The sequence below is a fragment of the Rana temporaria genome, chromosome 4, assembly GCF_905171775.1.
Source record: "Rana temporaria chromosome 4, aRanTem1.1, whole genome shotgun sequence".
Taxonomy (NCBI): domain Eukaryota; kingdom Metazoa; phylum Chordata; class Amphibia; order Anura; family Ranidae; genus Rana; species Rana temporaria.
Genome location: NC_053492.1, coordinates 245,007,906 through 245,152,084, shown reverse-complemented (window position 1 = coordinate 245,152,084; position 144,179 = coordinate 245,007,906). Strand labels below are relative to the sequence as shown.

The following is a 144,179-nucleotide window of genomic DNA, read 5'->3' as shown; positions in this document are numbered from 1 at the left end:
AGAAGATTCCTTGATATTACCTTCAGAACGTTTTTTCCCCTGGGCCCAGGATCTGTTCTAATTTCTTCTTCTAACTAACTAGACTGCCAGGTCTTAATTTATATTCCTGGGGCCCATTCTGATTGGACATTACTCTCCTTTCCTTTTATGGTCACAGCTTCCTTCCACCTTAACTTTATGTCCCTGAGGCCCACTCTGATTGGACATTACTATCCTTTCCTAATATGGTCACAGCTTCCTTCCACCTTAAATTGAGGAATGAAATAGATTTGAAGACAAGTTAATTAACTCATGTTTCATTAACATCCCTTCAATGGCCATTCATGTACAGGAAGAGTCATTCACGGTGTCTTGGTGTAATCTAGCCTCCCGCTGTTATCTCTCTTCCTGGGTTGTTTGTATATCACAAAGGTGAGGTGGATGGGCCGTCTCTTGCGACATTATCCATTTGCCTTCATGCATATCAAACGGAGGGTGTTGAATAGATATTTTACAAACTAGACTCTGAGTCTAGTTTAAACCGTTCCTGGAATCCTTCCCTTACACACTATACATCTTATCATTATCGTATATTATATCTATGTACAATTATTACTAGTTGCTAATGGCGATTAGACATAACATTTTTATAAGGCAACAATCCCCACCTTGCATTGCTGGTTGGTGGTAGTGCTGTTAATCCCTTCCTCACCTTGCATTGATGGTCAATGTTGTTAGCCCCTTCATCCCCACCTTGCATTGCTGGTCAGTGCTGTTAACCTACTTAATCTCTTTGCGATGTTGATCACTGCTGTTAAGTTCCCCCTACCCCAGCCCCACCTTGCATTGCTGATCTATGCTATTAACTACATGCTGGCCAGCCGCAGTTCTACGGCGGCAGGTTGGCTCCCCTGCGCAAGAGCACATAGTATAACGTCACCTCGCGAAGCGGCCACCACTCCCGCGCACATGCCCGGCGGTCGCAATCACCACTGGGCACCCGCGATCACTCGTTACAGAGCGTGGACCGGGAGCTGTGTGTGTAAACACACAGCTTCCGGTCCTGTCAGGGGAGAAATGCCTGACCGTCTGTTCATACAATGTATGAACAGCGATCAGTCATTTCCCCTAGTGAGTCCACCCCCCCTACAGTTAGAACACACCCAGGGAACAAACTTAACCCCTTCCCCGCCCCTAGTGTTAACCCCTTCCCTGCCAGTGGCATTTTTATAGCAATCAATGCATTGGTCGCTATAAAAATGCCAATGGTCCCAAAAATGTGTCAAAAGTGTCCGAAGCGTCCGCCATAATGTCGCAGTACCGGAAAAAAACGCTGATCGCCGCCATTACTAGTAAAAACAAAATATTAATAAAAATGCCATAAAACTACCCCCTATTTTGTAAATGCTATAACTTTTGCGCAAACCAATCAATAAACGCGTATTGCAATTTTTTTTAACGAAAAATATGTAGAAGAATACGTATCGGCCTAAACTGAGGAAAAAAACATTTTTTTATATATTTTTGGGGGATATTTATTATGGTAAAAAGTAAAAAATATAATTTTTTTTCAAAATTGTTGCTCTATTTTTGTTTATAGCGCAAAAACTAAAAACCGCAGAGGTGATCAATTACCACCAAAAGAAAGCTCTATTTGTGGGGAAAAAAGGACGCCAATTTTTTTTGGGAGCCACGTCGCACGACCGCGCAATTGTCAGTTAAAGCGACGCAGTGACTAATCGCAAAAAGTGCTCTGGTCTTTGACCAGCAATATGGTCCGGGGCTTAAGTGGTTAAAGGGGTTGTAAAGGTCCATCTTTTATTTTCTAAATTGGTTCCTTTAAGCTAGTGCATTGTTGGTTCACTTACATTTTCCTTAAATTTCCCTTCTAAATTTTTTTTTTCTTTGTCAGAATTTCTCACTTCCTGTTTCTCCTCAGTAAGCCTTCCACCATCATCCGAGCAGTGGAAAGTAATTTAGAAAAGCTTACAGAGTTTACAAAATAGGGGATAGTTTTATTGCATTTTTATTAATGTTTTTTTTTACTACTAATGGCGGCGATCAGCGATTTTTTTTGTGACTGCGACATTATGGCGGACACATCGGACAATTTTGAAAATTTTTGGGGAACATTGTCATTTTCACAGCAAAAAGTGCTATAAAAATGCACTGATTACTGTGGAAATGACAATTGCAGTTTAGGAGTTAACCACTAGGGGGCACTGTAGGGGTTAAGTGTGACCTCATATGTGTTTCTAACTGTAGGGGGGTGGGGCTGGACGTGTGACATCAGTGATCGTCTTTCCCTATATCAGGGAACAGACGATCACTGACACTGCCACAATGAAGAACGGGGAAGGTGTGTTTACACACACCTCTCCCCGTTCTTCAGCTCTGGTGACCGATCGCAGGACACCGGCGGCAATCGAGTCCGTGGGTCCCACGGGCGCAGTCACGTAGCTTCAGACCGGGTCGTGAGCGCGCCGGCGGCAGCACGCTCGCGACCCCGTGGCTGGGCTTTAAAGAGACACGTACAGGTACGTGATTGTGCCCAGCCGTGCCATTCTGCCAGCGTATATCGTCGGTATCGGTCCTTAAGTGCCTTCAATGTGAATCTACAATTTTCATAGTCATGAGAATAAAGAAAACTCTTTGAATGAGAATGTGTGTCCAAACTTTTGGTCTGTACTGTATATATAATTGCATTTTATAGTTGCCCCCCCCTACTTTTGTCCCTGTGCCCCCCCCGTAAATATGAAAGCTGGAGACGCCACTGGCTGTCCCAGTAGACAGGAAGCAGTACACTGGGTGAAGGGAGCCTGCAACCCAGTCACAAGCCTGCAGGTGAATCGTCATTTCTGTAGTTATGTATCCTCATAGTTGAATTTAAAATGGTATTTCACATTACAGTTTAGACCACCATCTCCCCATAGACGCAATTTTTTTCAGTTTTGTTAATACATAATATCATAACTAAAATATTTGATAAATACTGCTAAATGTTGTTCTAATACATGATCATTATGGATAGTCCAATGATGTCTGTAAAACAAAATTTCAATTTTTTTTTTCCACTACTGTCCATCTAAAAAATGCATTTTGGTTTGACAACCCTGCCACAGTCTGTTGTTGTTTTTTTTTTAAATGTATACAGTATTAACAAACTAAAAACTATATCACTGCATATCATGTACAAATTCTGATCTGTTCTTGTTTGCTACCTGAACTATACCAAGCTGCCACCATGTATATCAGTAGCATTTATTAACATGCTATGTCACAGTGCCACCTAGAGGTTCAACAACTCCTCTCCATAAATGTAACAATGCAGTTTAGTATTTCTGAGAGCTATATAGTCATAGTTTGCTACAGATATCACATAGTAACAGTGACATTGGAGTGCATGATCTATAGTATTGTGTGTGTTAATGTAATAAAGGACTAAATATCTAAGCATCAGTCCTATTCTCTTGGGTTAGTAATATACAAGTTATTATAATTTGCACATATGTTGTATTTATTTCTCTCCCAAGTTTATAAAAATTGCAATTTTATAAAGTTTATAAAAATTGTATGCAATTTTTCACCTGCTGTGTAATAAGCTGCTTAAGGAAGAACTTAGTAAAATTCTAGTTACCGGTATATTTAATTATGGTAACATAACTACAACGTTTTGTCTACCTTTCCTGTTTAGGGCGTCCTTATACTTCTAATAATAATAATAATAATACACCAGTGGAACAATTAAAAGACTCAGAACATTTCGGCAGCCTGACCATTGAGGGTGCTGGCATAATCTGCGCTATCTGTGACTTTTACTAGCAGAGTTGTAGGTAAGCGCAAGCTATTATGAACGTGCTGCGGAAGGAGGGGAGGGGTTAAAAAGGATAAATACACTTAAACAACTTTAAAATTTCAGCTATAGCATTGTCAAGTGTATAACTTTTTTCCGTTACAATACTGTCCTAATGCAACCTGTAGGAAAAGTTATTGATTAGCATTAGATTGTGGATCCACTGTAAGTCTTCCAGGGAAGGTTGTTTGAGTAAGCTAAAAACAGACCAACCAAATTTCAGTAATGATAATCAATATAGCAGTTGGGAAATGGAGGTTCTAGAATTTTAGACTTCAAAACAAAGTCTAATACCGCGTACACACGATCATTTTTCGGCATGAAAAAAAACGACGTTTCTCCGCATGTAGAAAAAAACAAGTTCTTCCATCCTCATCATTAAAACAACGTTGCCCACACACCATCGTTTTAAAAAAATGATCCAGCAAAGCGCGGTGACGTACAACACGTACGACGGCACTATAAAGGGGAAGTTCCATGCGGATGACACCACCCTTAGGGCTGCTTTAGCTGATTCCGTGTTAGTAAAAGACGATTTGCGCTTTTCTGTCTGTTACAGCGTGATGAATGTGCTTACTCCATTACGAATGGTAGTTTTACCAGAACGAGCGCTCCCGTCTCATAACTTGCTTCTGAGCATGCGCGGGTTATAACGTCGTTTTAGCCCCCACACGATCATTTAATACAACCTGAAAAACGACATTGTTTAAACCGTCGTTAAAAAATGCAGCATGTTCGAAAAAACTATTTTTTTGTTTTTCAGAACCCAAAAAATGATGTGAAGCCCACACACGATCATTTTAAATTACATTTTTTAAAAACAATTTTTTTTTCATGCCGAAAAATGATCGCGTGTACGCGGCATTAGTTCTCATGTTTTAAACAAATAAATACCAAGTGGATAAATAGAAGTTGATTTACTAACAGCAAATAGGTTGTTCACTTTGCAAGGGGATTTTCCCTTAGCTTAGTGAATGTGGTGAAAACTTTCTTTCTTCGTGATACCCAATCACGTGCAAGGAAAACGAAAGGAAATGAATGATGGAAGTCAGCATAATGACAGCATCCAACTGAGAAAAAACAGATGCCCTAGTGAAAGATTTAGGGAACAACCATATGCATGCTCTGAAAACAAACAAAGGAACCGCGCTCTTATATCATAAATGACATATCACCATAGTGAATAAACAAATAAATAAATACACCTTCATTTAACCACTTGCTTACTGGGCACATATACCCCCTTCCTGCCCAGGCGAAATTTCAGCTTTCAGCACTGTCACGCTTTGAATGACAATTGCGCGGTCGTGCGACGTGGCTCCCAAACAAAATTGATGTCTTTTTTTTCCCACAAATAGAGCTTTCTTTTGGTGGTATTTGATCGCCTCTGCGGTTTTTATTTTTTGCGATATAAACAAAAATAGAGTGACAATTTTGAAAAAAAAAAAAATTTTACTTTTTGCTATAATAAATATCCAATTAAAAAATATATATATTTTTTTTCTCAGTTTAGGCCAATACGTATTCTTCTACATATTTTTGGTAAAAAATAAATAAATCGCAATAAGCGTATAGTGATTGGTTTGCACAAAAGTTAAAGGGCCTACAAAATAGGGGATAGAATTATGACATTTTTTTTTTATTATTATTATTATTATTATTATTATTATTATTTTACTAGTAATGGCGGCGATCTGCGATTTTTGTCACGACTGTGATATTACGGCGGACACATCGGACACTTTTGACACATTTTTGGGACCATTCACATTTATACAGCGAACAATAATATAAATATGCACTGATTACTGTATAAATATGACTGGCAGGGAAGGGGTTAACACTAGGGGGCAAGGAAGGGGTTAATGTGTGCCCTGCATAGTGTTTCTAACTGTGGGGGGAGGGGAGTGACTGGGGGAGGTGACCAATGGTTATCCCTATATACAAGGGACACACCATCGGTCTCCTCTCCCTGACAGGACATGGATCTCTGTGTTTACACACAGAGATCCATGTCCCTGTCTCTGTGACTGACGATCGCGGGTGCCTGGCGGACATCGCGGCCGCCAGGCACGCGCATCGGCACCTGAGTGATGCGGCGGGCGCTCGCGCGCCCCCCTGGTGGCTGGAGGCCATATATAGACGGCCTCCCGGCAATTATCATCCACATTGCGGCCATAGAAAGTCATCTGGCTGGCGGGAAGTGGTTAAATTATAACAGATATAATACATAAAAATTGTGACGTCCATGTCCACATGAGAATAACGTCCTTAGAAAGTATAGGAAAGTTTCCTCTCTACCACCACGCAAAGTCTCGTTTTTTTTCAGTAAAAATAACAAACATGTTATACTTACCTGCTCTGTGCAGTGGATTTGCACAGGGCAGCCATGATCCTCCTCTTCTCGGGTCTCTCTTCGCTGCTCCTGGCCCCTCCTTCCTATCGAGTGCCCCCACAACAAGCAGCTTGCTTTGGGGTCACCCGAGCTGAGTCACAACTCGATGTGTCCATTCAGACACAGAGTTGCAACCTGGACCCATCCCCCTCTCTCCTGATTGGCTGACTGACTTTGATTGACAACAGCTGGAGCCAATGGCACCCTGCTGTGTCTCAGCCAATCAGGAGGGAGAGTTCCAGACTGCCGAGACACTAATGCACATATAATGCATTAAGATAAAAAAAACTTCTGACTTTACAACTCCTTTAACCACTTGCCGTCGCCGCACCGTCGAAATACGTCCACAAGGTGGCTCTCCTAGGCGAGAGCACGTAATATGACGTCCTGCCTATTAGCCGCCACTAGCCCCCCGCTCGCCCCCGACTCCCGTGAGTGTGCCCGGCGGGCGCGATCGCCGCCGGGCACACGCGATCGCTCGGTACAGAGCAGGGAACGGGAGCTGTGTGTGTAAACACACAGCTCTCGTTCCTGTCAGCAGGGGAAATGCTGATTTTCTGTTCATACAATGTATGAACAGAAGATCAGTGTTTCCCCTAGTGAGGCCACCCCCCCCCCCCACAGTAAGAACACACCCAGGCATACTTAACCCCTTCCCCGCCCCCTAGTGTTAACCCCTTCACTGCCAGTGGCATTTTTATAGTAATCTAATGCATTTTTATAGCACTGATCGCTATAAAAATGCCAATGGTCCCAAAAATGTGTCAAAAATGTCCGAAGTGTCCGCCATAATGTTCGCAATACCGAAAAAAAAATCGCTGATCGCCGCCATTACTAGTAAAAAAAAATATTAATAAAAATGCCATAAAAATACCCCCTATTTTGTAAACGCTATAACTTTTGCGCAAACCAATCAATAAACGCTTATTGCGATTTTTTTTTTACGAAAAATATGTAGAAGAATACGTATCGGCCTAAACTGAGGAAAAAAAATGTTTTTTTATATATTTTTGGGGGATATTTATTACAGCAAAAAGTAAAAAATATTCATTTTTTTCAAAATTGTCGTTCTATTTTTGTTTATAGCGCAAAAAATAAAAAACGCAGAGGTGATCAAATACCACCAAAAGAAAGCTCTATTTGTGGGGAAAAAAGGACGCCAATTTTGTTTGGGAGCCACGTCGCACGACCGCGCAATTGTCTGTTAAAGCGACGCAGTCCCGAATCGCAAAAAGTACTCTGGTCTTTGGGCAGCAATATGGTCCGGGGGGTAAGTGGTTAAATTACCCCTATTACAGGAAGTCAAATTACGCATATGGCAAAATCCAAGATGTCATACATGAGGTAACAGGAATTAATTCAAACAGCTGCTGTCATCCATTTAATATATATGTAGATATCGATAACAAATTTGAAGCTCCAATGTTCCCATATAGAGAGGGAGAGGAAAGAACACTCTCATAGTGCAGTATTTCAAATCATTTATTTAAAAAAGAAGGTTGTATTGCACTTACATCAAAGAAGACAGGGATCAGCATGTATTGTATAGGAATCGCCAGTTTACGCTCCACCTGTGTTCCAGCTGACTGAAAATGACGTATCTCAAACACCACCCAACGCCGTTTTGTCAGTATACGTCTGATGTCTTCAGGAGTTTCTTTGTTTCATATGCATGCTCTGAAGGTACCGATAACCTGTTATCTTCCTATGATGCACTTCCCACTGTAGCAGCTGCATTCACCATTTTCTTTGCAATGGGCAACTCTACCCAAGCTGCTATCAAGAAATTGTGTCAGTGCAGGCAATATAGTGTCCAGAGTCCTGGACTTAGTACATGCATGCTCTAAGAAAACATATTCCCATTTACCCTCTTATACTATTGTTAATCCTGGAATATCACCAGTAACAGCTTGGTTACTTCCTAGGATTAGGCCTTCTTATAACTATTCTGCACTACATTAAAGGGAATCTGACAGCCATGCCACAGCCCACATGTGCAATCAAAATGAACAGCTTGCTTTATGCTGAAGCACTGTGCTCCTGACAAAATCTAAAATTCTTACAATCTTGTGAATGCCTCTTAAAGGAAATCTGTCATAAGAGAATGACAACTGCTTCTATTGCTAAACTTTCCTTTTAAAGCTTGATAGGATTATCAGTAGTTCAGAAGTATGGCAGCTCCCTATACGTCTCTCATTACATAGTCACTTTATACATGTTAAACTTTAAAGTTTTTTTGGTTCTATTAACTCAATTGTTTAATGGGAACCATATAAGTGCCTCCAGAATAGACGCAGCAGGAATTGTTGTTTTTCTTTCAATAATACTGAAATGGAAGACATTATTTTGCGTAGGAGCAGATTTTGTCTTTGGATACTTTCTATGGTCAAACTTCTTCCTGCATTATTTTTTGCCTAAAGCAATTGTTTTGTATTTGTTTGCTTTAATTTTACTAGTTGTACTTGGATTTGACCAGATTTGAAATTGATTGAGAGACAATGCAAAAAAAATCCATGTGGGAAATAGCATGTTGAAAATACAACACTGCTGATAATTATTGGATGTGATAAGGGACAAATTAAAAATATGAAAAATGTACACTACAGCCAATTCTTTTTCAAGAAAAACAAATTAATCAAAACCCAAAGATTTATGGTACACGCAGGGCAAACAGAAATGTATCTTTTATTTCCTAACTGTAACCCTAGTATGCTTAATTTCAGGATGCATAGTGGCTAAGTGGTTCTCCTAGCAGCACTAGGGTTTAAATCCCAACCACAGCACTACCTGCAAAGAATTTTCATGTTCCCCCTGTGTCAGCTTGGGTATCCCCCCAAACTCCAAAGACATGCTGGTAGGTTAATTGGCTCCTGTCTAAATTGGTTCTTGTATATGTATGTGAGTTGGAGACCTTAGATGGTAAGCACCTTGAGAGCAGGGCTGATGTGAATGTACAATATGTGCTGCCATCAGGGGGGTACAGGCATTACACCTGTAAGGGGTCTGATGGTCCCCAGGGGCCCGGTTATTACATTTTGTTTTACGACCTGCTATATGCAAACCTCTACAAGGAAATGTTTGCTGTTACTATTCAATAGAGCATTTGATAATTTAATTGTCTTCACAATGGGAGTATTTTTTCTAAAAATTTTGAGTCTATTTGGACCCATTGTCCATGTTCTCTTCCCTGGAAGATCACCTGTTCATGCTAGATTTCTGAGCGTGTTTGACCATTATAACTTATGGTTCTGGGGACCTGATAAGAGGCGTATTTAGGAGGGTGTTGCTGGTGACAGATCCCTTTATTTGTTAACATTGCACAGTGCACTTTCTGGATGGATTTATTTATTCTTGCTGATGTATGCTGGTTATCAGCTGTAATATATGTGAAATATATGCACATTTGCATATTTGCACTTTAATACTTATTTTGATGTTATTCGTTTTTTCACTATATATCTGATATTTTGTTTATATGTTTCATAATAGCAACTAAAGCTTGGTTCTTGTTTTTGCAATCAGCCCGCTCCCAGTCCATTCCTTAACAAACAGCTATACACAGTTTGTTTAAAGAAAAAAAAAACACACACACACAAATTATGAAAAACGCATCAAAAAATGCATTTACAAAAATGCACAACGCACTGCAAAATTCACTGTAGAATGAATCAATCGCAAACTGCATAGATGTGAACCGAGCCTTATTCTGTGGCTTGGGATTATGCCCTTCGAGATCAATCTCTCCTCCTTAATAATTTCTTCTTTTTGAAAGTAATAGTGTTATAATATGATGGGGAATCTTATTGTGGATTTTGAGACACTAAATTATTATTTATTTGAATAGTATATGCTTTTTCAACTTCCGGGTTCAGTGTGCTGTTCCTCCCCTTCGTGAGTGTCTGTTGCGGTGGTCACCATAGGCCCCTATGCCCATCTCAGAGGCAGTTTTGCCAGTGCTACATTGCCAGATAATGTAAGAGAGTGTTCTTAAGTTACAGTATATTAAATAACTGCTATTATTATATATTATTGCTTTTTTATTATGTCTAGTGCATCATACAACAGTTGTTCTGTCCTTTACAAAACAATCATCAAAACAAACAAACAAAAATAGAGGAGATTTTTTACAAAAAAAAGTTCTGTTGCGATACTGGCCAACATCCTAAACTAATATAGAAAAAAGTTTCCCCTCAAGGGCTGGACTTTGTAGGCACAGATTGTATAACCACACATGGTAAAATATATTAAATATTTATTATAGCAAAGTAGAAAAAAACAATATAGTAAAAATTGAATCATATAAACCTTGTAGCCATATGTCAATGGAACATGCAATACATGAAAATACATAAAGGTGTACACATCATACAATGAATGGTATAAATGTTGAATACAAAATGGCGGAGGCATTTTTTTACATGAGCATGCATGCATGGAAGTCCGCAGCGAAGTGTCAACAAAGGAAAAAATAAAAGAAAGAAAAAGCACAGGGCCCTAGAGTCGTGTGAGAAAAGGTTGGTATTCCAAAGAAAAATTGTATTCAACATGTATACCTCTATATCCATCTTCTGCCATTTTGATGAACTAAAAAATGTTCTCTGATTTAAAAAAACACTAAAAGTTTATGAATCGCTTTTGTATTTTAGATTACATTATAAAACATACAGTGGATTCTCCCTGAAGGAGTTTCATCTCCGTAACGTGTAGGAATTCTTCATTGTATGATGTGTACACCTTTATGTATTTTCATGTATTGCATGTTCCATTGACATATGGCTGCAAGGTTTATATGATTCAATTTTTACTATGTTGTTTTTTTCTACTTTGCTATAATAAATCGTTAATATATTTTACCATATGTGGTTATACAATCTGTGCCTACAAAGTCCAGTCCTTGAGGGGAAACTTTTTTTCTATTTACAAAACAATCAGAATATTGTGTAAACTGTTGATAGTGGCATTTTGGGGGAATCTTGGTCCTAATTTATGGACATTGTTGCAGAAGTGTTTTATCTATGATTTTAATGCACATACTGTATGTATTTAAATATTTGTGAATAAATATATGATTTTATGGAAAGTGGATTGACCTCATGATGTACCGTTAAAATCTAAAGTTGTAGAGCACAGCAATGATTCTCTATTTGGGTTTGGTTTGGAAAGTATGGATTTAGTACAATGAACATCCTTTTTGTAATGTTCTTTTGTACAAAGTCTGTGTACATCCTTTCTCAATACAGCATAATGTCTCCACTACCCATTATGCAGAATTGCTACAGAAATGCACTAAAACCAGATTTCAGCCACATAATTTAAACAATTCTGGCTGTTCGGTGGCCACCAGAACAGTAATGTCAACCAAGACTCCATCAGTGGGTTGCAGTAGGATCTGACCAGTGCTCTGTGTTTCACCCTATGCAGATCAAAATCAGGAATACTGATATGTAATCCATATAATTATAGCCACATTTTAACAAAATTACCTGAACAGCTTCTAGCAAAATGATGGAAAATAATGCACTGAAGTGAAATCCACCGATCATTTTAACTCTTTGTTTCACTTTTAATGTTTTTCTTTTCTTAAATTTCTGATTTTAAATTATTATTTTTTTATGTTGTGTAATCCTAATTGGCTGCCTATTAAGTCTGGTATTAAATGGCTATTACAAATCCTGCTGGAATGATTAAAATGTAATTATGTTACAATTACTCTTTTTCATCAGTGAGAATTTTCAGTTCTTCCACCGAGTAGAATTTAAAGCACGTATATTACAAATGTTATACTCAGTGCAAGTGATGTGAAAGGCCTTTTCAATAAATATTTCTTTTAATGCAGATGATCATGTGGAGCATTGCAGCAAAAATAAGACTTATTATGTCACAGAACAAATTTAAAAATGCATTTTAATAGGTAATTCTGTGCTCATGAGAGATTCACCTACTAGTTATCTGAATGGCCTTATTTGCAAGTTCATGTTGATATTATGTAAATTTATAGTACATTGGTTTATGACTATGCTTATAAATAATACATGAAGCTAAAATTAAAACTTGATTTGATCCGATTGGTATATACTGTATCTTCAAAAAAAAAAAGTAACCATTTTAGCAAATCTTTTCAAAGATACAGGCTAAAATATCATTATTATTTCAACTCACTTGCACTGAACAAACCAGTATGCAAGTTGGAATGAAATACACACAGTGATGATATTGTATTGACAATATAAGGCCTTGTTTTTAGACAGATGTTAGTCTCTACCCACCCCACCCCCCCCTTCTGAATAGCAATCCGTGGCAGTAGAGTAGCAGCATTCAGTTGGTTATCCTGCCGTGAGTTTGACAGATGGTGCCAAAGCATTTCAACCTGGGCATGCAGCTTGTGAATAAACCCACCAAAACTGCATGTTATCTTTTAAATTGGCAGTGGTGGGGGGGGGGGGTCAGTAAAATCATGGCTCAACCGGCAGGTTTTTAATGCTGGTGTAAACAAGGCCTAAATTGGATCTTTTTCATGAATCAGATTTGACAGAGCAAATGTGCAGCTCGTATACTTGAGTTCATAACTACCATAAAAGACCTTTGTGACCATAAAGGATCTGCCACACAACTGATAGACAGCATTTACAATTATTATATTATCATACTAATCTTATTGGACTGAGTGAATTGAAAAATAAATTATAAAAATGTTAACATGTTAACTTAGATTTAGCAGTAAATTCCAAAAAATGCCTCATTCCTCATCCTTAACTAATGTGTTGACTATTTACGGTACTTTAAGACAGTTTTTGACAGCCAGTTTTAAACCAAGTTGTGCCGTGAGAAGGCTCCAGAGGGGGAAAGATAAAATCTCCAATGCAAGAAAATGACAACTTCCCATCTCATTTGCAACTTATGACGTATAAGTGAAAGAAGGATTTTATTTCTGTGGTTTGATGTAGAGTTCACTGCTGTGACAGACACTGACTATGGGGGTTATTTACTAAAACTGGAGAGTGCAAAATCTGGTGCAGCGCTGCATAAAAGCCCAATCAGCTTCCAGGTTTTATTGTCAAAGCTTAAGTGAACAAGCTGAATTTAGAAGCTGATTGGTTATCATGTACACTTTGGAAATGGATTGCTGCGCTGCAATAAAGTGCACTATGAAAAGTGACTATGTACACCTATAATCAAAAGTTCATGAAAAACAAATGAAGCATAAGTGAAAAAAAACAAACGTGATTTATAAGGTATAACAAAATACAGTGACAGCCGTCTGTTACTATATATTGTATCAAACAAAATTGAAGAACTCCCACAATGATTGAACTAAATCCACCTATTGTCACATGTGAACATAAAAAACAATGAATAAGAACAAAGTAGTCACAAAATGATTAAATTGAATAAATGAATTACAAAAGTCCAAGGCCCAGATTCTCAAAGGAGATATGACGGCTTATCTCCAGATACGCTGTCGTATCTCTGAGTCTGAGCGGTCGTATCTATGCGCCTGATTCTTAGAATCAATTACGCATAGATTTCTATTAGATCTGACCGGCGTAAGTCTCTTACGCCGTCGGATCTTAACTGCATATTTACGCTGGCCGCTAGGGGCGGGTACGCTGATTTACGCCTAGAAATATGTAAATCAGCTAGATACGCAAATTCACGAACGTACGCCCGGCCGACGCAGTACAGATACGCCGTTTACGTTAGGCTTTTCCCGGCGTAAAGTTACCCCTGCTATATGAGGCGTACCAAGGTTAAGTATGGACGTCGTTCCCGCATCGAATTTTGAATATTTTACGTCGTTTGCGTAAGTCATCCGTGAATGGGGCTGGACGTCATTTACGTTCACGTAGAAACCAATACGTCTTTGCAGGGTACTTTGGAGCAATGCACACTGGGATATTCCACGGATGGCGCATGCGCCGTTCGTGAAAAACGTCAATCACGCCGGGTCACAAGTTATTTACATAAAACACGCCCCCCTGTTCCAAATTTGAATTAGGCGGGCTTACGCCGGCCTATTTACACTACGCCGCCACAACTTACAGAGCAAGTGCTTTGAGAATACAGCACTTGCCCGTCTAAGTTGCGGAGGCGTAACGTAAATAGGATACGTTACGCCCGCACAAAAATACGCCGATCTACGAAAATCTGGCCCCAAATGTTTAAAGATGAATTGGTGGTCTCAAATGAAAGAGTCCTCTCCAATCATGATACCTGTGAAAACATGCAAAACACCTCAAGAAGAGTGATGTTCTCAGATTGAGAAAAAGGTTCCTCTACCAACATATAAGCTGCCGCTTACCAGATTCATAGATCTCGTGTTAAGGAGATCATATGTGCTTGTAGCTCACAACCTAGCCAATTTCTTGCAATTTCTGGTCTCTGTAAAATCAGTACTATCCATCCAGCAAACACTGCTCCGCTTGCACCTCTGCATACCATTACCATTACTACCAAATCTTTTTTGGAGAGATTTCAGTGCTGTGCAAAGACATCAGGAGATCTCTGTGAGAGGAGCGAGGGGATCCCCAGCCTGACCCTCAGTAATGGTATGCAGAGGTGCAAGCGGAGCAGTTTTTGCTGGATGGACAGTACTGATTTTACAGAGACCAGAGATCCCTTAATGTAAAGCGCTGCGCAAACTGTTGGCGCTATATAAATCCTGTATAATAATAATAATCGCAAGAAATTGGCTGGGTTGTGAGCTACAAGCGCATATGATCTCCTTAACACGAGATCTATGAATCTGGTAAGCGGCAGCTTATATGTTGGTGGAGGAACCTTTTTCTCAATCTGAGAACATCACTCTTCTTGAGGTGTTTTGCATGTTTTCACGGATACCGTGATTGGAGAGGACTCTTTAATTTGAGACCACCAAATTATCTTTAAACATTTGGACTTTTGTAATTCATTTATTCAATTTAATCATTTTGTGTCTACTTTGTTTTTATCCATTGTTTTTTATGTTCACGTGTGACAATAGGTGGATTTAGTTCCATCATTGTGGGAGTTCTTCAATTTTGTTTGATACAATATATAGTGACAGAATCACATTTGTTTTATTTCACTTATGCTTCATTAGTTTTTCATGAACATTTGATTATAGGTGCACATAGTCACTTTTCATAGTGCACTTTATTGCAGCGCAGCTATCCATTTCCATATTGTTTTTTATTGTGTATATCTCACAGTATTAGCCGCAGCAGCAAATTAGTTTATTTTTTATTCATTACAATAGACAGCGCAGTATTCTACCATTTTTCTATCATGTACACTTGCCCTAGATTTTGAGTGCACCAGTTTTGGTAAATCTATCTGTCAGCAATGAATAAGCATAATAAGTGTGAAACGCGTTTGCTGAACAGTTTGGACTTTAAAACTTTGACTCTACAATAAACCAATTGTGCCACTTTTTCTCTTTGTTGCATGGACTGTCCAGGTTGCGGACCTCAGCGGGCACCCAGTTGTGTTGCCACATCAGTATCAAGAGATCTTTAATTTGCAGACAGTCTTGGAGCGGTGTACATTCTACTTCCCTTTACCCTTGGTAAATCTACCCCATTGTCTCTTTTGTGATTGACAAAATGATTTTCCTGTCAATGTCACCATGCTATAATCAGGGCACATACTCCTCTCTACCACAAACTAACCATGCATGAGAGGCATTTGTTTTTTTCCAAAAATCCACCCTTGACCAAACAGTCTGATTAGACTCTGTTTTAGTGAGCGCTAATGTTCATTATACAGAAGAGATGCCTCTATATATGCTAGCACAGCTACCCATTGTGCTGTTGAGCTTCTTAAAGTAGAACCATGTACAGAATATACTGTGTGTATATATATATATAAATATATATAACATTATATATACACACACACATACTATATATTCGGTTTAAAAAAAGCCACACTGGCCTTTAACTAATCCCGAATGTTTACGTGGTCCTAACACTTACATGTGATTATCATCCTAACCCTTAAATTTAGCACTTAACCTAGCCCTAAAAAGAATTCTTAAAAGGAACACATCAACCTTTCAGCAGAAGCAACAAATTCACTTTAACTTAGTTTTCCTTAGCTGCATATGCTTATCTTCCCTTTGCCTTATTACCTTTCCATTCAGTTGACAGGAATGAAGGGAAATCTTGTGTAACCTATAAATCATCAGAGTTTCAGCTTACATGGGGTTATTGGCATAGAATCCGCTATTTACTTCAACTCCCAGCATAAAAAAAATGGATGGAAGCAATGAAAATTTAGATATTTAATTGCTCTAAATTGGAAAAAAAATAGTTTGCTTTAAAACATAACCCTAACCTTGATACTTAACCTAGCATGGAAAATTAGCCCTTAGGCCCAGTTTAAACTTGCTTCAAAACATGGCTTCTGACATGCTTTGTTAAAGCTCTCTGAACGCCAAAGCTCCTGTCATTAAATAAAATGGTTAGCTTACAGTCCTGGTTACACCTGCTTCTGCTTGACACTCTCATGAGGCTTTGATGAGGTTTTGGTGGAACTTCAGTGGGGCTTCGGTGGGGCTTCAGTGGGGCTTCAAGCGAGCTTTTCCATAGACTTCTATGGAGGCTTTGAAGATGCTTTGAAGCACCACTGAAGCTACATGGGGTATAATTTGTGAAGCCGAAGCAAAGCAAAGCAAAAGCAAGGTGTAAACAGGACTGTAAGGTAACCATTTTATTTAGTTACAGGAGTTTGACTGGCGTTCAGAGAGCTTTAACAAAGCCTGTCCAAAGCCTTGTTGGAGCCTTGTTAAAGCCGAAGCAAGTGCCCTAAAAGTGTAGCCCCCTTTACTAAAAACAACAACAGCATGTTGATATAAAATCATTAGGTAAACACATGCTGTTTGCCTTTACTTAGTGCACGTTCACACTACCGCGACTTGGGATCCGACTTGTTTCGCCACAATTCGCGTGACATGAGAAATTACATTAAAGCGAATGAGAGCCGTCTTAATGCACACTACTGAAGCTCCAACTTCAGAAAAGGTTCCTGTACTACTTCAAGGCGACTTCTAGGCGACTTGTACCCATTGATTTCAATGGAAGTCGCCTCCAAAGTCGGATCAGTGTCTTAACTGAAGCAACTTTAAAGGAAGAGAAAATAGTTTTCTCAGGCAAACCCCTCCCTCCCACAGAGCTGATTATTGTTTGATTGACCGCTGGCAAAGTTGCCTGTCCTGGAGGCAACTTGAAGTTGCCTCGAAGTTGCCTCAAGTTGCCTCGCAAAGTCGTGCCGATTTTCATGTCGCTGTAGTGTGAACCGGCACTTACAGTTATTGTTTTTCGACTCCTTGGTTAAGTGACACACTGGGGATGTAACCCTGACCTCACACATGCATGCTGGGAAGGCTATATTATTAGTGCCTCCCCTCCTGAATAATATGCACTTTCACATGTTCCAAGAGGCAGATCCAGGGTTCCAGGCATAGTTCCAGGAAGGGAGATGGATTCATCTACCCTTACTAAAAATGGTTACCATGAGAAGAATTGAGAGGATAAAGGGAAGAAAAATAAGGTGTGCAAAAAAAAAAAAAAATTTGCAATTATCAATTTTTTTTTTTGTAGATTACCATTACTAAAAATTTCTAAAGGTGCCTATTTTGTAATTTATAAGATACTTTCCTTTTTAACCTGCACCCTAATATATAAGCTTTCAATTAGCAATAAAATAAGCCCTAATTTAAAGAGAGAGAAATAATTACTTTATCTTCTTTACGCTTAATGGTTTAACAAAGAAGCCTCACTAATTCCCAAAAAAATGAATTTATTTTAGTTTGTGGTCCTGTACTTTACCTGTAGTCAGATTAAGCCACTGAACTGTATCTGCAGTCAGTCCTGCTATTCCTTGCTTCTTTAAAATCCTATTTAATTTTCCTTGCCGATGCTACATGTTCTTTGTTAAGCATAAGTATGATAATGTTATCCTTCTGCCAATACTTAACAGCTTAAGTATCACTGAACAGGAGCATCCAAGCATGTACACTTCCTGAAATTCATCAGTACAGAATGTGCAGATCAAGCACAGCTCAATGCATGCAAATCACTGAACACTCCTCGGCAAACTTTGATTAAAACATAACATTAGTGGATGAAAACTCAATTGAATACCCTCTTAGCAGCATTTCCTCTCATTTTCCTGTTTCTTATTCATGTCAAGACACAGTATGATCCACTGAAATGGCGAACACACAATGTGCTGCAAATTGTTCCTACTAAGACAGATCAGAATATAAATTGATTTATACTATGGCAAAGGCATGGCATTAATAACGTTGGTACAGCCAATGCACACAAACTATACATACTGTATGCATCACAGGACTAGATCTGGACAAACAAATTAAGTGTACCTATGGCCAGATAATTACAAGTAATAAAGGGGATTAGCAGTGGTGATTAACTTACTTCATATAAAGGATCTCAAGTGCAGCCCCTTACATCCCCCCACATCAACAAAGGGTCACATATAATATTTGATAAATATAATGTAACAAAAAGCTGTAATGTCTTGTACACACGATCGGAATTTCCGATGAAAAAAGTCAGACGGAATTTTTTCATCAGATATTCCGACCGTGTGTATGCCCCATCGGATTTTTTCCATCGGAAATTCCGACGGACTTAGAAAGAGAACATGTTCTGTTTTTTTCCGAACTCCGACAGAGAAAAAAACATGCATTCTCAGAATCAAGTCGACGCATGCTCGGAAGCATTGAACTTCATTTTTCTCAGCTCGTTGAACCGAATTCCGTCAGAAAAATCCGTCGGAGTTTATCCCGATGGAAATTCCGATTGTGTGTACGAGGCATTAGAGAGAACAGACATTGAAAAAAATAAGAAAAAAAAAAAGCAAAAGGGGCTTTACAGCAAAGCAAAAGATAAAACACAGTGAAAATAATAAACCAGACCATTTAGCTACTGGAATCCAGTATAAAGATTTTTTTTTCTTTGCTGGCTTGAGTAGGCACCTAGGTACAGTACCTCGTAGCACCTAAGTAGAGAAAACACATGAGTACTGAGGGCTGCGCAGTACAGTAAGTGCCACAGAGCTGCTTGTGTTCCCCAGTCCACAGATTAGGAACCAGGGGCCCGAAGCATCACTGAAAATTAGTGAGTATAAGGATTTACAAAAGGGCAATAACAAACATTTCTGAGCCATAGGAGCAATTTGAAATGAAAATTTTCTGTCATGTTATAAAATCTGTGTAACCAGTCACTGATTCTTACTTCCAGGTAAAATTTAACACACCCTTGTATAAATACAGAGGGGCCCCAAAAAATATATAAACTTCAACATGAAAAATATAGATACTTTGTGCTTCTAGAGTTCTTCTTTAACACAGATTCATAGACAGATCTGTCACGTTGCTGCTGTTCTTTGCCTGCCCCATCTCTGAATGATATTAGGAGGTCAGCAGGAAGACGAGCAATAAGCCACCTGAGTAACAATTAATAAAGGGAAAGTTACAGGGTCTGCTAAATTGTATTTGTTAAAATTAAATAATGTGAATTGGGTTTGCTTCTAGAGGGTTTAAATCTCTGGTTTTGTTTCATACATTAGTGTCATTGGGATTAGAAGGTATATGGCAAGAAAAGAATTACATATACAGTGTCTTGCAAAAGTATTCACCCCCCTTGGCATTTTTTTCGTGTTTTGTTGCCTTACAACCTGGAATTAACTCGGATTGTTTGAGGATTTGCATCATTTAATTTACAGAACATGCCCACAACTTTGAAGATGTGTTTTTTTTTTAATTGTGACGCAAACAACAAATAGGACCAAATAACAGAAAAAGTCGATGTGCATAACTATACACCCCCCTAAAGTCAATACTTTGTAGAGCCACCTTTTGCGGCAATCACAGCTCCATGTCGCTTTGGATAAGTCTCTATGAGCTTGCCACATCTTACCACTGGGATTTTTGCCCATTCCTCCTTGCAAAACTGCTCCAGCTCCTTCTAGTTGAATAGTTTGCGCTTGTGAACAGCAATTTTTAAGTCTGGCCACAGATTTTCTATTGGATTGAGGTCTGGGCTTTGACTAGGCCATTCCAACACATTTACATGTTTCCCCTAAGGCCTTGTACACACCATCGAACATGTCCGATGAAAACGGTCCGCGGACCGTTTTCATCGGACATGTCCGCTCGGAGATTTCGGTCTGATGGCTATCAAACCGAAATCCCCACGGACAGACAGTGCGGTGACGTGGCGGTGACGTTGACGCCGCCACGTCACCAAACCAGGAAGTAAAATACTTCCACGCATGCGTCGAATCCATTCGACGCATGCGGGAGATATCTGTCCGCTGGTTAGGTGTACTAACCAGCGGACATGTCGGACGGACGGGTTTCCAGCCGACAAGTTTTAAAGCATGCTTTAAAACTTGTCTGCTGGAAAAACCTGTCTGCTAGGCTGTACACACGGTCGGATCAGTCCGCTGAAACTGGTCCGCGGATTTGGATAATTTTTTATAACCTAACCCTGACTTGTACTTCTCAACAACATTGTCCCTTATTTGTTTCAAAAAGGTGTGTATATGTAATGACAGATCATGTGACACTTAGATTGCACACAGGTGGATATCATTTCACTAATTATGTGACTTCTGAAGGTAATTGGCTGCACCAGAGCTTTTTATGGACTTCATAACAAAGGGGGTGAATACATACGCACATTCCAATTATCAGTTTTTTATTTCGGAAAAATCGTTTTATGTATATATTTTTCTAATTTTACTTCACCAACTTAGACTATTGTGTTCTGAACCATCACATATAATTCAGATTAAAAAAACATTGAACTAAAGGCTGTAATGTAACAAAATAGGTAAAAAGCCAAGGGGGTGAATACTTTTGCACGGCACTGTAGCAATAAAGGTCTGCACGCCATTACTACCTGCACTATTTTGCAACCAACAATAAGAAATTTGTACAATGTGTAAACCCCTACATGGTTAATTAATCTACTGGTACAGTTATTGTAAATATATAAAGTAAGCATACCACATGTAGAGAATGCTTTTGCAAAATAAGTTGTATTCAGGATATATAGAAGCACTGGAGTACAATCAACCACAATACAACTTTTTTGGAGGGTGAAAAAACTCCTTAGGTTAGAAGGAAATTGTCCTAGATGAGGGGAAAATAAATATAAAATGCAGAGTAACTTGTCAGAACTAAGGGCCAGATTCTCGTAGAACTCCGGCGGTGTAACGTATCGTGTTTACGTTACACCGCCGCAAGTTTTCAGCGTAAGTGCCTGATTCACAAAACACTTACCTGTAAACTTGCGGCGGTGTATCGTAAAGACGTCCGGCGCAAGCCCGCCTAATTCAAATGGGGCGTGTACCATTTAAATTAGGCGTGCTCCCGCGCCGAACGTTCTGCGCATGCTCCGTTCGCAATTTTCCCGACGTGCTTTGCGCGAAATTACGGCGCTTTTAATGAAAAAATTAAAATGAAAAAAACAATATACATAATAAAATATAAAAAAAGGTGATCACAATTCATAAGTATTAAAAGCAATATGGGGAGCAAAATGCATGGCCCGATGCGTTTCGATCCAATAGGACGTCTACAGGGGCATTAACCTGCTTACCCATATTGCCACATATTTATACTAAAACATAAAAAGCCATACTCAATGGCCAGCCAATCAAACAGGATGTGGTAAGTGGAACCGTGTGGGTGGACAGAATTCAGTCACGTGATATGACCATGGTCCAATTTCCTGATAACGGACCAATCACTACAACAAGCAAAAGTCCTTCCTGGTTCAAAGTGAATCAAACCAGGAAGTAAAAACAGCAGCACATGGCAAACAACCTGCCAAAAAGCCCGCCAAAATTAGGTCATTCTCTCATGTGACTGTCATGTGACCGTCGTGTGACTGTCATGTCACTGTCTCTCATGTGACTGTCCCTGCCCAATCACCATTAGTTTAATTAGACATGTCAGCAACAAACTGTGTGTCAAATGTCAAATCTGAGAGAGAAAGACAAGGAGGGCTCCCGATTGAATCCAAATCTGATACGCACTCCAGTGCCTGGCATTGTATACTATTTTGCCACAAACATGGCTAATAGTGCACGCATGACGCAGTCATGGGACACAAATGACGTCATTAACGTGACGATCATGTGACCCAAAGGAACCAGGAAGAACATCTGACCGGATGAAATCGGACAGGTGCCCAAAGTCTAGCATTACGCACCGCATCATCACGGCGATCGAACAACAGACAATGGTGTGCGGGCATCACGATCACGTGACATGGATGACGTTGTCAGCGCGGCAATCATGTGACGAAAAAGTCACGCCCATCATGTCAGAAAGACATGGAAGAAAACAGCGCAGACGCAGTCATCTCTACAACTATCACGTGATAGGAATGACGCCCAACACTATCTAAATAGAGCAAATGGGCATCATCTCACTACCTGCTATGCACTCAAATGGCCATTCTCACCCACTGTCTCAAAATGGAACAGTAAGTGAAACGAAAGCCACAGAGGCCAAAGCAGATTCAATACATACAACAAACATTATAATAAAAACTGAGAAACTAGTCAGACATCTAAAATACAATGACCTACATCAAAGCCCTATGTATAGTAAACCTGAAAGGCTGCACAGTGCCATCCAGAGGTGTGTGAATAGAATACACCTGAATGAACCAACAATGATGAAAAAAGGGACATGTACATATATGAATGTGGCCAGAACATATCCTACATTTCCCTATCTATACATAAATCTAAAATTGGAGCAGGGTTGAAGCAATGATAAATAAAACAATGAAACAAACCTCAAAAGTAAATGGATAACTATTTAGGCTGAATTAATGAAAGAGTTAACGTCCCACTCAATGTTCATACCAAACGGCATGTAGGTACGTAACTCAAAAATCCAATAGGTTTCTAAACGGGAGACACCGCGCACCCGAGATTCCCCTCTCCAGTGTGGGACGAACTGGTCTATCACCAAAAACGATGTCCCTGTAGGGTCGCGATTGTGACATTGCAAATAATGACGAGGGACACTGTCATTGATTTGACCTTTTTTGATCTTAGCAATATGTTCGTTAACACGGGTGGAGAAAGTCCTAATTTCAGGAGATATACAATATATTGACTAGCGCATGTTGTAAAGCGATTCATTTGGTAAGTGCGTAAAGTGACAGATGATTGAAAAGTATCACTTTTGCGTTTGCCGTTGATGTTTATTAAACATTCGCTGCACTTACGGCAAGGGAAGTAACCCTTGCAAGCCTGAAGAAATTAAACCTTCTTGGGTGGATCCATCACATTGGGGGCTATTTGACCCTGAATTGATCGTAACCCCCCCCCCCCAAGGTTTCTTGAGGATCTCCTTCACCTGTCTGGATTGTACAGAGTAGTGAAAAAAGACCACCTGAACTTGGTGTCCATTGTCTTTTTAGGCTGAACCTGTAGTAGTGAATCTCGATCAATCCGTAAGATTCAATCGATTTCACTATCAAGGTCGGCAGGCAAATACCCTTTCTCGAGGAATCTCCCCTTCAGTATACTAGACTGCACAATGTAGTCCTCCGCCCTAGTGCAGTTTCTCTGTAAATGGAGAAACTGGCTGCGTGGCACAAATTTGAGCCATTGGGCGTGATGGCAACTATCGACCGGAGTGTAACAATTCCGGTCGGTTGGTTTGAAAAAAGTGGTGAACTCCAAGTGGTGCTCAACCACTTTAATTTCAAGATCCAAAAAATGAACAGAAGAAAGACTGGCCTCATGGCTCAGGCATATACCGCTATCATTGGAATTAAGTAAAGACATAAACTCATCCAATGATTCCTAGTTGCCATTCCATAGGAGGAGGATGTCGTCTATATAGCGGGCCCAAAGGACCAATTCGGGTCTCTATATAGGCATAGACGACATCCTCCTCCCATTTGGCCATGAATAAATTCGCCAAACTAGGGGCGAATTTAGCCCCAATGGCAAATCCTCTAGTTTGCACATAAAACTGGTTCTGAAACCATAAATAATTATGTTGTGCAGCAAACCTGAGGAGGTCCATGATGAAATTCTGTTGTATAAAGGAAAGGGTGGTACGCTGGGACAAGTAGTATTCTACTGCCTCAAAGCCCAAATCATGTGGGATGCATGTATACAAGGCGGCAAAATCTGCCGTCGCTAGAATCATGCCCTCCTCGTATACATTTGATTCCAACAGTCTAATAGTGTCACCAGTGTCCTTCAAATAAGAAGGCACTTGTCTCACTAATGGTTGTAGATGAAAATCCACATACTTCCCGATTCGTGCTGTGACCAAGTCGATCACACTGACTATGGGCCGGCCAGGGGGATGGACTGGGTCTTAGTGCACTTTCGGAAGGTAGTTGATGGCTGGGATACAGGAAAGTAAAGGAACAAGATAGCTCTTCTCTTTCTTGTCAAGTATACCCAAAGCAAAGCCCCCATCTACCAATACAGTTAAGGCCCTCTTGTATTGTATAGTCGGGTCCGTCTGGATCCGACTGTATGTACTAGAGTCTCCAAGTATCTTATCCATCTCCTTAATATTATCATCTTTGTCCAACACGACAAAGGCACCACCCTTGTCGGCTGGACGTATGATGAGGTTTTTTCGGTCACAAAATTGCTTCAAACCTGCTCCAATATTCAGGTCAGTATACATTTTCTTAGCTGGTAATTTGTCCAAATCTTGTAGTACAAGGCTACGGAACACATTAATGGATGGTGCCATAGTCCCAGGGGGATTAAATAGTGAATAATTGGACAGTCCTGTGTGCACATGTTCATCATTCAACATAGGGGTATTTACTTTTGAGGTTTGTTTCATTGTTTTATTTATCATTGCTTCAACCCTGCTCCAATTTTAGATTTATGTATAGATACGGAAATGTAGGAGGTGTTCTGGCCACATTCATATATGTACATGTCCCTTATTTCATCATTGTTGGTTCATTCAGGTATATTCTATTCACACACCTCTGGATGGCACTGTGCAGCCTTTCAGGTTTACTATACATAGGGCTTTGATGTAGGTCATTGTATTTTAGATGTCTGACCCAGTTTTTATTATGTTTGTTGTATGTATTGAATCTGCTTTGGCCTCTGTGGCTTTCGTTTCACTTACTGTTCTATTTTGAGACAGTGGGTGAGAATGGCCATTTGAGTGCATAGCAGGTAGTGAGATGACGCCCATTTGCTCTATTTAGATAGTGTTGGGCGTCATTCCTATCACGTGATAGTTGTAGAGATGACTGCGTTTGCGCTGTTTTCTTCCATGTCTTTCTGACATGATGGGCGTGACTTTTTCATCACATGATTGCCGCGCTGACAACGTAATCCATGTCACGCAATTGCGACGCCCGCACACCATTGGCTGTTGTTCGATCGCCGTGATGATGCGGTGCGCGATGCTAGGCTTTGGGCACATGTCCGATTTCATCCAGTCAGATATTCTTCCTGGTTCCTTTGGGTCACATGATCGTCACGTTAATGGCGTAATTTGTGTCCCGTGACTGGGGCATGCGTGCACTATTGGCCATGTTTGTGGCAATATAGTATACAATGCCAGGCACTGGAGTGCGTATCAGATTGGGATTCAATCAGTAGCCCTCCTTGTCTTTCTCTCTCAGATTTGACATTTGACACACAGTTTGTTGCTGACATGTCTACCTGAACTAATGGTGATGATGACAGTAACATGACAGTCACATGAGAGAATGACCTCATATTGGCGGGCTTTTTGGCAGGTTGTTTGCCATGTGCTGCTGTTTTTACTTCCTGGTTTGATTCACTTTGAACCAGGAAGGACTTTTGCTTGTTGTAGTGATTGGTCCGTTAACAGGAAATTGGACCATGGTCATATCACGTGACTGAATTCTGTCCAACCACATGGTCCCACTTACCACATCCTGTTTGATTGGCTGATCATTGAGTATGGCCTTTTATGTTTTAGTATAAATATATGGCAATATGGGGGAGCAGGTTAATGCCCCTGAAGACGTCCTATTGGATCGAAACGCATCGGCCCATGCATTTTGCTCCCCATATTGCTTTTAATACTTATGAATTGTGATCACCTTTATTAATATTTTATTATGTATATTGTTTTTTTCATTAAAACCTCTTTATGACCTACACCATTGGAGCCCCCATTTTTTTCTTCTCTTTTCATGAATTTGTGGAAGATAAGTTTTTTTTTAACCCATGCCAGGGTTCTCACTTACCTGAACCAGATCATGTTTGGTTGCTTGGAGGATCTTTTATGATTGCCATACCCACGGTTTACTATGATCTTCAGTATTGGAGTAGTCGTTAGCCGATGAACATCTGGTCTTCCTGCCCTTTTCTGGGTTGACGTGATCTGACTGCCTAGGAGGCAGACTCCATTTCTTTCTGGACTTCCGGTGACATCTCTATGGGACAATCAAAGCTCAATCGATCGTACGACATTTGGGTCCAACGATTGCGGTAAGCGCATACGTATTCCACCTCATATTTGAAGATTTCTGTTGGGAAGTTCCTCACCATCTCATGACATCTTCATCATTTTATTTTTTTATGGACACTATATCACATTTTTGTTTATATTGTTCACTTTATTGATTTGACTTTCACATTTTGTTGTGGTGCAATTTTTGCCATTACATCCTTTGTGTCACAATTTATGGTCAAACCCCATTAGGTGTATACAGCCATTGCCTTTTGGCTCACACATAGCGCTACATTACAATCCACATCTTAGATTCCACGCCCTGGGGAATCTTACGCTCTAGCTTCCTGTTTGTTTTGTCATATAGCTTTTGTGTGTAATTATTGCTAACATCAATCACATATATTTAGTCTCTGTGCATGTTCCATACACTCACACAATATAATATCTTTGCAAATCCATCACCAGTTGCTTAGTTATACAACATAATCATTCAACTCACATGAGCCTCATGTGATTGTAGGCAGAACAACAGGTATGTTAAGCAAATACTTATATCATCAAAACCACAACAACTAGCCATTTATGGCTGCAGACTTTTTTTTAATTGTTGTTTATATGAATATCATTTAATTGAAATCACAAATAACTCAATATTTTATAAGCATGTAAAAAAAACAATTATAAACCAATTCTGCCAGTCACTAGGACTCAAGCTGAAAATATATCATTAACATTATATCTGAACTGTCCTCCTTTAAAAGGTGACACTGACCACATAAGAAGGTGGCCCATGCCAAAGGACACCTATGGTACCGCACTGAGCTAACATTCTAATGGGTCATTTGATGGACATGAGCCAATGGACGACTCAGATGACCAGTATGGGATGCAGGGCACAAGTGATAAGAAAAGACAAGGAAAAAAAAAACATGGATGGTCACTCTGTGAGGGTGGGGGTTCATAAAACAGTATTCCCCCTCCCTACCTCCTATTCATTATTTGTTTTTTAATATACATTTGTCACATAAAAATGATAAAATTATAAAAAATTATGTTAGTCGTAAATACTGAAGTGCATGTGATTATATATATATATATATATATATATATATATATATATATATATATTATTTATATATATATATATATATATATATATACACGGTATATATATGTGTGTGTGTGTATATATATATATATATATATATATATATATATATATATATATACAGGGGCAGATCTACATACAATTAGATGGGCGCAGCGTATGTGAGATACGCTACGCCGCTGTAACTTACTTTTGGCAGCTTTGAATCCACAAAGAATTTGCGCCGTAAGTTACGGCGGCGTAGTGTATCTCTCGCGGCGTAACAGCGCCTAATTCAAATCGACTAGTAGGGGGGCGTGCTTCATTTAAATGAAGCGCGTCCCGCGCCGAACGAACTGCGCATGTGCCGCCTCTAAATTTCCCGCCGTGCATTGCGCGAAATGACGTCGCAAGGACGTCATTGTTTAGACTTGGACGTAAATTACGTCTATCCCGCGATTCACAGACCACTTACGCAAATGAAAAAAAAAATGCAAATTAAACGCGGGAAACGACGGCCATACTTAACATAGCAGGTTTAACTATACGCCATGAAACAGCAGCTTTAACTATACGCCGGAAAAAGCCGACTAGAGACGACGTAAAAAAATGCGACTGCCGCTCGTACGTTCGTGGATCGTTGGAAATAGCTAATTTGCATACTCGATGCGGAAAGCGATGTGAACGCCACCCAGCGGACGCCGAAAAATTGCATCCTAGATCCGAAGGCGTACGAAGCCCTACGCCTGTCGGATCTAACCCAGATGCCGTCGTATCTTGTTTTGAGGATTCAAAACAAAGATACGATGCGGGAAATTTGAAAGTACACGTACTCTCTCTGTGGATCTGCCCCACAGTATATATATATATACTGTATATGACTTAGGTCATAGAAGTATGACTTAAAGTGATTGAAAACCTCTGATATGAAATCTGAACATAGCATATCCCTCTATAGTTGTGCTTGTCTCAATCCAGAGCACTGGGTGTCATTTCTGTCAGCTGCTTTATTCCTCTGTTATCTGCCTAAATCACTTCCGGACCTTTTTTCCTGACACTGAAAAAATAAAAAGGTGACAGGGGTGGGGGCTCCAGCACACAGCCAGTGATTGACAGCCTCTGCTATACTTGTGTGTGCTGTGTTAAGGAGGGTGCATCCCTTCCCTTCAATCATCTCTCACTGAGCTCTGCAGAATGTAAATTCAGCTCCCTGTCCCATGCTTTCTAAAAAGCTAAAAAAATGCTTTATAAATTATTTTGAATTGCTGTAGAGAAGAGAAGCAACAGATAAACAGGTACAACTTATGAAGGAGGATTTGTTTTATCTATGTGTATCACTTAAGGCCAGTCACTTCACTAGGTATATGTAAGGGTTTACAACCACTTTAACTCTTTTAGTTGCCTAGTATTTGGCAACTATCAGATTGCAATAAGAGATCATTACCATTAGTCTTCATGCAATGTTCTAGCTCAGGGGTCTCCAAACTGCGGCCCAAGGGCCAGATGTGGCCCTGTGTGGGCCTTTATCCGGCCCTTGGGGCAATATTCCTCCAAATGATATGAGGATCCTCCAATGGGGCACAATGTCTTCCACTGATACCAATGATGGGCTACTATTCCTCCTACTCCTCCTCCTAGACGAATGATGGGGCATGTCTCCTCATACTGACCACTAACCCTGAGGCCATATTTGTTCTCACTGATGCGGGGCTTGGGACGTTTTCTACCCACACTGGCCACAATCCGGCCCTCCTAATGTCTGAAGGACAGTAGACTGGCCCTTTGTTTAAAAAGTTTGGAGACCCCTGTTCTAGCTTATTATAAGGCCTTATTAACATTTACCTCTTGCACTTGCATCATTTAAACACAAGGGAAGTTTTTCTGGGAGATGAAGTTTTGTTTTTTTTTGCATTTTGTCAACTCATTTACATAGCATTCTAGAATTTCTAATCACATCTGTTGTTTCTAAACACAGCTAAATTGACCACATGTAAATTAAGGTAAATTCAAAATGTTAATGGTTCAATAAAAATCATTAAATGCATTCATAGGCATGTATAAATGTCCTATCAATGCATTTAATTGTAGCTATGTCATTGCTAGTGTAAATGAGGCCTTAGTAATGCACAGCACTTCTGTTGTGGATTGACAGAAAACCTTATATTGCTGGGATCCTAAGAGACCCAAAGGTTGCCACTTTTTCTTCAAGTCAAACCCAAACACTTTAGCAGCGCACAGCAATTTTTTTTTTTTTAAGCATACGCTATAGGATTGAAACAGAACTTGGACACATTTAGGCACTCCTAAAAGACACGTGATTACAAAACCCAGACTGTCCGGGTGAAACAGGTGGCAACCCTAAATGGCCGTCTCCTCTTCTGGGAGGGTCTAATAACTGTCTGCTGGACCAGCATCTGCACACCTTCCCTCCCCACATCTCCTTTTATGTATCTGCCGGCAGAAGAACAAAGGGGAATACAACAGAGTATCAATGAGTGACATCATCTAAGAAAGCAGTGCCCAGCAGCAGTCTCAGGGCTTTTAGATGTCTACACAAGTAGCTTTTACAGATAAATGAAATGCATAAAATATGTTAAATTCACATATATTCTTACAGGAAGATTATTGAAATAAATGGTCTGACAACGGGGTCACTTTTAGCTCTGCCTTAAGCAATCCAACTCCTACAACTTGACCAATAAAAATGCTGCTGTGGCTTTGTGCAAAACTTACATATACAACAGTTAGCTACATTTTTACTTATGCATACATTGTTAATATTTCAGCTAGGAAAGAAAAAAAAGTACTTTTTCATTATCAAGCCGACATGCTGTTGGCATTTCTTAGTTGCCATGGAGATACCAATTCGTAATAATGACTTTTTTATCAACTACCCATTATGAGTTCTTTTTAGTGTCTACAGAGTACATTTTCTACTAATTTAGCATGAGAGTGAATAGCACTTTTATTTTAGCGCAGAAATCATAGATGATGAATTGTCTTCTTAAATGTGTGTTTCTCAAATGACAGTACCATATTTCACACTGTTCTCATCTGACCTTCATTAGCTGAAACATAGCTTTGTAATATTATTTGTGTGTGTTATTAGAGTGTAAATCAATATATATGGAATATCAGACATACGGACCGGGGTAGAATTATCTTGCACCATTTTTTCTCAATTAATGTATTAAAATGAACAATTGAAGCACTTCAGAAGGATGAAGCAACGTGTTTTATTTTTTATTTTATTAACAGTAATGAACTTGGATGGGTTTACAAGGCGTAAGGTATGTAATACTCACTCCTACATTTAAATGAATGGCTAACCTAATATAATACAGCACTATGGAAACTAGCGAGCTGGGAGTTGAGAGATTAATATGCTTAGCATGGTAATTTAAAATAATAACATAACTAAATTCAGAGAGGTGAGATGGAGTGTCTGATGGTTTCAAACAGTGAGATAGAGTATACTACTAACACTAATAAGACAAGCAAGAAACCACATGTACTGATTGCTAACTGCTCTAACAAACCTACCGAAATGCATGGTCACCAAGCTAATTTAGGACAAGGACACTTACATGTAATTCCTCCGTCTATATTAAATCGTTTTTTGACTGTACATACATAATTCACAGATAAAATCTGCCCTTCAGTGTCATTAGCCCCCTATTAAATATTCACTCTCAGAAATTGGATACTGTATTTCAGACGCAATGGATTAAATGGCCAATGATCAGGTCATTGGTCAGTATGCAATATTGTATACAAATAAATAAAGAATATTCATTTAAATGCATACTAATACTATAAAGAAGACATATGAACATACATATTAAAACCATACTATTTCTAAATGGCGTTGTTTCTTTTTTCTTTTTTGTAATGTGCAGGGTCATACCTAGTAATAAAAAACATAAAACAATAGTAGTAAACCCACTGGTAAATATTAAAAAAAGGTATACTGTAACTTTGTTTAGGTGGTGATACTACCACAGATTTCACAATCATATCCCTCAGAGTGAATTTACCTGCCTTTCACTTGAAAAGTCCCACCCATTGTCCAGATCTGTCATGCTTCCCATTTTGTGCAAATAAGGTAGCAGATGGGAGGGGCAGTGCTGCGATCATACGGAAGGGGCAGTGTAATATCGCCGGAGGGCTCTGTGATGGGGGAAAATGTAATGGGGGGTCTATAATAGGGGCTCTATTATGGGGGACTTTGTGATGGGGGGTATCTGTAATAGGGGACTTTGTGATGGGGTATCTGTAATCGGGGGCTCTGTGATGGGGGGCTCTGTGATGGGGGATCTATGATTGAGGGGATCTGTGATGGGCGCTTTGTGATGGGGGATCTGTGATTGGGGGTATCTGTAATGAGGGGCTCTATGATGGGGATCTGTAATGGGGGATCTGTGATGGGGGTATCTGCAATGGGGGGGATCTGTGATGGGTGCTTTGTGATGGGGGAATCTGTGATGGTGGTATCTGTAATGGGGGTATCTGTGATGGGGGATCTGTGATGGGGGTATCTGTATTGAAGGCTCTGTGGTGGGGGGTCTGTGATGGGAGGCTTTGTGATGGGGGTATCTGTAGAGGGGGGCACTGTGATGGGGTATCTGTAATGGGAGGCTCTGTAATGGGGGGGATCTCTGATGGGGGTATCTTTAATGGTGGGCTCTGTGATAGGGAGCTCTATGATTGGGGGATCTATGGTAGGGGATGTGTAATTGGGGGATCTGTGATAGAGAGGAGTCCCACCCATTGTCCGGATCTGTCATGCTTCCCATTTTGTGCAAATAAGGTAGCAGATGGGAGGGGCAGTGCTGCGATCATACGGAAGGGGCAGTGTAATATCGCCGGAGGGCTCTGTGATGGGGGAAAATGTAATGGGGGGTCTATAATAGGGGCTCTATTATGGGGGACTTTGTGATGGGGGGTATCTGTAATAGGGGACTTTGTGATGGGGTATCTGTAATCGGGGGCTCTGTGATGGGGGGCTCTGTGATGGGGGATCTATGATTGAGGGGATCTGTGATGGGCGCTTTGTGATGGGGGATCTGTGATTGGGGGTATCTGTAATGAGGGGCTCTATGATGGGGATCTGTAATGGGGGATCTGTGATGGGGGTATCTGCAATGGGGGGGATCTGTGATGGGTGCTTTGTGATGGGGGAATCTGTGATGGTGGTATCTGTAATGGGGGTATCTGTGATGGGGGATCTGTGATGGGGGTATCTGTATTGAAGGCTCTGTGGTGGGGGGTCTGTGATGGGAGGCTTTGTGATGGGGGTATCTGTAGAGGGGGGCACTGTGATGGGGTATCTGTAATGGGAGGCTCTGTAATGGGGGGGATCTCTGATGGGGGTATCTTTAATGGTGGGCTCTGTGATAGGGAGCTCTATGATTGGGGGATCTATGGTAGGGGATGTGTAATTGGGGGATCTGTGATAGAGAGGAGTCCCACCCATTGTCCGGATCTGTCATGCTTCCCATTTTGTGCAAATAAGGTAGCAGATGGGAGGGGCAGTGCTGCGATCATACGGAAGGGGCAGTGTAATATCGCCGGAGGGCTCTGTGATGGGGGAAATGTAACGGGGGGTCTATAATAGGGGCTCTATTATGGGGGACTTTGTGATGGGGGGTATCTGTAATAGGGGACTTTGTGATGGGGTATCTGTAATCGGGGGCTCTGTGATGGGGGGCTCTGTGATGGGGGATCTATGATTGAGGGGATCTGTGATGGGCGCTTTGTGATGGGGGATCTGTGATTGGGGGTATCTGTAATGAGGGGCTCTATGATGGGGATCTGTAATGGGGGATCTGTGATGGGGGTATCTGTAATGGGGGGGATCTGTGATGGGTGCTTTGTGATGGGGGAATCTGTGATGGTGGTATCTGTAATGGGGGTATCTGTGATGGGGGATCTGTGATGGGGGTATCTGTATTGAAGGCTCTGTGGTGGGGGGTCTGTGATGGGAGGCTTTGTGATGGGGGTATCTGTAGAGGGGGGCACTGTGATGGGGTATCTGTAATGGGAGGCTCTGTAATGGGGGGGGTCTCTGATGGGGGTATCTTTAATGGTGGGCTCTGTGATAGGGAGCTCTATGATTGGGGGATCTATGGTAGGGGATGTGTAATTGGGGGATCTGTGATAGAGAGGAGTCTGTGATGGGGGACTCTGTGATAGAGAGGAGTCTGTGAATGGGGGATCTGTGATGGGGAGTCTGTGATTGGGGGGGGGGGGGTCTGTGATGGGAGGCTCTATAATGGGCAAAACTGTGATGGAGAGGAGTCTGTGATGGGGGGATCTGTTATGGAGAGTAGTCTGTGATGGGGAGGAGGTGGTCTGTCATGAGGGGATTCTGTGAAATACGAAAACGTTTATGTTGATTAACATTGTTCTTTATTTAAAATATTGTATTGTTTTTTCCTGTTGTTTTTTTTGTTTTTTTTGCACTACAAATAAGATATGTGCAGTGTGCATTCCTTCGTATTTTTTTAAAACTATAGTCCAGTCCCCAACAGTCTCAGGGACCGTGAACTAGCCCCCTGTTTAAAAAGTTTGGGGACCCCTGCACTAGATGAATGGGATTTCCATAAATATATACAGAAAGCTTAAGAGAGGCTTCCTAAGAAACAGTGTGGAATCTAAAACTCAGCCAACAAACCTGCACTATGATGTGTGCCACTGACCTCATGTACACTTCCTCTTTGAGCACACCTATAAGATAAAAGAAGAGAAGCTGTCTGAGTACATTAGATGTATTCACAAAATCTTACACCAAATGTTGTTAAAGAAGGTCCTGGATCCCAAGACAGTAGACAAAGTCTGAGTACAATAGGTTTTAAAAGGGGCTTAGTCATTAGACTCAATTTCATGTCAATTGAAGACTGGTAGTGAGAATCTGAAGTACCCTGAGTTGAAGAATATGAGAAGAGGAAGCCATGTTTGAAGTAATGTGTAGGGTGGAGCCTAATTGATCCAGGAGAGAGAGCAAGCCAGCTCCTACAGATCGTCTGGACTAATCAGCCACAGAACATGTGTAATTATTATGTGTTTGGGTTTAAAGGGATGGGTGGCAACCCAAATGGTATCAGTGGGATATAATGAACCCCGAAGTGATGGTGTCAGTGGTATATAATAAACCTTGAATCGATGGTATCAGTTGGATATAATGAATCCCGAATGGATGGTGTCAGTAGGATATAATGAATCCCGAATGGATGGTGTCAGTGGGATATAATGAACCTGCAAAATGTGTGGGAATTATACTGCGCAGGTCTCAATCATGCATGTTGTAATTAATAAAGTACCGAAACAATACCAATTATATATAAAAAAAGTGATGCTGCTGCTGCAAAATATGTCAGATATAAACATAGGAATCAAATAAAATAGAAATTAGCTGCGCTGCATAAAAAATATTAATCCGTGAAACAATATTAATACTGAAATAAACTCGCGCACACAGAGTCACCTGTGCAAATACAAGTAAGTGACATAAATAAATACTAAATCAATGTAATGAGGCAATAGTCCATATGAATCCAAAATCCCATGTGATTCATTACAGATTAATCGGAGAAAAAGGGGTGCCAAACAAGTCCAAGAGAAAACGTATCTGATGACAGGACAGATGAGAACCTCCACCTCTTATCTCCTATCTCCTTACCGACTCCAGTTGATCCCTGTGAAAGAGATCGCATACGTGTGGCTCAGCAGCCCTGCTTTAAAATGCCTGGATTATCCTAGAGCCTCTCGTGAATGTGTCTTGCCTTATAGATATTCAGATAGATCTCCCCACATTAGATGACCCAAAAGGAAGAAAAAGGCCAACATAGAGTAGTTCCGTGATAAAATTTAATGTTAAAAACAAAAGTTGCACTCACATGTTTGTTTGTAAAGGTTTGTTTTTTATTTTCTAAATTGGTTCCTTTAACCACTTGCCCACCGGGGTCTATTTTGGCACTTCTCTCCTTCATGTAAAAATCACAATTTTTTTGCTAGAAAATTAATCAGAAACCCCAAACATTATATATATTTTTTTAGCAAACACCCTAGGGAATTAAATGGCGGTCATTGCAACTTTTTTTTTGCACGCTATTTGCGCAATCATTTTTCAAACGCCTTTTTTTGGGAAAAAAAAAACGATTTCATGAATTTAAAAATAACAAAACAGTAAAGATGATGTTACGCCGAGTAAAAAGATACCTAACATGTCACGCTTTAAAATTGCGCACACTCATGGAATGGCGCCAAACTTCGGTACTTAAAAATCTCCATAGGCGACGCTTTTTTACAGGTTACTATTTTCGAGTTACAGAGGAGTTCTAGTGCTAGAATTGTTGCACATGCTCTAACGCACGCGACGATACCTCACATGTGGTGTTTGAACGGCGTTTACATATGTGGGCGGGACTTACATGCGCGTTCGCTTCCAAACGCGAGCTACCAGGGACAGGGGCGTTTTAAAAAATATATATATATATTATTTTACTTCATTTTTTTTATTTTTACACTTTTTTTAAAAAAAAATAAAAAAAATGTTATCACTTTTATTCCTATTACAAGTAATGTAAACATCCCTCCAGGCTGTAAGCTTGAGATCGTGAAAAAAATTCACTGATCTCATGCCGACAGATTGCGGCTTTGTTTACTTCCGTTATGACATCACGTCCAGCCTCCGATGGTCATAGAGATGACTGGTGACTATCTGGTCACCAGTCATCTCTATGCTTCCCAGCCAGCACTGGCTGATTCGTTCTCCGGACCCCCGATGGCATGGGAGAGCCCGGAGAAGCACCGGATGGCGGCGGGACGTCCCCTTCCACTGCCTATAAGAACGATCAAGCGGTGGAACTGCCGCTTTGATCATTTTTAACGTGCAGAGAATTGCCGGCTGAAGACGGTGATATCTGAATGATGAATGTAGCTGCAGGCATCATTCAGATATCACCGCACAAAGTTGATGCTGTCATATGACGTCCTCGGTTGTCAAGTGGTTAAGCTAGTGCATTGTTGGTTCACTTACCTTTTCCTCATCTGAGCCATTCTGGCCGTTCTAGTCAGCATGCTCACCCCCTCCCTTGGGACTACATCCTCCCAGGGATGTAGTCCCAAGGGAGGGGGCGAGCACGCTGACTAACCCCCAGCCAGAATGGCTCGGATGATAGGGGAAAGCTTACTGAGGAGGAACAGGAAGTGAGAAATTCAGACAAAGAAAAAAAACATTTAGAAGGGAAACGGAAGGAAAAGGTTAGTGAACCAACAATGCACTAGCTTAAAGCTATTTAGAAAATAAAAAAAACAAACCTTTACAACCTCTTTAACCGCTTCCCGACTGCCGCATGTAGATATACGTCAGCAGAATGGCACGTACAGGCACATTGGCGTACCTGTACGTCCCTGCCTTTCCGCGGGTCCGATCGGGAACCCCCCCGCTACATGTGGCGGTCGGATTCCCTCTGGGAGCGATCCGGGACGACGGCGCGGATATTCGTTTATAGCCGCTCCGTCGCGATCGCTCCCCGGAGCTGAAGAACGGGAAGAGCCGTATGTAAACACGGCTTCCCCGTGCTTCACTGTGGCGCTGCATCGTTCGAGTCATCTCTTTTATAGGGAGACTCGATCGATGATGTCACACCTACAGCCACACCCCCCTACAGTTGTAAACACACACTAGGTGAACCCTAACTCCTACAGCGCCCCCTGTGGTTAACTCCCAAACTGCAACTGTCATTTTCACAATAAACAATGCAATTTAAATGCATTTTTTGCTGTGAAAATGACAATTGTCCCAAAAATGTGTCAAAATTGTCCGAAGTGTCCGCCATAATGTCGCAGTCACGAAAAAAAACGCTGATCGCCGCCATTAGTAGTAAAAAAAAAAAAATAATATAAATGCAATAAAACTATCCCCTATTTTGTAAACGCTATAAATTTTGCGCAAACCAACCGATAAACGATTATTGCGGATGTTTTTACCAAAAATAGGTAGAAGAATACGTATCGGCCTAAACTGAGGAAACAAAAATGTTTTATATATGTTTTTGGGGGATATTTATTATAGCAAAAAGTAAAAAATATTGCATTTTTTTCAAAATTGTCGCTCTATTTTTGTTTATAGCGCAAAAAATAAAAACCGCAGAGGTGATCAAATACCACCAAAAGAAAGCTCTATTTGTGGGGAAAAAAGGACGCCAATTTTGTTTGGGAGCCACGTCGCACGACCGCGCAATTGTCTGTTAAAGCGACGCAGTGCCGAATTGTAAAAACCCCTTGGGTCATTTAGCAGCATATTGGTCCGGTCCTTAAGTGGTTAAGTGGCCCTTGCTCTTCAAAATGTTGGGTACACCTGCTGTACAGTGACTTGGACCTTGCAGGGTAGACATCACAAGACACAGCCCTGCAGGATCTGGATGGGACACTGGGCATATTAGAACAGTGTCACAGGCAATTAAGCAGCATTTTAAAGAGAATAGTAACTCAATGGCAGCCTAGGTATTTATCCAGCACACGTTTCCTACAAAATACAACAAGGACTCAGTCAGGACTGCATACAGTTTGCTCGTGATCAAAAGTCTTCATAAAGTTTGTTAAAGAAAAAAAAAAAAGACTTCCTCTGAATTCTTCGGAAAGTATCTGACGTAGACGGTAGCGCCGCCCCTTTCACCGCCAGTCTGCTCCCGGCCTGTGCAGCTTCCGTCGCTACATGTATGCTCGGTTCGGGAGAGTTCCAGCGTAGCGGCGGCCGCAGCGCCTTGTACGCCTGGTCCCTGGTGTGTGTGAGCCGGGCCGTGCAGTGGGGGTGGCTCGGACGGTGCAGGGCCGGGGCCGCCAGTAAAGTCCTAGTGTACGGTGGCCCCGGACCTTCCAGTCCCTGTCTGCTGTCAGCCTCTGCCCGGGGCCCGGATTCGTTAGGTGAAGGCGCGGCATGTCTGCCTCCTCCGCTGACATGATTGAAACCCCTCCAGTGCTCAACTTCGAGGAGATCGACTACAAGGAGATCGAGGTGGAAGAGGTGAGAGAGAGACATGGGCACCTAAGTGCTCTGGGGGACACTGAGCCTTTCCACTTGTCATTGTCACCTGGGGGCTTTCCTGTCACTACACTGTACATTGTACGCTTCTGTTAGTATGGTCATTGTAGCCTTGCACAGCCATGGTCGGTTGTCGTCCTAGACTTGCACGGCCGTGGTCGGTTGTCGTCCTAGACTTGCACGGCCGTGGTCGGTTGTCGTCCTAGACTTGCACGGCCGTGGTCGGTTGTCGTCCTAGACTTGCACGGCCGTGGTCGGTTGTCGTCCTAGACTTGCACGGCCGTGGTCGGTTTGTCGTCCTAGACTTGCACGGCCGTGGTCGGTTTGTCGTCCTAGACTTGCACGGCCGTGGTCGGTTTGTCGTCCTAGACTTGCACGGCCGTGGTCGGTTTGTCGTCCTAGACTTGCACGGCCGTGGTCGGTTTGTCGTCCTAGACTTGCACGGCCGTGGTCGGTTTGTCGTCCTAGACTTGCACGGCCGTGGTCGGTTTGTCGTCCTAGACTTGCACGGCCGTGGTCGGTTTGTCGTCCTAGACTTGCACGGCCGTGGTCGGTTTGTCGTCCTAGACTTGCACGGCCGTGGTCGGTTTGTCGTCCTAGACTTGCACGGCCGTGGTCGGTTTGTCGTCCTAGACTTGCACGGCCGTGGTCGGTTTGTCGTCCTAGACTTGCACGGCCGTGGTCGGTTTGTCGTCCTAGACTTGCACGGCCGTGGTCGGTTTGTCGTCCTAGACTTGCACGGCCGTGGTCGGTTTGTCGTCCTAGACTTGCACGGCCGTGGTCGGTTTGTCGTCCTAGACTTGCACGGCCGTGGTCGGTTTGTCGTCCTAGACTTGCACGGCCGTGGTCGGTTTGTCGTCCTAGACTTGCACGGCCGTGGTCGGTTTGTCGTCCTAGACTTGCACGGCCGTGGTCGGTTTGTCGTCCTAGACTTGCACGGCCGTGGTCGGTTTGTCGTCCTAGACTTGCACGGCCGTGGTCGGTTTGTCGTCCTAGACTTGCACGGCCGTGGTCGGTTTGTCGTCCTAGACTTGCACGGCCGTGGTCGGTTTGTCGTCCTAGACTTGCACGGCCGTGGTCGGTTTGTCGTCCTAGACTTGCACGGCCGTGGTCGGTTTGTCGTCCTAGACTTGCACGGCCGTGGTCGGTTTGTCGTCCTAGACTTGCACGGCCGTGGTCGGTTTGTCGTCCTAGACTTGCACGGCCGTGGTCGTTTGTCGTCCTAGACTTGCGCGGCGGTCCTGGACTTGCACGGCCCGTGGCGGTCCTGGACTTGCGCGGCCCGCGGTCGTTTGTTGTCCTAGACTTGCGCGGCCCGCGGTCGTCCTAGACTTGCGCGGCCCGCGGTCGTCCTAGACTTGCGCGGCCCGCGGTCGTCCTAGACTTGCGCGGCCGTCCTAGACTTGCGCGGCCCGCGGTCCTCCTAGACTTGCACGGCCCGCGGTCGTCCTGGACTTGCGCGGTCATCCTGGACTTCTATGGGTCAGAAAGCTCAGCAAGGAGTTCAGTGTGAGCCTTGCTGAGCTTCCTGAACCAAGTAGGAACAGAGCTGCTCCTGTGTTTTGCTGATTTGAGCTCTTTTGAAGTGTCTCTGGAGACATAGTGGAATTTGAGCCTGTAATTGTACTTTAATGTGAGTATAATTCATTGTTGTATAATAAGAGTGTGGCGATTGTATTACTATGGGAGTCTTTCTATCCATGCAGGATCTTTTTGGAGCTTTACGGAGTATAGCTGCAGTTTTGGTGGATTGTCCTAATAAGGAGCTGTCAGCCTAATCTTTAATAAGCTACGCAAATATTTTTAATGAGTGAGATTCCAAATAATGGGTGAAGGGAGTGAAGTCACCATTCACTAAGGATTCACAGGGTGTTAAGTGGAATTTGAGTCGATTATACCTGCTTTTGTTTTTAATCCCACGACTAGTGTGGATGGGACTCTTGGTCTTTTAACGTGATATAAACGCTCCATTCAGATTTCATGTTTTGGGATCTTGGACAGAATCGCTGCGATTCTGTCTGCGATCTCAAATCAAACTGCAATCGCAAAACGCAGGTTCAGGTCACATTCACTTTCAGTGGTACCCTAAGTGCGGTGAGGTTTTTTGGGAAGCTCGAATTCCAAAAGAAGCTCATGCTCCCTTTTGGGCGACAAGCTACAATTGTCGCATGCTTTATTGCGGCAGAACTGCATCGTGTTTTAGGTGCATTGATAATGAATGACACCCAAACCTGCATTTTGCCAGTGGAGGTCCCAAATTCTAAAGCTTAAAAATATATATATATATATATATATATATATATATATATATATATATATATATATATATAATTACACACGATGCCGCAATGACCCCTGGGAACAATGTCAAAAGCTCCCAGGAGACATTGTGGCATCGTGGAACCGCAGCTTAGTGAAGGATCGCCCTGGGCGGCTCGAGTTCCCACTCCAACCCCTCCTCTGCACTTGAAAGTATTCAAACCGTCAAGATCGAAATTTTTTGAATACTTTATTTTTTTCAAACTGGCACCTTCTGCCAGTAATCTGGGAAGTGATTTCATGACATCGTTCAGGTCTCGGATCTAGTAACCCGGACGCAAAGGATTGGCTTTGTTCGGGTCTTCAACCAGCTGGCACGTGTTGGCTGGTTGCTCGGGCCTTCCGGTGGGACGGGAGAGCCTGAGCGAGTGGCGGAAGGCGGTGCGGTGGGACGTCCCTTCCCACGGCTTGTAATAACAGCCGAGCGGCTGCTAAACTGCATCGTTTGTTATTACAATAAAGCAGGGCTCGACAAATCCTGGTCGTCAGGTCGCCATGGCGACTAGAAATGGCATCCTGGCGACTTGGCTTGGAAGGTGGGCAAAAAAAAAAAACCTTTTTGTTTTTGTGAAGTCCCCAGCTCTTCCTTGTGTGAGCTGGCGCGATCTGGTGGTGGCCCTTGGTATTACAAGTTAAGCATTACAAGTTAAACAGCAATTCTAATGTCATTTTTCACTATTTTCACTGCCATCTTCTTCCCTCTAATTAGAAACCCCAAACATTATATATATATTTTTTTATCCTAACACCCTAGAGAATAAAATGGCGATCGTTGCAATACTTTCTGTCACGCCGTATTTGCGCAGCGGTCTTACAAGCGCACTTTTTTGGGGAAAAATTACACTTTTTTAAATTAAAAAATAAGACAACGGTAAAGTTATCCCCATTTTTTTGTTAATATTATGAAAGATAATGTTACGCTGAGTAAATTGATACCCAACATGTCACACTTCAAAATTTCGTCCGCTCGTGGAATGCCGACAAACTTTTACCCTTTAAAATCTTCATATGCGATGTTTAAAAAAAATCTACAGTTTGCATGTTTTGAGTTACAGAGAAGGTCTAGGGCTAGAATTATTGCTCTCGCTCTACCAATCGTGGCGATACCTCACATGTGTGGTTTGAACACCGTTTACATATGCGGGCGCTTCTGCGTGCAAGCTCGTCGGGACGGGGTGTGTTTTCTGGCTCCTAACTTTTTTAGCTGGCTCCTAGATTCCAAGCAAATTTGTCAAACCCTGCAATAAAGCTGACTGCCCGCTCTAAAGAACGATACCGGGGTGATGCATGGCGCTGCATGCATCACCCCGGTAAAACCCCTTGAAGTAATATTGGTCAGTTTTGTTACCTATACTTCTAAAAAAGTGAATATCGGCTGCATTGTATCCCTAATTGTAACCCTACATGAAGAGTTCCTAAAACAGTGTTTCTCAGCCGCCATCTACCAGGCAGGCACACTGTGACAGCAGTAGATGTCAAGCCCATGAACCAGTAGGAGGGAAAACGGTCAATACCTATAAAAATAAAATAAAAAAACACTGACTCTTCAAAGTCTGTTTTAGCTGCCAGGGCAAGGCAAGAGAAAGACCCCTGCTGATCGTTGGAGGGGGGGGGGGGGGGGGTGCTGCAGTGCTAAGTGAGTTGGCAAAGTAAGTTTATGGGGGTTAGGGATTACTAAATAAGGGTATTGACGAGGCAAATTTTTTTTTTTTTTACTCTTGGGTCATGGAATTGTTTTGTTAAAATTTAGGGTTGCACTGATACCCATACTAATCTTTGCACAAGTACTTGTACCCGTGCAAATGCTCCGATAATTGACCTGATACTTGGACAGTCAGGAACGATCGGTGTGGTGGTGGGGGAAGTTTAAAATCGGTGATCTCCCTGCGTGGCTTTCAGCTGCTTTCTTGAAAGCTGCAGAGGGAGATCAGTGATTATAACTTCCACCTCTAGACCAATCGATCCTGACTGTCCCCTATGTTCTCCTTCATGTGCCCCCCTGGTTTCCCCTGTGTCCCCCTCTGTGCTTCTCCACCCCCCCATCCCAGATTTTCAGGGATGGGGGGGGTGATGCTTCAATTTATGAATGGAGAGAAACCGCTGTCTCCTGCCCATTCATCTTCAGTGCAGCTGAGGCTGCAAATAAAGGAAATGGTTAGACCCCTGACATCTCACCAAAGCACCCCCCCCCCCCAACAGGGTTGATTTAAAAAAAAATAATAATTAAAAGTAAAAATAATAAATAAAACACTGACACCGTCCACTCCCCTGTCAAAAAAAGGAAGCATTGTAAAATAAAATAACCAAAAATAAATAAATTGTAAAAAAAAATATTGTAAAAAAAATGTAATAAAAAAAAAAGTACTGCCACAGTCCATGCCTCAGTGTCACCCATCAGTGCTGTATATTAGTGCCACTGTCACATGATATTAAAGTATCATAAACGGTATTGGCAAGTACTTGAAAAATGTTTTGGTACCTTGTACTCTGTCTTAAAGTGATATCGGTGCAACCCTATAAAAATGTACTGGTCCCTGGTCTCACAAAGATTTGCGCACCACTGTACTAGTGAAAATTATGGGACGGGAGAGCGGCGGGGGGGGGGACATCCCCTCCCACTGAGTTGCTGAGCCGCATCGGTTGTTGATGCAATAAAGCTGACCGTCTGCTCTAAAGAAATGTACAGGATTGCATTTTCCCCCCAAAAATTGCGTTTGAAAGACCGCTGCGCAAATACAGTGTGACATAAAATATTGCAACAACCATTATTTTATTCTCTAGGGTCTCTGCTAAAAATATACAGGGATTCCAAGTAATTTTCTAGCAAAGAATACGGATTTTTATGGCCCTTTCCCACGGGACGGATCCTTAATGATCTGCCCTGTGTCCCTCTGCTTGCTAAGTGGGGATCCATTGATCCCGCTGAGCCGGTGGATGACAGGGTGGTCCCCGCACACTGTGCAGGGACCAATCTGTCAGATCTCCGCTCTCCCCTATGGGGGGGATTGGATGAACACGGACCATCTGTCCGTGTTTACCCGATCCGCAGCCAGATGGAAAATAGGGTTTTCCTCCGTCTGCAGAATCGGAGGATTGCGGACACGGGTGAGATCGAGTGTCGGAGGATGTTCATCCGCTGACACCCGCAATCTCCTAGGGATCAATGTATGTCCCTTTTTCATCCGTAAACGGATGGATAAAAAAGTGGACATACGTTCTGCATGTGTGTAAGAAATAGGTGTCAGAAAAAGGTTTAGACTTTAAGTGGTTAAATTTCCCTCATGTCAGACCAAAGTTCATTCCTTTGATTTAAGAACAAAAGGTTACAATGTTTATAGGTCTCTACTAGCACAGACAATGTTGTGAACTTGTCAGGCTGCCTGTTGTTTTTTTAGTGAGTAGCGAACTCTCTACATTTGTTTTTGAGTCTGTGTGTACACAATGAAATTGCATTTAGCTATCATCCTTGTATAATGATATTGTTTCTTTTGAAGCATTTGAAACACAACACCACTGCCTATGTTTGTGAGATACACATCTGATTCAACAGTTGTCCTTTTATATATGCATATGGATAACACCTGGTACACATGATCAGTTGTTCTTTTTTTCAACACAGCGGGCTGAATAACAAAAAAAACTTAAGGGCTCGGGAGGAGCCACTATGTGATGTTGGTACAGTAATCTCCCTGCTGAGCTATTGTGTTATGACAGAGGGACAACCCCCCCCCCCCCCCCACCAGAACACACTGGTCAGTGCTCACAGACATTGGCTGATCTGCAGATGATTTTCTAGCATGCCCCTTGTTGTTTTTTTTTAACCGTGACTGCGACATTATGGCGGACACATCGGACACTTTTGACGCTCTTTCACATATAAAATTCACTATAAAAATGCACTGATTACTGCAGGGGTTGACAAATTTGCTTGGAATCTAGGAGCCAGGTAAAAAAGTTAGGAGACAGAAAACGCGCCCCGTCCCGACGAGCTTGCGCGCAGAAAGCGAACACATACGTGACCAGCGCCCCCATATGTAAACGGTGTTCAAACCACACACGTGAGGTATCGCCGCGATTGGTAGAGCGAGAGCAATAATTCTAGCCCTAGACCTCCTCTGTAACTCAAAACATGCAACCTGTAGATTTTTTTTAAACGTTGCCTATGAAGATTTTAAAGGGTAAAAGTTTGTCGGCATTCCACGAGCGGACGCAATTTTGAAGCGTGACATGTTGGGTATGAATTTACTCGGCGTAACATTATCTTTCATAATATTAAAAAAAAAAATGGGGATAACTTTACTATTGTCTTATTTTTTAATTCAAAAAAGTGTAATTTTTTCACCAAAAAAGTGCGCTTGTAAGACCGCTGCGCAAATACGGCATGACAGAAAGTATTGCAACGTTTGCCATTTTATTCTCTAGGGTGTTAGGATAAAAAATATATATAATGTTTGGGGGTTCTAATTAGAGGGAAGAAGATGGCAGTGAAAATAGTGAAAAATGACATTAGAATTGCCGTTTAACTTGTAATGCTTAACTTGTAATACCAACGGCCACCACCAGATGGCGCCAGCTCACATCTGGTGGTATTTTTTTTGCCCCCCCTTCCAAGCCAAGTCGCAAGGGCCCCATTTCTAGTCGCCATGGCGACCTGGCGCCTGGGATTTGTCGAGCCCTGGATTACTGTATAAATGTGACTGGCAGGGAAGGGGTTAACCACTAGGGGGCTAGGAAAGGGGTTAAGTGTGTGCAAGGGGAGTGATTCTATCTGTGTGGGGGCGGAGCTTACTGTGAGATGACACTGATCGCTGCTCCCGATTACAGGAAGCAGAGGATCAGTGTCCTGTCACTAGGCAGAACAGGGAGATGCCTTGTTTACACAGGCATCCCCCTGTTCTGTGCTCCGTGACACAATTGCGGGACACCGGCAGACATCAAGTCCCCGGGTCCCACGGTCACTGAGCTTGCGGCAGGGGTGTGTGCCCCGAAATTCAAAGTGATGCAAATATCCGTTACTTTGCGCAGCTGTGTAATTCTGCCAATGTAAAAGTACAGGCAGGGCCCCCCTTTTACTTACCTGAACCCGTTCTTTCCAGCGTCGGGGATGAGCACAGTAGTTCCAGCCACTGTCTTGGGTCCTCATTAGATTGATAGTAGCAGGAGCCATTGGCTTCCGCTGCTGTAAATCAAATCCAGTGACTGGGGGGGGAGGGGGGTCCTGCTGTCTGTGTCAGTGGACGCAGCAGCAGGACTCGGGAGCGCGCCCAAACAAGTGCCTCCATGGAAAGCGCTTCTCTGTGGGGGGCACAAGAAGAGGAGGAGCCAGGAGTGCCCCCCAGGACCCCAGAAGAGGAGAATCGGGGGCCACCCTGTGCAAAACCCTTGCACAGAGGTGGGAAGCAAAACATGTTGGTTTAGAAAAAAAAAAAAAAACTTTACAACCCCTTTAAGACTGCAGAGATTGCTTTCTGTTGATTTACATATACATTATAGACACACTAATATATACCTTTTTACATGTATGTTGTGATTCCTGGGTATTCTGTATAATAGAGCAATATACTGCACATGCACCAGCTTAGGGGAAGTTTTTATGTGACTTGTCACTATATTTTTTAATAATGATTGCAGATAATTACAAGAGAATTCATGTAAATAAAAATGCTAAGCAGAAAGAGCAGTTCCTGGAGCCATTATATAGTTTATATATACGTTTGTTTCCCAAGGTTCATTGAGTCTACTTAAACTGGGTGTTTCCAATATTTATTGCTTAGTGAGAAGTGACTGTAGCTAAAGATATTATATGCCACGACTTTCCTGCAGAAAAATAATTAATAGAAATGTTCCAGAGAAGAATAATTCATTACCTTGTAAAGCCCTGGTATCTGCATAAAGCAAGGCATCCTAGTGTCCCTGCGGAGTGATCAGAGCAAACAAATGTCACATTTCTCTGACAGGGTTACCAGAACAGTTCATCGGGGAGGTGCAATTGAAGTGCTTTATTTGGGTTTCAGTTACTCTTTTGATGCTGTTGCATACACAGACCTGAAGACAAACCGAGTATCTGGGGAGTGAATCCTAGAACGGTCAGGTTGATGACAGATTGTCATCTTAGAACAAGTAACTAGTGTAGCAGCACAAGCGCTCTCACATAGGCTAGTTATTCATGGTCTCTATGGAACCCTCTGCAGATTTGGTGTGTCCATTTTATGTTTCCTTAAAAAAAGGCACATCTGCCTTTTGACATGAGTTATTTCCTGATGCCCTCTGTGTCAAGAGTGTTTGTATATTGGTAAACTTTTGATTTACTTACTGTGTTTATTTTATTACAGATGTGCTGTGAATATGAATGTTGTGTGTATGGTACATAATTCATAGTACTGTACGTATTATGTAAAATGTAGTGTATGGGCCCATTCACACTATGAACTGCATGTGAACTGCACAGTATTGCGCTGTGTTCCTGTGCAACTCGCATGCAGTTCTGTGCTGTGCGATTTCAGCCCATTCAAAATTGCACCACTCTGCACCAAAAGTAGTGCATGCATCGGAAACATACTGCAAATATACATTTGTACTATGCGATCCAGTGCCGGAAAACGTACTGTTTGTGTGCGACCTGCGTTTGCAGTGTCATTAACTTTCCACTGACACTCGCTGCAGATCACTAGGGTAGTGCAATTTGAATGTGGTACCAGAAATCGGCAGAACACAGGTTTCCCACATGGCATTCCAGTGTAAACGGGCCCTAAAACTAGGAGATTCGAACATTTTACTGCAACAGTGGACGCTTGAAATGTATCCATCACTTCACATTGCATTAACTGCAAGTCACTTTGTTGAAGGAAAACCATGTGAGGCAACCACTGCCAGCATTTCTTACTGAAATTGCTGGTTGCTTGGCTGTCGTGCATATTTAGAATTTAATACTTGGAGTCAGCAGAACAGATCAGCTGTTTAGCTCAGTAGGCCTCGCTTGACTGACTGCTTACTACTGTCAGTTCTGCGACTACCAAGACAGGTAGCACTGGCAGCCCATGACCTATTTATTTAATACTTGGATAATATTTTTTTCCCAGCTAGGGATCCCTTCAATTCTAGGCAAATTCTGTATATAGGCCCCAATTCAAGCGGAGTCCTGCCTGGACATTCCACGGTCAAAGATTTGATGATTTTGTGTACTTGCCGGGGGGGCGGGATGGATTGTGGTGTACTGCAAAGGTGCAACATATACAATGTATATGTTGTATGGCTGCCTATCTTCTGTGATTTACTCAATGCTGACGATCAACAGTACTGACGGGAGAATCCCTCCTACCAAGACATTGTATTTTTAGAAGATGGTTATTGCTAGCGGCTCAATCGATGGAATATCGTGGTACATTCAGCCTGCCCATACATAGTTCGAATCTCGGCCTGTTCCTGCTGAACCGGCCGAGATTCGAACCGTCTTTGACCAGCATTACTTGGCTCTATATTAGAGTTTTTATACCTTTTTGTGGGTTAAGTCGAAAAACGTAAAGCTCTGTTATTAACAAAATGTATTCTCTTTACTAACAGGTAGTTGGAAGGGGAACCTTCGGTGTGGTCTGCAAAGCAAAATGGAGAGGAAAAGATGTGGCTATCAAGCAAATAGAAAGTGAATCCGAAAGAAAAGCTTTTATTGTAGAGGTAATGCACATGGCAAATCATTTTATGGGAATCAGGAATTAAATGCAAAAAAACTATTGATTTCTTCTGGGAATAAGTGTTTAGTGAATAGTGACTGTTCCTTTCAATGTTGAAGAGAAATTCCAGGTATGAATACTTTATACAGTTACATTGGTTCAGCTTGGACCAATGTAACTATACAATACCTGGCCAATGCTCCTGGAAGCTGGAAATCACTGAAGTAGACACTGCTACTTCAGTGATTTCCATCTGCTTCCAGGTCAAACCCCGAGCAGCTGCCCTGCTTGCGTTCTGTACACAGGTCGGCTTTCTCTGATTGTAACAGGTAGGGGGACAAGGCAATGACGTCTTGCTCTCCACCTCATCCCTTTAAGAAATGCTTTGCATTTATTCAGAGAATGCAACGCAATCTCTGAATGGTGCCCATGCTGAGTGTCCAACCTCCTGTGTTCGGAACGCAGCAGGGAAGCTATTTGGTGCGGCACGCGAAAGCAAGTGAAGGTCACTGGAGTAGCTAGTGTCTACTTCAATGAGTTCCAGCTTCTAGGGACATCTGTTAGGTATGGTATATGGACGGACCAATGTAGCTATGTATTTCAATACCTGGATAATGTTTTTGAACAACAATTTGTATATAATTCTAGCAATTTAGAAACAGCGCATGGTAAATCATTGGTGCATTGTCAGGCTCCTGCAGACAAGCCTTTCAGCCGTTTTCAAAATGTGACCGTGCTTGCAGGGAGAGGAGCCGCCATCCATTGTCATGGGGGGGGGTATTGCGGTGAGGAGGACATGTGCTGTAGCATGTTACACCCTAAATATAGGTGTGATGTGTAACATGCTCCAAAATGTGAACTTATTTTTTAAAACTGTGTGATTATTTTGAATTTACTTTTACACCTCTAGTGTACTTGTGGAAGATTTCAGAAGTACAATGCTTTGCTAGGTGTTAACATTTTTATTTAATTTTTTTTTTATCTTTTTAAGAATGGTGTAACATGTTTCCATAACTTAAATTTTTGTTTTATTTCAGCTCCGACAGTTGTCACGTGTGAATCACCCAAATATTGTGAAGTTGTATGGAGCCTGCCTAAATCCTGTAAGTATTAAGGCTGTCGTCTTAAAATTCTGCCATTGTTTTAAGTGGACTTATGTGAGGTTTATGTCCCTTAGCCCCTTGGCGCGGAACGCACATATGCAGCCTTTTGGTGGGTGGGCCTTGGCACCCAGCAGCCACATATTTGCATTCATTAGTGTCTATAAAGATCTGTTTTTGTTTTTTTAGGCATTGCTGATCAAAAAGACAGTTGTATACATTGTTGAAATGTGTTTATTTTAAATGAATCTTTTTAAATACAAATCTGAAAACATTAATAAGATTATGGTTCCAGTTTCCATTAAAGTGGATGTAAATCCTTGCATATACCCAGTGAAGTGAACAGCCTCAGATGATACACAGAGATGAAACAAATCTCCGTATATAATATGTTGCATTACATGTGTTACACGTAGAGGTAGACCGATATGAGTTTTTCTCCGATGCCGATATTTAGATATTGGGATGGCCGATATAAGATGCAGATTTTTGTGGCCGATTATTTTAGGCTGATTTAAAAAAATAAAATAAAACAACCTCATCCACTCCTTTCTGCTTACTCCTGTCACTCTAGCACACCCTTGATGTCCTCAGTACAGGTGGCACTGGTTTGGAGGTGGCACTGGCTGGAACTGGTTGGCACTGACAGATGGCACTGGTTTGGAACTGACAGTTGGCACTGGCAGGCGGCACTGACAGATGGCACTGATTGGTACTAGCAGGTGGCACTGGTTTGGAACTGACAGATGGCACTAGTTTGGGACAGATGCCACTTTCAGGTGGCACTGATTGGCAGTGGCACTGGCAATTGGAACTGGCTGGCAGTGGCGGGTGACACTGGCTGGCACTGATTTGCGGTGGCACTGGCAGGTTTCACACTAAGCCGAGTGTAACTGTGTGAAACTAAGAGGGGAGGTAGAGAGAGGAGCTGTCAGCTCGATGTTGGGGGTGGGCGGGATCCAGCAGCTAAATTACACCAGCCAATGATTGGGCTGCTTTAGAAAGGGGGTGGGGCTACATATACACAGTGGCCCGCCCAGATACCATCCCATTGGCTGGTGTAATATAGCTGCTGGGTCCCGCCCACCCCCAACATCGAGCTGACAGCTCCTCTCTCTCTCTCTCTCTCTCTCTCTCCTCTGTTACTTGTCAGTTTCACACTCAGCGCGGCGCTTGATGCTGCCAGAGCCGCTGAGTGTGGAGAAGGGAGGAGGAACGGCGGTCGGTGTAAAATATCGGCCTAATTTTGATAATAATCGGCCGATTTATCAAAAATGGCCAAATATCGGCCGATATATCGGTCTACCTCTAGTTACCTGTATATCTGCTGTCTTCAGCTTTTATATACGGTTTATAAAGTGCACATGGTGTTAGGAGATTTTCACTTCCTGGTTAGCGCTGCAGTGAAGCCTGGGCATACAGCCAAGACAGCTGATTGGAGGAAAGGCACATGCCCCCTCTCCTCATAGGTAAAGGCTTTCAACTCTGTTCCTTGAATAGTTTAGCACACTGCTAATCTATAGCATCCTCCCCCAACACAAAACTCCAGCTCCTTTTATCATATGTGACCGAAAACTTGTACGGAGTTATTAGGCTGATAACGCAACAAGACACAGCTACAGAACATAGTGCTTTGAAGAGACATAACAAAACACTGCAGATATGTGCCCAGCTCAAATTTAATGAATTGGGTTTACATCCACTTTAATAGCATATCTATTGCAGATCTTTATATGTTTTAATCACATTTTAATTGGGATGGTTTTGCTTGCTTACAGATTAACTCGGTCAATCATGTGTGTTTTTTATTTTTGCATTGCTGCATCCCTATGTTTCATCTCAGATGCTTGCATTAATGTCCAGTATATGCCTATTTATGTATATACTTTATATAATAACCGTGTTCCAAGTATTTGGTTGTCAAGGCAACTTTAATGCATGCACTTTGAAAGCAATAATTAAATGGCTATAGGATTGGTTTTTGTCACCAGATTTTTGCAAAGCACTAGTAATATTTCATCTTTTAAATGTGCACTTCATATATTCCAGATTATTCCACAATGTGTGCCCATAATGTACTTAGATTTATATTCTATGTTTTAGGTATGTCTTGTTATGGAATATGCTGAAGGCGGCTCACTGTATAATGGTGAGTAATGTGTGAATTTGTTTTTTATTTTTCCCCACTTAACTAGAAAATGTTACATTCACTTGCATTAATATTAGGGATGTCCCGATACCACTTTTTTAAGACCGAGTACAAGTACCGATACTTTTTTTTTTTTTTAAGTACTCGCCGATACCGATTGCCGATACTTTTTTTTTAATGTCATGTGACTGTGACGCATTGATGGCTGGCACTGACAGACATCCTCTTCCATAACTGTAGAATGTGGTTTAAATTACAATAAAGGATGTGAAAATGGCACTTTGCAGTACTGTTCTGAAGTGCACCTTTTGTTAGCATACTTAATACAAGAAGTTGTGCTCTACTAATATGTATTATTATAAAAACTGAATTATACTTGGTGTGTGAGAGAACATGGACTGTGAGTTACAGATTGTTTCACTACATGAATAAGGCAATTGCCTGATCCAATACCTGGGAGAGAGAGGCAGCGTGTAATGCCTGTGTCCCTGTATAATGCTCAGACGGCGGCCATCCAGTGTACAAAAGCCGCGCCTCCTCCTCTGTGATAGGGGAACTCTAATAGGGGAACACTAACTCCCAGCAGTGAGTTAGTGTTCCACCTATCACGGACATCCTCGTCCATAGGATGAGAGGCTGTCCGTGATAGGCAGAACACTGACTCACTTGCTGGGAGTGTACCCCTATCACAGACGAGGAGGAGGCGCGGCTTTTGTACAGTGGATGGCCAACGTCTGAGCATTATACAGGGACACAGGCATTACACGCTGCCTCTCTCTCCCAGGTATCGGATCGGGCATCGGGAGCATTTGCGCGAGTACAAGTACTCACGCAAATGCTCTGTATCGGTCCCGATACTAGTATCGGTATTAGGACAACCCTAATTAATATAAAACTTTGAATGCACACTTGGATATAGTAAACATTCTCCAGATATGTGAAGAATTGTAATTTATCATTTTAATATGTTCACATTTAGGCTCTAGTGTACCGTCTTGGCCAAATGTTTTGGGAATGACACAAATATACATTTTAGCAAAGTGCTGCCCCTGTTTATTTTTATTTTTTTAGGTATTGCGTTTTCTTGAGAGAGACAGATTTAAAAAATAAAACAAACTCAGAGTACAGAATGCTCCTATTCCATCTTATAACTAAGGGGGTTGTACATTGTGTAGACATTTCACTAGGCAGTGTAGCAATACATCCTGTACAGATATCAATCTTGGAGGTTAGGTGTGATGGTTCCATACATTGTGACTAAGGCAAAGTGCAGCGTAGTAATACAGTGCGGATTTCAGAGTCTTCCATTATGGCGGTATGGGTGAGAGGGTCTGGGGGCTAGCTTAGCCATCTGCCCCAGATTTTGTGGAATGCTTTTTTCCTCTTTTGGATATCAAAGGTAAATTTTTATATTAAGGTAGGGACTCATTAGCCAATTTTAACCAAAGAGTTTTAGTTGGGAGCTCTGAACCCTTCCACGTCAGTAGAAGAGACTTCTTATCATATAAATAAAGGATGCAGAGCAGTCTCTTGGCCTGGGAGGCAATGGCGAGGTCGCCCAAAGATGCCCAAGAGACAATTCTTGGGGTTGACTATATTTGGGTGACCCAGTGCAGAGGAGATGAAGGAGCCTATGGTTCTCCAGAAATCTTGTACTTTGGGACAGGTCCAAAAGCAGTGGAGAAAATCGGCTATTTATCCACATCCCCAGAAGCATTTGGCAGAGGGAGATATTCCCATGTTACTCATCCTAGCTGGAGTGAGGTGTGAGTGATGAAATATTTTAATTTGGATTACCCTGTCCCTAAAGGAAATAACAGAGGTCTTGAATGCGTCCCAGAATTCAGACCAGTCATCTTCTGTAATAGGGACATCTAGGCAGTCCCATTTTTATTTTTTTCTTGGCTGTGTGTGTGTGTGTGTGTGTGTGTGTGTGTGTGTAATTATTTATTCCCCTGGACGTCCATCTTTTTGGGTCAGGCATGGATCATAGTGGACTAATGGGGGAAGCCCTCCAGGAGTGGGGGGGGGGGGGGGCTTCCCTACTACTGTTTGGAATAGGGAGAGAGAAGTTCGTATAATGGTCATACCTGGTCCAGGTGGGGCGCATCCTCTATATACAATGTTATCAAGAGTTTCAAAGGAGGAGATTATAGCTCTTCCAGTAGTGGTACAGGCATTGTTAGGGTTGGGATGGAGCCACCCGTGGATGTTAACCAGCTGAGATGCTAAGATCGTAAAGGTAGAAGTTAGGGAAGGTCAGACCGGCCATGCGGGATGGGAGGCGTAGTGTCTCCAAAGGAAACTTGGGGAGCACCATGGCATTGTACGACATGCGATATCAGGAAGGGGATGACAGACAGATGTTTACATTCTCCAACCTCAGTCTGCAGGCACAAAACTATGTCGGCTGCACTGCTAGGAGTGACATCGCCCTATAGCAACACTCCCCTGATTGGCTCTGATGGGGCACTGACAGGGTAGAGGGGGAGTTTTGCATGCAGCAGATGGTGAGGCTTGTAAGAGCCGTTCAGTGTGTGAAATTGTCAGATAATGTAACTGCTTACTGGGAGAAAGATGAGCTGTTAGAACTCAGCTGTGATGTTGGGGATGGGTGGGACCGAGCGTCTATCAAACATCAGCAATGTTTGGGCTGCTTAAAAAAAGACCTAAATGTAGGGGCCTGCTCAGACCCCATCCCATTGGCTGCTGTTTGATAGCTGTTCAGTCCCACCCGCCCCCGACATCACCACTGAGTTTTGACAGCTGGCCTTTCTCCCTGTGCACATGCCTATGCTCATAGTCCTGGGTCCGCTCTTGGTTCTTTCCAAGTTTCCTGTCACTTATGGTTCAGGAGCAGCGCCATGTCAAGTTGACCAAGATTTCCCATAGATGTCAGTGTTAAATGTTATGGGAGTGGTGCCATGTCAAGCTGACCAAGATTTCGTCCATTGCTTTCTGGGATTGATGCACATCTCCCAGGAGCCAATGCAACCCGGAAATTGCATACATTGCCGCGGCCACTAAATGAGGAAATGAAATTGGCAACTTATTTTTATTTTTTCCTGTTCACGTACCTATATCTGATTAATTTTAGCATCAGTGCTGCATGGTGAGGAGTGAAAGATGTGGGTATAATGCCGCTTTTAAGTACAATTAACATTTCTGAATCTTTCCTATAGCATATTTTCACTTTTTTTTAAATTCAGGTCCCACTGTAAGTCGAGGTTCACATCTGTGCATTTGATGTAGGGTGCGTTTGCGTGGGCACAGCAACCCAATCATTTGAATAATCTGTTGTACCCGTGGGAAACACAGGGAAAGGGTCCCCGACCCTTTTATAAAATTGCAGCCACACAGAAGAATGGTGCGTTTTTGCACACAAAAAAAAAACTTGCTGCCTTTTCGAAGATGGAACCCCCTGTGCACCTGCTAAATAGCAGCACGTTTTGGCTGCCAGTGCAGGAACGCATGCGACTTACATATTCCCGCATCTGCAGTCGTGTATATCTCATTTAAATGGGCACTATTTGTTACAGTGTAATATGCTGGCCTGTTCTTATGTTTCCATTTTGTTTTGCAGTTCTGCATGGTGCTGAGCCCCTGCCTTGCTACACAGCTGCTCATGCAATGAGTTGGTGTTTACAGTGTGCCCAAGGAGTGGCATATTTACATAGCATGAAGCCAAAGGCTCTTATTCACAGGGACCTTAAACCACCAAAGTAAGTTCATATTTGATTTTTGTCAACATTTTTGTTTTGTATATTTTATATTTCAACTTTTAATGTGAACAATAAGTAGAATAAAACAAGGGGTTTTCTAGTTTTTGCTTTACGCACAGAGCACTTTTAAGTGGTGGTCTTACGGATATGTCTTTGATGACAAGAATAGATCGCTGCATGGACTTTATTCTCTCATTTGGTCCTGAAGCAAAAACAGGCTAGGGTTCAGGATGGAGAAAATAAAGTTACATAAACCTTAAAGCGGAGTTCCACCCAAAAGTGGTGGTTCCGCTTTAAGCACTCCTGGCATGTAATTTTTGTTTCTTTGGGGGGGGAGTGGGTGCCTTTTTTTTTTTTTTTTGCCTGCTAGAAGATTGCCTGGCCAATAGCAGAGCGCAGCACGACTTGTGCATGTGCAGTGCGCACCCGGCCAGGAAGCCGTACATGGCCGGTTGTCCACAGTTGCTATAGCGGTGCCGCAGAGATGAGCGAGGCTCTGGGCACCCGCATCGCTGAACTGTGTGACAGTCTGTTTATTAAAAGTCAACAGCTACTTTTTGTAGCTGCTGAATCTTAATAAACTAAACAGGTGGAACTCTGCTTTTAAGTAATAAAATATTTTTTTGTTTTTATGTTTAGTGACATACACAAGTTAAAAACCTGTCTGCAGTGTATATTAGGGCTGCAACGAACGATTATTTTCATAATCGATTTGATGGCCGATTTATTGTTTCGATCGGTTAATAACCTTATATTTTATTATATTTATTATTGTTTCAATCCTTTTGCTCCCCTTCCCTTAAAAAGGAGGCAAAGAAAGAAAAAGACAAAAAATATATACCGTTACAATTTCCTCCCCTTATTCTCCCTCTTCCCTCCCCCCCACCCCCCCTATCTCACCTTAAACAATCTCTTATAACTCTAATTCTCTCCAACTTTTTCTAGGTTGACTTTTAAATGTCTTCCCTTAACTTTTCTGCGTAACTCCATGATTTCTTAAAGGTTCTCCAGTTGTCCCATTTCGTGTTTTGTGACATGTTATTGCCCTCTATTCCCTCTTTCAGTTCTTCCATTTTATAGGTTTCTTCAACCGCATCGATCCATTCCCAGATTGGTGGGCATTCCATCTCCTGCCACCTCCTTGGAATTAATCTTTTTGCGGCATTCAATAGGTGTGGTACAAGGGTGTTCCTATAATTTTTTATACCTTCTTGCCCTCCGTGGAATAAGACAACCCATGGGTCCATCTTGATCTTTTTCTTTGTGATCTCTTCTACACTGGACAATATTTTTTCCCAGTACCTCTTTACCTTAGGGCATCCCCACCAAAGGTGGGCCATATTTCCTAATGATCCACAGCCCCTCCAACAATCTCCTGTTTGTCCCCCTTTAAATTTTCTTAGTTTATCTGGTGTCCTGTACCATCCGGTTATACATTTATAGCACATCTCCGCAGTACGGCTGTCTACCGCAGAGGAGTGTGTCAGAGCCAACATTTTTTCTATTGTAGCCTTATCCTGCTGTGTCCCAAGTTCCCTTTCCCATTTTTTAATGAATGGAGGTATACTCTGCTCCTCTATCTTTAGTAGAATCCCGTATAGCATTGAGGTGGTTCCTTTAGAACTTTCCTTGGTACATATTTTTTCCAGTTCTGATAACTGATCTCCTGACCTCAATGGGTGTGGGAGTTCTTGGATAAAATGGTTTAGCTGCCGGTACCTCCATTCATTAATTTCCATTAAATTTTTTTGGAGTCTTAACTCCTGTAGTGTTAAAATGTGACCTTCATTCATTATGTCCCTCAATTGTGCAGTGTCCTTTTTAATCCAGTTTCCCCCTACTTGTGTTTTACCTGGTGCAAAGTAATCATTATTTTTCAGTGCTATAAGTGGTGAGTTATATACCTTCTCGGTTTTCCTATAAACAGTGTCCCATATTTTAAGTGCATTCTTTGTTATCTCGTGTAAGTTTTTATCTAGTGTCCTAAATTGGGGGGGGTTCCAAATTATCTTATCCAACCTCACCTGTGATAATTCATTTTCTAATCTTACCCACCTTTTTTCTTTGTTGACTCTGGCCCACTCCACCACTCTTGTTAATACAACTGCGTCATAGTATCCCTTAATGTCCGGAACCGCAAGTCCCCCCTTTTTTTTTGGTTGTTTTAACGTCTGGAGTGATATCCTGTGTTTCTTATTTCTCCATATGTAATTCATAATTACTTTTCTAAGGGCAGAGAACAGTGTTCTTGGAAGGGCTATGGGGATCATCTGAAATTTGTATAAAATTTTTGGTAAAATTACCATTTTGCAATAATTAATTCGTCCTATCCATGATATTACTCTATTTTCCACCCTTTTTATTTCTGTCTTAATTTTGTTTAATAAGGGAATGAAGTTTCTCACATAGGTTTTCCTGGTTGATTTGGTTAAGAATATCCCTAAGTATTTTAGTTCCTTAACCCAAGCAAACTGGTACTTCGCTTTCAGGAGTTGCTCATCTGTCTTACTTATGTTTATACCCATGATCTCCGTTTTAGTGATGTTTAATTTAAAATTTGAAATTTCTCCATAATCGCTGCATAAGTTTAATAGGTTTGGAATTGATGTTTTAGGTTCCTCTAAATAGAAGAGGACGTCGTCTGCAAAGGCAGCGAGTTTGTGTTCCTCCTCTCCTATTTTGACCCCCTTTATTTTTTGACAATTACGAATTCTGGCCAGCAGAGGTTCCAATGATAGAACAAACAGGAGTGGCGACAGAGGGCACCCCTGCCTTGTTCCGTTTTTCATTAGAAAGGTTTGAGAGAGGCTGCCATTTATTTTTATTTTGGCCGTAGGTGACCTATAGAGGGTGGCAATCCAATCCATCATCCTCTGTCCAAACCCCATTCCCTTCAGAGTGGACAGCATAAGTCCCCAGTCTACCCTGTCGAACGCTTTTTCTGCGTCTATCGACAGGAGTAGTCCTGGGGACCCCATTGCCTTCATTCTCCGCAGAATCAGGAGTGTTCTTACTCCGTTGTCTCTCCCCTCTCTTCCTTGGATAAACCCTGTCTGATCCGGGTATACCAGTTTTGTCATTTCTTGTCTAACTCTCCCAGCCAGTACCTTTGCAAACAGTTTTAAATCTGTATTTAGCAGAGATCGGCCGGTAGCCTGAACAACTTCCCGTGTCCTTGCCCTCCTTTGGAATAATAGTGATAGTTGCCTCTGATGCCTCTTTACTTAGATTATACTCCTTTCCAAGACCATTAAAATACTGGCATAGTCTCGGTAGGAGTATCTCCTTGCATTTTTTGTAGTACATTACTGTGAAGCCATCTGGGCCCGGGCTTTTACCTGAGGCTGAGCTTGTTAGTGCTAATTTAATTTCATTTTCCGTAATTGGCCTATCCATCCCTTCTGCGTCTATTTGGCTGATTTTTGATAATCCTGATTCTTCTAAGAATGCTATGATCTTTTTTTCTTTCTCACCTTTTTGCCAATTATTTTGTTCTACCGAGTATAGTTTTTTGTAGTATAGTCGAAATGTTTCTGCAATATCTTTTGTTGTGTATAAGACCTCTCCTTTCCCGTTTTTGATTTTATCTATATGGTTCCTTGATTTCTTTTTTGTACCATCTGAGCCAGATGTTTGCTTGTTTTATTTCCCCATCTATATCTTTCCCTTGCTATTGAATTAAATTCCCTTCTTGTGTCCTGATCCATTAGTTCTTTGAGTTTGTTCCGCTTGTCAACTAGATTCAAATATAAATCTCGTTGCTTCCCCATTTTCTTATGTTGTTCTAGGTTAAAAATCTCCTCTATTAGTTTTTCCCTTTTACTATTCTCTTCTTTTTTCCTTCTTGTTCCTTCAGATATCAGGACCCCCCTTATCACCGCCTTATGAGCATCCCATAATGTTGCTGCCGAAATTTCGTCTGTCTCGTTTGTCTTAAAATACTCTTCTAATTCTTTTTGTACCCTTAACAAACTTTTCTCATCAATCAATAATTCCTCATTTAGTCTCCAATTTTGATAGGGTCTTTGATTACCTGAAATATTTATAGATATACTAATAGGTGCATGGTCGGATATCGTCATGGTCTCTATTCTCGTCTCGACCACCATTTCCAACATTCTATGTTCAACGAGAATGTGGTCGATCCGAGAGTAGCTCCCATGAACATGGGAATAAAATGTAAAATCTCGTTGGCTTGGGTTAAAGATCCTCCATGTGTCTACTAGTTGGCTTCTATGTAGGCTATCTTTTACTTTTCTTAATTGTTTATCTTGGGTTTCAGATGTCTGGTGTGTCTTATCGACTTTTGGGTCCATACAGAAGTTTAAATCCCCTCCCAGTATTATCTTTCCCCTCCTAAAATCTTTTAATTTCCCTAATATTCCCTGTAGGTATTTCATCGGGGAGGTATTTGGCGCGTATATATTTACGAGAGTATATTCCGCCTCTTCCAGTTTTCCTCTTAAGAAGAGGAATCTCCCTTCTGGGTCTGTCAGTCTGTCTGTTAAGACAAACCGAGTCCCCTTCGCTATTCCAATTGCTACCCCTCTGGCCCTATTGGAGATAGTATCTCCATAGTACCATACGGGAAAGTCGGGGGAATATAGCCTTATATTTGATCCTAGTGTAAGATGGGTTTCTTGTAGGAAAGCGATGTCTGTCCTATACCTCTTCAGCTCCTTTAACACCTTATGTCTCTTAGATGGACTGTTGAGGCCTTTTACGTTATATGATAGACATTTAATTACTGGCATCTTTGATGTACTTTTGTCCTTTTCTTCTTTGCCTTCTTCCCTAAGTCTAGGTCTAACATTTTTCTTTTCTTCAGATTACGCTTTCTTTTGATTGTTTTGGTGAGACAGGGTATTTTCCCTCCCCCCACCCCCCCTCTCTTCCCCCCCCTTCCCCCCTCTCTTCCCTCCCTCCCCCCTCCCCTCTCCCCTCCCCTCCCTCCCGCCCTCCCAATTTGGCCTATTTAAGACCTCTGAACCATTTTCCATGTCTTGGTTCAGATTGCTCCGGGTGGGGTCTGGGATCTCCCCCCCCCCATCCCGGTTTCTCCGCCCGGGGCAGGGGGGGGGGCACAGGGCCCAGCCAAGGAACAGAAGGAAGGCCAAAAAACAAAGAGGTCAGAAGGAAAAAGAAACAAAAAAAACAAGCATAAAAAGAAACCGGGGGCCTCAAAAAGGGCCCACAAGGGGGCGGCTAGAAAAAAATTGAGAGAGAGAGGGGGAAGAAACAAGGGGGAGGGCGGAGCTTCCATTCTCCACTCCCCCCCCCTCCCCCGCCCCCTACTCCCAACCCGGTATGTCAGGAACCCGAATCTCCAGTTTCCTACAGAATTCATTCAAGTCCTCAGGAAATCTCAATGTCGCAGATCTCCCATCTTTTGTTCCAATTAGGCAGGCAGGGAAACCCCAATTATACTTGATATTCGAGTCCATCATCTGTTTTAGGAGCGGTTTTAACAACCATCTCCTTGCCAAAGTTTCTGGGGCCACGTCGGTGAATATCTGCAGGTCCATCCCTTCAAACACTATCGGGGGTTGTCCCCTCAGCTTCTTCCAAATTGCCTCTTTTTCTTCGTAAAATCGGAACCTTATTATGACATCTCTTGATCGCTCAGAGGTCGCTCTTTTCGGATTTCCTACTCGATGGACCCTTTCAATCCTGACTGGGTTCTCTACAGTTCTTTCCAATATTGGATTAAATATCATCTGCGTTATTATCCTGAGGTCCTCACCCCTTTTCTCTGGTATGGACCTTATCCTTAAATTTTGTCTCCGATTTCTGTTTTCCTGATCCTCTAATTTATAGAGAATATGTCTTTGTTGTAGTTGGATCTGGTCCATCTGGGCTCTACATGTATTTGCCTCCTGTGCCTGTTTCTCGATTTGTTCCTCTGCTGTTTCTATTCTGGAAAGCATATGGCCAAAATCCGTCCGCAGATTCTGTATTTCGCCTTTTATCGCGTTTTCCAGTTTTAACAGCATCTCTGCCATTTCTCCCTTGGAGGGGGATTGAGTGTCTGCGCTTCGATCATCCATCCTGCTGCTTTCCAGTCCACTCCCTGTACTCCCTGTAGGTCCTTCCTCTATAGATGTTTCCCTGGAAGTATCACTCTGGGGTTTCTTATTTTCGGTCTTTTTTACTTTATTCACTTGTTGTTGCTTTGTTAATCCCTGGGAACCGGAGGCACGCGGGCTTTCCCCTCTGGTCACAAATGGCCTTATTGAGCTTGTTGCTGTTATGTTACTTGGGGTAGTTGGAGGGCCCCCTTTTGTTGATCTACTCGTCATTCTGCTCATATTAGTCTCCCTCCTTCTGATTCTCTTCCCCAGCTTGACCTCTTATTTCCAACAATTTAATACAAGACTCCGTATAGGGGTATGGGCCAGTATGGTGTACCGGACGGGGTGGGACAGGAGATTTTAAAGGTTTCCTTTTTTTTTTTTTTCCTTTTTCTCTTTCCTTTTCTTTCTTCCTTCCTCCTATATATTTTCCAGTTTTTAACAAAAGGTCCCTTTTATTTAATCAAAATGTAATATGCAAATACAGTGCTACCTGATGTGAAAAAAGGTATCAAATGTGATATTAAGCAGCGCTCAAGAGAATAAAAAAAAAAAAAAAAAAAACACACATATAATATTGCTAGACTATTAAGTGAAAAATAATGAGTGATCCACCCTCTATGTGAAACAATATATCAGTGTCAAAAAATAGGTGTCAATAATACACCCAAAATAACAGGTTGGCAAAAAAAATCCATAAACTGATTGTGTGAACGTAAATGAAGTTCATAAATGGAGAACAGAAGAAGTCCCTTCACGATCTTCAGACAGTGCTTTCACCACACCACAGTGACTGCGTGATTCCACCACCCATCAGAATGCAAACTCACCACAATAAATGGCCTGACACTCTCGTGTTAAGGCACACAGGCTTTTTAACTGAACCACTCAGTTTAATTGATGGAACTCCCTCTTTGGAAACTGGAGCACTCAGTTAAATAAATGGAGATCCGTTGGAAAAAGGAAAAACTCCAAGATGACAGCCACATGTATAATGAAGAGAGAGAGCACAATAGTGTGATATTGCAACACAACTTTTAATAAAAACACTAAAAATCTCCCAATAGATGCACTCACAAAAATGACTCTTGTCATAAGCAGTGATTAAATCCAAACATCACACGGTGTAAACACAAACGAAAATTTTCCTCCAGGTGGCGTGGGTACTAAGTTACAACCGCATACCTTAAACTGAACTGGTCGGGCGTGGAACGGTCTATCTGTCACCAATATAGTCATCTGAAGAGCGACTCCAGTACACCTTCATAGGGCTGTGAGTAAACCTGGGCTATTTGTTGGTCCGCCGTGACCACTGGTTCACCTGGAGGAAAATTTTCGTTTGTGTTTACACCGTGTGATGTTTGGATTTAATCACTGCTTATGACAAGAGTCATTTTTGTGAGTGCATCTATTGGGAGATTTTTAGTGTTTTTATTAAAAGTTGTGTTGCAATATCACACTATTGTGCTCTCTCTCTTCATTATACATGTGGCTGTCATCTTGGAGTTTTTCCTTTTTCCAACGGATCTCCATTTATTTAACTGAGTGCTCCAGTTTCCAAAGAGGGAGTTCCATCAATTAAACTGAGTGGTTCAGTTAAAAAGCCTGTGTGCCTTAACACGAGAGTGTCAGGCCATTTATTGTGGTGAGTTTGCATTCTGATGGGTGGTGGAATCACGCAGTCACTGTGGTGTGGTGAAAGCACTGTCTGAAGATCGTGAAGGGACTTCTTCTGTTCTCCATTTATGAACTTCATTTACGTTCACACAATCAGTTTATGGATTTTTTTTGCCAACCTGTTATTTTGGGTGTATTATTGACACCTATTTTTTGACACTGATATATTGTTTCACATAGAGGGTGGATCACTCATTATTTTTCACTTAATAGTCTAGCAATATTATATGTGTGTTTTTTTTTTTTTTTTTATTCTCTTGAGCGCTGCTTAATATCACATTTGATACCTTTTTTCACATCAGGTAGCACTGTATTTGCATATTACATTTTGATTGTTTAACTTTTAGAGCAGCAGCTCACATATATTTATTTATTAATTTATTTATTTATATTATCAATATCACTATATTTTCACTTATATTCTCCAGTTACGCGCAGTGGGGGTGGCTCAATTAGACGGCCCTTATTTCCACCTTTTTCCCATACCCTTTTATTTAATGTTTCTACACAAGATATCCAAGGGATTTATTTCTCCCCCGTCTTCTTTATTTAAAGGGAGATCGTTGTTCCCCCCCCTTTCTTCCCTTCCCCTTCTTTTATCTATTGGACCTCTCCCCCTTTTATGTGCTTATCCACGGTTTTAAGATGTTGACCGATCGGATACAGGCATATAATATCTGTATCTGCAAGGAGTTTGACCAAACGGGGTTCACCTGCTTACTGTTCAATGTTTGGTCATTAAAGAGGGGGGGACAGGTTAGCTTCAGGTTTCCTTCCCTTTTTAGTCCTTTTCCTATTGTTGCATGTCCTGGGAAAAGGGGGGAAGGTCCCTGGGGAAAAAAAAAAAGAAAAAAAAGAAGGAAAACCAGGACCGGGGAATGCCTAAGGGTTCCCCAAGGGAGAATTGACATACAGTTAATACTGCGGTCAACAGCCTAAAAAATACCGGGGGATGGACCCACCCCTGGAGTAGTACACGGAGGCGAAAAAAGGAGAAGCACACATATATGTACATACATACACACATGTATACCCATACCAATCTTGTCTTGTTCTAACTTTTTCAGTTACGGTGTATATAGTCCCATTCGGTCAGTTTAATATGTCCTTGTCCTTGTCCACCCCTTTTATTGAGGGTCATTTAAAAGAAACCGCTAATTGTCTCTAGGTTCCCAATTTCCTCCACTACTAGCCCTCCTTTCACGTGTGATTAATTGTTCTGTGTTATACCAAGCATTGCAGAGCTCTTTACCTTTATGCAACTTATGTAACCTATATCAACATTCCTGGCACTTGATAGAAGCAGCATATCATATTCAAAATGTTAAATATATCTCCCTTCACAATGAGTTCACAATGTGTTTCACATAAGATGCTGTTTACAGACCTTCTTGGTCTTCTTCAACAGTATTCAAATAATAATACAGAGTGTACCTCTCGTTCTTGACCCACTGGAAGGAGGGGTGTAGGAGAAATCCAACCGAGCTCAGCGTGTCCACTGGCTCGGCATACTCACGTCTGTGTTGATTTATGACCTGACAGGAGCCGCCTCGACCGACAGGTGCCGTCCTCCCGCTACTTGCTCTGCCTCCCCCGTCCTCTCCAGTTTACTTGTATGGGCATGGGCAGCAGGCAGCGGAGCGGGACAATTCCTCACTATCTGCAGCCCTTAGCACGGCGGGATACAGATGGTTCCAGCGGCTCCATGAAGAGCCGGTGAGCGTATCGCGCAACGTGCTGTACGAGGGCTGCTGTCTCTCTCCCTCATTCGTCGCGGTCCGTCCTTCCTCCTATCGATCCCATAGATCTTCACTCCCCCCGCCCAAGAGCGCGGCGCGTCCTCCTCACGTGCACGCACACGCCATCTGAGTTCTGACAACGTCTTCCTTTTAAAAAAAAAAAAAAAAGTTTATTTGATTTTCAGTGGGATCAAATCGACATTTGTTTTCAACCACAGTGACGGCAGACTTTAGAGATAATAGAAAACTTCTTGGTCAAAGGAATCATCAGACCATGTATGTGGTTTTTGTTCAGAAATTATATTAATTTTAAAACTGAATGTTAAAAGCAAGTGAAAATTTCAAACAACATTCTTTCCTTCAGTGAATGTACAATGATTTTTCGTATTATTATAATATTAACAGTAGTGAATATTTGCTCTTTTTGTACTTTAACCGATTAAATACAGGGCTTTTATATACCCTTCCTTACCAGACCAATTTTTAGCTTTCAGTGCTCTCACACTTTGACAATTACTCAGTCATGCTACACTGTACCCAAACCAAATTTTTATAATTTATTTTTTTCTAGTAAACAGAGCTTTCTTTTGGTGGTGTTTAATCACTGCTGGGTTTTCTATTTTTTGCAATATAAGCGAAAAAATAAAAATGTTTGGGAAAAAAATAAACTTTTTAGATTGTATTGTAAAATTTTGCAAATAAGTAATTTTTCTTCATAAAATTGGGCCAAAATGTATCCTGCTACATATTTGTAGTAAAAATAACCCAAAAAGTGTATATTATTTGGTCTCTGTGAAAGTTATGCCGCATACACACCATCACTTTATGTGATTGAAAAAAAACGAAATTTTCTGTGAAGTAAAAAACGACGTTTTTGAAACTTTAATTTTCAAAGACGAAGTTGCCTACACACCATCGTTTTTCTCACAATGTTCTAGAAAAGCGAGGTTACGTTCACCACTTTTTTCCATTGAAGCTTGCTTCATAAGTAGCTTCTGGGCATGCGCGGGTGTAAAAACATCTTTTTTGCTACACACGGTCAATTTCTGTGAAGTAAAAAACGACGTTTTGAAAAACGACACATAAAATTGAAGCATGCTTCAATTTTTTTTTTGTCGTTTTTCACAAGACATAAAACAACGTTTTCCCCCACACACAGTCATTTAAAGTGACGTTTTGAAAAACGTAATTTTTTTTTTTTTCATCACATAAAGTGATGGTGTGTACGCGGCATTAGTCTACAAGCTATGGTGCAAATCATTGAAAAATGATCACATCTGAAGTACTGATGACCTATCCATTCTTGAGACCCTAACAAGCCAGGAAAGTACAATTTCCCCCTCAAATTACCCCTTTTTGGAAAGCAGGCATTCCAATGTATTTAGTAAGAGGCATGGGGAGTTTTTTGAAGTTGTATTTTTTTCCCCCCTTAATTATTGGGGGGGGACTTTTTTTGTGCAAAAAAAAGAAAAAATTGTCATAACAAGTTATTTCTCTCACACAGCACATGCATACTTGCAATGACACCCCAAAATACATTCTGCTACTTCTCCTGAGTATAGTGATAGCACATGTGTGAGACTTTTACACAGCCTGGCCACATAGAGGCCCAACATTGAAGTAGCACCGTAAGGCGTTATCTCATTTCTCAACCACCTATTACAGTTTTGAAAACGGGTTCTCTGGTGGCGGGTACTCTTTATTTGGGGGGGGGGGGGCAATCTGGGCACAGTGCTACTTATGTATTGTATTACAGATGTGTAACTCACTGTTGCTAATCTCCTCCTCACACTGGATCTGTGTGTGAAGAGGAGAACAGCAACAGTAAGTTACACACACAGTGTTGTGTTTACATTTAGTGACCGGCTGTGATTGGACACAGCCGGTCACGTGGTATAGAGACAATTTCATTGGCTCTATACCCTAATCGGGGCTGGGCTGTATCCAGGTGAACAGCCTCAGCCCAGATTGCCCAGGGGAGCGCGCGGGCGCCGTGCACGCCTCTGAGCTGCTCTGCATTACCGGTAAGTTGCACCGGAAACTTCGCCGCCCACCGCTACATTGCCCCCATCGGGGATTGGCTGTGTCCCTCGGGAAACACCAGATCACCGCCCTGCGCACCCCCGGGGGGCGCGCACGGGAGCTGTGCACGCCGCTGCTGCAGCTCTGCATTAGAAATCCGGTATGCTGCACCGGAGGCTCCGCCGCCACTCCATTACCCACATCGGGGAATGGTTGTGTCCCGAGGGACACACCGGATCCCCGATCGCCGCTCTGGGGGCCTGCAGTAGCGGCGGAAAGCCGAGAACGTTATAGGACGTCCACCCAGGATGGGAGATCCCATCTGTGGACATCATTTGACTATGGCTGGGTATTGAAGTGGTTAAAGGGCTCATTTTTTTTGTTTTTTTTAGCAGGCCGATTGATTATGAAAATAGTAGTCGATTAATTTCATAATCCATTAGTTGTCGATTTATCGATTCGTTGTTTCAGCCCTAGTGTATATATTATATTCAACATTGCATTGTCCTGGCAACTTTTTTTTTTTTTTTCTTTAATTTCTTAAAATATATCTTGTCTAACCTTTTTTAGTTTTGGATAAAGCAGGAATCTTTTAGAGCTGGTTTTTGTTGCTCTCTGTGTGCCCACTGGGAAGATTCACACTCTCTGCTTATCCTTGTGATCGTTAGTCAGAACTAAAGAGATCTACAGTATACTTGCCTTTCCCTCAACAGTTCCCATCTCTCACTGACATCATCTCCTGTGTGCTGGTCAATGTAAGCTGAGCTACACATATGCAACTCAGTTTACATTGTGAGCAGACAACGGCTAGACGGGTAGGTGCATTTTTATTGCAGAAGAAACATTGTTTGTTTCTTCTGCAATAAAAAACCTGTCTGCTCGCTATTTTCTACAGCAAAACATTAGTCCAGCTTTAATACTGTGACATTGAAAAGGGGGAAGAAGAGAGAAAGGGATAAGATGTAACCCCTGGAAAAAAAGGGGGCATTTTAAATCACTTCGGACTGCCGCATGTACATTTACGTTGGCAGAATGGCACGGACAGGCACATTGGCGTACCTGTAGGTCCCTGCCTAGACGTGGGTCGGGGGTCCGATCGGGACATGCGGCGGTTCCCGTGGCTTCAGGAGCGATCCGGGACGAGGGGGCGGCTGTTCGTTTTTGTCCGCCCCCTCCGGATCGCTCACAGCCAATGCGAGCACTCCCCTGTGTGTCACTACCTCCTCCTGTGTAAACACAGGAAGGGGGAAGTGATGTATTCTCTCCTCTCGGCGGTATTTTCAACCGCCGCTGAGGACAGAATACATCACACAGTAAGTCTGCACAACACTACACTGACACACTACACATAGGCACATTAATCACCCCACCCCCCACCCCCTGTCACAGTGTCACTGAATGCAGTGATCATATATGTACTGATCACTGCTTTTAGTGTCAATGTGACAGGCAGTTAGTGTTAGGTCCAGAGTAGCCCCCGTACCCCCCCCCCTAATAACGTTTTAACCCCTTGATCACCACCCTAGTTAACCCTTTCACTCCCTATTGCCAGTGTCACTAAGCGATCATTTTTCAGATAGCTGTATTAGTGTCACTGTTGCCGCTAGGTAGCTAATTTTTTTTTTTTTTTTTTTTTACTAAAGACATGTGGCTGAATAAATTTTGGCCTAAATGTTTGACTAAAATTTCGTTTATTTGATTTTTCTTATAACAAAAAGTAAAAAATATTGATTTATTTTTTCAAAAATGTCGCTCTATTTTTGTATATAGCGCAAAAAAATAAAAATCGCAGAGGCGATCAAATACCACCAAGAGAAAGCTCTATTTGTGGGAAGAAAAGGACGCAAATTTTGTTTGGGAGCCACGTCGCACGACCGCGCAATTGTCTGTTAAAGCGACGCAGTGCCGAATTGTAAAAACCCCTTGGGTCATTTAGCAGCATATTGGTCCGGTCCTTAAGTGGTTAAACATGCCAAACCAATGGAAGGACAGTCAGAAATAACCAAACTCCATAAAAGATCATTTTTATTCTTAAATTCCTTAAAGCGGGGGTTCACCCTATTAATAATAAAAAAATAAAATTTCTTCTAGCATATCATGAGGCATAGTAGCGCAAACTACAGTATGCCTGTCTTTATTTTTTTAGTCCGGTACTCACTGTGTAATCGTAGCGACAAGATTCCGACCCCCCTCGGGGAATGGGCGTTCCTATGGAGAGGCAGCATGATTGACGGCCGGCTCTGGCACGTCACGCTTCTCCGGAAATACCTGAAATAGGACTTGGCGCTTCACGGCGCCTGCGCATAGTCTGTGCGCAGGCGCCGTATAGCGCCGTGAAGAGCCGAGACCTGTTCCGGCTGTCTTCGGGGAGCGTGACGTGCCAGAGCCGGCCGTCAATCACCTTCCCTCTCCATAGGAACGCCCATTCCCCGCGGGGAGTCGAAATCTTGTGTCTACGATTACACTGTGAGTACGGGACTAAAAAAATAAAGACAGGCATACTGTAGCTCGCGCTACTATGCCGAATTTTATGCTAAAAACATGTTAATAAGGGTGAACCACCGCTTTAAAGCGGGGGTTCACCTCAAATAAAATTTTTAACATTACATTCAGCCGAGTTGTTAGAATGACATTAGGCTGTTATTTTTTTAATTTCCTTGCCGTACATACCATTTTTTATGTATGTATGTATGTGTGTGTGTGTATGTATGTATGTATGTATGTATGTGTATATATATATATATATATATATATATATATATATATATATATATAATATATATATATATATATATATATATATATATATATATATATATATATATTGTGTGTGTTCACCACGGGTATGTAATCTGCGGGACTGGGCGTTCCTAATTGATTGACATGCTTCCGACCGGCGCGTCACGAGTTGCCGAAAGAAGCCGAATGTCGGTGCGCAGGCGCCGTATAGAGCCGACTCGCAATCCGGCTTCTTTCGGCAACTCGTGACGCGCTTTATGCGCCGGTCGGAAGCATTACAATCAATTAGGAACGCCCAGTCCCGCAGATTACATACATACATACATACATCCCGCAGAATATATATATATATATATATATATATATATATATATTTATTTTGGTATGTACGGCAAGAAAAAATAACAGCCTAATGTCATTCTAACAACTCGGCTGAATGTAATGTTAAAAAATGTTTTGGGGGTGAACCCCCGCTTTAACATAGTACCATCTTAAAAACAAATCAACAGAATATCAAGATTTTAAATCCGGTGACATAAACTAATGAACAGTCTGAAGTTGCATAGGCTTTACTAGAAAAGGAAGTAAGGGGAAGTTTTCCAATGAAGACACGTGTTCCGATTGCAGTTGTCCAACAGGGCATTTCCTCTCACTTCTGGGGCATTTCCATATACTTTCTGTTATGTCTCCAGGACAGGAAAATAACTGGTTTTGCCAAAAAACAAAACATTATAGGGACTTTACCTTTTCACACCAGTGTGTTGCAGTAATGCGCTTTATGCGTATTTGGTGATTTGCAGTGCTATTAATTTGAATGGCACCTCCATAAAGCACCTGTGTTGCAGCGTAAGGTAATATAACATCATTGTGGTGGGGCACTCTGATCCAAAAAATGCTGCATGTTTGATTTCTAGGTTTCTTGTGCATTATTCAGCCCATTGAAACAAATGAGCTGCTTTATCAGTGTTTCTCAACCTCATTTTTTTAGTTGTGCCACGTAAAAGACATAAATATTACTTGTCAATGGGAAACCTGAGCCTGGGATGATTCACATAACTGCCTTGATGAAATTGACTTTATATGATATGAAAGGTGTCTTTCCCTCCCCCCTCCTCAATCACAATCTGTTTCACATCAAAGCCCTACCTTTTGGCTCAAGCATCGGCAGCAAGCAAGATGTGGAGAAGGTCTGGGGTAGCCGCCTGCCCTGGATAACTGCCATGAGTTGCCATCGTGCAAGCGGGCTGGCCTCCAACACCACAACAATGAGTATGGTATGATACTGGTGGCCGTCCCACCTACAACTTGGCAACTCATAACACTGTTTCAAGGCAAACTAAGTCCTGTGTTCGCAGCATCCCAGGGAAACCCAGATGACACCTTAGTTAAGAAACCTTGCCCTGACCTAATGCGCATTAACTGCAACACGGCTCAACTGACTGTGAAATAGGCCCACACGGGGTTTTGGCCTGAATACACTTAAATATTGCTCTTCTTCTATTGCGGCAAGTACATTTAACTGTTTCTTTATTTGAAATGTTGCCATCACCTGTACATTTTCAAAAGGCAGAAAATAAGAATTGTAAGTGAGAACTATTCCAATAATGAATTTATTTCCTAAACCTAAAGTACTGTTTTCAATACTGCAGCTTGCTCTTGGTGGCTGGAGGTACAGTTTTGAAGATATGTGACTTTGGTACAGCGTGTGACATTCAAACCCATATGACTAACAACAAAGGGAGTGCTGCATGGATGGCTCCTGAAGTCTTTGAAGGTAAAACATTGGTGAATTTCCTACTGCTGTGGATTTATTTGTTATATTTTAGACCTGTTACATAAGTAGATTACGTTTTCAAATGGTCAGATGAATTGGCATAAATATTTACCACTTTGCAACCAGTAGCCATAGATGTCTAGTTTTTTCGGATTCCACCATGCACACATGCTAGATGGATGGAGGCATACTCCTCACTGTGCCAACGCATTCCCTGTGTACACTTCTGTGTCCCTCCGAGACCGTTTTTTCATGTGCTCTTTCCCACACAGTGCCCTTCCCTTGTGTTCATGGGGATTTCTTCCTTAACCACCTCCCACCCTATTAATGCAAATTTAAGGCCAAATGAGCAGCATCGATGCAGGTGGATGTACCCATATGTCATCCCACATTAGAGGCTTGTGCACAGTCCCTGAAGTGCGCACCTGAAAGCCTGGTGATTAGATTCTGAACATGAGAGAAGAGGGGAACTTTAACTGTCAGACTCAGATTTTGAATATGAACCCATGGACAGCAACAGTTCAGTAACCGGTTCATTTGAGGGCCCCAACAAAAATAATGAGGTGTTCTGAGGAGCAGTAGGTGAGCACCAGCAGTGCAGTACACCTGGATGAAAGGCCAAGAACAAGTAGTGGGGGGGGTCACATCAGCCACCAAGGATTAGGCCCCATACTAGTGTCCCAGAGTCACTTTTTACATTTACAGCACAGCCATGCTTTCGGGCAGAAACACAGAATTTTTTTCCCAATCTTTTTTTTCCATTTTATTTTTCAACTGTGGACCAACGCAATGTTTATGCTCAGCAGTATATCGCCAAATATCCCAGCTCTGAAAGCACTAAATATAGGACTCACAAAAAAATAAATAAAAATTAACTTCAGTCATATTGGTCCACACACCCCATTCACCTTATGCTACTCTATTCCCCCATTATGTCCAGGGCTCACTAGAAACATCTTTTTACACTTTAAAGATCATTCCCTGTGCCCACCCCTAAATTACTCCTAATACAACAAGCTTATAAAATGAGACCACTGTTATTTATTTACAGTTAATTTACCCAAAAATGATCTGAAATGTTTGATCCTGACAAACGTGTTGATGAGTCCTTCATCCATTTTGCTGGCAGGCTGGGCATAAATTCTGCCTGGTCCAACCATTTGCCTGCATACTGACCATGCATTTGCCTGCTGCCTGAACTGACTGTGGCCTGTTAATCGACAATGTTTTATGCTGAATGCCTGCCACTGTAATACTGGGGTTGAAGACAACACAGGATTCTCGCTTACACAAAGTGAGGGGCTCGAGAGTAGTGTTTGCAAGTGGGGGGAAAAAAACTTTTGGTTTTGTCCAGGTTCTAATTCCTGGATCAGGGTCTGGAGTCCAGCAATTTCAAAGAACATCAGGGGCTAAAGGTGTCCTTACCCCTGTCTTACCTGACCAAGGTCCTAAGCCTGAATTTTCTGCCTCAACCAATCCTTTGGTTATGTGCTGATCATGTTGCTACCTGTACTGACACTGACCTGTTTTTTTGACAATGTTCCTGCCTTCTACCTGGACCACTTTTTTGCCTGCCTGCTTGCTTACGTCTCTGCATGGCACCAATACTGGCCCATCTGCACATCCCACTGACTACATTCCTGTTGGACACCAATGCCATCTATGCTTTGCAGACTGCAGCATTACTAAAACGCCAGGTGCTCTTTTGCTTACCCTTTCTTCAGCCTCCTGTACTTTGTGGCCAGTGAACATGACATTGTGCTGTGGGGGCAGTCAGGTACCAGTAGGTTAGGCCTGTTTGGCTTTCAGGAACAGCGACTGCTGTAGGTGAAGTTACACTATGCTATTGTCACTGACCACTGTACAGAGGTGCCCATTACAGTACAATGGTTTCTATACAGTGTTAGTTGATTTTTGTGACACACGGATGCAATGTCGGGTACATAATCAGTACAAATGTTAAAAAGGTCCTACACATGTATCCCCATACTCAGTAGGAGCAGCAGAAAGTGTTTAGAGATGCAATATATGTATGTTCATGCTGTTATAATAAATTGACTTTTACCTTAGTGCAGTCCTCATTCACTTACCTCATCCTTCGATTTTGCTTTTAAATGTCCTTATTTCCTCTGAGAAATCCTCACTTCCTGTTCTTCTGTCTGTAACTCCACACAGTAATGCAAGGCTTTCTACGTGGTGTGGAGTGTCGTGCTCGCCCCCTCCCTTGGACTACAGGAGAGTCAGGGCACCCACTAACACACAGCTCCTTTCTCTATCTGCAATGTAGAGAGCGTCCTGACTCTCCTGTAGTCCAAGGTAGGGGACGAGCACGACACTCCACACCAGGGAGAAAGCCTTGCATTACTGTGTGGAGTTACAGACAGAAGAACAAGAAGTGAGCATTTCTCAGAAGAAATAAGGAAATTTAAAAGCAAAATGGAAGGATGAGGTAAGTGAAGGAGGACTGCACTAAGGTAAAGGAAGCTATTATGGAAAAAAATATGTACCTTTACAACCCCTTGAATATATCCACTGGCTAATAGCAGTTTTTTTGGCTTTGTTTTGAATACATTATGGCATACATTTTAAATCACACAACTCCTATTGTGTGCCTTTCCGCTCTTGATTCACCCTTTTAAGTGTCCCAGGTCAAAAAAAAAAAAAATGTTGTGCTGAACTATATGCTTTTCTTTTAGGTAGCAACTACAGTGAGAAATGTGATGTTTTCAGTTGGGGCATTATCCTTTGGGAAGTCATTACTAGGAGAAAACCTTTTGATGAAATTGGTGGCCCTGCCTTCCGTATTATGTGGGCAGTTCACAATGGTGAGTTATATAGATTATTCCCTTAAAATATGGTACATGTTAAATAATTACCTCTTCTTATTATTACATTTGATACATTAGCGATGTATGTGTTTCCAAAATTAACACCAGAAATAAATTAAACCTGTCATGTGAGTGTGTAAACTGATACTGTTAAGGCCCCTTTCAAACAGGGTGGACTCGGTCAAGCGGATCCGCCTGCTCGGCTGGAGATCTGTCCGCTGATCCCGACTGAGCAGGCAGATGACAGGTCCGTGATCTGCTCGGCTATGCAGAGCGGACATGGACACAGCCCGCTCGTCTCTATGGAGTGGTCAGATGTAAACGGACAGCCTGCTGTTTCCATCCAACTGTCATCTGGTCCGCTCCATAGACAACAATGCGTGATGGGTGGTCCGATCGGGTCCACCTGAATTCCGCCAGGCAGACCCAATCGGTCCAATAATGTGAAAGCAGCCTAAAACTCATGCAGTGTGTGATAACTGCAAATACATGTATTGGTCTTTAGTGCCCGGGGTAGATACTAGATTCTAGTCCTAAGTATTATAGAGACCAACAGCAGAACCCATCCTATTACATAAAATTAAACAAAAACATGAATTATGTAGTTTTGCTTGTTCCTCATCCCTCACGGGCTAATCGTTTGCTCTCTGTCCAAGGAAGTTGGGTGTTTTTCTCAAAAGGCTAGCAGTCAGGTGCTCCTAAAACTAAAATCGCATCTGTGTGCCAGGAACTCACAAAATCAAGTGATTCCTTGATGTTGCTCCCTTTTGCAGACACACGGCAGTGCCATTAAAAATAACATTTTCAACACACCAAACCGCATGGGGCCATAGCACCATGTGGTTCTGTGTATTTTTGGAGAAGAGCCCTCCTGAGCGAAATACATTAAGGCTGGGTTCACACCTACAGGTATGACCAAGCGCAGGTATGTTTTAGTGCAGGGCAGCCTAATTATTTCAATTGCATGTTTGCAGCTCTACATGGGGGGCGGGGTGTCATTAACAATGATTTTGCACAAGTTCCCAACTAGAAAATGTCTGAAACTAGCCCAAACCCACAATACCCCAGCTGTTTAATTTCCTCATTAGGACAGCATTTTTTTTTTTTTTTTATATTGAAAAGCCTGTGGCGTGCAAAACACAACCCAAAAACTCCACCCGGTGCAGGAAAAAATGTGCACAAACATAAAGAGTGAAACACAAAAAACTGCGACGGGTGCATCGTCAAATGGTCCTCCGAAAAGGACCCAGCTCTGATCCCCCGGGGCGTTGGGCTCCTGACAGGGAAAAGAGTAATCTGTGTCCCATACAGCCGAAGCCATATGGACCCACCGTGGCCCAAGCAGCCAAAGCCACAAGGACCCAACATCCTCGGAGGCACTGCCAAAACAGAACCCTCCTCGGTGAGGCTCCCCCGAAGGGAGACCCCATAAGAGCCGGCGAACTAAGCCAGAAGGCCATGTCCACCAACTCCCAAGACTTTCAGAGCAGGCCCGAGGACCAGCACCCTACTCGCCACACTTAAAGTGCAAGCACCAAACAAAAAAAGGTTTAGATATTTGTTCTCAGAGATACATAGGAGGCCCAATACACACTAGCCGGGGCATACGGTCAGAAGGGACCCCATGTGATCATGAAGGAATTTGACCACCTGTGACCAGTATCCTTGGATAGATGAACAGGACCATAGCAAGTGATAGAAGGTGCCACCTGGGGCCTCCACACCTAGGACATCTTAAACAAATATCTAAACTTATTCCTGCAAGAGTCATTATTTGTAGCATGGATGAGTGAATCACCCCCTACTGTCCAACAGTGGACTAGGGCCATCAACGCCACACTTTCCTATAAAAAGGTACTTTACTCTCACAGGGGCTGCCCAAATAAATACAGTGGAACCTTGGATTATGAGCATAATTCGTTCCAGAAGAATTCTTGCAATCCAAAGCACTTGTATATCAAAGCAAGTTTCCCCCATATAAGTCAATGGAAACTCAAATAATTTGTTCCACAGTGACTTCTATGGTATGCATTCCCGTATGTGGCCAAAAGTGGAGAGGCTCAGGAACGGCATGTTTCTGAGTTCATCCAAGCGGCTCCGAATTTCACCGGCAACCCCCTCACCTCTGGCCAAATGCGGTACTGCGCACCGCAGAGGCTTGAATCCTGCTAGTTTTGCGAGAACACTCGCAAACAGAGTCAGGATTTAAAAAAAAAAAATGGCTCGTATTGCGAAATGCTTGTAAACCACATTATTTGCGTTCCGAGGTATTACTGTATCACAAAATTTAGGACGGGTGCTTAGAAGATGCTTTCATCTGCACTGCTGAGGAATGATCCCCAATCTAATTTGGCAAATTTCTTCATTTAGCATGTTCTGGGAGCTCGATGTCCCCCCCCCCCCCCCCCCCCCCCCAAGTGTGTATTACAGTCTTGTATATTGAAACAGGTACTTCTTGTCAACTTGACCCTCAATGATTTACATCCAGTATGTATAGTTGTGCTAATAAGTTTACATACCCTGGCAGACTTTGATTTCTTGACTATTTTTCAGAGAATATGAATAACACAAACATTTTTCACTCATGGTTGGTGTTTGGCTGAAGCCATTTATTATCAATCAACTGTGTTTACTCTTTTTAAATCATAATGGCAACAGAAACTATCCAAATGAACCTGATCAAAAGTTTACATACCCTGGTGATTTTGGCCTGATAACATGCCCACAAGTTTGACACAAAGGGGTTCGAATGGCTATTAAAGGTAACCATCCTCATCTGTGATCTGTTTGCTGGTAATTAGTGTGTGTATAAAAGGTCAATGAGTTTCTGGACTCCTGACAGACCCTTGCATCTTTCATCCAGTGCTGCACTGAGGTTTCTTGATTCTGAGCCATGGGGAAAGCAAAATAATTGTCAAAGGATCTGCGGGAAAAGGTAGTTGAACTGTATAAAACAGGAAAGGGATATAACAAGATATACAAGGAATTGAGAATACCAATCATTGTTCAAACTCTAAACAAGAAGTGGAAAATGAGGGGTTTTGTTGAAATTAAACCACGGCCAGGTAGACCAACTAAAGTTTCAGCCACAACTGCCAGGGAAATTCTTTGGGATGCAAAGAAAAACCCACAAATAACTTCAGGTGAAAGTACCTCCTATCTACATTTGCATGGAGATCATCCATTGGGGGTGTCGGCACTTCTAATCAAGGAGTGGAAAATGAGGTGCTCTGTTGCAACCAAACCACAGCCAGGTAGACCAACTAAAATTCCAGCCACAACTGCCAGGAAAAACCCACAAATAACTTCAGGTGAAATACTGGACTCTCTGAAAACCATGTGGTGTGGCTGTTTGAAGATGCACAATAAGGAGGCACTTGAAGAAATATGGGCTGCATGGTCGAGTTACCAGAAGAAAGCCATTACTACGCAAATGCCACAAAGTATTTTGATCAGGGTCATTTGGGTAGTTTTCTGTTGCCATTATGATTTAAAAAGAATAAACACAGTTGATATAAATGGCTTCAGCCAAACACTAACCATGAGTGAAAGTAACGTTTTTGTGTTAATCATATTCTCTGAATGGCCAAGATATTATAAATTCTGCCAGGGTATGTAAACTTTTGAGCACAAATGTATATGTCGATGTTCTTGCTTAATGAATAGTGCCTGTTGCACTTCACATATGTGTGGTTTCTTTTTATTTCATGCTCAATAAGTTTTGTTTTTGATAAAAAAAATAATCAAAATGGCATAGTTATAGGTCCGCCTCAGTGTGTCGAACCTAAGCAAGAAACCATTGCTTTCATACGGAGAGTTAGGGTCCTTCTCTATAACATGCTGGCAGGAAATGGGATTGTCTATTGTCAATGCTTTCTAATGAAAACATGCACACTGTTTTGATGCACCTAGAAGGTATTTAACTCCTTAAACTGAAAATTCAGTTGGGCTTTAAATGTGTTTTAATCCATTTGTTTAATTACTTTTTCATATGAATTCCCAGGTACTCGGCCACCTCTAATTAAAAATTTACCTAAGCCTATTGAAAGCTTAATGACTCGATGCTGGTCAAAAGATCCATCTCAGCGACCTTCAATGGAGGAGATTGTCAAGATAATGACACATCTTATGCAGGCAAGCTTTTTATTCTACATTTTCTAGGAAAAACAATCTGTGCAAGATCCATGTGGCCTCATTAAACCTTCCAGTTCAAACCATTAGGGCACTTTAGTTTGAAGGGAAAGTATTTTCGGTGTTTGGATGAACATATAAAAGAGGTTGGCATAATGTAAATATGTATTTGTATTCCTGTGTATAATTGTTAAAATAAAATGTGTTTTGCTTGGGGGTAGCCATATTTTCTGATTTACATATGTAGGTTCTCATTTCTGCTAAGAGTCAGTTCACTCGATCCAAGCAGTACATTTCCCGTGTAGCTTTATATTCCTTTTTTCAACAGTTGTAAAATTATATCAGAATTTACTATACAGGAAATACGACAATAGTATTAAACTTGGAAAACGCAAAATACGCTATACTTTTTCCGAAGCTGCAACTTTACCAGTTACTTGTTGACAGAGTATGGCAGGCTTCATGTAAAATGGCTCAGGCTAACAATATGGCAGATGTCAGGTTATGGTTTGTTGGATCATTTTAAGGCCATTAAAAGAGGTCTTGAGTTGTACAACCTCAAACACCCTTTTAATACGACAGTTATGTATACTTGACCCCAGATGTTTTTTTTTTTTTATGTGTATATGTTGTGAATGTGATGAAGGGTGGGTTTCCCAAATCTTCATGTACTTGCTGATGTATAATTTTTTTTTAATAAAATAAAGAACACCATGAATATTTACACTTGCCTTCGGCTTTATACAATTAAGTGACAGATGGGAATCTGCTAATAACAGGCCCTTTTTATAGTGTGTACTGGGAGGAATGTACAGTTTACCTAGTTTCCTAGTGTGTATGAATATCAATTTTTGTCTTTTGAATGTCAGTACGTTTTGCACACAGGTAAGGCAGTAAATGATACTAAGAGAAAGGGAGAACAGGAACAATGAATTTCTCTTGCTTTTCAACTTAAAGAGGAAGTAAACCCTGATGCATTTTACTTCCACTTTATTTCCCTGCAAAGGTAAAGCATAATGCATAGTAGCTTATTATGTGTCACTTACCAGAAACTGATGTCACCGCTGTCCCCTGTGCAGGAAGCGTTTCCATTTTTCACCCTTCTTCCTTCTGGGGCCGCGGACTCCGGCTCTGTGACTGTCCGGAGTTGCGTGACGTCACTCCCGCGCATGTGTGCGGTAGCCGCCAGTCACGGCATGAACCCTTTATAAAGAGCACATGGGCATACAGGGACATTGTAAATATCTCCTAAACGGTGTTGGTTTAGGAGATATTTCCAGCACTTACAGGTAAGCCTTAATGTAGGCTTACCTGTAAGTGAAAGTGGTTGTACGGAGTTTACCACCACTTTGAAAAAGACTTGGCTACCAGTATACAAGGAGTGAACACACACATTCCTTCAACACAAGCTTATGCACAAAGTCAAGAAATCAATGTTTTACTACTAAAGGGACAATAAGGCTTATTCATTGCTGGCTAAAAACAGAAGCTGCCGTCTAAAACAAATTCAGTTGTACGAGACTCTGCTGTATTGTACAGCATCTGTCAAAAATGGCAACATTTTATTTTATTTTTTTGAATGCCTATTATGAAAGGCCTTGTCTACTAGAATTTTGGAATATCTAAGCTATTGTGACAATCCTAACCTGGCCACCTTACCGCTTTAAACCCACTTATAACTATAACTCCATCTATCTGATGGGATGAAGTCATTGTTCAGCTGTTAATTTTCTACTGGGTGGTGCTTGCAGGGCCACCCACATCTTGAATTTAGTAATATGTTTTGTGCATTTTATTTAAATATGCATTTTGGAAGGGATATCAGACTATTGAACCTAAGAAATTTAGGAGGCCAACAGATGATAAATCTAACAATTTCACAAAACTGAAGTCTATTTTGCTTGGAGTTTGTATTTAACCACTTGCCGACCTCCTCATGTACATATACGTCAGCATAATGGCACAGACAGGCACATGTACGTACCAGTACGTCCTCTGCTTGACGTGGGTCGGGGGTCCGATCGGGACCCCCCCGGTACATGTGGCGGTCGGTAAGCCTCGGGGAGTGATCCGGGACGACGGCGCGGCTATTCGTTTATAGCCGCCCCGTCGCGATCGCTCCCCGGAGCTGAAGAACGGGGAGAGCCGTATGTAAACACGGCTTCCCCGTGCTTCACTATGGCGGCGCATCGATCGAGTGATCCCTTTTATTAGGGAGACTCGATCGATGTCAGTCCTACAGCCACACCCCCCTACAGTTGTAAACACGCACAAAGTGAACCCTAAATGTTAGTGTGTTTAACTCTCAAACTGCAACTGTCATTTTCACAATAAAGAGTGCAATTTAAATGCATTTTTTGCTGTGAAAATGACAATGGTCCCAAAAATGTGTCAAAATTGTCCGAAGTGTCCGCCATAATGTCGCAGTCACGAAAAAAATCGCTGATCGCCTCCATTGGTAGTAAAAAAAAATGCAATAAAACTATCCCCTATTTTGTAAACGCTATAAATTTTGCGCAAACCAACCGATAAACGATTGTTGCGATTTTTTTTTTTTTTTTTACCAAAAATAGGTAGAAGAATACATATCGGCCTAAACTGAGGGAAAAAAAATGTTTAAATGTTTTTGGGGGATATTTATTATAGCAAAAAGTAAAAAATATTGCATTTTTTTCAAAATTGGCGCTCTATTTTTGTTTATAGCGCAAAAAATAAAAACCGCAGAGGTGATCAAATACCACCAAAAGAAAGCTCTATTTGTGGGGAAAAAAGGACGCCAATTTTGTTTGGGAGCCACGTCGCACGACTGCGCAATTGTCAAAGCGACGCAGTCCCGAACTGTAAAAACCCCTTGGGTCTTTAGGCAGCATATTGGTCCGGTCCATAAGTGGTTAAAGCTGTATTTAACCCCAAACCAAAAATGTAATATAGCAGCTTGCCAATCATTCATTTTTTTTTTTTTTCTGTATTTACTTGGTGATCTGACCAGTAACACACCTCCTGTATTTCAGTGCCTCACTCTGGATGAAGGTGCTCAAGGGGCACAGCATACAGCAGCATCAGCATTGTCTGCCTTTGGGGAGGAAAGTATTATATGCACTACAAGCCAAACTCAAGTTCACACTCCCGTTACACAAGCAGTTTCAGCACCAGTTGTTTTTTTTTTTTAGAAATAAAAGCTGGTCATTGTAAGCACCCCTGTTGGTGGTAAATGTTTTTTGTCTCGCCACTGATAAAGTTTAGTTAAAGGCAAAACTTTTTTTTTTGGATTGCGTATGGGGAGATTATAATCCCTGTTTGCTTTTTATTTTTTTTTGCCGTTTTTATGTGTGTGTGTGTGTGTGTGTGTGTGTATATATGTATATGTATATATGTATGTATATATATATATATATATATATATAATATATAATTTTTTTTATACATTTTTTTTTTTTCTTTCATTTTGTAAGACCGTTGCGCAAATATGGTGTGACATGAGATATATATATATATATATATATATATATATATATATATATATATATATATATATATATATATATATATATATATATATATATATATATATATATATATATATATAATATATTTTATTTTTTTTTGGTTTTTTTTTTTGGTTTTTTTTTCAATGTTTGAAAGGCTCTAAGTAATTTTCTAGCAAACAAAACAGATTTTAACTTGTAAACACCAAGTGTCAAAAATAGGCTTGGTCCTTAAGTGGTTAAAGAGAGTGCTCCTAATCTCAGTTTGTTACCTGTATAAAAGACACCTGTCCATAGAAGCAATTGATAAGATTTCAATTTCTCCACCATGGCCAAACCAAAGAGCTGTCCAAGGATGTCAGGGAGAAGATTGTAGACCGACACAAAGCTGGAATTGGCTACAAGACCATCGCCAAGCAGCTTGGTGAGAAGGTGACAACAGTTGGTGTGATTTTTCACAGATGGAAGAAACACAAAATGACTGTCAATCTCCCTCGGTCTGGGCCTCCATGCAATATTTCACCTCGTGGTGTTTCAATGATCATGAGAACGGTGAGGAATCGAACCAGAACTACACAAGAGAATCTTGTCAATGATCTCAAGGCAGCTGGGACCATAGTCTCCAAGAAAACAATTGGTAACGCACTACGCCGTGAAGGACTAAAATCCTGCAGCACCTGCAAGGTCCCTCTGCTCAAGAAAGCACATGTACAGATCCGTCTGAAGTTTGCTAATGAACATCTGAATGACTTGCAGCTCAGAGGTGCCAGAAGACAGACTCAGGGCAAATACTTGGAACAGTCCCCTCAATCGATAATGGCATGCAATGTCAACCTGCAGCTACCAAAGCAGGCAGAATATTAGAGTCCAAAGAAGGGCAACAAAATTAATAGGAGGACTGGCGGACCTCGATTATGAGGTCTGGCTGCAAACACTAAATGTATTCTTGCTGGAGAAGCAACATTTAAGGGGAGACATGATGGCAATCTACAAATACCTCAATGGGGATCCCAGCATTGACAAAAAAAACTATCCAGTCCCCAGGAAGTGTATGAGGACATGGGTCCACACATTGAGACTGGAGGAGAAGCGGCTTAATCTGTGCAGGGGGTTCTTCACTGTCATGGCAACAAGGATGTGGAACGTTCTACCACAATTGGAGGGGACTGCAGGGAGTATGAATATTTTTTAAAGACTCTTGGATGTACATCTTAAAAAGCACAACCTAAAGGGATTTGGGAAATTATTATAGACACTGACACACATACACCTACACAGGTTGAACTGGATGGACTTTTTTTTTTTATTTATTTTTTTGTCAGCCTTGCCTTCTATGTATGATTCAGGGGAGAACTGGGTGAAAGTGTTTGCGATCAAATGAGACCAAAATCAAGCTCTTTGGTATCGACTCAATTTGCCGTGTTTGGAGGAGGAGGAATGCTGCCTATGACCCCAAGAACACCATCCCCATCGTAAAACACGGGCGTGGAAACATTATGCTTTGAGGGTATTTTTCTGCTAAGGGGACAGGACAACTTCACTGCATCAAAGGGACAATGGACAGGGCCATGTACCGTCAAATCTTTGGTAAGAACCTCCTTCCCGGAGGAGGGCATTGAAAATGGGTCATGGATGGGTATTCCAGCATGACAATGGCCCAAGGCAACAAATGAGTGGCTCAAGAAGAAGCACATTAAGGTACTGGAGTGGCCTAGCCAGTCTCTAGACCTTAATCCCATAGAAAATATATGGCATGAGCTGTAGGCTCGAATTGCCAAATGTCAGCCTTAATGACTTAAAGATGATCTGCAAAGGCGTGGGACAAAATCTCTCCTGAGATGTGTGCAAACCTGGTGGCCAACTTCACGAAACAAGGGTTTTGCCACCAAGTACTAAGTCATGTTTTACGAAGGGGTCAATTACTTACTTCACTTAATAAAATGCAAATCGATTTATAGCTTTTTTTAAATGCGTTTTTTTTTTATTTTGTTATGTCTCTCACTGTTAAAATAAACCTACCAATAAAATTGTAGACTGATCATTTATTTGTCAGTGGGCAAACGTACAAAATCAACAGGGTATCAAATACTTTTTTTCCCCCTCACTGTATTGGACTTTTTCAAATAATGCACTTTTTCATGTTCCTTTTTTTTTTTTTGTTTTCATTCTAGTATTTTCCTGGTGCTGATGAAGCTTTACAGTATAGATGCCAATATTCTGATGGTGGGCAGAGCAATTCTGCCACAAGTACAGGTTAGTGCTTTTCTCTTGCTACATCAGGTCCTAAATAACAATTGACAGGTTCTTTTATTACATGTAGAGAACATGTCAATGTGCATAGCAGTTAGAGATGTTTTCCCTGATGTTCTAACTAATTTGAGGTAAGGTGTAACAGGACTGTTGGTATTTTGGAATGAAAGTGTTCGATGCATTTAAAAATGTGTTCGACATGCGTATGTGTTTTGGCGAGTCTATGATGGTGCCCACTGTTACAAACATTGAAAATCATGTCATTCTGAGCCGCATGAGCCAACACTTCCTTGTAGTGTGGAAGGCCAGAATGCACCTTCATATTAGGCTTGCTAAAAGGCATTTTAGTTTCAGCTGTTAGAATTTTTTTTATAAAGTTTCTGTTAATTTCACTATTAGAGATGATGTATTTACCTTGTACTTCTCCACAGGGTCCTGCATTGATAATTCTACAAATACAAGCAGTAAAAGTGATTTTGACGACTTGCAGGTTAGTGCAAGCAATGATACAATCAAACGAATAGAGTCCAAATTGGCACAATGGAACAATCAGTCCAAGCAAGGTGTAAGTATATCTATGTTTACAGTATGTCTGCTTTATTTTTGTGGAATATTTTAACACGTTATCTTCAAAAAAAAATTCTTGCGCTCCTCGTGTACATGCACCAATTCGGACTAAATTTCATGTGTACATATTTTTCCTATGTGGTTAAGGACTAGGGCTATCCCCTTAAAAGGGTTAGTTCATCTTTGTCACTCAAAATCTAAATTCAGCAGCTCCTATTATCCCATCGTTCTGCCATTTTGCATTTTGTGGCTCTTTAAAAAAAAAAATACAGCTTGGAGAGCTTCTCTTTTGTGCTTCCATGTCATCTGGGACTGTCATTTAGTGCCCTGATATGAAACTAAGTGACAGCTTTATGAGTGGTCAGGCGATTGCCTGGGACCTGTCACGTGTCCCAGGCGATCGCCTGCAGATAGGCGCCACCATAGGCCATATGGCGTATCGCCTAATCGGTCCCTGGGCAGAAGGAGGAAGTAGGACAGGAAATCCCACTCCTACTGAAGCCCCCACTTTTGGGTGGAAATCTGCTTTAAGCACGTTTTTGAGGCTGCTTTTCTACTGCTAGGGGAAAAGTGTTTAGAAGAGCTTTCAGTGTGTATGAAGCCTTAAGCCTCGTACACACTATCGGATTTTCCACCGGTAATTGTGTGATGACAGACTGTTGACCTAAAATTCGACTGTACGCTATATCAGACAATTGTTGTCAGACTTTCCGACGACAAATGTTAAATGGCAGGCTAATAAATTTCCTATCATGTGTACACAAGTCCTTCAGACAAAAGTCCAAAGTACAAATACGCATGCTCAGAATCAATGCTCACCAAACACATTAGCAGAAGGTGCCCAAAGGGTGGCGCTCAAGAGCTGAAATTTTAACGTAGTAAGTCACTACGTTCGTGTTGGTTGGTCGACAATTGTGTGCCCTTTGTATGCAAGACAAATTCATTGACAACAACGCCCTTCGGACAAAAGTCTGAAGCTTTGTCTGCGGAAAATCTAACCATGTGTACGAGGCTTTAGTTCTGCTCCAGGCTTCCCGTGTCTGGCTGGGAGGATGCTGCTGTCACTGAGCGCTCCTTGGATATAAAGGGGCTGTGCATGGAGCAGCTGTCCCCCCCTGGGGAAAGAATGGAGCAGTTGCTCCAGACAACCAATCAGGTTTAAATGTTTAACCTGTAGTGGTAAATGAGAATACTGGTTGGTTGGTTGGTAGTGGCAACAGATGCTCACTTTTGGATTGGTAAATAAAAAATGTTGGTTGGTTGCTTGAGGCAACAGACACCCCTCTTCAGTCTTGCCAGCTCGGCACCAGGCTGATACATGTCCAGGGAAGTTCCACCCTCTCGACTCTGGTCTATGCACTGCTACAGAGAAAGCACCCCCTGCTGATCTGCTTGCAGCCCCCTATCTTAGGCCTAAACTTGCTTGCTCCCCTGTGGAGTTGGTCTGGCAACAGTGCTGGCAATCACATCCCAGGGTGGGCCCAGTTTAGGGAAGTAGGCAAGATTTAGAATCTTTCTGTGTGACTCAGCAGCTGCTGTGCCCAATAAAGTCTCACGGAACCGGATTCCCTGGTGGATCTAGTGTGGGAGGAGCCACAGGGGGTGGGACCCCACCTCTGGCTGCCCCACATCGACCCAAGACCCATTGAGGAGAAGAAATGGAAGTGGAGAGGATGGGGCGATGAAGCAACCTAAATGCTCGCTGTTCTGTGCATGTTGCGCCTGGTAGGAGAGGGGGCACAGGCAGCATTGGAGAACAAAAGACACGTATTTAAAAAAAAAAAAAATATGAATCCCTAGCAAGTGGCTGGGCATTTGGTTTTTACGGCTTTCTCCTCCATCCTGGTGTCCTAAGTCATCAGCAGGCAGGGGTTAACATCCACAGAGCACGCGGCAGGTGGAGGAGATGTCAGAAAGGTGCAAGATGAGGGGGAAATGCACCATCAGTTTTAAGCAAGAAACATTCCATTGGTCCTAGCCATTAGCTGGGGTAGAGCCAAATACACTAAGGGAATCTTTGAACTGCTATGCACTGGAAGTCACACTAATACCTATGAAGAGGGATCAATTTCTTCTAACCTAAGGGAGCCCCTTTGTTGAAATACATTTTTAGTTTAAATGTGAACTAACCCTTAAAGACCCCTTTCACATGAGTGGTCCAATCGGATCGTCTGTTTTTCAGGCGGACCCGATCAAACCCTCCATTCTCCTCTAGGGAGCGGCGGATGTAAACGGACTTGTGTCCATTTTTCCGCTGCCTACCTCCAATCCGATCCTTTTGTTTGTTTTTGTTGGATCTGTTCCCCTCTGTCCGGCCGGACCGGACTGCAGTCGGGTGTAAACACAGTCGATCCATTTACATCCGACTGCCTATAGAGTAGAGTGGAGCTGTGCCTGTGTCCTCTGCATAAGCACAGCAGACACGGACTTGTCATCTGCCTGTTCTGCTCGGCAGGGGATCAGCAGACAGATCCCCTGCTGATGACTACTGATCCGACCCACGTGAAAGAGGCCTAAAAGTCAAGTCAATCCAAGCTGGTTGGCTTTTAATAATGAGCGAAGTCTTCCCTTTTATGTCACCTCCATTTACTGGATTTTTTTATATCATGCTGTATTCTTACTTTTATCTTGTATTATATTGTATTCTTTCTCACTGCCTAGCTAACTTGGGATGTCTCTCCAAACATTTTCCAACAATAATCCCTATTTAGGGGGAACCAGGCCGCTTGAGTCTGCCACCCTCTCGAGGTAGCAGCGTTGAAAGTCTTTCTGATACTCGAGTTAAGCCACCTTCAATACTTACACCTGAGAGTAAAAGGAGGAGTGCAGATATGTCCGAATCGGAGCCAAGGATTTCTGCAGGCACAGGTAAATAGACCAGTAAATACTAGATTCACAGCTTTGACTACTTTACGCAGGCCAAAAAAAACGATTTTTATTTGTAGGAGTCTTTGCTTTTATATAGTGCAATCCTGCTTTGTTGTGGTGCTATGGTATCCACAACTTATTAATGCTAGGCATATGTTCTGAAACCATTTGACAGATACAGGGAAAGGTGCATTATATAAGGTTTAGTTGTAATTGTTAGTAAAGGAGGAAAGTGTGTTCCCAGTCATTTAGATCAGCTATGGTTGTTGCTTAGATCTCTTCCGAAGTAGTAGATAAATACCTTAGCAGTGAATATGAAATATTCAAATACATTTTATATTTAACAGATGAAAAAAAAATTTTTTTTTTATAAATCACCGCAAAAAAATAAACATTTGCAGATTCCCATTCGATAAAGCAGTCAGTTTTCAAGCCAAATTGTATAAATACAGTTGGGTTTTTTGCAAAGAATCTTTGCCCGCTGCTTCATTTGTTTTACAGTTAGTCTGATTGAAAAAATACAAGTCCATCTAGTTCAACCAATAAAAGGGAAAAACTAAAATTTTACAAGCCTATATACACACAATCCCATACCCTTAGTTGATCCTGAGAAAAGAAAAAAACAGCAAAGCATGATCTAATTTGCTACAGCAGGGGATAAAATTCCCTCCTGATCCTCCCTAAATTCCCTGAATCAACTTTACCTATAAATGTTAATATCCAGATACACGTGATGTAATTACAGTTAAGTAACAGTAAAAATTGCTTGACTGAACAACTGGAAATTTTAATCATCATGGATGTTTGGTTGACCAATGCTATATTTTAGTCTGAGGAATTCTTTGTAATGATGTGATGCCCTTATCATCCTATTGTAAAAGCTAGTACTCTTTTTGTAGCAGCTGTAATACCATCTTGTCCGTGTGCAGCAATATTTAACTAAACAGTCTGGAAACCTCTGGTTAAATGAAATGTGGTTATTTCAACCAGGGAAACAATGATAACACCCAGGTGTAATACAGCAGTGGGTTTGTATGGTTGGATGGTAGAACAGAACAAAACAAGTACTAAGCAAACTGTTTTATTATGGTACATGAAAAACATCTAATGAAAACTCACAAATAGAACACATAAAAGAGGAATAAAAATCGCAGTTAAAAACAGTGTGTCTAAGGCACATAACGACAATAATGGCAACCAACTAACTCTTAAGTGCCATTAATTTGCTATAAAAGATAAACCAACAGAGAAAAGCATTGGTGTAATAGCCGCATAATATCATGGCATAAATTCTGCAAAGTTCATAGAGAGGTGAAAATGGCAGCAGTGCAATGCTGCAAATAGCAGGTATTTGCCAAGGTTTATACAACGGAGGAGCCGTACACAAAAACTGGCGGCCTTGTTCTTCGGAAAGTCAGGTTTTGTGGGCTTCAGACCCTTTATCTTAATTTTCAAACTGCAGTTTATACATGTCTCACTATCTGAGTATCTAATATAAACAAAACCCCAGAGGTTGACTCTGTTTGCTAACACCTATCAATATCTGAAATATTCATTCTGAGGCATTGACCCATATGTAAGGCAATTGCACAGTAAAAAATTGACAGGCTGTCAAAACTGAACATATAATGAGAAAATAAGTGCAAAGGTTACCTTTTATAAAAAGGGGGGAAAAAAAATCTTGATGTGTAGCATAGTTCTTGGATATAGTTCATTTTAAGTAAGCAAGTGTAAGGGCATATTTACGCTTGCGGTTGAGGGGGTTGGTTGACCTGTTTTTAAACTACCCCAAAAAGTTGCAACGGCAATCAGATTGCCTGTACACTTGTTACATGTGAGCCATTTAAGCGAATGGTTCCTCACCGCACCTACAAGCCAATGCCATCCTCATGGTTGCGGCATTTTATTGCCTTTTGAAAAACCTTTCAACTGTGAAAAACAAAAAGTGAAGGAAGTATCCCCTCCTGAATGCTTGTTAACTGTGTGTTTGTTTTTAAACCTGCCATGAATAGACAGGTATAGAAACTTTCATTTAGAATATAAAAAAAAATTGTAACTTGTTGTTGTGACTTGTGAAGTTTTATTCATATACATCACATCTTCCAGTTAGAGCAGTCCATAGATAACCATTCCAGGTAGCCTTTGTCTGGATTACTATAAGTTTGTGTGTCCCGTCATGGCGTATTTTGCATGCTCATCTGTTTGTTTTTTTCTCTTTCATTAAAAGCAGAAACTTAGCATGTTTCTTTTTTGCACGCACCTTCATTGTGTAACATTGTGCTGTACACTTCCATGCTTTTTGTTAATTGTGTTTTGTACCACTTGTAGTTGTCTGCATGTGTATTGTGTATATGTTTTTGCAGCATATACCAAGTCTAAACGAGGTCACCGTAAAACTGCTTCATTTGGCAATATTCTGGATGTCCCTGAGATCATCATAACAGGTACTACAGAATGGTAGTAACACATCAAGCCTAAAATGAACAACTAAATGCATTTTGCTCCAACCTGTGTGTCCAGTCTGCTTATTTTAGTTCTTCACCATGCCTCAATTCATCAAAGAACTTTTGATGTATGTAAATTAAGGTAGAATACTTACTGTGTCTGCTTTACACGTTTATAGATCTGCGTGAATTTCCTACGCTTATCTCTTCCTCTGTAGTCTGCCATAGTTAAAGCTGAGCTCCAAGCAAATACAAATAACAGGGACAGGAGGGATTTTTTCTTTTTAGAGTAATTTTTTTTAGATTTTTACATACAACCATACAGAGGTATATGACAATAATTAACAAGCTTGCATCCAATAATGAACAAATAACATATTTAAGAAAATAAATTGTGATAATTAAAAGCCCCAAGGGCTAAAAGTGCAAATGATCACCCAAAAACATATTTTTCACACCAAAAAAATAAATATATGTTGAAAAATGAATTGTTAAAAAGGGTATAGTATTCAGTAACATAAAAAGCAGATATCTATTCCATTTGAATTCCGATGGGAGCCAAAGGGAAACACTAAAACTGGTGCACATAGAATCTGGTGTGTAGCTGAGTGTCAAGCAGCAGCACCTTTTTTCACACACTTGTTTTGGATTAGCACAGATATTTATCTTTACACATGAGCATAATTGATGAAATGGAACCCAGTGTCATGAGACACAGATTATTACAATAGTACAAAGCAGATTAAAGCTGCTCATACATGCGTATTTTTATTTTTTTTAGTTTGTGAGTGGGGGAAAAAACTGAACGGATTCCCCCATCCACGTATTTGGTGTGGATGCAGGAATACTGCCCGCTGTGTCGTATTCTGACAGCGGTGAGACTCCCCCATATCCTTGCTTTTAGAATACACAAACTAAAAATGTTCAGCAGGCCTGTTCGTGAGAAGTCAATTGACATATAAATATATGAATCGAAAGTTGCCCCGTTCTTGCTGAAACAGGTGGATTTTGATCTATTTATGGCCAGCCTAATGCCATCTATGCAATTTGCACCACTTGCACACTTGCTCCTTCTTTCCCCCAGTATCACAATAGAAGACCTAAAGCTTGGCATACGTGGTTCCGTTTTTTTTTTTTTTTTTTTTTTTTTTTTTTTAATCCAGCTGGTTGAGTGGAAAAAAACTGATTCACCCATCCACACATTCGTTATGAATGTGGGAATCATCCTTGCTCAGTCATTGTATTCTGACAGCGGGACTGCAGCGCTAAGTCCAAGTAGAGTATTGCCACTTCTATAAGCGCTGCAATGCCTAGGTTATTGGCTAGGGAATGTAAGGGGAAGTGGGCTAGGTCTGCTGATTCTTTCAGTGACTAAGCCTCCTAGAAAAGGTGTGAATTGCAGAAGACAAATTTAGGACCTTCCTTAGGGCCCTTTCACACAGAGCGGATCCGTATTGATCCGCCCCGTGTGTGTCCGTCGGCTCAGCGGGGATCATCCGTAAATCCACTATCGGGAATCGGATGAATACGGACCGTGTGTCCGTATTCATCCGATCCGTTCCGCCAGACGGAAGAAAAATAGGGTTTTCTTCCGTCTGAATAAGCGGATCTTAGCGGAGGCGGATCGTTACGGACGTTAGCGGATGCATCATCCGCTAACGTCCACAATCCCATAGGGATACATTACATGTCCGTAAACTGACTGTTTGTCCATACGTGTGAAAGGGCCCTTACACTGCAAGTCTATTTTGTAATCAACTCCGAGGCAGACAGCATCAACAGACGTTACAGTTGCCTATGGCACTAGTGAACTGCAGGTGAGCTTATAGTCAGTATTTTGTATTTCTGCTGTTTGTGTAGTCTATGGTTAGTACATTTCTATTCTCTCAAAGTTTCCTCAGAGACCTGTCTGTCTGTGGCTTGTATAAGAGCCGTGTAGACAGAAAGCTTTTTACAAAGCCGTTGCAGAGCTGTCTTCTGTTTGGGAATGTTAAAGACCGATCCTAATAGTAATGTTGCCAATTAAGCAGAGATTTGTTGAAGGCCTAATGATGCTTGCTACAACTTTTTTAGCGTTGGTTATCACTCCTACTGAGGTATCTGTTTAAAATTCCCAAACTGAAATGAAATTTCTCTAAAAGCTTCAACAAAGCTTACCGAAAGCTTCGAAAATGCCGTTTAAAGATTGCTGAAAGCTTCACAAAACTTGCTGTACACACAGCTGTTACACGAGCTGAAGAAATACAGGGGACCAGTGGCACATAGTCTTTGTGCTGTTACACAAATGGGAAAATATTTATCTTGGGGCTTGTTCACACGACTGGCTAGAGGGTTGTAAAGCCAGGTTGTTGGGCCATGGTTTTACAGACTCTTGAGCACATGTCTGAACGACAACCGCTCAGCATTGTACATAGCGCAGAAGATTTTTCAGAGCAGCGGCTTTGTTAAAGTGGAAGTAAACCCTCCTATCGTCTTCAGCCAAGGAAGCGGCCATCTTGACCTCTGTTTAATCTGTAACTGCCATAATGCTGTACATGTGACCTGTTATGAAACCAGCCATTGGATGGTTTGACAGTTTGGTTGAGAGCACAAGCAAATGTGACAGCTAGAATTTCCGGCATGCCGGGAATGTTAACTGTTTTTTGTAACTATCAAATTGAAGGGTTTACTTCCACTTTAATTGCAAATGTTAATGAGCCAGTTATAGAATGATGCATGACCCAGGACATTTATTCTTAGATCATAGGTTATATGCCACTACCTTTTAGAGAATTGGACACTGGCAAAGCTTTGCAGGTTAACTCCCTAGTGCAGTGATGGCGTACCTTGTCACCCCAGAGGTTTTGGAACTACATTTCCCATGATGCTCATGCACTCTGCAGTGTAGTTGAGCCTCATGGGAAATGTAATTCCAAAATATCTGGGGTGCCAATGTTTGCCATCACTGCCAGAGTGTATCCTTATAACCCTCACCTACTCCACGAGGCTCCAGTTTTTGGCAGTGTTTTTGCGTGACAGACCTCTTCTGTGAGATTTTTTTCTTTCTATGCTTTAAGTTTATCTTCATAACCTTTGAATGAAACGTTTATGTGGATCTGACTGCTTATTGCCTCATGGCTTACTAGCAATTTCCAGATTCCATGTCAACGGGGTTGGCTAGTAATGTTTGCTTCAGGCACTGTATCCTGCATTCGGTGCCAACCTTGGTATGTTTAGACCTATAGAGAATAGGGGGGGAGCTGTGGGCACTTTCAGTTTATACATTTTTCATATAAGGTTACAAAACAACGTTCAGTCTTGCAGGGCTCAAACAGCCAAGACAAGCATGTGGTAAAACATTCCTTCTCCTCCCTCCCCTCTTCCCCATTCCGGGCATTCCCTTCTCATGAGGAGCACATGTTTAGTAAAATTTTAAGTATTAAAGTTCTGGCTCTTTTATTTAAAAAAAGACAGGTCATACTTATCTGCTCTGTGCAGTGGTTTTGCACAGAGTAGCCCCAATCCTCCTTTTCTCAGATCCCCCACCAGCGCTCCTGATTCCCCCTCCTTGACCAGTGCTCCCATAGCAAGCTGCTTGATATAGTGGCACTGGCGCACACTCATTCCTGAGCCCTGCTTTGTGCGTTCATAAGACACACACAGCTGCTGCCTGGCCCCGCCCCTTCTTTGTCTCACTGGCTGTGATTGACAGCAGTGGGAGTCAGTGGCTGCAAGGGAGTCCCGGGACAGCTGAGGCTCTTGTGCACATCACTGAATTGAGATGGGGTTCAGGTGAGTATTGGAGGGGACTGTGGGGGAGCAGCACAAAGAATGTTTTTTTTTTTTTTTTTTTTTTTTTTTTTTTCGAATATTTTTATTGAAGTATTTCACAAGAAAGAATACAAAAATTATGACAATGTTTCTTCCGTATTATAAAATACATACTGAATGGGTAAAAGGTCCGAACAGTTTTAAACATTAAAAAACATGTATAAAAAGGGGCATTCTTTCAATTAAGAAGTTTATTTTTTTTAGCCTTTACACCCATTTTAAGGGACAGATGGTTAATTGAGTGTTACTGGTAATCTAAAACCCCTTTTTATTCTTTTTTTTTTTTTTTTTTTTTTTTGGGATGAGAATAACCTTAGAGATAACCAGTCATCCTTTTCAATGCCATATTTATTTAAAAGCAAATCAGAAAATGCATTTTTTTTCCTCCTGAGATGAACACCTGGGACAAACGCACATAATTGGAGCAAAAAGTATTTGATTCTGATTGTTAATGCTTCTGTTATTAGTGAGTTTAAGCAGAGTTTAAAATAACATGCATGCCACGTCCAAAATAAGCGTCCTCCACTAAACATGTTAATTAATCGCATAGCATGCACTTACTGTTGTCACTTGCTATTCTTTGACCCCTCCCTGACAATTGTGACTTCATTTCTCATTCCTTTCCAGCATGTGCATCTTGAGATTCACAAGTGCTTCTGTATCAAATTGGGAATTGGAAATATTTCTCTCATGTTTAATTCCCACTAATTTTAGAGCATGTTTTGATTTTTTTTTATGGCAAACCCTTAAAGTGGCCACACATTTAACTAGGACTGCAGATGGCTATAATACACCATAAGTACCACAGCATATCTTTATTGTACATGTGTGTTTGAGACCTTGATTGCAGGGTCGCAGAGAATGTTTTTCTAAAGTTTAACTAAAGCACAAAAAATATAATATATTGCAGCTTATCAGTCTTTAGATGTGGTGACTGCATTTTTCTTTAACATTTGTTTTTCACTTTTCTTACCTGGTAGTCCTGCTAGTAGCACATTTGCTGTCCTAAGGTAGTGAACAGATCTAATGAAACCGTTTTAATGTTATTTAGAACAGAATAAACGGATCAAATAAGAGAAATCAGTTGTGTTGGGGTTTACATACCCTTAAAGAAGATGCAATAATGGGTTTCAAAATTTTTGCATTCACATATGAATATTGGACAAGTGACAGTCTGGGCATGTTGATTTTTACAGCACATGTGTGTTGTGGCATCTTATAGTCTGTTCTAGCTACTTGCAGCTTTATTTACCGTGCATAATTACATTAATTGATTAAATGGGATCCCCAGCTTAATAATTAGGCTAGAGAACCTCTTTAGACTAGAAGCAGGAATCGCAAACTTGACTATGAAAATCAACTGTGTTCATTTCACTCATTTAAAAAATAAAATATAATGTTTGCATTGTATGCTATAGAGAGAACAGATTTTACTTTTCTGCACTTTGTGTTGGTTAAATGTTGTTCACACAGAATTTGATGAAAAAATGCTAACCTCCTGGTCTTAATGCCTAGATGCGATGGTCATTAAAGTAATGCTTGAAAGTTACTGAATTTATATGGTTTCCTAAACATTCTTTTCACTAATAAAGAAAAAATATTTATTGAAAATGATATACTAGTTTGTAACAATATGAGAGGAATCCAGTCTAGTGAAGCCAAGTCATCTGAACTGAGACACACTAAAGAGAACACCCTATCCCACTTAGGCCGGCCATGGATGGATCGATAACATGGGCAGTGTTGATGGGGGGGGGAATCCCTCCCGCATAGTCATTATGTTCGCCGAGAGAACACTGGTTATTGCTAGCAGCCAAATTGATCGATCAACTTGGGTTCATTCAGCCTGCCCATACATGGTTCAAATCTTGCCCAGTTCCTGCTGAACCAGCTGAGATTTGAGCAGTCTATGGCCAGCTTTAGGCTGGCCATACTTTATATAATGTTCTCATTCAATTTCCTTCAGATTTACTTTCAACTTACCTTCAAGTAGTGAAAGGGAAATGGAAAGTGTTTAGGTTTGACCTCCTGTTGTATGGTTTTGGTAAATCTAAAGACAAATTTAATAATGTATGGCCAGCCTTAGTTTTACAGTTGCAAGACCCTAGAAAAAAAATTCCACTGCCATGGCAGAGTAGCAGCCTCTGAACCACTTGTCCAACAGCAGAACAAGTGTAAGGGTCAAAAAGTTCAAGATATTTTTTTTTTTTTTTTTTTTTTTTAGGACTCGACAAAAAAAATTACTTATTTACAAATTCATTTGAATTTTAGAAAATCCCTAATTAGTGACTTGGCACATCGGCGGCTGCAGATTGTTTTACAAAGTACCAGTCTTAGCCCGGGTAGACACTGGTCCGACAAACGCTCCGACATTGGGAGCTCATGTCGCATGACGTGTGAAAATCAATGTTTCCCTATGAGAGCCGTCTTAACTGGTCCGACACAAGTCGGTCCAATTTTGAAAATGCTCCCTGTACTACTTTGGTCCGACTTTGATCCTACTTTACTCCATTGAATATCATTGAAGTAACTCCAAAGTAGGAGCCTTGTCCTTACCATCTGCCTTGTGGCATCCGACATTGTGATTACAGCAGCAGTAAAAGGAATTTATCGCACTCTGGGATTGTTTTGATTGGTCAAAGAACAAGTCAGACTATCACAAAGTCGGATCAAAGTAGTATCCTGTTCATGAAAGTCGGATGGATGTAGGACCGATGTAGGACCAATGTAAGACTGATGTCACAGAGCAAAGTAGGATGAAAGTCGTACTACTGTCGTGTAGTATAGTGTGAACCCAGCCTTAAGCATCAATGTGCAAAATCCTGTAGATTACAGAATAAATGCAGCTTGTGGGGGAAAAAAAAGTATGATGCGAACCATACTGATGTAATTAAAAACCCTGATTAACAAGAGCATAATGATTTCTATACAGCAAACTACTTTTATTGCAGCCCTAGAAAGCAAGTAATCAGAATGCCCCCAGTTAAGTTTAAGTTCATCCCATGTAACCTTGGCTATCCAACTGCAAGAGAGCATTCAGAATCGGGCACTTCCCAATGGATGTGGTAAAACAAAAAGGCATAACACTGTAAATAACACACCTATACACACCTGTGGTGTTTCACAGAGCACAAATAGGTTTTTAAAGAAGAAATAAACACAGTTGTTGGTGGTGGATTTAAACTTGAACCTCTCTACCTGTCTCTCTCTGTCTGATTTATTCTATTTTATATTCTAATTGGAAAATGATAACCTTTTTGTTACAATCATATTTCAAAATATGGCCTTCTGCTTTGCAATATTGGACTGCATGTGGTTTTTCCACTATAATGTTTAGAATAAGGATGTTATTGTAAAGGGTAAACTGATGAGACAGATTTGTGGTCATTCTGGAAACTGTCAGCGCCTGGGGTGGGATCCACAGCAACTGTTTGTCCTACAGCTACTATGTAACATCATGCAGTTGTGCATTGGGAAGGAGGAATTCGGAGCATTGTCTCAGCTGTTGCTTGAAACCATTCAGGATTCCCTTCTGCTTACTGATTTCCCTACTCGCACAAAACACAAACATTACGTAATGCTTTCCGAAAAGAAAAAAATGCTTGTAAATGTCCTTGGTGGTTTGCACATTCTCTTCCCTTAGGCATGTGTTGTGTTAAAAACTCCCTTTATTGTGAGCATAGATGGCAGAAGTTTGAGTGCTGCTAGCAGATGATGAGCACAAGTGGATGAATACTATATTCTCTAACATACTGACAGCAAGATGTGATTTTTACGGAACTGAAAGAGCTGTAGTGTCAGTGTGGTTAAAAGCTATTTTTGCTACAGAATGAAGGGAGAGCTATGTTTGGCATTTATTCTCGAAGGTAAAATGAAAGCAGTTCAGAAATCTTTGAGGTTTGCTGTAGACACATTAGGTCAGCAGCCTTATCACGTAAGGTCCTGGAAATAGATGCCGTCATCAGCTCTGGACAGCAAATGCACAGAAGATGGTGGAAGAGAGAAGTGCCTGTTTGTGTGATAGGAGTGGTTATTGTCTAGTAATATAGTCTGTTGACCAGTGCTTCTCAATTTGAAATGTTGCAGCTGTCATTTGTGCCTTGTGTCGATCCCTCGATTTTCCTTTGGCCTTTGGACATGTACAGATTTCAAAGCTTCCACATTTGCAACCCTCATTTGCATGTGAGGGCAGCATTTGGTAATTCATTTTTTGTTTGCTATCCAGCAGGCAACGGGCAGCAAAGGCGCAGATCTGTTCAAGACGTCAGCATTCTTGGAACTGAGTCCAGTCAGGTGAGGAACACTGTGATAGCCTAGATAAATATGTAAATGCTTTTTCCTTTGTTCACCAATTATTTCATATTTAATGTGTGCAATTTATGCTTTGTTTGTACGTCCTTTCTATGAAATGGTGTAAGAGCCTATTCACACCATGAATGTGCTGTGTGTTCCTGTGTGATTCACAAGTGGTTTGGGTGCAGTGCGATTTCAGTCCATTCATTTGAATGAGCTGAAATCCTGCTGGACCGCACTTTAAAAAATGCACAGCAACTGGATCGGATGGTACTGCTGTACCATAGAATCCGGTGTAGACAAACACTCTGCATTTGCAACTTGCATTTGTCGTTGGGTTAACACTGATGGCTGCTTAAGATCACAAGTGCAATGCACTTTGAAGGTGTTCTGCTGTCAACTGGCCCTAAAAGAAGGCCCTTATAATGTTTTATCTAACCTGAAATTGTATAACATTGACGACGTGCTTCCATAGCTTTCTAAAAGTTTGTATAACTATCCAAATGTAACATAAGGCTATAGAAGCAGTTCTCCATAGACTGACCACCCTAGGTATGTACACGTTTACCGTCCCTGCAATTACTTCACATAAATCTTTCCTCTGTTTTACATGTGTAAAACTTACAATATGGATAAATAGCAGATAGCAATATAATATACACACCATGGTTTCTTGCATCATGAAAATGTATTTAGGATTAGAGAACATATAGTTCTGTATGGTTCGCTGTCTGAACTTTTTTTTATTTATTTTTCCTCCACATACAAACATTTATGTATAGCCGTTTTACATGCATACCCTAACCACCATCCTCCTCTTTCTGTGTGTCATTCAAAATTGAAAAATCATTTTCAAATTACGGTATGTTTTAAAAATAATCTTTTTCCAGTAGGGTGAGAAAAGGAAGGGGTGAAAAGGAAACCAGCACAAGAACACAACATAACAAATAGTACCATTTAAGGTTTCTGGACAGTTTAGCAGCTCTCCATGAGGATAAACAGCCAGTGTGAATGCAGGAAAACTTCTACAACCAGATAGGTAGCATCCAAAGAAAGGAATAGAAAAGTTGTAAAGATGCCAAAGGTGGGAGTGTCCAGGGGATGGATGGAGTTGCACAGAACTAGTTTATTTCAAATGAAACTGCATTTCCCTATTGGGACAAACCCTTGTCCTCAACAGGACTATGTCTGCTGTAAATGCCTACTTTGTCCAGAACCAGCACTATCCAAGACTCTTTAACCCACCTAGTCACCAGCCGTACTACAGTGTAGGGTAAAAACCAGCAGACTAACTTTTTTTCAAGCACATGTTACAACAGATAAATAACTCACAATCCCCCCACCCTTGGATTCAGGGCAGGTTAAACTGTCCAATGACAATAGACACACAGGTCAGGTGTATTCAAACTTCTCATCAGTAAACAATCTTATCAGCAGGGGGGCTGCTGGAGGAATCTCCCTCCCTCTTTCCTCACAGCAAAAACACACGTACACATCCCATAATCCAGAGGCAGACAGCCACAATAGAATACAGTCACACCCCAAACGATCACAGCAGAGTACACAACAAAATGAGACAATATACGAATAAAAAAATATATATTATATAAACACACACATTCCAGTGTGGCTGTACAGTGAGTCCGATTAGTACAGATCGGTCTGGATTTATCAGTCACCATTAATGCCGCCTTGAATGTAATTGCCACTTCCATACTTATTTAAATGGCTGTATTTAAAATGAACCTAAGCTGTAACCTTGTAATGGTATAGTTTTCTCTTCCTTTGTGCCTTTTAGGAGAGTAGAAGTAGCAGCCGATCCTCAAGTCCTAGTGTGAGGATGATTACTACCTCGGGACCAACCCCTGACAAGCCTCCACGTGGTATTCCATGGGGTCCCGAAGATTCAGGTAAGCAGATACCTTTGCCGTCTCCAGTATATCTGTTGTACTTGTGGTCAGGAAAACTGCCCAATTTGTATTTTAGCAAAAAGTACAAATGTAAAGGGTCAAAAGCAAATGCAAAGACTTTTTAAAGGCTAGCTGTTCTTTCTCCACAGTCAACTTAAATGTACTCACAGGTTATTTGTATGTAACATTCCAATTGCATATGTTTTGTTTTGCAGCCATTCAGTCTTCTCCCAGCTAAATGGAAGTGTTACAAACATTAGCCAGGTTTACAGCAGATTCTTTCAACAGCAGTTACAGGGAAGACAAACCTTCATCTCTGAGAACACCCTTTTGGTTGTACTCCACTACACTTCCCCTTGCACACCACCACATCCCCATTCCTTCCCAGCCAAGTGGGTCCAAGATATCTGCATGAAATGTAAAAGTTCTCAGCAGATACCGTTCTTCTGTTTTTCTCTCTCCTGTGCAGAATCATGGGACCAGCCAGCATTGATAATCCAAGCGGATGGGAACATAGTCTGGGAATGGAAGTGTGATTATGCTCTTCCCAGCCTAAACCACACCTGGTGACTGAATCTATTTAGGGGGGGTTATGTGGACAAGTTTGAGGCTCAGTTCACACCTAAGCTGGATCGGTCTCACAGCAGGGGTCTGGTGCGCGCTGGTTCACTTTTTCAGGTCCGATTTCAGCCCGAATTTTGGGCTGAATTTACACCTGAAATGCACCAAAAGACACAGCGTTTTTCTGCAAAATGCACTGGACCCGCTGCGGAGCTGTGTGAACCGGCTCCACAGAGAGCCAGTCAAAATCTACTATTGCGAATTAGATGAGGTGATCCCGCATCCAATTCACAATGGTGTGAACCCAGCCTGAGAGAATTTATTGTCCTAGAAATTATGATGGGTGCCATGCACTTTTTGCATGGCAATTTGCTAATAGTTGTTTGAGAGGGATAATGGTACACTTTTCTTTTGAAATTTAAGTTTTGGCCAGGTAATGTTGAATTTGTGGTACTGTTTTTTACACTGAACTTGACTTAACCACTTAAGCCCCGGACCAAAATGCTGCCTAAAGACCCAAGGTGTTTTTACAGTTCGGGACTGCGTCGCTTTAACAGACAATTGCGCGGTCATGCGACGTGGCCCCCAAACAAAATTGGCGTCCTTTTTTTCCCCAGAAATAGAGCTTTCTTTTGGTGGTATTTGATCACCTCTGCGGTTTTTATTTTTTGCGCTATAAACAAAAATAAAGCGACAATTTTGAAAAAAATGCAATATTTTTTACTTTTTGTTATAATAAATATCCCCCAAAAACATATATAAAAACATTTTTTTCCCTCAGTTTAGGCCGATACGTATTCTTCGACCTATTTTTTAGTAAAAAAAATCGCAATCAGTGTTTATCGATTGGTTTGCGCAAAATTTATAGCGTTTACAAACTAGGGGATAGTTTTATTGCATTTTTATTAATAATTTTTTTACTACTAATGGCGGCGATCAGCGTTTTTTTTCGTGACTGCGACATTATGGCGGACACTTCGGAGAATTTTGACACATTTTTGGGACATTGTCATTTTCACAGCAAAAAATGCATTTAAATTGCATTCTTTATTGTGAAAATGACAGTTGCAGTTTGGGAGTTAACCACAGGGGGCGCTGTAGGAGTTAGGGTGCACCTAGTGTGTGTTTACAACTGTAGGGGGGTGTGGCTGTAGGACTGAAGTCATCGATTGTGTCTCCCCTATAAAGGGGATGACACGATCGATGCGCCGCCACAGTGAAGCACGGGGAAGCCGTGTTTACATACGGCTCTCCCCGTTCTTCAGCTCCGGGGAGCGATCGCGACGGAGCGGCTATAAACAAATAGCCGCGCTGTCGTCCCGGATCGCTCCCCGAGCGAACCCGATCGGACCCCCCACCTGCTAGAAGGACAGGACGTACATGAACGCCCATGTGCCTGTACGTGCCATACTGTGGACGTACATTTACATGCGGCGGTCGGGAAGTGGTTAATGCACACAAGGTACTTTTGTTTGCTGCAAATATAGAAAATGTGGTATTCAGGGCTAAAGAAGTAATGCCTTCTACCATCCCCCCCCCCCCCCCCCCCCTCCTGTCCAGTTTACTTTTTTTTTTTTTTTTAATTGCTCCGTCCACCCAAACGGTGTTCTAGTTAATAAGAACCAATTTATTTGGTGTTTGTTAAAAACGTTGCAACTGTTCTAGCAGTATAGGGGATATTCCCACCCATGCATGCATTTGCTTTAATGTTGATTATTAAAGTGGAACTGTACATTTTTATTTTTATTTGGATAGAGTAAGGAAGTGTTTTTTTTTTTTTTTTTTCCCCATCTGTGTCCCATTGGGAAGATTTACCTTTTAAATTTTCTGTTCCTTAGCCAAACCAGGAAGTGAGAGGAAATCCCTGCAAATTAAGGGAATCCCTTGGGGGGGCCCCAAGGGATTCCCTTAATTTGCAGGGATTTCCTCTCACCTCTTCACCAGAACTAGTGCCCCCATTGGAAGAGTTGCCCGCTTTACTTTTCTGGGGACAACCCAACATTTTTTTATGAAAAAAACTGTTAAGTTATTTTATGATGTATGCTGGGATTGCTGCATAGTTTCAATACCTACATTTACGTTTCAGATACCAATGGTTCAGATAACTCTATACCAATGGCATATCTTACACTCGACCATCAATTGCAGGTTTGTAAATATCTTGAGTTGTTAGATGTTATAATTGTGTAACTAAAGGTAAATATTTCCAAAAGACAAACTGGTAGGTTAATTGGCGTCGTCTAAATTGGCCCTAGTAGGTATGTGCATGTATGTTATAGACCCCAGATTGTAAAATCCTTGAGGACGGGGACTGTGAATTTGTGAATGTACAGTTTGTAAGTGTGTGTTTGTAAGTGTGTGTTTGTAAGTGTGTGTTTGTAAGTGTGTGTTTGTAAGTGTGTGTTTGTAAGTGTGTGTTTGTAAGTGTGTGTGTTTTTTTATTTCCACATCGCATGACAAGTCTCGTCCAATTGCCGGCAATGGATCGCCATAACTCGTGTTGCAATGATTATTAAAAAGGTTCCTGCTCTACTTTTTACCAATTTATATTGCGACTTGCATAAACTTCTGTTAAATAAAGTCACAAGCTGCAATTAAATTGGCAGTGTAAATCGCACTGAAGTATCACGATTTCAAAGCTGCACCAGTATGAACCAGGGCTGAGAGTTACTCGCACATAGTAAACATTTTGATCAGTTATTTTCTGTGATCCATTTCTCATACAAATCTTTCTTTAGAATGCCTAGCAACTCATTACAGCAGTGCACTGTCATTACTTTAGTAACCATAACCATAGAATTGAAGAGCACCTCCTTGGTTTAGTTCTTGTATGCAGAAGGAGAGCATGATTACTTTTGTTGCAGTCTTGTTTTCAGACCACTTATAGATATGTAAAATATAGCACACAGACCTCTGTTTACCCCCCCCCCCCCCCCCCCCAAAAAAACAACAAATGTAGGCACCTCTAAATTATTGACTGTAACGTGTGTACTAATAAAATCACATAGTAACTTGCATCAAGGTTAGCAAAGAAGGGTACATCTGTGGGTAAACGCCCTGCGAGGCATCCGTTTACCCACAGATTGTACCCTTCTTTGCTAACCTTAATGCAAGTTACTATGTGATTTTATTAATACATACTTTACAGTCAATAATTTAAAGGGGCCTGCATTTGTTTTTTTCTTCCATATCTGGAGACTGCTTCTGCTTCCCTGCTAAGGCTGGCCCTGAATCATTAGACTATTCTCAGGCTGCACAGCAGCCCACTTGCCACTTGGACTTTGGTATTATAGGATCTGTTTCAGTAACAGCGCCACATGTATATTTGTTTGAGACTTCGGTTAACCATTGTCCTTGGCGGGGACTTGCTGTCCCTCTCTCCGGGGTCCCAGCTCTTGAATGGCTAGATTAATAGCGGTGCAGCCATTGGCCAGGGAGCACTTAAGGGCTGAAACATTGGGGGCCATGATGTCGCTGATAGACTTCCATGTTCCAGCCTTTGTTCTATGCTCCCTCCTTTCCCCTGCATCAGCCCCTTACTGACACTGTGTGACAGAGCACCAAGGGTTTGGAGTGGGTAGGGGGCTGTATTCCAGTTTCTTTAGCTACAAAGTATTTTAGAACAGCAGCACTCAGGTCTGTCAAGTTTAGAAACCATGGACTAATATTTTCCAGGACAAGACACTGCTTATTTTTAAGAGCTTACAGGCATAAAATATTTTAGGCACATTTTAGCAGGATGTACTGTATATTCAGGAATGAGTTGATTGGTTTTTATCACATCTGATTTATTTTCAGCCTCTCGCACCATGTCCAAATTCCAAGGAATCTATGGCTGTGTTTGAGCAGCACTGCAAAATGGCACAAGAGTATATGAAGGTTCAGACTGAAATAGCATTATTGTTGCAGCGAAAGTACGTAACCATTTCTTGTAGATATTGTAGCAAATTTACATTTTTTAAATGTTAAAATTTTAGTGTTCTTAATGTGTTTTCTAAGATGACATGAAAAAATTGCTTTTTTCCATCCAAGGTTTCACAGAAACAATCCAGGTTCTTTTTTTTTTTTTTTATTAAATACTTTATTGTAAAATGTTTACATGCATTCCCAGTCACTACTTTGTGAGAGAAACCAATTTTTTTCCCCCCTTGTATAATTGCCTAATTTCACGCAAACCAATCAAGATACACTTGGGAATTGGATTTTTTTTCTACCAAAGACAAGTGTATATTGATTGGTTTGCGTGAAAGTTCTAGCTCATGGGTGCTCAACCTGTGGCTCTCCAGCTGTTGCAGAACTTCAAATCTAGCTACTACAAACCATGGTATATATCCTGGAAGCAACGGCACATTTGAATACATTGCATATCTCCTAAACCGTGCAGGTTTAGGAGATATCTGGGGTAGCTACAGGTAAGCCTCATTATAGGCTTACCTGTAGCAAAAAGTAGATTGTAAGTGTTTATAACCACTTTAAGATTGTGCCTAACAATGTTTACTGTGTGCTGTTTACTAAGAAATGTGCCGGTTTTGCAAGGAGAACAAACAGATCATCACCTCCTGTCTGTAGAGAGCCCTGTGTTTCAACACAGGGCTCTTTTTCTGTCATTCACTCTGCTAATTCTGGCAGAGACCTGCTGATCGGCCTGTAGCATGTATATTTTACATGATCCTGCGCAGCCGGACCGCATTGTAGCACTAAAGCTACAGAGGCGGTCCAAAAGTGGTTAATGACAACCGTATCCGCTAGTAATATTGGCATCCTTTTACCTAGTGGATTTGTGAACATTGGTCATATTGAAATTTTAAGCTTTAAAAGAGACGCAAGGGTTTTTTCTTTTTTTTAAATATCCCAGTTTCATACTTGCTTATTTGTATGCAGCAGCGGTCCGATGTTGCATCTGTCCCCCACCACCTCTCCACTGAGAACCGAATGATTGAACATCACTGATGGCTTGGTTCTCTCAGATCCCGCTCTGCCCCCTCCTTCCGCACTCACTGGAGTGCTGAGCTGTGGAGGGGTGGAGAGCGTCCGTCTTAGTCTCTCAGTGGCTCACTGAGAGACTGAGACAGGTATCAGTCCAGGCACCTGGGGATCCAGACTTTATTGTCGTGATGACACGGTGCATGGACTGATTCCAGTGACGTCAAACGAGTGCAAAACGAATTGCACTCTTGTGATCCATAGGAAAAGCCCAGCCAAATGAGCTCAGGCTGGACTTCTCCTTTTTAATACTGGCTCAGCTCTAGTTTCTTAGAACATACACTTCAAGTACCCCATTTGAAGATGTTTGTATTTTCTTTTGTTGTTTTGGGGGGTTTTAGTAGTTGACTACAGAAAGTAGCTAGTTTTTGAATGAGCATGCGTAATGGGTTTTAACACTTAAATTTGTGATATTTAATTCATCTTTTGTGCCATGTTATAGACAAGAGCTAATAGCTGAACTAGACCAGGATGAAAAAGACCAACAAAATACATCTCGTCTGGTCCAGGAACACAAAAAGCTGCTAGACGAAAACAAAAGTCTTTCTACGTATTATCAGCAATGCAAGAAACAGCTGGATGTCATTAGAAGTCAGCAGCAAAAAAGACAAGGAACTTCCTGATCATCCAAGGCTGTATACCTCTTGGTGTGCCACCATTATGGACATCTTGCAAACTTTCCTTCTTTATTTTGAGCATGAAGATGGATATATTTTATTTGAAATCAACACATGAAGCTGCTGGACAAATACAGCAATTACGGGATTTTTGTGAACTATTGATGTGTGCATGTTTCATGCCTATGGGAAGTCCTATTATGTTATATATAAATAGTTATTGATTTTTTTTTTTTTTTTTTTTTTTTATGCTGAACTTTGCTTCTAAAAGAGAACCTCAGATCTTGCTTTTAAACAGTTTATTTTTCTGTTAACAAAGTTTATTTTAGTAAGCTGGCTAACACAGTTGAAGAAAAGAAGTCTTCAGGTCATTTCACATGCTCAGTGTTTCAATGTATTCCTTCAGTTCAGTAATTTATATTTTACTGTCAGCGTGCTGAAACAGCGTTGGGGTAAAGGTTGTACAATTAAATAAAGGCAGTTTTATTATATAAAAAAAGAAATACACATTTAATTTTTCCTGCGCAGTCTGCATTTGGTGGTGATAATTGAACTACAGTTAAGGAATATCATGCTGTTAAGATAATCATTCCCTTCTTGTTGGGTCATGGGATATTTTTAAATTAATTATTGAAATTCTAGAAGAGCATGCAACTATCTGTAAGTCTCTAAAAGGAATAAAACTCATGAGCTGGTAGATTACTCATCATAAAAATAAATACAATTATTCACCGGAAGTGAACTGGCTATTGTAGTCAAAAAGGAACATTTAATTCCGTTGTATGTCAACAGTTTCTAAATGCTAGAATGACTCAAGTTTAATAGGGGTTGGTTGTGTGTTTTCAAGCTGAATTTTTTTTCTTTGTACCACTTTGGGCATTTTATGTTAAGTATGTCATAAGGGAGCACTAACAGTATCTTCTGTTTTTAAGAATCCTACAGTATTCTGATTAAAGATTTGCTTATTCTTTTTGCCCGTTGTATGTATGGAATGCCATCCCCCAGTATCTCAAAGTCCTGAGCTCCTGTCTGGGTCCCAGCTGGAGAGACTTCACTTTGTGCTGGTGACTGTTACTAAGACTGAAAGAGGTGTAAAATTATACATTTGTACAGAAATTGAGGACGACTCCTTATCGTTACTAGTCATATGATGTAGGCTTGTTTGTTTTCCATATCAACATTACTACGATTAATTATACGCTGTATATCCACATTATCTGAACTAGAACAGCTGCCTCTTGTAAGAAAAGACATTCCTGATTCTTTCCAAAGTAGTCATACACCCAAGACCTACTTTTCTGCCTAAGATGTTATCTACTTAAGCCTAGTACACAAGGCCAAATGTTGGGTGGCATCATGACTGAAAAAGGTCTGCCGATCGGCATCCGATCATCACTTTCAGCCATTGGCTGAGCAGTGTGTTATGGCGGAGGGGGCCGTCCCTCATGTTGGAGCACAATAGCTCAATGGGGGCGCTTGATGTATATTGCATAGTTAGTACGAGCTGTTTGTGTGTTTTTTTTTTATTTTTATTCAGCCCATGAAAAAAATATTGTAGCATGTACTAGGCTTTACACTTCAATGAAAACATCGTCTTTCCCTCTTTGTGTTCTAACCACCCTAACGAGATTACTCTTCATTGTCTGAATGTTGTCAGAGCTGTTTTCTAAAAGTCACAGCTTCTTTAACCGTTTCAGCACTGGAAGGGGCCTTTTTGTTACCTGAAGACACTAGTCTTGTACTGTACTCTAAGATATGAAAGTCAAAATTCTTATTTTTATCGGCACAAGGAGTGATACTTTCAATGTGGAGTGTTACCTGTGCTGAGGCTGGTCTGTTTGTTGAAATTAAAAATCCTCTTATGGCTATGGGGAGTGCGGGACCTGTCTCGGGTACTCATCAAGAGTGCTGACTACCAACTTTTTCCTTCTGCCTCCACCATTCTTAAAAGCTGTACTATAGCTACCATTAAAATAGCACTCCATGAATAGAGAATGGACAGCTGAATTTTTTTTTTTTTTTTCCAGTAGGTCATTGATGGTAGCCATGGTAAAGCTTCTATGAATGGAGAAAGGACCGGTATAGTCGGCACTCTTGCAGAGTACCTATGGCAGGTCGCACACTCAAATTAATCCACCGGTAGTTTATGGAAGGGAAAGCTGAAGATTTTGGATTTCAACTAAGACCAGCCAGCATCACAGCACATGGGACCCTTTTATATTGAATGTATGTCACATATTTCAGCTTTGACACATTCTAGGTGTGAAAGATTAGCAGGCAGACTTTCTCAGCCACCAGCAGATGGAATGGGGAGTGTGTTCCTTCCACCCAGAGGTCTTTTGAGACATTTGTAAAAGATAGGGGTGCTGGAAATGGATCTTCTAGGGTCACAAATCAAGCACAAGGTGGAGAGGTTTGTGTTCTGATCATGGGATCCAAAGGCCTTTGCGGTGGATGCTCTGATAACCCCATAGAAACAAATTCTCCTTAATGTATGCTTCCTCCCTTTTTACCACTAAAGATCCGGACCAATATGCAGGTTAAGGACCTTGTCCCTTTTTGCGATTCGGCGCTGCGTCGCTTTAACTGACAATTGCGCGGTCGTGTGACGTGGCTCCCAAACAAAATTGGTTTTTTTTTTTTTTTCTCGTGACTGCGACATTATGGCGGACACTTTTGACACATTTTTGGGACCATTGTCATTTTCACAGCGAAAAGTGCTAAAAAATTTGCTCTGATTACTGTGAAAATGACCATTGCAGTGAAGAGGTTAACCACTAGGGGGTGCTGTAAGGGGTTAAGTGTGACCTCATGTGTGTTTCTAACTGTAGGGGGTGGGGCTGGACGTGTGACGTCAGTGATCATCGTTCCCTATATCAGGGAACAGACGATCACTGACATTGCCACAGAGAATGGGGAAGGTTTGTTTACACTCACCTTTCCCCGTTCGTCAGCTCTGGTGACCCGATCGCGGGACACCCACGGCGATCGGGTCCCGCGGGGCGCAGTCACGGCTGGGCTCTTAAAGGGGACGTATATACACGCTTAGGTGCCCTTCTGCCGACGTATAGCGTTGTGCGGCTGTCCTTAAGTGGTTAAAGATCCTCCCTCACCAGCTCCGCTGGATCGAGTCTGAAGGCAACCCAGTAATACTTGTTTCCCCGAAATATCCAAGAACATGGTACACAGACATACTTCAACTTTTTGCAGACTTTCCTTGGCCATTAAGAATTTCCGTGTCTACGGTCTCGGGGTCCAGTTTGTTCCCTCTACTTGTTAACTGGCTTTGACATCCTAGCTGTTAAAGCCCAAGTCCTGAGAAATAGAGGCGATGAGTCAGCCAGACCCTATCTGCATGCCATTTTTTTTTTTTCAAAAAGCCTGTTACCGCACCTGGAAGGCTTATATATGCTGGTGGGAACAGGAGGTGGTTAGACTTTATCTCTCAAGCCTCACACACGGATGGTTTTCCAGACGTGAAAACTGCCCAAAAAAAAGCCAGACAAAAAGAGAACCAGCTCTATTTTTTTAATTTTTTTTGCCGGGAGAACCGGCGGACTTTTGCCCAGCGTTTTTTTTGCAGTTTTCCTATGGTAAAAACTGCGATGGAGCATAAACACGACCGAGATTTCCGACCAAAGCTCCATCGCAGTTTTCCTCATGTGTAGGGGGAAAGACTGACCAAGCCGCTTCTCGGGACATAAGCCTTATCTTCTTCCATGGGACGTGGTTTTCCTTCAATTGGGGATGAATCAAGGGCAAAATGGTAACCTTGGTGGTTCTTTTTTTTTTTTTTTTTTCTTCTTCTTCAATGGCCATTAGCATCTCGCTTCCCTGGTGAATGTTGTTTGTTTTTTTTGTTTTTTTATATGAGAGTAGCTCTCTGATGGCAACACAGGACTTGAACCTGATGCTTTTGCCACTGCAGGCTCCTCCCTTTTGAGTCCATTAGGAATATATATTCTTGTTTGAACTTGCCAAGTGGTTACCCTGATGATTGTCACCTCTGCCAGGAGGGTATCAGAACTTGTTTGCACTATCTCTTACTAATAGTTCACACAAGGATAAAGTTGTCTTTTTGGCCTAGGGTCTCCTTTCTGCCTAAGCTGGTTTATTCCTTTTTGTTCTGCTGTTAAGAGTTCACCCCTTAGTCAAGGCGCCCACCTGAGACAATTAAATTGCCAGGGGGACCCCCTCAAGTTATGGTTTGGACCGATTTAGCCAAGGATATATTTCCATTTTTTTCTACTAAAGACTCCTACTAGAATGGTGCGTTCTTGGCTTTTCAGCATCAAGATTCTGCGTTACAGATCTGTATGTCTTCCTGGTCTTCAGTTCATACATTTTACCAGGTGGATGTTCCAGCCTTGGCTGATGCTTGCTGCCTTTGGTCACAAGGTGCTTCAGGCTGCTGTTTAATACTAGAACCTTTTTGGTGGTTGTAGGGGACTGTTGGCTGGTTTCATTGCCATTATACCCTGCCCTCATTTGTTTTGCTTTGGGATGCCCCAGTCGCCTCTGAATCTGCTTGTGTCCTGCATTTTAAGAACAAGAAAATTGGATTTTTAACTTGCCTGTAAAATTAGTGTATTCTTGGTGTACTGTACAGTACATGATGCTAGAACCCCCCCCCCCCCCCCCAACCTGTGGTTCTCTTATTGCTTGCTAAAGAACTGAGGTCTCCACAGTTTATTTGTGGCCGGTCACCCGAAGATATCTGCCTATAACCCTGTCATCTCTGAATCCGCCTGTGTCCTGTACTGCAAGAAATTGATTTTACAGGTAAAATCCCATTTTTCCCTCACATTAGTTGTGTTCCAAACAAAAGGCAAGTTACTCAGATAAAATTTAAATGCCTTCAATGTGTTTTGTCTCTTATTGCCTTACTCTAGGCAGAGTTCTAACAATGAAAAGAACTGGCACACAGGCATTGATTCTTCAACAACATTTTTAGCATAATCATAACTTTATGACCTCTTTCAGCTGTCCTGCCGCTGTTAAAAGCATGTTATTTTGAAATTCTAAGACCCAAGGCACAGCGATCACAGTTGTACATTGCGATTATGTGCATTTACATGCATCTGTGTTTAGCTGCGGTGGAACATTCTTGCCATCTCTGATGTGCTGCCTGTTTTTTATTTTGTTTTTGTTTTTTCCTCCTGACATGGTACACTGTGAATACCTGCGGCTATGTATGGATAGCTGTGATTTAAATCGGTCCTGGACGCAGGCAAATTTATTTTTTCTATCTGCACAAAACCCCATGCAATGAAACTGTTGCTAAACGCATTGTGCGAATGGGGCCATAGGAAATGCATTGTTTGAGTTTAGGTGCGATGGATAACTTCATCTATCCGCAGCTAAAAGCTGAATTCTATATGCCCGTGTAAAGGGGCCAATGAGTTATGCTTGGAATGTAGGAAATATATGCTTTATAGATTTTATATAAACAAATGTATTTATCATCCATTAAAGGACACAGGAAGTCATCCACTGGCAGGTTATATTGCTGCCTACACGATGAATAGACACCGACAAACAACCAAATAAATCTGTAGGCCAGCACAGGATAACCCCTTTCTTCTCCCAGCATGTTTAGTTTTATTTTTTGCTAGTGTCCTCCCTAGATGTCTTTCTACATTGCTGAGAACATTCGAACTATGTATTACTAGCTTTTGTCTTTTGACTTATTATATTCAAGATTTCTTGCTACGACTCTGCTTCCACGGTTCTCTACAGGGCCACTGTCTGGATCAGCATTTCCTCAGCCTAGCTCTGATGCATATTGTGGCGCTAACCTAAAAATGGTTCTGAATTCTGCTTTCCTGATATCATTACGCTTTCCCGATACTATTCTGCTAACAAGTTGATCCAGAGTCACTGGCATTGCCTTTACACTTTCCCTGTTTCTGAAGACTTACTGAGTAAGTCAATCAGGCTAAACAAAGGGAGCTACCTTTCTATAGCACACCTTTAAATTTCCTGCTTGCTGCAGAAGGATTAATGCTAAAGGATCGCTGTTATCCAGGGGGTGGGGTGTCAAGTGCGTGTGCCATGCTTGTTCCCACCATTTGGCATCTGCTGATGCTGCTTTGCAAAAGAGCAACATGGAACTCCAATATCTGGTCCGTTCCTACTACCTATATATCGTGACTGATTACCTCCAGACACTCATCGACTACCATCTTCCTGAGATTGAGAGTACCCAAGACCTTGCTTCCTACCCTGTCAGGGTAGGGGCCTCTGCTGCAGTTACCCAAGGGTTTATGGACAATTCACCCCATTTCTTTGTAGGTGTTGACCACAGAGATACTACTCCAAATGTTTTGCCTGAAGAGTAATTTTCCTGTGTCTCCACAGCCCTAGAAGTGGCCAAGCCACCTGCCACAGTGACCTTCTCTGACCACAGTTTTTCCTCTGAGTTTGTTTTTGAGGAATCGGTCTCCTGTCATTGGCTCAGATGTACAAGAGACCATTATTGATGAGGCACATACTACACCACATCTGAAGAATCTTCCTGCTTTCTCTAGTCCATGGGTCTTTTTGAGCAACTACAGATGCAAAGAACTTCCCACTAAACCTGCTATTGAGGTATTTCACTATGCGGATTGGAAGCACCCTAAATGGTCTGGGACTCACCTTGAGTGCTTGTTGGTTCAGTTCCCCTTTGGGAAGGCGTTTGTTAAACCATGGCCTATACCCACTATAGAGTTGCCAGTGACACACCTTAAACCACCAGCCCGCCAGGCTGTTCTTAGAATTTTATCAAACAACTTAAATCTCTTTTTATCAGCCAGTTTTTGCTCGTAGGCTCCTCCCTATGCTTTGTTCTGTCAGACTGGTAGAGCTCCACATATCTAGAGTTGATGTACTGTATGGGTCTGTTTAGATATGCAGAGAACTCGGGTTAAAGTGGCATTAAACCTGGACTAACTCTGACTGCATGCTATATAACAGAGTGTGCATGCTCACAAAGCCAGTAAAACATTTGTGTAGAGTAAAATATATACCTGGTTGATTCTGCCATCAGCTATTCCTCCTATATGCTCTGTTTCCCCACTGCAGCCTGAGATTGTGTAGACTAGCTGTTGTCTACTGAGCATGCTCCAGTTTTAGTTCCCTTCTAAGCTTTTAATTTCCTCCTCGGTCTGTGCAGCCCATGTGGTTATATAGAGAGAGAGAGACTTGTAAAGTGCAACACCTGTGAACTGAATCGCCTCTGGGCGCTGTATCCATTTCATGGGTAAGGAACCCCTTGACCTCAGAAGAGATGGGTTTTAATCTTTCTCCTGAAGGCCAAGTGGTCCGACTCCAGTCGGATGGTGTTTGGTAGTACATTCCACAGACGAGGTCCCTGGACTGCAAATCTTCGATTTCCTTTGGACTTGTATCTGGCCTTGGGTATCTGGAGGAGGTTTTGATTGGTGGATCACAGAATGTGATTGGGGTTATGGGCTTTTATTTTTTCGCATAGATATTGGGGGGCGTTGCCTTGCATACACTTATGTATTAGGCAGAGTGCCTTGAAAGTGATTCTGTCTTTTACTGGCAACCAGTGAAGGTGAGATTGATTCCCATGGTTTTTTCCCAGTCACTAGTAGAGCGGCTGTATTTTGAATGACTTGCAGACGAGTGATTTGGTATTTGGGGAGTCCTAGATAGAGGGCATTTGCGTAGTCGAGTCTGGAATTGATGATTGTTCCCACCACGGCTGCAATGTCCTCTTTCGGGATAAAGGGCGTGAGTCTGCGTAGTAGGCGCAGCAGATGGTGGGATCCGCTGACTACTGACCCTATTTGTGCATCCATTGTCATGTAGGTATCGAAAATGACTCAGACTTTTGACTTTGGTGCTAGGGGTGATAGTTTTACCCAGAATGGGTGGGGGAGTCCATGTTGACGCGGGGTGATTTTTCCGGTTAGCGTGAAACAGGAGAAGTTCTGTTTTCGAACCGTTGAGTTTAAGATAACTGTTAGTCATCCAGTTATCTATTAGAGTGAGGCATTTCTCTAGTCCAAGAGAATGATCCTTTTTGTTGCAGATGCGGAAATACAGTTGTGTGTCGTCTGCATAGGAGTGGTAAAGTAACTTCTGGTTACTGATGATTTCAAAGAGAGGGCGAAGATAGATATTAAACAATACGGGCGACAAGGGAGATCCCTGAGGAACTCCGCATGACACCGTACGTTTTTCAGAAGTGAAAGACCCCAGTTTCACTATTTGTGATCGGTTTTCCAAGAAGGAGGAGAACCAGGGTAAAACACATTCAGCGACTCCGGCTACTTCAGCTAGCCTAGCCAGTAGTAGTCTGTGGTCTACAGTGTCAAAAGCCGCGCTTAGGTCCAGCAGTATCAGGAGACAAGATTCTCCTTCGTCTGCGGCCTCTAGAGCGTCATCCCATATTTTGAGCAGCGCCGTTTCTGTTCCGTGACCCGGACGGAAGCCTGATTGAAACGGATCGAGTAATTTATGGGTGTCTAAATGCAGTTGCAGCTGTTGTATAACTACTTTCTCCATTACCTTGGAGAAGACATTTAGAGCTGTTATGGGCCTCCGGTTGTTTGGGTCTTTGGGGTTGAGGGTAGTTTTTTTTTAGAATTGGTTTTATTGTACCTTGTTTTAGCAAGGTGGGCACCATGCCCTCCTTGAATGATTGGTTAATGAGCTGCGTGATAGCTGGTGCCAGTATATCGGCACTTTATTTCAGCAGTTTAGTGGGGATGATATCATTGGGTGCTGTGCTATTACGCAGAGTCCCGATGATGTTTTTAGTGGCATCGATGGAAATGGGTTTTAGAGTGAATTTTGGTGGTTGCGACGGATTTATGTGGGTATTAGGTTTGTGATTTGGGGGGGAGTTGGTGATGGTTCCATTTTGCTGAATACTTTCACTGATTTTTTTCAATTTTATTAATGAAATAATCCGATAATTCGTTGCAAAATTCTTGTGAATCAGAATTGGGGGCCTCTAAACAAGCTGGATTCATAGTCTGAGTGACCAGCTTGAAGAGTTCTCTGGGGCGGTTAAGGGAATTTGCGATGATGTTGGAGAAATTATTTTTTTTGGCCGTGAAGATTTCTTTGTGATATTTCTTTGTTATTATCTTGTAAATGGTGTGGTTTTTATCTGAAGAGCACCTTTTCCACTCAGCTTCTGCTCTTCTACGCTCTTGCAACGTCAGCTGGTCATTAAACCAGCTGGAGTTGTTTTTCCGGATGCAAGTTTTGCGTTTTGGTGCTACTAAGTCAGCTGACTGTAGTAGCGCCTTGTTAATGGCGTCAAGTGTTTCTGTGGCTGTTTGTTTTTGTTGGGTTGTTTTTATTTTGTTCCCTAGTGTTGTTTTGAAGAGTTCCGAGTGGAGCTTCTTCTGAGATCTAGTCCAGTGAGTTGTCACCGGTTTTGTCGCTTTTTTTGGGCTGGCATTTTTGGTGATTGTGAATTTGATGGCATGGTGATCGGTCCATGGTTGCGGCTCATTTCCCAGGACGTCAATTTCCAAATCTTGTTTGAAAATGAGATCGAGCGTATGGCTTGAGGCATGAGTGGGGCCTTGTATTAGTTGCTGCAGACCTAATCCTTCCAGATGGTCGATGCAGGCGTCGGCTACGGGGTCCAGCGAGGAGTTGGCCCAGAGGTTGAAATCCCCAAGCACCAAAAGGTGTTTGATGTTTAGGGTATATGTGGAGATGAATTCCGTCAATGACGTCAGAAGGTGCGTTTTTGGGCCTGGTGGTCTATAGCAAAGTAGCATATGGACAGTATCTTGGGGATTTGTTTGCAGCTGCAGAGTGAGGGTTTCCATGAATGGAAGCGAGTTTTGAAGGACTGGTTTGGTGATCGAGAGGTGAGTCTTGTGGATCACCGCCAGGCCCCCCCCCTCTCTTTGCCCCACTCTGTTTTGCATTTGAATGCGATAATTTGCTGGCACCAATTCTGCTAGAATGGTGTTGCAGTCGGCTGTCAGCCAGCTTTCTGTGATGAAGAGGCAGTCTAGATCGTGTTGAAGGATGAAATCATAGATTTCTTGTCGGTGTTTTACTGCCGATCTTGTGTTGACCAAAGCGCATATTATGCGCTTGGGCTGGGGTACCTGCGCGTAGTTTTTGACTGTTCGTCGATTGATTCTCAACAGTTGCTCATTCCTTAGAGCTTTTTTGGTGACAACTGGGAGTATAGAGGCAAATGGTTTTAGTTCCCGGATGGTTTCTGCAGAGTATTTTAGGTAACCCATGGTCGCAGAAAAAAAACGCAGGGAAGTAATGTTGATTGGGGGGGTCTTATATGGTGATGGGTAGAAGACTGTCCAAGTGAGCCGTCACTCGTTGAGTCTTCTCTCCCTGATTGGTCCAGAGGAAGGCGAAAAATCCCAGGCGTGCTGTGCCAATCTGCAGCGATCGGGGGAAAAAATTCCTTCTTGACCCCTTAATGGCGATCGGTGCAACCCTGGATCAATTGGCTAGGGGGGTGGGAGTCCTGTTTTTTTGTGCTGTGTCTGCAGCAGCCGAGAGCTGGGAGGACCCTGCCTGGCTGCACTATCCCTGGGGTGAGCAGACTAAGATGAGAGCGTCTGCTGCACCGCTGAATCTATATATCAAGAGTTCCAACTTTATTAGCTGCAAGCTTGTTCTGGATCAGTGATTGAAAAAAAATAATGAAGACTCCTGTCTTACCTCCTGTTTCAAACTCCTGATTTTTAACTCAGGCACTTTTGTTCAAAGCATGCACTTCTGGTCAGAGAGTCCACATGTGAAGCCACCATCAACTGGGAGCTTGTACAGCCACTTTATACTCACCTGTGAACAAACACACACCTGTGAACAATTAAACCCCCCCCCCCCTTAATTAGCAGAAAGGAAAAAGAAAAAAAGCTGTTTAAAAAGCGTCAGACAAAAAAAAAATCTGCAAGCAGAAGCAGATGATAGCAAACTCCTGGTCATACATGTGGGTGTATACACAGTGGTAAATGGCACTCCACTCCCTCCATTCTCCTATTGCTAAACACTGCGGGATATAGTATGCTGATTAATTACATTCGCTAAGAAACTCTCAAAAAAAAGCTTAGTTTTAACATAACTCAGTATTATATCAAATGTAATTAGTAATGCCTGTAAAGTAAAAAAAAAAAAAAAAGATATTTAGATGCAGATGCTGTCTGAACAAAATAAAAGCTTGTGTCAGTAATCTTTGACTGTCTGCACCACACTAGTACGTAAAAAAAGTAAATATTAATGGGTAGCTGTAAAAGTATTTAGATATTTGATTTTTTTTTTTTTAGAATAGCTATTCTGAAACTGTTAGTCATGTCACTGGCACAGCACTAATCAGAGTTGTGCAGACAGTCTCATACTGCAGTAATAAAAGACCCTTTTGAGGATCTTTGCAGATGCCAAGAAACCAGGAAATGCACCACTTTTCCCAGAATTTTTTTTGCAATTACAAATGCTTATTGCTTAGGCATTTTCATGTTTATTTATTTTGTTTGTATTGGTATGACATTTAAAAAAAAGTAGAGAAACAAAAAGCCAAATCTGACACATTCCACGCAAAACTCCAAAAACAGACTGAATGAAATTATTAGCACCCTCAATTTATTATTTGAAAGCACACTCCTTGACACAAAATAACTGAAATCAATTGTTTCCTGTAATGGGTTTCTTGCACCTCTATACTGGAATTATGGACCACTTTTTCTTCCAACTGCTCCAGGTCTCTCAGAGTGAAAGGATTCCTTTTCCCAACTGCTGTTTTGAGATCTCTTCACAGGTGCTTGATGGAATTTGGATCTAGACTCATTGCTGGCCAGTTCAGTACTTTCCAACGCTTTGTCTTAAACCATTTCTGGGTATTTTTTTATGTGTGCTGAGAGTCATTGTCCTGCTGTAAGACCCATGACGGAGACGCAACTTTCTGACACTTGGCCACATTGCACCCCAGAATTATTTGGTAGTCTTCAGATTTCATGTATTCTTTTCTTTGAAGGCCTCATTTCTTTTTCTGAAAACAGAATAATGGGCTTTATCAAAAAGCTGTGATTTTTTTTTTTGTCTGTCCACAGCAAAAGGATTTTGGCTTCCTCAGGTAATTTTTGGAAAACTCCAATATGGCTTTTTTATGTTTGTGTCAGCAGTGGGGTCCTCCTGGCTCTTCTACCATAGCGTCCCTTTTCATCCAGATGGCAAAGTACAGTATAGTGCGAGCTGACACAGTTGTACCCTATGCCTGAGGGTCAGCTTGGATTTGTCTGCAAGTTGATTGAAGTTCTTTATCCACCATTCGAACAATCCTTTGTTGCAATCTTTGATACATTTTTCTATTTTCTCCACATCCAGGGAGATTAGCTACCATGCCATGGACTGTTAAATTCTTGACAATATTGCGCACAGTACACATGAACATTAAGGCTGGATTCACACCTATGCAATTTTAGTGCTTTTTGCAGATTTGCACTGCAGTCCATTCAACATGGTTTCCTATGAAACACGTTCTGTAGTGCAAATCTGCAAAAAGCACTAAAACTGCATAGTTGTGAATCCAGCCTGAGATCGTTGGAGATGGACTTGTAATCGTCCATGCTTTTCCACAATTTTTGTTCTTAAATCCTTAAATTCTTTGCTGCTCTTTCTCTTCTCCATGCTCTGTGTGGCACACACACACAGGATGAGTACATTTTTCACCATTTTAACTGGTTGCCAGTGTGATTTCTATATTGTCAGCACCTGTTAACCACTTAAGCCCCAGACCATTATGCAACTAAAGGACCAGGCCCCTTTTTGCGATTCGGCACTGCATCAATTTAACTGACAATTGCGCGGTCGTGCTCGTGGCTCCCAAACAAAATTCCCACAATCAGAGCTTTCTTTTGGTGGTATTTGATCACCTCTGCGGTTTTCATTTTTTGCACTATAAACAAAAATAAAGCGACAATTAAAAAAAAAATGCAATCTTTTTTACTTTTTGCTATAATATTCCCCAAAAATATATATAAAAAAACATTTTTTTCCCCTCAGTTTAGGCCGATACGTATTCTTCTACATATTTTTGGTAAAAAAAAATCGCAATAAGCGTTTATTGATTGGTTTGCGCAAAAGTTATAGCGTTTACAAAATAGTGGATAGTTCTATGGCTTTTTTTTTATTTTTTTTACTGGTAATGGCGACGATCAGTGATTTTTTTCGTTACTGCGACATTATGTCGGACTCCTTTGACACATTTTTGGGACCATTGTCATTTTCACAGCGAAAAGTGCTATAAAAATGCACTGATTACTGTGAAAATGACACTGGCAGTGAAGGGGTTAACCAGGAGTAGGGGTGTAGTAACCACTGTAGGGGTGAAGTGTGCCCTAAGGGAGTGTTCTTACTGTGGGGGGGGGCGTGGCTGTGCGTGTGATGTCACTGATCGATGTTTTCACTTACCTCTCCCCGTTCTTCCTCTCTGTGACCCAATTGCAGGACACCGGTGGCGATCGGGTCCGTGGGCGCGGTCAAGGAGGACAGGACTCGCGACCCACGGCTGGGTTTCTTAAAGGGGACGTACCTGTACATCCATATGCCCAGCCGTGCCATTCTGCCAACGTAAATATTTGTGCGGTGGTCCTTAAGGGGTTAATATATACAGGTGAGTTTAATTGCAGGAGCATCACAAACGTGGAATGTAATTATTTTCTTACAATTTTGAGAAGGTGCCAATCATTTTGTCCAGTCCATTTTTGAAATTTTGCATGGAATGTGTCAGATTTGGCTTTTAGTTTCTCTACTTTGTGTCATGCCAATACAAACAAAAGGAACATGAGCATGTCTAAACATTTGTAATTGCAACAATTTTCTGGGATAAGTGGTGCATTATCTTGCAGAAAGGCAGGGGTCACAATATTTTTGACCATGACAATGACTATGTCAATGAATTATGATGATACTTCTCTGTTTAGTATCAATTTAAAGCAGGGGTTCACCCTAAAAAAAAATTCTAACATTACATTGAGCTCACTTCCAACATTGACAGTATGCTGATCTTTTTTTTTTGTCGTACATACCGTTGTATCGTTATTCCCCCCCCCCGGCTTCCGGGTAGTGAATCCCGCGGGAGTGGACGTTCCTATGCACAGGCTAAGTGATTGACGTATGACAAAAGCTTCCCCCTGGCGCATACGGCCTCCTCATGAGTTGCCGAAAGAAGCCGGACTGCGAGTCGGCGCTATACGGTGCCTGCGCACCGACGTTCGGCAACTCGTGACACGGCCGTATGCGCCGGGGGGAAGCTTTTGTCATACGTCAATCACTTAGCCTGTGCATAGGAACGCCTACTCCCGCGGAATTCACTACCCGGAAGCCGGGGGGAAAATAACGATACAACGGTATGTACGGCAAAAAAAAAAAAGATCAGCATACTGTCAATGTCGGAAGTGAGCTCAATGTAATGTTAGAATTTTTTTAGGGTAAACCCCCCCCCCCCCCCGCTTTAAAGTGATATATTTACGCGACACTCTCTTCTTACCTATCCTTGAGATGATTATCAAGGGCATTACTAAACATCAGACCCTATACCTGCCTCACAGGAAAGGTCAGCTGAGTCCCATCCTTCTCCTACACCTCCTCCTAAAGTAGGCTTACCCAGACCCTCTAGGACTGGTTCTACTGGCTTACAAGACTGGAAGCAATGAATTTGTTAACCCCGATTCAGCCACATGAAGGTGCTCCCCAACTTTTTCCAGGGCAGGGTTGGTGACTAATCTTTTCAGGTCCTTGGTTAGTTTGCCCTTCAGACAGCCAGGTGCAGAGAGCACCCCTTTATGTTTACAGGCTAGTCCCTTGCCTCTGGAACTCTTCAGCTGTTAACTTATGCCACCACACAGATCAACAGACCTTGCCCTTTGGGGTCTCCTCAACCTGAGTGGGTCCTGTGTTAGCTTGGCCTCAGTTGTTGTCTCACCCTGGCCATTACCCTGGATCTAGTCATCTTTAAGGAACAAGACACCCTCCTAACCAAAGCACTTTTCAAATGCACTGATAGAAATGGCTATATTGCGACTGATAGTGGCCACCATCCCAGTTGGCTTAAGGCCATACCTAAGGGACAGTTTCAACGTATTCTGAGAACACCTCTCGTGCATACGCAGCGGATTCAAAGAACACAGTGTTTCTTTGCACTTTCGGCAACACCACAACCAAGATCCCTCAGTGCTGGAAGTGGTGGGGATAGAAAAGTATACCCCACACTGGAGAGGGAGCGATTTGAAGCGACACATTTCGCGTAGAGAAACGCGTTGGATATTTGACATGCAGTGCTATACCCCTTGGGGTCTCAACATTGAGTGGGACATTAATTGCTATATCAATAACAGCTGATGCCAATGGATGCAGTTTCCCCTTATTCTTTCCCGGTGCTCTTTTCTCCCACACTATTTTACCCTCCCCTCCCCCCCTTTATTTATAAGGTTTTTTGCCCCTTCCTTTTTCTCAGTTCCTTTATGGTTAAAAACAGACTAGTGAGGTATTTACTAATACATCACTCCATATCCTAGCAGTTATGCTTAGGGGATGGGAGCTTAGACATTATGTCTTTATTCCACTAGGTCTGTTTTTTCTATTGTAATAATTTTATTAATATTCATACTTTAAAAGACTGGCTTCACTGGCACAGGTTTTTTAATCCAACTTAATTTACCTGCAATTTACTACCAGTGAATTCTTCAATTGAATTTATCTGGAATTTGCCTATTGATCCATACTTTGCATGAGGCATGCGCATGCGTTGGTCGTTTAATTAAAATTTCTTCCCCCCTTCTTGTGCTTTTTGGCCTATGGGTAGTTTTTGGTTAATAGGGGGTCCTAGCCCATATGTATTTCCCATTCGCACCATGGCCCCTACATGCGCATGCCCTTATCTAGCAAAGTTTACTGTATGTAATGATAGTCATTTTTGCAATTTTTATAGTTTTTTTATCTGTTGCCAAGCCACTCAAAGCTTATACCCTTTCTGCAGGTCTGTTGTGATTAAGGGGTTTGGCTTTTTATTAGGGCTGTGCAAATTAACTTTTAATTAATTGATTAATCTTTAATTTTTTTGATCAATCAAAATCTTTTTGATCGATTTAAAATTCTTTTGATTGGTACTCACCTCTCTGCCGGGTTCTGGGCCTTCAGGGAGTTCGGTCGGAGATCCAGTAATGTCACGGACACAGGCTGGGCTTTCTGTGTCCATCTGAAGGGCTCCTTTGCTGTGCCTTCATATCTGCATGCCGGCGGGACCTTACTATCTGCCACACACAAGGGCTGTTACACTTCCCTCTATCAACCTGGGATTCTACAACCATCCACTGGGAGTTGTGATAGTTCCCTTCATGGGACATCTACATGCCGACGGACTGATTTTAACCTCTCCTCATCTGGATTCAGCAATGGTATCGTTGTACACATTTTTATACCAGCATCCTACTTAGCTACATGTTTTTATGACTGCTTTTGGTACCGTTTGGTATTACTCGCACCATTTTTACAGTTTATGTAGCTGCATCGATTTTATCTCCAGTGCAATATTTATTTGGTTACCTACTTGAAGACTATAAAAGTTTTAATGCTATTTCCATCGAGTGCTGCCTTTGTGTGTTTTTTGTATCCTGCTATCCATTTTTCCAGTGGTTGGTAGCTGCACTGGGAATCAGCCTGCAAGGAGATCAGCTAAAAGTAGTTGGATCGTTATCGTTATAATTAATCGAAATTAATCGATTAAAAAAAACGATTAATCGAACAGAAAAATTTCGATCAGTAACAGCCCTACTTTTTATCCAATTTACGTATTTTATTTTCTGAATATTGTGCTGTATTGATAGTGACACAATCGGCGTTCTATTGATTTTTGAACTTCCTGTGTCACTCCCCTGCCTTTGAGTATTTAAGTGTGTGGTGTGTGACGTTTGCTTCTATGCCTCCATTCCCCGTTGATGCCCAATAGGGAGAAACGCGTCGGGTGGAGCATCAGCAGCTGACGTCACTTCACTCCCAGCTGATCAGCCTGAGCTGAAGCTGGTTGAACTTTTTACCCAGGACTCTTGAACTTTGTTGCTAAGAGCTTTTTAGATGTCAGTATTTTGTTTCCATCAAGTGGAATAAAGAAATCTTTTTATCAAAGTACTGCACCATGAAGCCTTTCTTTTTCTATTCACCCACACGTTTTCCAATTACCTTGTGATGTGGATACCATCCCCCCGAGAGATCCTTTTGAGACAGCATTGTTCCTGGAATCTTCAGATAAAGAGGGGAGTAGGATTGAACATCCAGACCCAGCCGAGGATATTTCTGTGAGCAGAGCCTGATTGATTCCTTTGGGGTCCTACTGATCTGGTAAGCGGCCACTTACCTTTTGAAGGAGTGTTTGTTACTGAAGATTTTTACATCATCCCTGTAGTCTGGTGGAAGACTGTTCTCCCTACAAAGGATTTCATTCACGTGGGATGTTATAACAGGGCTTTATGCATCTTTTTATTATTTGGTTGCGCACTTATTTGTTTATTTTTTCACGTTACCCTGTCCCTCCAGAACAATTTCTAGAACATTGGTACCCACCAGTGTTCTGACAAGCTCTCGCACAAAGTTCCTTATTTCTTGACCCTTAGTAGGTTAGGTGAATAGAGGCTTGGTGCCTTCCTGCTTACCATGCTGGTCTTCCTTGTTTTTTTTCCCAGAAATATTATTTGCTCCACCCCCTTTTGTAGGTTCAAGTTGACTAGCTCATCACTTGGTTCATTCCTCTGTGTTATATCACTCTATTCTGGTTGGTGACTATTTTTCTCTTGGCCTTGGGAATCAGGTTAATGTCTTTGTGCTCCTCCTGGTCATGTTGGCAGGTTCTCCTATCAGGTGTAGGGTTTAGCCTCATCCCTCTGATTCCTCTTGTACCAAACTGTAACGTCTGCCTTTGTTTTGCGCAAACTGTTGGCGCTACATAAAACCTTTATAATAATAATCCCCTATCAGATTTGGCCTTTTGGACTTTCAGATGACAAAATGTTTTTTTTTTTTGTTTGTTTGTTTTTTTTGTTCTTTTTTGTAAAATAATTTTTATGGAGTCCAATCTCTATGGTTCTGATCATGCCATTGGTACTGCTTGCTAACACACTTGCTGGATAGAGAAGGGGTTATCCTAGGCTTTCCAAAAATGTTTTTTCCCTTTTATGGGGAAGTCCCTGTACCATGTGATGAAACACGTAAGGGGCCGAACCACAGGAATTTATCACGCCAAGAAGTTGGAGATTGGCCATCTTTACATATCCTCTTCATAGATGTCCATGCTTAAAGTGGTTGTAAATCCTCCTGCCTCCCTTTTACCTATAGGTAAGCCTAGAATAAGGCTTACCTATAGGCAGTGGAAATATCTCCTAAACGTGTGCTGTTAAAGAGATATTTACCTTGTAGCGCTGTGAAGAAACCGACCGTGCGGTTTCTTCACTCGTATGTGCCATGACTGATGGCTCCCGCATGCATGCACGGGAGTGACGTCACGTGGCTCCGGCCAGTCACAGAGCCAGAGTCCACGGGCCCGGAAGGAAGTGGGCAGAAGATGGATGCTTCCACCAGTGGGGACAGCATGGGCTTCGATTGCAGGTAAGTGCCACATAATGGGCTAGTATGCAATGCATACCAGCCTATTATGCTTTTACTTTGCAGGGGATGACAGAGGAAGTAAAACCCATCAGGGTTTACTTCCTGTTTATGGGGACACTATGCATGTTATTTAAATGAGCAATCCTATCTAGTGCACTGGATATATTGGTGCACTTTTATTTTGTGAGTAATATTTTAATCTGATTAATAAAGTATTTTAATGAGTTCATACTGCACTATGGAGGTTTTTATTTTGCAATCTTTCTTGCTGAGTGAGACCTCTCCTATATGCTCTTGGAGGATTGCTGCAGTGACTTTTCTTGGGTGTCTGGGGAAGCTTTGGTTTACTTTACCATTGTGTGGGCCGACCATTGAGATGAGGGGCTGCAGAGGCAAGTGGTGAAACACTTTCTTCTTTTTTTTTTTGTAGCATGTAAGTATAAACGCATTATTTAAGTTGTGATACTACAAAGTTTTAAGAGGGAATTGTGGGCTATGATTCCAATAAGGACTGGTGCACAGTGATGATTTTTTGTTATTTTAAAATAATTTTTGGGCACATTTATGTACCGTATATACTCGAGTATAAGCCGAGGCGCCAAACTTTACCACAAAAAAACTGGGAAAACGTATTGACTCGAGTGTATAAGCCTAGAGTGTCTATCTGCATGCCTCACTGTGCCAATGCTTTACTATGCCCATGCCTAGACTGACGTTTAACATGGCAGTCTATGGAAGGTGTGCCCAGCTTTGAAAAATTTATGCTCTCCACCCGTATGTCCCCCAGACAACAAACTTTGCAGACTTGTAGAGGAGAAATTAGGCTACATGTGTGCCAAGGTCCGGGTCCAGTGGACCTACGACCGGCCGGTACCGGGTCCCCAAAATCACCAGAGAAATTACCATTTAACATGGGAGTCTATTGAAAGGGGTGCACCGCTTTGAAAAAGCGGTGCTCCCCGGCCTTAGGTCCCCCGGACAACAAACTTTACACACTTGTAGAGGAAGAGTGGGGCTACACGTGTGCCATGTTTGGCGTCCAGAGTACCTACGGCTAGTCAGTACCGGGTCCCCAAAATCCGGGAGATCAGGCGCAAAAAGGTGACTCGAGTATAAGCCGAGGGGACATTTTCAGCACAAAAAAATGTGCTAAAAAACTCGGCTTATACTCAAGTATATACGGTATGTATGAAATTGGGAATGAAATTTGCTTATAATATTTAGATTTTTTATATAATATAGAATTTATTGCGCTGCACGTTGGAATATTTAGACGTAATACACATTGTTTCCATTCCTCTGTTCCCCTGATTTTAAAAATCAACAGGTACCGTATTTATCAGCGTATAACACGCACCCTAACTTTAGAAAGGGAAATTTCAGGAAAAAACCTTTCCACAGCCCCCTGCGTATATAACACGCAGGCACAGTTCACCCTCTATTTTCAGGGTAAAAAAGTGAGTGTTATACGCCAATAAATACAGTATTTGTGCAACTTAATACAAAAGGTGCACTCCGCTGCAAATAGGTGAAATAAAAGAACTGCTGCAATCAAACACTCCTTGAATAGTGAGGAGAAAATGTATTTTACATTTGTGCAACTTTGCAGAGAGACTAAGAGAAATCGGTGCAGATGTACTTATAATTCAATTCTGCAGGATATTTCATTTTAATTTTTTCATTGGGAGGCCATAATTATACTCAGTGGAAACTTTAGGGTTTAAATGTGTTCTCAGAGTGTGGAGCTCCATGCAGAAAAGCCCCAGCACAGAGAATCGATATATGCAGCTTATTGAGGTTGATTTAATTAAGGCAAACCCACTGTGCACTGCCAATGCAATTGGAAGTGCAGTCGTTGTAGATCCGAGGGGGACATGCAAGGAAGGAAAAAAGAACAGCATTTTGCTTGTACATGATTGGATGATAGAAATCAGCAGAGCTTCCCCTTAGATTTACAGCAACTGCACTTCCAAGTGCATTTGCAGTGCAGAGTGGATTTGCCTTTAGTAAATAAACCCCATAGTCTCTATATTGCTATCCCAAAGTTGTTCTCAGTTTCCATTAACTGTTCATGTTGGCGGATATGTTCTCAGTCTCCCATTTTGCTGGAATACTTCTCTTTCTACTTGTGCATATAGGGCCAGATTCTTAAACGAGATACGACGGTGTATCTCCAGATACGCCGTTGTATCTTTGAGTTGCGCGGTCGTATCTATGCGCCTGATTCTTAGAATCAGTTACGCATAGATTTCCCGTAGATCCGACTGGCGTAACTGTGTTACACCGTCGTATCGTAAATGCATATTTATGCTGGCCGCTAGGTGGCGCTTCCGTCGAATTCCGCGTTGAGTATGCAAATTAGATACGTGTAGATATGCATAATTAGAAACTAGATACGTGAATTTACGAACGTACGCCTGGCCGACGCAGTACATTTACGCCGTTTACGTTAGGCTTTTCCCAGTGTATAGTTACCCCTGCTATATGGTGGCGTAAGTGCGGCGTACCAATGTTAAGTATGGCCGTCGTTCCCGCGACGAAATTTGAAAATGTTATGTCGTTTGCGTAACTCGTCCGTGAATGGGGCTGGACGTAATTTACGTTCACGTCAAAACCAATACGTCCTTGCGGCGTATTAGGAGCAATGCACACTGGGAGATTTCCACAGACGGCGCATGGGCCGTTCGTGAGAAACGTCAATTACGTCGGGTCACACAACATTTACATAAAACACGCCCCCCTGTTCCAAATTTGAATTAGGCGGGCTTACGCCGGCTGATTTACGCTACGCCGCCGCAACTTACGGAGCAAGTGCTTTGAGAATACAGCACTTGCCCGTCTAAGTTGTGGAGGCATAACGTAAATCAGATACGTTACGTTCGCAAAAAGATACGCGATCGTACGTGAATCTGGCCCATACTGTATAAGGTTACTTGCAAAATATGCATTATTGGTGGATTTAAAGCTTTTTCAAATGTGCATTGTACCAGCCTATCTTCAGAAATGGCATTAAAGATTTAAACGTATGCACTTGCATTGTAGTGCAGTTTTCAGGTGTGTCTATGATGCACTTTGGGCTAAGCTTTGCCAATCCTATTCTGAGCCCCCTATACCACACAGAGATGGATTAAAAAACAGACATTACCTTTTTTGGGCCACCATGTGTCAATACGCTGCATATATGTGAATTAACACAATTAAAAATGGCAAACCTCTGAACGTGTGTTAATTCCCCCTAAAATGCATAAGTGTGAGTGGACATGTATTATATTTTCTCATGTTGTTGAAAGCAGCATTTATTTGTAAGCTATTTTGAAGAAAAGACTGCCCAAATCATTTTCTGAGAACTTATATAAAGTTACTTTGTCAAAACTGTCCAGTCTGATCCTACACTGAGATCAAGTTTATAGGATGCCAGTTCTACAATAATTGCCTATACAATCAAGTCACACGGTACCTTTAAATAAATACTTTTACATAACTAATGTATTTCATGTCTTTCTTACCATTAATTCATTTAGTTATTATGATGACATTTAGCTCTCCTTTGACATTAAAAGAGTCAAACTGGTTTCACACATGCAGTTTTTTTGTTAATCATTTTCCGGTACATAACTTCTAACTAAAAATGTCATGTTGATTCTAATAGAACTGCATCATGGTCTCTTGTGCCATGTTAATTAGCATGTTCAGGATTGAATTTAATGGTTTTAAAACTAGGATCCAGAATTGACTGTACAGAATCCATCCAGAATCATACTTACCTTATTCAATTTGCATAGAAGTTTCTTAGTCTTTGTAGCAAACAAGCCATTCCCCGCTGACGGCTAAATGTAAATAAGGAATTGTCGAAAAAAAAAAAATTGAGAATTTTTTTTTTTTTACCCGACCCTTCGAGATAAATATTGTTCCCCAATATAGATCTATTATCGATTACACTGCTGGACCCGGAGGAAAAAAATATATCTCTGCAAATATCACTGCCCGTTCCTCTGTCTGACAGTAAAGGAATTGTCAAAAACATTGTGGTTTTTTTTTTCTAAGTGACACTTTTTTGGTGAATATACTCCATACTCATTTACAGAAGTGGGGAACCTCTTGTTAAAGGGGGCTTCAAGAGTCTGATAAGCACCCTCCCGCAGACCCCCATAATCACAGCCTAGGGTTGTGGGGAAGAGGCCCTTGTCCCCATTAACAGTCCCCCCTGCCCCAAAGCACCTCCCCCTTGTTGAGGGCATGTGGCCTGGCATGGTTAGGGGGGGGCGCTTGCCCATCCTCTCCCTTTCCTTACCTGCTGGGCTGCATGCTCAGATAAGGGTCTGGTATGGATTATGGGGGGCACCCCACATCATTTTTTGGGGGATTTTGGCGTGGGGTTCCCCTCCAAATCCATACCAGACCTAAAGGGCCTGGTATGGATTTGGGGGGTGGGTTTGCCACAATGTTTTTTTCACAATTTCTTTTGCTGCCAATTTTTTTTTTTCTTACATTCAGCTATCAACGGGGAACCTTGCTGATGGCTCATCAGTTGTTAAGTATGTGGTGACCGGCTTCCCGGCCGACTCCTTAGCAACCAGCAACCCTCAAGTTTTGCATCTGGTACTTTGTGGCCCTTTTCCTACTGTTACATCCCCTCCCACAAAAGGAGCAGTTGTAAACAAAAGTTTATTTTAAAAGGAAATGTGCTTTGCCCATGCAGGGCGAATAACAGGTTCACCGTAACGCCAGCTTGCAGAAGCTACAGAAGTTCCCTCTTTGGCGGTTGTCACTAGAACAAGATTCCCCTCTATTCCTATTCTGGAGACAACTAAGAATTTTTTATTTTTCATCAGTTTCAGTCCCATTGACAATGGTCGTCAGGACAAATAGAGATGTTGTATCTTCCTAGCAGGAAAAAATACAGCAATAAAAAACATGATGGTGTATAAACCTCTCGCCACAACTAAAAAAAATACTTTAGATACACTTCAAGTACCAAAAAAATGAAAGAAATTATAGATCCACAGAGAAAGCGTCAGCAAAAACTACATGCTTATAAATACTTTTTTTTTTCACTTTAATATGTCTTTTTAATACCTTTTCATGTATGCGGAAGAGGATTAAAAAAAAATGCTTTTATATAGAGGTTACTTGTTTTTCAAGTATAATTGTCCTTTTTTATATGAACAAGCAAACGTGCAACTGCATGATTAGCCCACAGTGTAATCTCTAGATTTATTAATGTGTTCAAATTTACATCTGTTTGCTCAGTATGAGATCAGAATACAGTGATTAAAATTAATTAGGTTAAGTAAAGTTTATTCCCTCTGAGGGCTGCTGTTTGAAGACGGAGTTAAAAAAAACTTTAGGTAATGTTAGCTCTTAATAGAGCAATATCTTTAGCCTGGGCAAGGAAAACAGACTATGGAAGCCGATTAAAACACACATTTCATAGGCAGTAAAACTATCAAGTGTTTACTGTGTGCATGGGGTCCTAGCCCCCCTAATGGATGTATGCCATCTATTATGCAATTTATGCTTGATTGACAACTGCAGGCATTACAATATTAAGTTTTGTTGGGAGCAAAAAAAAACATTATTTATTTATTTTCATTTTGGATAGCGCAAGGGAGGGTTATAACCACTGTCACATATTGTTTTTCGCCATCTGTGTCCCATTGAGATTTTCCTTTACTTCCTGTCCCATAGCATAAAATGGAGGGGAAATCCCTGCAAATTAAGGTAATTCCTTGGGACCCCTAGGTCACCAGAACTCGTGTCCCTATTGGAAGATTTCCCCTCTTACTTTTCTGGGTACATTTGGGATTTTCTTTTATTTTCACTTTAAATGATCATGATAAACAGGACAAATAGACAATGTGAATCTCCCTAATGGGGGCACAGTCTTAATGTCCGTTTAGCCGCATTTGCGTTTAGAAGCGTTTTTGCTTTGCAAATGGTCAGAAATTTATCCATTAAAAACCCTATAAACAAAACATGGCTAAACACGAGTTACGGTTTTTACACATGCTTACCAGCTGTTACAGGCGTTTGGCATTTCATATGCCTCTGAACATCTGTCCTGAATGCATTTTTTTTTGCTTTACAAAAAATGCTTCTAAACTCAACTGCCTAGAAACAACTATAAACCACTCAGTGTACATGTACTTATAAGATAACCTAGAGGAGAAAAAAATGCCCAACTGCTCCTAAATGTCCATTTACCAGCAGTGATGTGCACAAGGCCTTCGTTATACTTTAAGATTTAACAAAAAATCTGAAGTGCAGGGGCCTAAATAACAGATCTTTGACTTCATTTACAATCATATAGACCTTCTTACAATATACGGTATGTAATGTGAGAAAAAACTAATAAAGAGAAATTTAAGACTTACAATATACAGTATAGTTAAAATGAACAAAACGCAGCGCTAATGAAATGATAGTGCACACACCACTATACAAAGTAAGGGGCATATGTGTCCAGTAAGTGATGTAAATATTTGCAAACAAATAGTACAAGTAAATATATATAAATTGCATCAAAAAAATCGCATGATTAAAAAAAAAAATAGCACCACACTAAGGTGCATAAGTGCATAAACATGCACAATAAATAATAGTGGTAAACAGCCTAAGAGACAGAGAGATGGATCCTCCTATGGGAGAGACAGTCAACAGTATAAAGCCAACACGATATTATTTATGTATCAAAGAGAGAAAGAGTACTTCTTATGGTGTCGTATAAAACAAATTTATTCCATAAAAACATAGGCACTTACAGTTAAAGGGGTTGTAAAGGAATTTTTATTTTTCATAATAAGCATCCTTTACCTGCACACATTCCTCTTTTCACTTCCTCATTGTTCGTTTTTGCTCAGAAGTTGCTCTATTTCTTCTCTGTTCTGTTCACTTCCTGCTTGTCTGATTGTAACTCACCACCTTGAAGGGAGGCTTTACTGCGGTGGTCAGTGACGTGCTCGCCCCCTCCTGGGAACTACATCTGTGCGGCAGGACACTCTCTACGTGTTAGAGACTTCAAGGAGGTGTGAATTACTGGGCGTGTCGCAATGCATACTGGGAAATGTAGTTCTTACACGAACGAGCGCCGCAAACCAGGAAGTGAATGAGAGAACAGAAACTAGAACGCCGGAGGTGATATAGATGAAGGAATGTATTAGGTATTTACTCATTTTTTAACAGAATCATTACACTATTCTGTCTGTCTACCTTGCAGACATTAATTTTAGGCAACATTTGTTTTTCCTTTACAACTCCTTTAAGTAAACATTGAGCGGCTCGTGAACAGCAGGTATGCCTTTTGCGTTCCAGGGAGTAGAAGGCGGACGTGACATGTCATGCACTAGCGAGCTGACGCATTTCGTCAACAACGTCTGACATCGGGGGTCTACTAGCAGAGTGGGAAGATGCCACACACACACTCACAATTCCCATGTTTATAGTAACCTTAATGCCTAGGGTGCCATCATTTGGAACAGAAGGGCACTGCTTCTTTTGAGGTTTTTGTTCATGAAAAAAAGTCCTGAACCAGCAATACATGAAAATTCTACAGGAATGTTACATCTACTTCTTGCTAAAGGCTATCAAAGACATACAGGAAAACATATGCTTCTGAAAATCAATCCAGTGTGTTAATTTTGTCTATGAAGTAACTGACAAATTTTACCTGCGTTTGAGGAGTTTGCAAGGTTTTACTAAAACGAAACTAGTTTAATTTAAATGCATGAAGACAAACATTCTACAATGTGACCTACAGCACTGAATGTAAAGATAGTGGATAGGAGCGCTTCTGCTAAAAGGGTCCTCAAGATGCTTGCATCATTGGGGTCATCCAAGGTAAAAAGCTGGTGGGGCACTCCACCAGCACTTTTAGAAGAGAAGCAGGCTCTGGGTGAATAGACATGCACAAATAAAGGCGCTTCTAAGTGCAGTAAACCATTGTTTTTATTTGAACATAACTGTTAAAAACATTTACAGTATGTCGAAGTAAGCAGGCTCATCAGTTCATTAAGTGCTCCTGGTATGGTATTTTCTGCTGACCAGCAGCTGCAGGAACGAAGGGTCTGTGAGAGCAAGATGGCCACTGCACTCCCAGGACAACAAATAAACGCAAGGATACTCAATTTTGTTGCCAGCGGTTTAGACATTAATGGCTGTGTGTTGAATTATTTTGAGGGGACAGCAAATGTACACTGTTATACAAGCTGTACACTCACTACTTTACATTGTAAAGTAATTTCTTCAGTGTTGTCACGTGCAAAGATATAATAAAATATTTACAAAAATGTAAGGGGTGTACTCACTTTTGTGAGATACTGTACATGCTCTTCAATAAAATATATATCATAGATTTTTCCATATTTCAGTGGACATGCTGAGTATGTAATTCAATCAGACAGCTACTATGGGGCAGATCTCCATAAGATGTGCCATACGTGTAGATGTGATAGGTATGGGCTAAGAGCTATAAGTCAATAGTTTTGGGCTCATATATAGATTATAAGCACATGTATTAAAGATGTAGTACATATACTAGGTCATGTGATGAACCAATCACATTGTAGGGCCATAGCAACCTAATATAAGAGTAATCAAGTAGTCTAATAAACACGACAGTCTGTATGTTTTCTGGTCATATTAGGGTATATGAGAACTATGCATATCCAATATGTATGTTGTTATGCTGTACACTTACTGCTGATGTAAAGTTAAAGTGATATCTCCAATGTAAGTTTATCATGGGATATGGATAATGACCTGAAAAAAGTAGAGGGCAAGAAATGGATGATACATAAAAAAACGGGTTATTTGGAAAACACTACATGATTAGAATATAGTACTCATTTCCAATTCTTCATTGAGCCCTTCTGAAAATAGTGGGCCAGATTCACGTACGAGCGCGTAACTTTGTGCGGGGGGTAGCGTATCCTATTTACGCTACGCCTCCGCAACTTAGACGGGCAAGTGCAGTATTCACAAAGCACTTGCTCCGTAAGTTGCGGCGGCGTAGCGTAAATGGGCCGGCGTAATCCCGCGTAATTCAAATGTGGAAGAGGTGGGCGTGTTGTATGGAAATGAGCCGCGACCCCACGTAAATGACGCGCCTTACGAACGGCGCATGTGCGCGCATGCTCAGTATCACGTCAAATTTTCTCCGTAATTTACGCCGGCTCAATGCTTAGTCGACGTGAACGTAACCTACGCCCATCCCCATTCACGTACGACTTACGTAAACAACGTAAAAAGATAAGCTTGCCAACGTCCATACTTTGCATTGGCTGCGCCTCATATAGCAGGGGTAACTTTACGCCGGACGTAAGCCAAACGTAAAAGCAAGTACGTTCGTGAATTGGCGTATCTACCTAATTTACATATTTGACGCGTAAATCTACGGAAGCGCCCCTAGCGGCCAGCGTAAATATGCACCCCAAGATATGACGGCGTAGGAGACTTACGCCGCTCGTATCTAGGCAACAGTGAGGCGTATCTGATTCTATGAATCAGGCGCAGAGATGCGACGTCTCACATTCGGACTTATCAAGAGATACGCCGTCGCAAGTCCTTTGTGAATCTGGCCCTGTATGTCTATGGCAGTAGAGGTGCGTCTATAGAGGGCGCTGGAGCACCGCCCCCTCTGGCTCTCGCACCGCCACTGATTACAATAACATAGATTCATGCATTGCATGAATCTATGTTATTGTTGCTGGCCGCTATTCAGATGGCCGGACCTTGAATGCCGGCCACCAGAATAACGGCAGCTGGTTGGCTGTGCGGAAGTGCCTATCAGAGCCAGTGGGGGGGTGCGTTTCTTGGATAAGACTGACAGGCGTCTCAGCCAATCAGGTTCACCGGGTTCTGGTTACCGGTAACCTGATTGGCTGAAGCGTCATCGAGGGTGGGAGAAGACATCGAGGGACGTGGAAGGAGGATGGCTGACTCCCAGAAAGGTAAGTGCCGGGCGGGGGGAGGGGCATTTTACAGGGCACAGCGGCGACAATGGGCACAGTGGCGACAATTGACACAGTGGCGACAATGAAAGAGCACAGTGACATCAATGGGCACAGTGGCGACAATGGGTACAGTGGTGACAATTAAAGGGCACAGTGGGGACAATTGGCACAGTGGCATCAATGGGCACAGTGGTGACAATGGGCACAGTGGCGACAATTAAAGGGCACAGTGACATCAATGGGCACAGTGGCGACAATTAAAGGGCACAGTGGTGACAATTGGCACAGTGGCGACAATTGATGTGCACAGTGACTGGGTTTGATGGCATGGCACAGTGGCGACAATTGATGGCACAGTGGATGTGTTTGATGGCATGGCACAGTAACTGCGTTTGATGGCATGGCACAGTGACTGCATTTGATGGCATGGCACAGTGGTGACAATTGATGGCACAGTGGCTGCGTTTGATGGCATGGCACAGTGACTGCGTTTGATGGCATGGCACAGTGACTGCGTTTGATGGCATGGCACAGTGGTGACAATTGATGGCACAGTGGCTGCGTTTGATGGCATGGCACAGTGGCTGCGTTTGATGGCATGGCACATTGACTGCGTTTGTTGGCATGGCACAGTGGTGCGAATTGTTGGCACAGTGGCTGCATTTGATGGCATGGCATAGTGACTGCATTTAATGGGCATGGAACAGTGGTGACAATTGATGGCACAGTGGCTGCGTTTGATGGCATGGCACAGTGGCTGCGTTTGATGGCATGGCACAGTGGCTGCGTTTGATGGCATGGCACAGTGGTGACAATTGATGGCACAGTGGCTGCATTTGATGGCACAGTGAGACTGCAATTTTTTTCTTTTTTTTTTCCATCTGTGCCCCCCCAAATTTTGAGCACCAGCCGCCACTGACTAGGGCATAGATCTAGTAGGTTTCTCTTTGAAAAAGCATTTGGAACCTATCTGCCAAAGACATGCCACCATGTACAGACTCAATCACCCATACTTTAAGACCTTCTGTAGATTTGGCATGGTATTCAGTAAAGTGCAGAGGGACACTATGCTTGTCCTTGCCCTCTTCAATTAAGCAGCGATGCTCTCCAAACCACTTCCGAAGGGTACGGATAGTTTTGCTGACATATTGTAGGCCACAGGGGCAGGTCAAGCAGTAAACTACAATTCAGACGAACATGTGTGGAAATCTTTGATGTTATATATATTACCTTTAGCTGTAAATTTCTTCTGCCCATGATGAACAAATTTACAAGTCCTACAGAGTAGCTTGCGGCACCGATACATACCAGTGATGGGGAGGAGTGTCAGACTGGGAGAGGGAGATGATTTGGATGTAAGTTTGCTAGGTGCCATACAGCCTTTGATGTTAGGAGCTTTTCTGTATGAAAATGTTGGTTTCCTAGGTATGTTTTCATTAAGATGTGGGTCTTGTAACTGTATGGTCTAGTGTTTACGTATTATGTGTTTCATCTGTCTGTGGCGGCTGTGGAATTGTGTTATGAATCTAATCTTGTGTAGTTCTTCAACGAATAACACAGTAGAGGTTGTTGGACCAGTCATATAGCTTGAGTGGGCCTCATTAACTATAGAGTGCGGGTATCCTTTTTCGATTAATTTTTGTTTAAGAGACTCTCCCCGTATCTAGTAATCTCTCTGCTTGTGTCTGCAATTATGTCTCAGCTTGCAAAACTGGCTTTTTGGGATGTTACTGAGCCAGCGTGGATGGTGACAGCTTTTGTAATAGAGGAAGGGGTTACCAGCTGTGGGCTTAGTATAGTTTTTAGCATGTATCCTTATGGCACATTTCTAAATCAAGGAAGGCTAGGTGATCTTTGTCTACTACTGAGGTACAGTAAAGGCTCATGCTGTTGTCATTGCAATGATACACACACAATCCTTTATATGTTGGACCTCACATCCCAGATGATTATTATTTCATTTTGAATTTAAACATCTGACCTCACAAGGTGTAATCTAACCTGTGATATGTTCAAAGTGGGCAACTTAAAGCAGTATTAAACCAAAACACAACAATGTTATATAATGCAGCTTACCAGTCTTTATATGAAGTGGATGCATTTGTTTTTTTGTTTTTTCAGGCTTTTTTCCTTTTTTCACCTGATGGTGATCTGACAGGCAACAAGCTGTCTTAGGGTGTCTCCACTCTGAATGAAGAAGCAATGGAGACAACTTTGGACTGCAGAATTATCAGTCTGGGGATAGGGTAGTGTTAGGTGCACTAGCAAATTTAGATTGACTTGACTAACAAATTAAAGCTGAACTCCTGCCAATACATTTTAATATTTTATAGCGTTACCTTTTTCATTTGGGATAAAGCTTTGACATGAATGACCAAGAGCTAATCTTTGCAAACTGTGAAAAGTAACAGACTCACTGACAAGATCAACTGGCTAAAAAAAAAAAGCCTAAAAAGAAAATTCATGTGGCCCCTACATCTAGGAAGTGGTAAGCTGCATTAAAATACATTTTTGTTTTTGGATTTAATACCACCAAAATATTCTTTGCCCACATCAGACTCAAGGAAATTAGATAAAATTGTTTCAGAAAAATAAAAACGTTCCAAGAAGCATAACAGTGATGAGGAACAACCCACATCTATGCACAAATGCCATCAGCTGAACTACAGTAGTGACCATATGCCCAATCACAGGTATCTCATGTGATTTTTGGTTATTTGAAGAGGTATTGCTAGGACTGTGAAAGATCTGGGGCATCTATGGGCAGCTAAAACGAGAAAAGTGAATGATATGTGTGGCAAGTGTTTGTGTGTATTAAAGTGTTTTCTACTCACAGAATTCAAACACAGAGCTAACATTGTATCTAAAGCTTACTATAAAGGAGACCTTCATTAAACTATTGACGGGCTCCTTAGCAACCAGAAGACACTGAACACTATAAACAGAACTATATAATGTACAGCACAGCTTACAGAGTAGAGAAGTCAGGAGTTTATAACCTATAGCACAGCTTTCAGAGAGTAGTGGTCAGGAATATGTCTCACGCATGCAATGAGCAAAGTGGTCAGTGTGGTGTACCTTGCTGGTCAGTGGAGAAGTGCCCCTTCAATTGTTGGTCAATAGAGAAGGACCCTCACTGGCTCCGGGTGCTGCTGAGTGACAAGACATTGGAAATATGCTGGCACTTTCAGGTGTGAAATCCCTCTGCCCTGCAGTCAGTGCCGGGACAAGGTCGCCTAGAGCTCAGGGCAAGCATGCCAAACTGCGCCCCCTACCCCCGAGATGTGAGCATTATGTGTCAGCACAAATCCCCCCCCCCCCAACAAATTGAGTACTAATCTGCATGACTGCCCCCTAAGCATAAATACCCCCTCCTCCCAGTACAAATCTGCCCCGTGCTAAAATCCCCTCTCCCAGCACAAATCTTTGTCCCCCCCCTCCATCCCCCCAAATGCCCCCAGCGCAAATACCCCCCCCCCCCAAAACAAATCACCCCTCCTAGCAAAAATCCTCCACTCCTTAAATTTCCCCTACAAGTACACATCTCTCCACTTTGAATCCCCCTTCTAGCACAAATATTCCCACTCCAAGAACAAACACTCTTCAATCATCCCTATTAGCACAATCCCCTCCCCCTCTACCATATAACCTCTTCTAGCACAAATCCCCCCTCCTAGCACAAATCCTCTTTTCCCATCCCCCTCCCAACACAAATCCCCCTGAATCACCACTCCTAGCACACACCCTTACATTTAACCTCATAAACAATTCTTAACCCCTTCTTTCTCCCAAATTTCTCCTCCCAAAACAAACCCTTTCCCCCATAAATCTTCTTATGGTGCCCCCACCTCACATGATACCACAGCACCCCTCCTGCCCACCCCTTATGCCGGTCCTGCCTGCAGTACCTGAGTATTAGTAGACTTAGGACATCCAGCAGTAGACCCAGGGGATGTGCCCCAGGTGCAGAGGTGAGCCCCATAGTTAATTTAAGTCTTCATCCAGGCTTGGTCATGAAATTGCAACCAAATAACAGCTTTATCTTCAGAAGCTTTGCCTTGATTTTCTGATGCTAATAAACACTATTCCTGGAATTCATAACGGGTATCTATTGTAAACACTCATTAGAAAGTCTTCCATCCATACAACAAATGGGGCAACTTGTGACAGATTTATATAACTGTTGGTAAATTGTATATGAATCTGTTGTAGATTTTCCCCACATAGAATTAACTTAAACAAAGAGGAGGGTTTTTTTGTTTGTTTTTTAATCACCAGTGTTCTTAGAACCAATATGGCAGGGTTTCTTAGTGAATTTGTTACTGCAGTAGTGGCAGGATGTAAAGGTGTCACACATAAGAACTACCTGAATTTGTTGAACAGGTTGGAAATAGCTAGAAACCTGTTGCACGTCTTTCATGAATTTGGTGAGGCACGTTCTAATTTGGCCATAATGCAAGAAAAGTGTCCCAAATTCTTTATTGAATCAGTTCCTCTATGTATTTTTCTTCTTGGAAACCCTGCAAATAGGTGCACATTACGCCCAACAAACTGTTGCCACCTTTAGTAATTCCCTCCTGCAAAGAGCTGCAAAGAAAACTAATGTTGGAAGATTCAAAACGATATCACAATAAACCATTTGCTTTTGGAACACCTACCTTTTGCCATACTCACCAATAAATATTGGACACCAGGACACATGGTTCACATTTCATAGCCCAGATACAACTTTCACTACCATGAAAGAAAAAGAGTTGGTTGTATTTGCACCTCAGATCAAATGTTCCATCTCTTCCCTTGTCCACTGGTAAATCCAATTCTGATGGAAACAGTATATCATATATATGTGTTTCCAAAACACTCCACCACATCCAAAAATGTGGTGAAGTTCTCTGGATGTGAAGCCATGCCCCTACCTGGTTAACTTCCTCACACTTCCCTTCTGATCACAGCTAATGAAAAAGTACAGGTATCACCTCAATTTCACAGGTGGTGAAAACGTGAGCCATATACTCCTAACCTAATAAAGCCATATACATTTCAGCAAGTGTTTATTGGCAGGAATCTACCAATGTTTTGAGTAGAGTGTTTTGCCAAATTTAAGCATATTGCAGCCATTTATTGCCACTAGATGACAGTATCATTCAGTTAATTATCTAGACTGATGAACTAGAATATAAAGTAAAAAGCAGCCGCTGGAAAACTTGTACAATTAAAAGTAATTTTCTTCATATTTATGTAACTGATTCATGTCTTCAAAGTCATTTTCTTCATATTCACTTTATGTAACTATTTCACATATCAGAAACAAAATAAAATAAAACAAATATGCCAATATATAACACTTGCGAAGTACGGGTTTAAAATAATTTGGGAAAAGTAAGCTAAAAGTAGAGATTTGTGGTAATATTTCGTTTTTTATATGGGGATGCTGATTCCTAACATTCTGCAATAGCTCCTGTAGGCACAGACTCTTCGGAATAAATAACAGGCAGACATCACATTACCAATGACTTGACATTGGTCTTGTGACTGGTGTGGGGTGAGCTTGGAATCTAGTGGTTACATAAGTAGGTGTTTTCTTTGGAAACTTCTAGGATTCAAGTCTGCTTTAAATAAGCCTATTTGTGTACAAATCACAATGCATATACATTATCTCACAAAAGTGAGTACACCACTCACATTTTTGTAAATATTGTATTATATCGTTTCATGAGACAGCACTGAAGAAATTACACATTGCTAAAATATAAAGTAGTGTACAGCTTGTATAACAGTGTAAATTTGCTGTCCCCTCAAAATAACTCAACACACAGCCATTAATGTCTAAACCGCTGGCAACAAAAGTGAGTACACCGCTCACTGGTGAAAATGTCCAAATTGGCCCCAAAGTGTCAATATTTTGTGTGGCCACCACTATTTTCCACCACGGCCTTAACTCTCTTGAGCCAGAGCTTCACAGGTTGCCACCTGAGTCCTCTTCCACTCCTCCATGATGACATCACAGAACTGGTGGATGTTAGAGATCTTGCGTGCCTCCACCTTCCATTTGAGGATGCCCCACAGATGCTCAATAGGATTTAGGCCTGGAGACATGCTTGGCCAGTCCATCACCTTTACCCTCAGTTTTTTTAGCAAGGCAGTGGTCGTCTTAGAGGTGTGTTTTGGGGTCGTTATCATGTTGGAACACTGCCCTGCGGCAGTGTACATGTTGGCATTCGTGGTTCCCTCAATGAACTGTAGCTCCCCAGTGCAGGCAGCACTCGTGCAGCCCCAGACCATGACACTCCCACCACCATGCTTGATTGTAGGCAAGACACACTTGTCTTTGTACTCCTCACCAGGTTGCTGCCACACACACTTGACACCATTTGAAACAAATACTTTTATCTTGGTCTCATAAGACCACAGGAGATGGTTCCGGTAATCCATGTCCTATAGTCTGCTAGTCTTCAGCAAGCTGTTTGTGGGCTTTCTTGTTCATCATCTTTAGAAGAGGCTTCCTTTGGGGACGACAGCCATGCAGACCAATTTAATTCAGTGTACAGCATATGGTCTGAGCACTGACAGGCTGACCATAAACCCCTTCAACCTCTGCAGCAATGCTGGCAGCACTCATACGTCTATTTCCCAAAGACAACCTCTGGATATGATGCTGAGCATGTGCACTCTACTTCTCTGGTCGACCGTGGTGAGGCCTGTTCTAAGTGGAACCTGTCCTGTTAAACTGCTGTATATTCTTGGCCACAGTGCTGCAGCCCAGTTTCAGGGTCTTGGTAATCTTCTTATAACCTAGGCCATCTTTATGTAGAGCAACAATTATTTTTTTCAGATCCTCAGAGAGTTCTTTGCCATGAGGTGCCATGTTGAACTTCCAGTGACCAGTATGAGAGATCAAGAGCGATAACACCAAATTTAACACACCTGCTCCGCATTCACACCTGATATCTTGTAACACTAACGAGTCACATGATACCGGGAAGGAAAAATGACTACCGTATTTATTGGGGTATAGCGCGCTCCCACGTATAGCACGCACCCCTAAAGTTGCAGCGGATTCCTGTGGAAAAAAGTTTTTTTGTACTTTGTTTTTTTGTCCTCTTCGTCGGGTCCGGCGTCCTTCTGCGGCGTCCTCGCGTCCTCCCCGCTCGTTTCCCGTGCCGAGTTTGAATACTGTGCCGACATATACAGAGCGCAGTACACTCGTGTATTGTCGGGCAGGCCCGGCAACTCTCGCGCTGACGTCCTGTATGTCCAGGACGTGAGCGCGGAAGGAGCCGAGACTGCCCGACTATACCCGAGTGTACTGCGCTCGGTATATGTCGGCGCAGTATTCAAACTCGGCGCGGGAAAGCGGGTAACGGCGTATAGCGCGCACCCACAATTTTTTCAGGGCAAAAAAGTGCGTGGTATACGCTGATAAATACGGTAATTGGACCCAATTTGAAAATTTTCACTTAGGGGTGTACTCGCTTTTGTTGACAGCGGTTTAGACATTAATGGTGGGTTGAGTCATTTTGAGGGGACAGCAAATTTACACTGATGTGCACATCACTACTTTACATTGTAGAAAAGTGTAATTTATTCATTGTTGTCACATGAAAAGATATAATAAAAAAAATTCAAAACACGTGAGGAGTGTACTCACTTTTGTGAGATACTGTATACACATCCAAATTGTCCATAAACATTTCAGAAAAAAGGTGTAAAGTATTTATGAATGGGTAATCTACAAATTCCATATATCTGCGTTATATCCATCTTTGGCAGAATTCGGTAGAAAGACTTGATGAATGCCTAAAGAATCTGAAAAAAAAAAATCAAAACTCTAATGCCGCGTACACACGATCATTTTTCGGCATGTAAAAAACAAAGTTTTTCAGCCTCTAGAAAAAACGAAGTTTTTTCCAACTTCATCATTAAAACGACGTTGCCCACACACGATCGTTTAAAAAAAATGCTCTAGCAAAGCGCGGTGACTTACAACACGTACAACGGCACTAAAAAGGGGAAGTTCCATGCGGATGACGCCACCCTTTGGGCTGCTTTAGCTGATTTTTTATTAGTAAAAGACAATTCGCGCATTTCTGCCTGTTACAGCATGATGAATGTGCTTACTCCATTACGAATGGTAGTTTTACCAGAATGAGCGCTCCCGTCTCATAACTTGCTTCTGAGCATGCGCAGGTTTTTAACGTCGTTTTAGCCCACACACAATCATTTTTTACAACCCGAAAAACTACACAGTTTAAAACGTCGTTAAAAAAATGCAGCATGTTCGAATTTTTTTTTTGTCGTTTTTCAGAACCCTAAAAATGATGTGAAGCCCACACACGATAATTTTAAATGACATTTTTTTAAAACGTCGTTTTTTACATGCCGAAAAATTATCGTGTGTACGCGGCATCAGAGTAGATATGTTATATAAAAATGGTGAAATATCAATATACATTTTTTCATTATGAAAAGAGCTAAAGGAGCAATATAACAACAAAACTAGTTTGTGATTTAAAAAAAAAAATTAATCTAGTGCTAGCAAAAAGCAGTCACTGCTTAACATGTACAAATGTAAATACATATGACCGTATGCAATTTTTTTATTTCAAAATGCATTTTGTCAGTGTACACTGTTCAGCAAATATATGCATATTTTGTGATTTTGATGGAGGAAACACATCTGTCTGTAACAAAAAGTTATAGAATAAAATGTCTTTGTTACACATTAAACTACCACAGTGTGGCACTGTAACCTTGTTTAATTTGTACCAGTTGTTTCACAAATGTAATCTGTATGCAGAAACAAAAACAAAAAATGCAAATGAACCTATTAGTAGAACAAATGTTACACATCACGAATTTAATTATTTTGGTATTGTGGGTCAAGTAAGAGAATTGACGAAGAAACGGTAATAATTGAAATATGAGTACAAGGGCACACCAAGTCATACGTTTTAGAAATGTCCAAGGGGTTAGACTTTTGCTCTGAGCAGGACATCATGGAAACAAGTTGATGCAACCTAAGTGGTTTTTAACCACTTCAGCCCCGGACCATTTGGGTGGTCAAAGACCAGGCCACTTTTT

General features: G+C 41.7%; 1 protein-coding gene across 4 annotated transcripts; it reads left to right on the top strand.

Moving 5' to 3' along the window:
* The first annotated feature begins 38,439 nt into the window (after positions 1 to 38,439).
* Positions 38,440 to 107,521, top strand: MAP3K7 (mitogen-activated protein kinase kinase kinase 7). 4 transcript variants are annotated; one of them, XM_040350104.1, is made up of 17 exons: positions 38,440 to 38,804; positions 48,702 to 48,812; positions 49,846 to 49,911; positions 52,012 to 52,057; positions 55,641 to 55,779; positions 71,677 to 71,801; positions 74,498 to 74,626; positions 78,633 to 78,763; positions 84,417 to 84,498; positions 84,927 to 85,060; positions 87,774 to 87,930; positions 90,294 to 90,374; positions 98,413 to 98,477; positions 100,276 to 100,387; positions 103,035 to 103,096; positions 104,747 to 104,862; positions 106,374 to 107,521. In XM_040350104.1, exons 1-17 carry the CDS (start codon positions 38,718 to 38,720, stop codon positions 106,552 to 106,554), a joined length of 1,824 nt encoding a protein of 607 aa, XP_040206038.1. In that variant the 5' UTR covers positions 38,440 to 38,717; the 3' UTR covers positions 106,555 to 107,521. The 4 variants fall into 4 exon arrangements, with proteins under 4 accessions (XP_040206038.1, XP_040206037.1, XP_040206040.1 ...); XM_040350103.1 differs by having other exon boundaries at positions 38,441 to 38,804; positions 98,410 to 98,477; XM_040350106.1 differs by lacking the exon at positions 90,294 to 90,374 and having other exon boundaries at positions 38,441 to 38,804.
* Positions 107,522 to 144,179: the final 36,658 nt, after the last annotated feature.

Excerpts from the sequence above, each read along its gene's own strand:
- MAP3K7 (XM_040350103.1), top strand. The coding sequence starts at position 38,718 with ATGTCTGCCTCCTCCGCTGACATGATTGAAACCCCTCCAGTGCTCAAC. Across the intron at positions 38,805-48,701 it reads AGGAGATCGAGGTGGAAGAG|GTAGTTGGAAGGGGAACCTT; the intron begins GTGAGAGAGAGA and ends CTTTACTAACAG. Across the intron at positions 100,388-103,034 it reads ATGGGGTCCCGAAGATTCAG|ATACCAATGGTTCAGATAAC; the intron begins GTAAGCAGATAC and ends TTTACGTTTCAG.